At 35.2% G+C, this 144,179-nt stretch overlaps 1 protein-coding gene across 2 annotated transcripts; it reads left to right on the top strand.

The window, feature by feature from the left end:
• Nucleotides 1-22,026: 22,026 nt before the first annotated feature.
• Nucleotides 22,027-81,159, top strand: LOC150100241 (protein brain tumor-like). Of its 2 annotated transcripts, none has more exons than XM_090402596.1 (2): nucleotides 22,027-22,055; nucleotides 72,167-81,159. In XM_090402596.1, the coding sequence occupies exon 2, from the start codon at nucleotides 72,207-72,209 to the stop codon at nucleotides 74,481-74,483; it is 2,277 nt and encodes a 758-aa protein (XP_090258722.1). In that variant the 5' UTR covers nucleotides 22,027-22,055; nucleotides 72,167-72,206; the 3' UTR covers nucleotides 74,484-81,159. The 2 variants fall into 2 exon arrangements, with proteins under 2 accessions (XP_090258722.1, XP_090258721.1); XM_090402595.1 differs by lacking the exon at nucleotides 22,027-22,055 and adding an exon at nucleotides 37,417-37,731.
• The last annotated feature ends 63,020 nt before the right edge of the window (nucleotides 81,160-144,179 follow it).

The following is a 144,179-nucleotide window of genomic DNA, read 5'->3' on the forward strand; positions in this document are numbered from 1 at the left end:
TACTGACATGAAATAATATGATTTTGTATTTTATAAATCTGTATTACTGTTAGTAGTTTATTATAAAAAAAAAGTGGAAAAAAATATTTAATGACTTTTTCATCCTAAATAGGAAATAACACTTTAACTCTTTTTTTGGAACTTGATAGACAACCGTCGCCACTTTTCACCAATGCCGAGAAGTGAGTGCATTCTCCCGGCGTGCTAGATAAGAGGCGACGATCCTAAATCTAATTCGTATTTTTTTATTGTTCAACTAACGCTGGAATAATCGGATGAAAAAAAAAAAAACCTGTATTTCTTGAATAGATCTTGCTATTCACGGACTAAATAAACTAGGGGTAAAATACAAAATCATATTTATAAATCTGTATGTTTTGTAATTTATTTTAATATGCATATCCCAACCACTGAATTATCAACTTCTATGCAGATATACGTAAACGTCACTTACACATCGTATATGCAAAATACTTAGTCACGTGTATCACCGCATGTTCTAGGCAACTATTTAAGAATGCTGCTGGTAAGTAGTCGTCAATAGTGTTGATCGCAATGAGAAAAACCAAGGATCTTTCGGAGTTTGACAAAGAGCTTATTGTCAGTGCCCGTTTGGCCTGAGCCACGATTTTGAAAACAGCAGAGCTGGCTGGTTTCTCAAAAGATGAGATATCCCGGGTGTTTAAGCAGTAGAAAAATAGCCCACATGCTTGTCTAAAAAGTGTAACTGTGGTCATAACACAGTCTATCAGGAAACATATCGTCGTCGTCTTAGAAGGCTTGTACAGACAAACAGAACTTCCTGTGCAGCAACTGACCGGAAGATTTGATAAAGGCCGCTCTGAACCCATATCTCACTGAACTATGCCCAGGAAATTGAAGAGGATCGGTATTATATTCGCATGGCTATGAGTCAAACTAATTCAGTGGCCAGTGTGTATCACGAATATTGATATTATTTGACATACAAATTGTTTATTTTTTATACTGTTTTGAATTTTCTGAAAAGTCGAAAGATCGTGCTTAGAGATCAGCAGAATAAATTTTAATTGTTTTAGTATAGAAATTGATTTGCATAGGAACAGAGTATTTCATGCGCAACAGGGACACTTCATGAAGAATTCATAAATACAGCTACAGACATTGCTGTAATATTGGGTTACTAATTATGACATACGCGAATAAAAAATAAACCTCTGTCAACTACCTAGAGAACGTAAAAATATCCAAAGATTATTTATATCCTTGCTTGACACACAAAAGTGACATTGAGAAATCAGTTTATTCTCAACCTTTCAAATGTTGACTCCAACTAAGAACTATGTCAAACATGAAATTTCAAGGAAGAAATGAAGTTTAAGTGTGTTCATACTCAGTAAAAACGACTGTCGAATATCTATCATTATATACAAATAAACTAATCAGGATGAGGAATATCGCTCCTTATCTAGCACAAGAATCTCGTTCTTGGCGATGGCGAGAGTTGAAGGTTGACTCTGCACCGATTTCCAAACAAGTCAGAACTAAAAGAATGAAAGGCGTTAGAGCATTTATTTATATTTGAAGCATATTCTGATTATTCGAACATCCAAGTGGTTTTACCATAAGTCTATCACCGGAATTATACCGGTGGATTCCTTCTCCCATATTGCTTCCTCCTTTTCTAATAATTTTAGTCAAAACGTGAACCCATGCATTGAAAACACCTTTTTTTGTAACCTTTCATGGTGGGATTTATATATATCTATAGCACATTAGTATGATCGTGGATGAATAAGATGTAGATAATCCAAGATCTAGAAACCAAACATGGAATTAGAAACCAAACATGGAATTTCTCACACCAATTCAGCGAGGCGATTTCAAACTGAACGAAGAAAATAATCTATCACTTAAATACATTCACAGACATCAATACCCATAGTAGGAGTCGAACGCTCAGCCTGTTGTTGGAGATCAAAATACGCTGTCCACTTGGCCAAAAAACTGGCGATTGGAAAGATACGTATTCGTGTGCGCGAACAACCGTTTTATAAATTTTTTTCTAAACTCGACTGGTTTTTACCCAAGAAAGATGGAAACTAAGAGGAGAGCACATACAATTGAAACATATAATTTACTTAGCTCCCTACCTGATATTATACTAAACATCAACCAGTTTCTAGTTATCACACGATCGTTTGAAATTTATAGCATTTGTTTTGCAGTTACAGCTGAAGCAACTAAAGCTATGATACCAGTGTTTGTTAACTGCATTATGAATTCTGTTCTGTTTGTCTGTTTGGCGAGATGGAAAAAAAAAAAAACTTTTTGGGAAGAAAAAACTATCTCCGTATGAGACTGGCTAACTCACCTTTAGTTGTAAATCCCCGATTCTTCGCGTCCTAAATGGTATTCGAATTTGAATATTTCTAACCAAAGGCCATCGTATGCAATAATATGGGGTTCAGTCCAAAACAGATCAAGTTTATAGGTGAGATTGCAATCATTTCAGTTACCTTTTATGCCGCGAATATTAATAAGCAGATATGTAAGAGATACTATTGCAAAGTATAGATTTTTTTTTGGTAAAGATTTGTTTTATTTTAACTGCGGTGACACTATATCTATTTGCTTTTGTCGTGTTAGTGCTAAGAGGCAAAGAGAAAGAGCAGGAGAACATGCTTTTCCGCGATTACAATGAATCTGGGAAATACTGGGTTACAATAAGTAGCAGAACTTTCTCATTACTGAATGTCATTAGTAAAATGAACGATGAATAGAGTTTACCAACAAGACAAGATTTTCTTTGTTGCTATTTTGTTATGAAGATTTGACTCAGCTAATTGTTCTAAAATATTAAATGGGTGTCTCAGGTAGCAGGAAATCGGTAATCGTTTATTCAATGTGAGCTACGTAAAACTTTTTCGAGATCTACCATGTACGAAGTGTTACGTATCTTCATTTCACTCCACAAAACAAAAGGATAAATAGAATGATTGCTGTTTTTTAAGTAAAACAAACCAATAAAAAGCATTTTTGCCCAATAGAAATGAGCTAGAGTGAGATGTAAAATACAAGCGAAAATGAATCTGTTATTTATTTTATTATTATTATTATTATTATTATTTATTTTTTTATTTTTTTCTGTGATAGAGGGGTTGCTGATCCCGAAGGAAAGTGACTCATCTTTTGCAGCTTAATATGCAAATAATTAAAATTTTATACATATATAAGTCCTGAATTCCTTCACGAGTGACACTAAATCTCATAAATGTGGTCTGCCAGAGACCACAGGTCTCTGGGAGACATAAGTATTGGTATTGCAGAGGTTCACCATTAAGTGGTAGATAACCTCCATGGTCTGGTGATATACTACCACGTTACTTATTGAGGACGTGACGTGGCTGATACTATGTTTATGCCTCAGAGTAGGGGTTTCGTTTGTGTCCCCCCACCCAATCTTCTAACATGCAGTGTGAGTGATATCCTTCAAGATTATGGCATTCTACGGAGATCAGGAGTCCCCCCATCGTTTAGGACAGTATTTCCCAAACTCATAATAGTCATGTACCACTTTTGGGCACGATTTCATCAGCGTATACACATCCTGGATGAGTATAGAAAATCGGAACAATAGAAAGGTTAATATAGTTTATTAAAAAAAAAAAAGGTTTCAACGAAAACCTTCAATTTGAATACAAACCAAATTATTTAATACGATGAATGGAACTTCTAGTGATCATACAGTACGGCAGAGATATTTAGGTTCAATATTTGTAAATTTAATACGTAGATCTGATTTTATATCATGGTTTTGCTTTTACATTTTAGCATTAACAAGTGTAGAGTACCCAAATCGCACATGTACGATGTTAAGGAAGGCAGAAGTTACTTAATTACTATCCTCGACAGATCTTTTAAGGCATAACCGTATGCGGTTTTAAGGAATCCAACTGAAGCCAGCTCCAAGTGTCTTCGTGCTCTGAATTTGACAGGTGATATGCCATTGTTTTAAAGAGTAATAACGAAAGTGTTTATCTACTCAAATATGCACTCTAACTCAAGAAAAACTTGGAAGCCGCGGGTGCTGTAAGTTGGTCACTCCAGCGCCATGGCTTGGGCAAGAGCATAAATATGGATACTACTTTTCTGGTTCCTTTCTCTCTACTTAATATTTATACTTTAGATTTTCTAGGGAAAAAAAAAAAGATAATTTTCACGGATAAGATTTATGCTTTCTTACTTATTAAGCTGTCGTATTATTATCGATCATTCTAAGAGCAAAAACCAATTCTAGTTAAATTTGTGCGGCTAGATATACCTATTTAAATGTGTCGTTTGTATTTTCGTTATTTATGCTCCGTGTGCTACCTAAAACCTCCGGCATACCACCTATGGTACCATCTATCACACGTTGGGATATACTGACCTAAGGTGACAATGGAATAAACTCGTAAATTGTCAAAAATCCTCTTTTCGAGTATCTGCTATCAAATGTGTTCGAGATCGGTTCGATGTTTGTCAGAGAAAAATACTCTGAAACCTGAAGGTAGAGAGTAAGTAATTTTCAGCACTGGAGGAGGAAATTAGTACAGGCGAACCATATACTGAATGATCATTCATATGACCAAGCCTATTTAGTAACAGGAAATTCATCTTCTCACTAATGTGTTACTCTTTCACACATTTTTGTAATTACTTTTTAAATGGTGCATTTTTCATTACTTTTTTTGTAAATCAATACTGCTTCTAAAACTTAATTTTCTGTAAGTTGGTACATTGGCCAAATTCCCCACTCAGGAACCTTTAACTGATCAAGATTTATAAATACTCACTACGATCAGAGCTAGCACTTTATCGAAAGTGATATTCTCAGGCGATGGAATGTCTACGTTTCTTTTAAGAAGATCCGAGCCTTTGGCAAGTGGTATTCTGAAGTAGCTGTCCCTGCACTTCATCTTTCGCGTCCGTTCTGGGTAATATGTAATACTATACAGCATGTTAAGAAAAGATGTGAAGTATCCAATCTGACTTGGAAATAATCGGGTGCTAATAAATTTCTTCAACTGTATTCAAGGACACACAAGGATACAAAGAAGGAGAAGGGATTTTGACAATTTACCTTATATGTATGGGTGAGTAAAGGAACAAAAACAATGCGGGATCATAAGGTCTTTTTATACCAATCTCCTCTCTCTCTCCACATTATTTTCATTTGCTGTTCTCTGTCATATTATATATGTAAGCTGTCGCGTGCGGACAATTTATGTCTACCATTTCCTCTGTTTTTCGAGATGTGCTAAGTAACCCTCACGTTGTTTCTCTATGTTGAGTCCCATCTCAGTATTTACGTGGATGACGCTAATATATTCTCTTCCATCTCCCATCATTTCTCTTATCTGTTGCGGTCTCGTGAATTCTGGGGACATAAATCAGTCTGGAGACCATAAAAATGACGAGGAGTTAGGCGAATCGTGTACAGTACTTTGGAATGTGATTACAGAATATATATACGGATTTTCGAAATGGACATGCAGCTAGCTGAGAGGATAAGGGACGGCCTGTTTGGAATACAGTATTTTTAATAATATTATTACTGCTGCTTTTGCTATCACTGTGGCCACAATTTGAACGCATCTCTTAGCGACTTCACATAGTAAAAAACTCACGTAGAGATAAAGCGTTAAAAAAATTTATTCATGTAAGAAAAATTATCGACTGAGAAATGCACCAGGTGACGCTGGTTCCGCTTTTCTAAAGCTTCAAAATTATGAACGAATTTTAAAATCGAACTATGTTGGAACTGTGCCAAAACTGTACAAATGTTGTCAAAGGATATAACAGTACCTTTTTATATACAGTACATTTCACAAAATTTGTTTCGTGTAATATTCTAATCGATAAAAGCTATAGCCGCTCAGCTTGTATGGTTCTTTCAGGTAATTGGTGGTTTTGAAACTAGTTACATTATCCTGAGGAAAATTTTCTTTAAGTTCGAAAAGCATTAAATGACACATAATTTTAAATGTTTTTATGCTGATTTCAAAAAATCTCTTGGGTATATTTTGCGCTCATAAAAAGCTATTTTGAAGACGCTGAAAGGATATAATGGGAATAATTGAAGTTTGTATAAACCATATTTAATACTAAAATCGCTTCGAGTTATTTCATTGATAAAATTACAAACAAGGATTAGTTTGTTTGTGTGAAGTATAATTGCCGAAACAGTAAAAGCTATAATTCTATACACTTGTATAGTTTTTTCTATAACCTAACGTAAAGATTCGATTATTTAGAAACCTGGATGTTTCTCGGTCGCCCGTCAACTTTGAACTTCACTCTTTTATGAACGCATTAAGGTATATTTTCTGTGTTATGATATTTTACATTTCTTCAACCAACCTGTGATCCACTGACAATTTTCAACTGTTTCTGGAGGAATGGGTTTAAAAACGCATTTATTTAAAAGTCAAGCCATTAAATAGGCAAAGCGTGGGCCCGCGCACACAACAATTTAAACCTGCATAGTCAGCCAATTATCGAAAAGCTGCTTATGTGTGTTTTAATTATAATTTATGTCTCAATGTCGTTATGTTTGCATACAATATTACATTGTATAACCATCGAATTCACGTGTTATGATGTTACTTTATCAGGTATTATTTAATAACAAGAAGTAAGAACTAAGTGCGAGATAACGTATGCTAGATATGATTTAAATATCTCGAGGGAGCAATTAAACTCCTTTTGCGTATCTCACTCACACAGTGAAGTTACTGATGCCATTAATAGTAAAATAATAATAAATAAAATAAAATGTATTTTAGCCTTCGTGTAAAGTGGTGGCTACTATTGCCCAATTTCAACAAATATTCAAAGTTTTCCTCAGTCTTAAATATGAAGTTTGATTAAAATCAGCTCATCCGTAATCAAACCAAATTGTTTCGTATGGATGGACACACAGAGGGCATTTTTTTTCTGAACTTAGCGAAGCCATTTAATAAATACCATATGGCAAATTAGTATTGAAGAGAATAAAGGTATCCAAAGCGGATTGTAAGTATGGAGATAACTGTTTGATAGATATCGGCGAATTGCGTAGCGGGAGAGGTAGCTAGTATCTCTTGGAAAGAGCTAACAAGTGGCAGACTGCATAGTTTTGTTCTATTCTGTGGACCTTTTGTCTTAATTCATATCTTGACAGCACAGTCTAACATTTGAAAAAGCGAGAGAGAGAGAGAGAGAGAGAGAGGCGGTTGTTTTCAGATGGCGAAAAACTGGAAAGAGCTTTTCGACTGAAGATGAATTAAATGGTCTCGTACGACAGTGGAAGGGTTTTTCATTTCACAAAAACAAACCGGCCAGAAAGAAAAAAATTAGTACTATAGTCTTATTGCTTCGGCCATACGTCCAAATAGATTAAAAAAAAAAAAAATTAGGGAAGGATAATTTTCGTGATGACACTTCAAGACTATGAGAATAGATAGACTAGTTCAGTGCGCATATCAGTGGTAATATCAGTTTTTAATAATGCCAAGTGTAAGGTTTGCACTTTGACCAAACTGGTGAATTCAAGTTAAGGATGCAGGAGAAAGGATCTATGGCTAGTGGTAAATACAATATTAAAGTTTAGCTGATGAATTACAACAGCTGTGATAAAGTTTCCCAGAGGGTATCTGAGATTATATCAGACTGTCAAATATTGAATATAACAAGATGAGGGAGTGTAGTTTGCAGAGCATGGGTAAAAGGAAGAAAGATGTGACAGAATTGGTGAGAGGTGCTTATCAGACAGATGTAAAGCTATTGCACAAGGTAGAAGTTCATGGCAGAACAAGAGATTATCCCCAGATGCTATATAACAACCTTTTTTTTGTGAACGAAGGGTGTGAGAAATGGATTCTTTGCATGGGAAGTGGTGGGTGAATAGAACAAGTTCCCTGAATACTCGTAGCGAGTGTGTATGAACATTGAGAAGATTCAATGTATTATGAGTATTGCTATGCGCAGAATGCGAGGACCTCTCGCGGTGTGACTGGTAATTTTACACGGAGGTCTTGAAATGTTACTTCACTCTGGATGGATGGAATATAATACAGTTCAGTATTTATTTATTTGTTTGTCGAAAACCACTTTTAGCGGAAAAATAAGGCAAAAAAAAAAAACCGGTATAAAATCACAAGTTACGAATAAATAATCGAAATGCATTTTTGCGATTATCAGGGATTAAGCCCACATCTCTTTGTATATATTATTTAATAATATTCCATTAATCAATATTTCGTTTTGTAAATTCCACAATGGCATGCATGGATGCTACAATACGTTTTATTATATTATTGTATTGACCAGTTTAACTTCACTACCTTATTCATTAGAGGATTGAAGTGGCATGAAAATACCGCCTTACCCTTCCATAATGCTAAAATATACCACAGGTTTCCAGCCTTTCGCGGATAGAACTGTCATAAAATTTTGTGAAAAGGATTTTAAATGTCGAATGTATCACGTAATCGGTTTGCCCACGATCCTTCCAAACATATAGTATGCATGCAATTTAAAGTGCAGAAAGTTTGTTCTCCAGTGAAATCGATTAAGAAAAAAATGAACAAAAGTGAAACCGGGAATTCACTGCTTAGCCTTATGTTTAGTATGCAGTTAATAAAATACTACGCACTAAATTTTTAATTGTTCTCTAAAGCATTTTGTATAGCATCACAGGAGAACTATACTGCGAATGCTGCTATTCAACCCAACGTATTTTCAGGCATCACGTCTCTCTTTTTTTACCACTCTCCACCCAAGAGCTTACTTTGGTAAGTACCAGTAGATTCTCTGGTTTTCATGAATTTTAATAACCCATATGCATCCCCTGAGGGTACATACCAGGATTTTGATGATGGATTTTAATAACATATGAATTGTAAAAAAAAAAAAAAAAAAAAAAAAAAAAAAAAAAAAAAAAAAAAGGTACGAATGTACTATACATGAAAGGTTGACAACAGCCTCTCATGTATGGGATCAACATAAAAATTATTACTTTACACCTCCCTGGAGTCCAACACTCATGGCGGGAGGCCATTCTGCGCTAACATATCACTACACGATCCACTGTAGATGTTGTTAATTGGTTTGGATTTACGGCAGAAGCAACTAAGGCCAGTGTAGTATGCCTGTAAGATGCGTGTATTCTTCTGGCTGGTTTGCATATATGGCGGTATGAAAACCCCGAATTTCCTAGAGGAGAGCCATTCCACCTCGGTATGAAACTAACTTCTCATCAGATGATAAGCCATGACAAAGGTTTTTCGCGTCCTAGATCGGATTCGAACCTTGGAATTTCCAAGGACATCGTCAATCTCGACTAAACTACGATCTAATGTGTACCATGCCACACTACACAATAATTTCTGTTAACTATCTCGCAGCTTTCCATTTAAACTTTCCATTTTGAAATACGAAATCCTACATTTAACTACATTAATCTATCATCTGTGCTGTTTTGTCCACATTAGCAAAATATTCAAATCTTAAAAGGTCAACCACTACAGTAGCATCATTCCTAATAATCCTCGCAAACTTTATATCTACAACTAATTGAATATCTTCTTCAAACTGTTCACAATATATGTTTAACATGCATTGCAATTACTCAAGGGCAGAGCCCCGCACTACCTACTAGTTACCTTCTTATTCTGACAGTACTGCTTCTCTATACATAAATGTTTGATATCTATTAGTCACTCACCTATGTAATCCACCCACCTCCTATTCAAATCCCTTTTGCCGCAATTTTAATAATAATTTATCCTCCAGCAATCTATCAAATGCTTTCGAAAAATCAATATCAGAGTATATTTGCATTTCTCTCTCTTTCTATTTATCTACCACTGTCAGTCTGACAACATTTATGTTAATTTAATCGTAGCATTTCGAATCGAAAGTTTTCCCCCTCATGTACATAATTCTTTATTTTCAGTAGAATTGCAGTGTGATTCAATTTTATTACGAAAATTGGATCAAATCGAAATGGAAGGACTGCATTCCTTCAACTGCAGAACTGAAATGGAATCTCACAAACTCTGAAGGAGTGAGTTTGTGTCACATAAAGAGTGCCCTGAATTTACTAAAATTCTTCACAGGTACCTACGTAGGCTTAGTTGGAAAAACAATGGGACATTACTTCCTCTTTGATTGGAAAATACCAGAGTTCGAGTCTTGTCATGACGACAGGAATCTTTTTATATGGATTTTTTCAGTTGTAGGTGAGGTAGGAGAGGTTTTTTCTTCCGGAAACTCCGATTTTCATCTTGAGAATTGTCAATTGTTAACTGTGTGTGTTCTCTTGAGAGACATACTATTAGTGAACGGTAGATAGCGTAGTATATATATATATATATATATGATAGCGTAGTGTGTGTGTGTGTGTGTAAAATTAACTGGTATAGACCAGTGTTGAAGTTTTTGAGACTGCAGAATCCTACATTGAAATATTTCATTTTTGAGGAACAAGTATGAAAATTTTCATAACAAATTATCAAAATAGGGAATTATGACAATGCAAAATATTTGAATCGAGAAAAAATATATTACTTTATGTACAGTGTATTACAGTACTATATTTGCAATATTATCTATAATAACTGTTCTAGAAATAAGTCAGTTTAATAATAAAAATGAGTATTTTCCCTATTCACTTAAGGTTTTTTCAGAAACAGCGTACGTACATAATACCAGACAAATGTGTGCATGCTCTGGATAACACCTACAATTATTTTGCAGAACCCTTGCGTTCGTGGAATACAATTTAAAAAACGCTTGTATAGACTGTGGATTGTGTAGTATAAAGTGTCTTCCCTCGATGAGTCCTTTCTTTGGACTCCTTGGTGTCACTTTATATACAAATAACATTAGTTCTAGTCGCACAATTAAATATTGCCACATAATTATATTTGAATTATATATAATGAACAATGTGTGTGTGTGTGTGTGTGTGTGTGTGTGTGTGTGTGTGTGTGTGTGTGTGTGTGTGTGTGTTGTTTTTTTTTGTGAGTCCGACCCACAAAAGGCTGCAAACCTACAGTACACGAGTTCTGTGGATAGGCCATGGACTTCTTTTTCCATATATATATATGTTAAAGATACCAAGCTATTTTAAACCTGGTTTTACTAAAAATTTCCCAAGTAAGCAAACAGATAAACAAGTCAAGTTTGCGCCTGCAAGTGTTGCAAATCTAGCTGATCCTACATGTAGTGCAAGACTAAGGCAACTCATGCTAAAAGTAGAATAAGTTCTGATCACTAATCTTAATATTTACCCTTAATGCAAAGCACATCTCCTGGAGGAGATGTATGATGTTTTGTATTAAATTTACTTATTCATAAGGTCGAAACCAGACCGGTTTCGACCTTATGAATAAGTAACGCCGTCTCTAAAAATTCGGACGATCCCTAGGCCACTCAATTGTGGACGAAAGACCGTCCATCTCAGCGTTGGCTCCACTCAGTGATGGCCTTCCACCCATCACCACCACCGAACAGAACCGCTCATATTCCGAAGAAAAGCCCCCTCACCGGGCCGTGCCGGAAAACACTTTCCCTGGAGACTCAAATTGCTCCCTTAAGGCAAAAACCTTAAGAGAGCGAACTCATATTAGCATCTCACCGGTTTCAACCTTTTTTTAAATACCAAGATTTTAGTAATACAGAGCTTATAAGTATTTTACCAGAACAAGTTACCATAAGGTGTTTTAACCTTATTAAATAAAAATCTCAGGAGGAGATATAAATGTAGAAAGTATTTTACCTTGGGTATAATAAATATAATAAATGTTAAAAGATACCAAGCTATTTTAAACCTGGTTTTACTCCATTTCCCAAGTACTCCATTTACCATGAGTTGCCTTGGTCTTGCACTACGTGTAGGATCAGCTAGATTTGCAACACTTGCAGGCGCAAACTTGACTTGTTTGTCTTTGCTTACTTGGGAAATGGAGTAAAACCAGGTTTAAAAATAGCTTGGTATCTTTAACATTTATTATACCCAAGGTAAAATACTTTCTACATTTATATCTCCTCCTGAGATTTTTATTTAATAAGGTTAAAACACCTTATGGTAACTTGTTCTGGTAAAATACTTATAAGCTCTGTATTACTAAAATCTTGGTATTTCTATCCTGGCTCCCACTGATGAGACCTTGAGAGGTTCTGCTTGGGGATAGGTTTTTGCCTGTCTCTGAGTAGGGCCACCGCTGAGATCATGGCCCTGGCTGGTGACGGGGTGAGCCTGTCACTGAGTGGAACAACGCTGAGTTGGACGGTCTTTCGGCCACTATGGAGTGGTCTAGGGATCGTCCTAATTTTTAGAGAAGTCTTTACTTAAAAACACCTCGATAGGGGTCGGAACTGGTGGGGGATGGCTTGGAGAGGCTCTACTTGGGGATAAGTTTTTGCCTGTCTCTGAGTGGGGACACCGCTGAGATTATGGCTCTGGCTGGTGGTGGTGGGGTGAGCCTGCCGCTGGGTATAGCCAACGCTGAGAAGTTCTTCTCGGTGACGAGGTGAGCCTGTCACTGAGTGGAACAACGCTGAGTTGGACGGTCTTTCGGCCACCATGGAGTGGTCTAGGGATCGTCCTAATTTTTAGAGAGGTCTTTACTTAAATACATCTCAATAAAGGGTCGAAACCGGTGGGGGCTATTATGAGTTCACTCTCATAAGGTTTTTGCCTTAAGGGAGCAATCTGAGTCTCCGGAGAAAGTGTTCTCCGGCACGGCCCGCTGAGGGGCTTTGTCGGTGAATGCTTTTCTTCGGAATTTGAGCGGTTCTGCTCGGTGGTGGCGTGTGGGTGGAAGGCAATCACTGAATCGAGCCAACGCTGAGATGGACGGTCTTTCGCCCACGATTGAGTGGCCTAAGGATCGTCCGAATTTTTAGAGACGGCTTTACTTATTCATAAGGTCAAAACCGGTCTGGGTAGTGGCCCCCTTGCCTTTAATACAAAACATCATACATCTCCTCCAGGAGATGTGCTTTGCATTAAGGGTAAATATTAAGATTAGTGATCAGAACTTATTCTACTTTTAGCATGAGTTGCCTTGGTCTTGCACTACGTGTAAGATCAGCTAGACTTGCAACACTTGCAGGCGCAAACTTGACTTGTTTGTCTGTTTGCTTACTTGGAAAATGGAGTAAAACCAGGTTTAAAACAGCTTGGTATCTTTAACATTTATTATACCAAAGGTAAAATACTTTCTACATATATAATAAACGGGGGAGAAAAAAAAATATATATATATACCGTATAATGTGTTTTTATTTTAAATAATCAGGAAACTCTGTTCCAGAAACCAAAGATAGAACTTTTTCAGTCCACTTCCAGTAAGCAGGGAGACGAAATTAATTTTCCGCCTAAAGACGATCGCAAACATCCATGCACACAGTGAGATTCAAACCCCGCCGCCTTTTGGTTAAAGAACAGATACGCTAACCATTTGGCCAACCAAGATGGGTGTAGGATTAAGCCAATTAAACCGAGATTGGTTAAATCCTAATCGCGAAGATGATAAAAGTAACCCAGAGGATTGCTTTAATATTGCGGATGTTGATCAGCAGAGATAAGAGTAGTGATTCCATTGTATAAATTCCTTATCAGACAACATGTGTATTAGAGGAGTGTACAACGTTGAGCATGCAAATTGCAGAGTTTTGAGGAACAGAAGACGAAGGGATGATACGAATGATACATTTAAACTGTTGAGAGATATTTACAAGAACTAACACTGAGAAAATTTTTCGTATGATAGGACAAGGGGCCATCCCTGGAACTTGCGAAAGAAATGGTGAATAAGAGGATGAGACGTAGTTTTTTTGCAAGGAGGATCGTTGGACTATAGAATGCATTGCAATGTAAGTGCAGATGGTGAACGGATTTAAGGAATGATGTATTAGACTGCTGTCTAAAGTAGACCTCCCACGATGAATCTTGTGACTCACGGAGGCCCTGAATAACTGCTATTTGATGTATAAAGTATAAGGAAGCCTATACTTCCTATTATTTCTTTTGTAATCTAATTTTTTTCTTCTTTTCCATCTTGTTTCCATCACTATTACAACAATACGCGTGCAATACGTTTTTTGTCGCATGGTCTCAAAATCCCAATGCATTGCTGGCCTTCCGGCTATTTAACTAATGCATTTTAAATTTTGATTAAAAACACATCATTTTGGGTCTTCTGCTCCATTTTTATAACAATATAGTCTATTAAATATTTTTAACATCTAGCCTATACCGGGAAGTATTTGAAACTGGCATGTATGGAGGAAAAGAACTTCTTAATTAAAAAAAAAAAAAAAAAAGAGAGAGAAAAGAAAAACCTTCATAATTCAACCGAATTGATATGAGTAGAGAATTTAATATAGTAAAACCTCTATTTGGCGGGGGGTATTATCTTTGCATGAACAATATTTCTTATTGTTTATTGATGAATAATTAAAACATTAGTTGTAAATTGAATTCGATTTCATGTCAGAAATTTTTCAGCTTCCTAAAAAAATAAAAAAGATGGAATGGGGAGCGAATATGCAAATATATAAAAATTGATGTGAAAGACTCCGATTTTGTGGCCAGGTAGAGAACAGGTTTCTGTTTATTTCCTTCATGAAAATATCGATTTGTTCACGTATCCGAGACGTGACGTGGCTAGCACCATAGTACACTACCAACTTCAGTTATAATCGCTAAAACTGCAGACTTATCTTAGTCATCACAAAACGAAAAGACGAGATGTCTGCCGCCAATTCCCCACCCCCCGAACTTTAATGATCGCAGATGGCAGGTGAATAGAATCTAGCAATAGTTTCACCTACTAGGCGCCTCTAAAAATGGGAGGAGTGGGGGGGGGGGGGAATAGAACATTTGAAAGCTAAACTTTGTAAGATCTTTTCGGATCCTGTGTTTTATTCATAGATCAAAATTAACTAGAGAGAGAGAGTTAACATTTGTAAGTCATGTTATCAATTCGATTTAACTATCCGGAAATATATTCATGCCTTTTAGAAAGAACACAAAGTAATCATTTTGATTTTGCATGGCATTAAACTAATGTGGTTTAATAACGGTTTGTATTTTTTTTATATCAATTTTAGAAGAAAAAAAATTGAAGTGCATTTTGAATGTCCATGTTTATGGAAAATAAAAGATGATATCGAGCATTTAGGTATTTATTCTCTTTCCCAGAGAAAACGATCCTACTCCCTCCCTCTCTATATCCTTTTTTAAATTCCCTATAGGCATATACCGTATTTACTCGAATATAACTCACTTTCGCGTATATCTCGCACCTCTGATTTTACTTTATGAAAAAAGAAAGTAAAAAAGTTCGCATATAGTTGGCACACGAAAAAAGTTTAAAACTTAAAGAAATAGATAGTGAATGTTGTTATGGCAGTTTCAGATATTTTGGAATTCTGTTGAATAGAATCAGCATTTCAACTCAACAATCGTCGGCTTGCCTTTGTCGTTGAGTCGCTTGATCTTTTGTTAATACTGCACCAATCATATGCATAGAGATGGAAGCAACCAGCAGAGGAAATGCGGGAGTGAGAGCATTGACTTCCTCGATCTTGGATTGCGCGGAGGTGGAGCGGTGAATGAGATGAGTTTTAGGTTCTACACGGAGTGGATGGCAGCCGGTGGCTATCACCTGACTCCAGCAGGGAAGATTAAGAGACCATCATTAGAACTGTTGTGCAACTGGATTTTGAGAGCTTGGAACATGATTTCGCCAGAAATAATTGCCAAGATTTTTTTTAAAAACAGGCATCTCTAATGCCCTGGATGGGAACGAAGATGATGCTATTTGGGTAGATGACTGTTTATTTTTCATTACAGAAGTATTGTCGTTAAAAGCTTCAAATATATCGCGTGAGCGGCCGATCGTTTAAATAACATTGATAATTAATTTAAATGCATACATTTGATAAATAATATAAGTAATTATAAATTATAATGAATACTGAAGATTTAATTATAAACGCCAAATTAGTTTTTTTTTCCTGAAAAACTTCAGTTTCCGAAAATTCCCGCATATATCTCGCACCAGGATGGGTTGTAGGGTAGTCGATACGTATTTTGAACTTCTATAGAACGACAGATATAACGTATGTTCTCATGGCAACAATAGTTCTGTTTTGCCTGTAGAAAGTGGCAGAGTATATTATATACGAGGGTGGTCTGAAAGGTTTTCGGCCTAACAATGAAAAAACGAATTTATAATTTCAAAAATATTTTTATTTTTCAACATAATCTCCCTTAAGACTAATACATTTATTCTAGCGATGCTTCAGCGCCATTATCCCGTCCCTGTAGTGGTTCTCGGTAAGATCTGCAAAATACTCCTCTACAGCTGCAATCACCTCTTGATTCGAAGAAAACGCTGACCAGCGAGGAAGAGTTTTAGTTTTGGGAAGAGATAGAAGTCAGAGGGAGCCAAATCTGGGCAATAGGATGGATGTTCCAACAATTCATAGTGCAGATCCCTTAATTTTCCTATTGCCAAAACACCTTTGTGGGCAGGTGCATTGTCCTGATGAAAGATGATTTTTTTTTTTTTCTTCTGCAAACCGGGTCTTTTCTCACGAATTTTTTTGTCTGGTCTGGTTAAAAGATCGGAATAACATTCCCCGGTTATTATTTTATCCTTTTCAAGATAATTAATAAACAAAATGCCTTTATCATCCCAAAACACCGATGCCACGACCTTTCCTACTGATGGAACCGACTCTGTCTTCTTTGGCGCTAAACAACCGACTTCTGTCCACTATTTTGACTGCTGTTTGGATTCTGGTGTGTAACGGTGAATCCAAGTCTCATCCATAGTAATAAATCGACGCACAAAATCAGTTTTATTCTTATTAAAAAAAGCTCCAAGCACTGTTCAGAGATTTTCATGCGAGTCCGTTTTTCATCTCCTGAGAGCAAGCGTGGTACCCATCTTGCGCAAAGCTTTTTCATATGCAATTCTTCATGCAAAATATATCCTACACGTTCTTTTGAAATGCCTGTAGTCTCAGCAATTTCACGCACTTTGACACGCCGATCATCCAATACCATATCGTGCACTTCATCAATGATTTCTGCTGGTGTTACATTTTTTGGATGTCCTTCACATGTATCATCTTCAAGGCTGGTACGGCCACGTTTAAACTCGGCAGCCCATTTCTTAATTATCGAAAATGAAGGAGAAGAGTACCCATAAATTTTATGAACTTCGAACGAATTTCTTATGCCGTTAAACCTTCTTTTACAAAGAATTTTATAATCGCACGATACACAATTTTATCAATTTCAAGGGATACACACAACACTTTTGCTTCAGGCAGCTGTATAAAACAAACTACTTGATAGAATGACTTGCAATTTCACATGGATGCTTATGACAGATGTACCAACTTAGAAAAAAAAATCTTGCCGATATTGTTGCCAAGTGTGGTCGAGGCCGAGAACTTTTCAGACCACCCTCGTATAATTGTTAATAAACAGCGATATAGGGAATATTTTCGATGCGCCAAACTCTTGAATTTTCATTTTCGAGGATCGCTACAGGACACCCTGTAGCGATCCTCTGGTGAAACAGTCTGGAAATATGGTAAAAAAATTTATCTATAAACACTGTTAGTTACATTACATTTTCAGACACATTCGTAGATTAAACCCCAAAAAAAGTGTTTCCCAGTATTCAACTGGGCATATCGGGATTTACCATTTTGAATATTTTTCCTCTTACGTTTCCAGAATTATCGGATACCCTGTAGAGGATATAGTTGCAAATTTGAGGGATCACTGTAGGTCATGTTCAGGAATCCCCCCAGTGAAGGAGTAATCGCTCAGTTGAATGAAAATTCAGATAGCATTATTGTACTGAAATACCACACAAAAATTTGAGAAAACTTTAGACAAAGGATTCGAAGACTTTGCCAGTCGCGTTGCATAGATGATACTTATTTAGTATATGTATACTACTAGAAATATACTTCTATTTGGGGTATGAGATCATCTGAGTATTTTGCTGTTGATAATTTCGTGTTCTGGAGTTATCCGATGCTGCATTTCTCTGGCGCAGCCTTTCCTATGACGTGTTTCCCAACAATTTCGACCTACAGCTCTTTAAGAATGGCAATAGGTTTCTTCTTTCTCAACCCTTATCTGCACCTCGCACACGCCACTGATGTGCTATATTCTCTTGTGCCTCTCGTGCGAGATTTATATTTAAAAAAAAAAAAAAAACAGCTTTTCTTCCTTTTTAATTGGATTTAATTCTAATACTATAAAATAAGAAAGTCGTCTATTGCCTTTTTGCTCTTCAAAGGGAGAAGCCGGACTCTTTTAACCCTAACTCTTGGAAATCGGCAGGTATTCCGTCTCCATTCTTCACCGTCATGAATAAATCAGCCCCCATAGCATAAATGGTTTTAAGAAGCATCGGGATGAGAATACAGTACAGAATTTTCCGCCATCTGGTAGTCCTAAACCTTAACGCTCGTACTTTTGCTTGAAATAAGTAACTTATATGGTCGATATTTGAGTTGTTGGGCTAAAAATCCGAAGTCCGATACGAAAAATATTTCCTCTGGTATGCAACTAAAATCGAATCTAACAACGGCCTTTTTTCTGATGGTGCTAAGAGTTGCCACGATTCTATACAGTACACACTTCATTAATAGGAATATTATTGGAGTATTTCAGAAGCATACAAACTTTTAAAAAAATATATCGATACAAAAATAAACACTGTGACTACATAGATTCGTTTTATGGCTCTACAGAACAAATCGAGCCTGGGTCTCCTGGATGTGTTGCATCCACCCTGTCTGTCCAAAACTTTACTTCTCCAGTTTGGACATTGTAGTATGATGCGACTACATACATACAAATACATAAGTAGTGATAACAATAAATTAGTTAAGAAATAACTTTTATTAATCTTAAGAGGGTTTTCCATAGTCAAAGGAGACACCGATATGTAGTGGAAGATCAAACGTTTTCATGACAAGCGAAAAACTACATGAAATGGGGAAGGAATAATTGCCTATATACATGCATTATATTATATGAAATATTACCTGATACTGCTCGGGTAACCATAAGTCGGACGATTCTTGATGATTTTTTTGCTTTTTCTCATTTCATTTCCGAAAGTCCAGACGCCATATCTAAAAAACATATATATAACATATTTTTACTACAAGTTATTTAAGTCTATCTTTAGTGCTTTTAAAGTACACACACAAAAAAAAGTATTAAGTATATTTTATTGACAAAAATTTTGGAAACGAGAAAATTGTTCTTCCCTTATTTTTTGTAGTATCCTTTATCAAAGTTTCAAAAATTATACAAAGAACGAAAGTAGAAGAAATAGTGGCTGGAGAAATTTTGAAGGGATAGCTTTAACGGTGCATGAATCCAAAAGCTGTGTAACACTTGTTAGAGGGAGGGGGGGAAAGAGCGACTGTCTAAATTTTGGGGTCTAACGTGCCACTTCCCGCCCCCCCCCCCCTCCGAGTCAAAGAGAAAGGCTTTGAAAAATTTTGTAGGGAATCAACATACAAATATCGGCTTTTATTATATTATGAAAAAAGGTTTTTTTTTATTTATTTTATCATAATTCCACGGAGTTTTGTATTTGAGAATATCTTCTCACAAAAGAATATCTTTTCTCAATCAATGTTATGAAGGTCATAATAGAAAAATCTGTCCTTTTAAATGATTTTTCAACTATCACTCTTTTAAGCCGAAATGTTAACCTGACGGATGAAAACACTGTACAGTAACTTTTTTTTCCCCCCTTTGAGAAGTATTTTCAGAACGGCAAACTCGGAAATAAACTTTTAAGCGAATTTTGAAATTGGCAAGAATGGATGACAAGGAACTGGTTGCTGAAGCAATACATCTGCACTCTTCCTTTTAAGACTTTGGATTCAAAATCTAATTTCTTATTCAGCGGTCTAAGTGTAGCGTTCTACGATGAGAAATTTCGGAGTACAGTTCCTCGGATCTGTTTTACTCTGTTACTGTCTTATCTATATTTTTAAGCAATCAATCATCATTATTTCTTCTGTAATCTTAATTTTGTTTCCCTGTATTTCCACGTATTCTGAAGAAAATAGAATAATCTTTTCTGCAGAAATATACCTGAAATTTAATAATGAAAACAATTATCCGTGATCATATCACAGTCATTTCCCACATATTCTGTGATGGCTTATGACTGGTCATCCTAATCGATGTTCATTTTTCTCATTCCTGTACATCAGTTATCTTCTAATAACTGAAGATGTGATTTAATATATCCAGTTATTAAGAAGAGGTCTAAATAAACTGTTGTCGATTTCTTATTTGATTTCTTGTCGTCTTCGGAAAGATTCTTTGATGAAATTTTCCTTTTCTGTTAGCTAACAATAAAGACATTTAAAAAAAATCAAAATGCATTCAAGTTGTAATAATATTAATAATTATCTTGAGGAGTAAACCGAGCGTGTACACAAATCCTTTCAGAAAACCTTGACTCAGACTTATGGTTCATAAATGTCCATAGCTACTGTTCCTCTATCAATATAATGGAGTCCTTTAGTGATTAACTGACAGTTAAATTAACAGGCACATGTTAGCTATATCATGAATAGACCCTCTTTAGACAACTTCATTACTAGAAAGGCTAAGAGTCCCCACTTAAGGTCATAGCTGTGCAGCAAGTGATATCTGATAGGTCATTGTACCGTAATTCGAGAATGCAACTGTCATCTGCTGTGTTTCTACTGCAAACGAGGGCGTCAGTATTTTTATTTGTTTACTTAATTATTCTCTCTTCAAAAGCGTTTTGTCATATGAACTTCTTGTGGGGGAGGGGAAAAAAAACTTATTTATCTTGAGTATTACAAACCTCCAGTGACCTCCGCGTCCTTGTGATGGGGACATGGCAGTTGGTGCTTCCAGTAATTAATAGCGGAATGCGCATACACGAGTAAAATATTATCTTCTCTCAGTTAACATTAGGATAATTAATTATTTGCATTCAGAAAAATACAGACGTCTTCATTAAACTTAACGAAAGTCTGTGCTTCTCGAAACCCAATGAAATGTGTACTTGAACGATAAATACATTAAAAGATCAATTGTCAGACTAAACAATATGACAATTGATCTTAAGGGTTCGAGTCCAGATTTTTATTTATTTTTTAATTATACAGCTGCGTCTATTTGTCGGCTGAAATCTTTCCTGTGGCGTTCAGAGGAAGATGATTTGCTCTGAAGGGTCATTTGTTTCTTCTCTTACTCCGTAATACCAATTTGTTCTAGGTAAGCCTGGAAATCAACTTTCACACTTAAGATAACGTCTTTAATCTGCGAAACTTTTACACTTAAGTGTTATTTGGCTACTACAGCAAAGTAAAATAAGGCTACCAGTTACTGTGCGAAGGCGTATGTCATCACTCCTGTCTATACGGTAGGCAGGAGATCATAACACAAGATTCATCCGTATGATGCTATCAGCTGTTCGGCGCCCACACGGGGTAGTAATGAACCACATGTTCCCTATAAGGCAGCCTGAGAAATTTCGTTTCTGTCACACTTTGAAACTGTTCCTTTTCACTAAAATGGCTGCCTGTTAATAGAAACTGCCGGCTCTAGACAACCATAATGCGATCTAATGCACCACTTGCACCATCTACTTATAGGGAGAAAGCATAACATTTCAAAAGTGATTATTTATTTTTTAATTTTTTAAAAAACTCCGTTTCAATGCGAGCTATCGTTCTTATTTTATTACATCATTAATATTCACATGAACTTGTTTTACCATTTTTAGAACTTCTTTAAATTATGCTATTTTTCTTTCTAGATGGCATGCTATTGATGTATTCGTTTCTCTAAGAAGTTATCAATGAAGCGATGGGAATACATGATCAGCTGTCGCGTGGTGTTCCTTTACAAGAGTGAGTAAAATTCCAGGTTTAGGAGGTATTCCATTGATTCTATTACTGATATTGAACGTCTACAAACAGAAAGAAAAAAGGTAAGGCAGAACATTTTCGCGGTTTATTAATCAGAAAATATTTAATATTAGAACTAGGATTATTTCAGATTTTAAAAATATGAAGAGTTATACATGACCTTGAATTCAGGATGTAATAAGAAATTCTTCTATTGGAAAAAATATTTCTTCCATGCAATTAAATTACAGATTAAACGGGAACTAAAAAGTGGCCTCGTCAGAGACTCAAAACTCTGTTTCTGCCTTGTAAACATTGATGCAAGCCAACCAAGGATAAGTATGCCTACCATTCTGCACTCTTTCTCTAGTTGAAGGTCCTAATGAATGACCGTACAGTATTCTAGCTAGTAGCTGTCTATACGCTTAAATTAGTCATGTAATATTATATGCAGTACCGTAAAGATTCCGGGAACTTAAGCTCAATTTGAGTTATATATCTGGAGTTCCCTACTTTGCATTAAAAATTAAAATATTCACGATAATAATAAATTTTACTAATATTTTAGAGACGTCTTTAAATTCAGCTGGAAAAGAGTATTTTTCTTTGGGGCTTACTTTTTTTTATGACTTGGTTAAAAATATGTTTGTTTTGCACCAGATTAAATCCTTTTGATATCAAGTTTTCTAGATTTTTTTTTTTTCTCTACAAAAATGTTACAGCCGGATATGAACAAGAGTTGCCATTCATCTAAAAGGCTGTTATCACGAAGCCCAATACCAGCCTGTCGCTGTTTACTAAGTCTGTATTACGAGAAACCACTTGTTCTAATGAGGTTAGAAGGTAAGAATCACCTTCATCAAAACAAACGCTGGATAGAAGCCAAAAAAGAACGTTAGGACACTATTAGCTAAAGGGGGGGGGGCACAAAGGGGACGGGAATCACTATAAATGGATGCCAGAATTTTCTGAGTGCACACATGTAGGCAGCGTAAAACGTAGTTGTTTGTAATTAGGGCTGTTTCCTGCTGGCAACAGTCAGGATGTGATAGAATCACTAGTCACCATATAAATAACAGAACACTTTCATGAAATAGCTGTAATCGGAGAAATGATTTCAAAAATTTGGGATAAGGATATGTAGTAAGACTGTAATAGAATAATCTTTTTTTTTTTTGTGCGTTAATCATTACTGAAAACTAAGATAAACGGAGTAGGAGATTAATTTGCTGCCAATTTTAATTTATATATACTGGATAAATCATGTACTGTGTCAAGGAAACTACAACTTATAGTTGTCATATAGGACCAATATACATAGTTGTCAAATATGACAGGAGTGTTTATAAATCAAAGACACACAACAGATGAAATAAGGGGGAGGGGCGATTTAAGGCAGAAAGATGATCTCGAGAACTAGTCCAAAGAGAGACACGAAAATGCTTAAGTTGCAATAAAAATGTGATTCTGATTTTATTACTTATTTTTTCACGTTTTGTTCGTAAAACAAGAAAAAAAGTTGCGACAACCAATATCTTTTTTTTTTTTTTTAATTTAAGAAAAACAGCTTTTGAAGATTATGATAAATAGAAAAGAAAGAATGATTACGTTCGCTAGTGATGCTGGTAATGTGAGTGGCTTATGTAAACACAGAATCTTATGAATTATTAGTATGGACAAGGCTAAGGTCAAGAAGCGCAAGCTCGTGTGCACATAGTTAGCTGCCAAATGCTCACTTGGGAAAAGAAGAGTAGTAAGGAACGGTGGCGTGACTACGAATTGCGTTCTTCTTCCTACAACAAGCTAGCGTCACTTGAAGTGAAACATGTTGTCCCCCCCACCCACACACAACTTTTAAGAACATTCGTCAGACTAATCTAAGTTCTTGGACTCCGTATTGTGGAGATCTGTAGTATGCGAAAGAAAAACAATTCAAACAATTCTTATTACTCAAAATGAATAGTGAATAATCAATGATATTACAGTACAAAATTTTAGCAGTAAAAACTCACTCACTCAAAAAAAAAAAAAAAAAAAAAAATCGCTGTGCAATTAAGAGACTGGACGTGATCCATTTCTGTCCTGGTTTAAATGGACTACTCAGAATTTCTTCAGTTTCTATCATTCGTCTGTAGTACGTTGTTGGCATTTAAGTACTCGAATTGTTTTAATTTCATCTAGTAGTTTGATAAATTGGTTCTTTTTGGTTTCCTCTAAATACGTGCGAATCGTGCTATGTAAATTATTTGTCATTGGTGTAATGTCAATTCGGTGAGGTTAGAGATTTCTGAAGAATTTTAAGCGTAAAAATCCAAATTATGAACCAAATTATGGTGGAGTTAAATAAAAATAAATAACACTAACTGGTGAGAAGCAGTATTATTATGAAAGAGCGTTGCGAGAAGTAACATATTTAAAACAGCTTTGAGTGAAAAAAAATGTAAACAATGTAAAAAAAATATAATGAATAAAATAGGGGAAGAAAATCCTTTACCCTCCCACTAATGTGCTATAGGTATGCAACCTTTCAAAAATATGCAATAGGAGCATAAGTAAAGAGGAATCACGGAATAACAAATTTCTGAATACTGGACCATTTAATGGAATTGGATCACTGCTTTGAGCGTTTAAAGTTTTTGTATAGCGTAAATATTGCCAAATATTGCCAGGATGTGGTCGAATAACTCAATCTAACTTGAAAAGGTCTAGAAAAGATTTTCACAACCAGTCGGAATGAACATCCAATCTCCAAGTAAGAGCGTACATTCTGTCGACCGCGCTACAGAAAGGCCTTCGAGATCAATGTTTTAGAATATGAACTGAATATTCCACTTTTGGGGTGTTTTCTATACTGCAGATTTTGTCAAATAAGAATGTATATTATCATCTACAGAACTGTGAATGGGATATACGATTGAATTTCTCCAAATGACTTTATATCACAAGAATACTAACGCCCAAAGATAAGTTCAGATGAAGGCGTTTACAGTTCTTAAGAAAATTTTAGCTTTCGAGTGAAGAAAGTAAAGGAAAAAAACTGTCAATGCGTACTCCATAAATTTTGTCTTAATACAGAAACTCATGTCGCAGCGACAATATCAAATTCTACAAAAATGGGTATAGCATTTCTATATTTTCCAAAACTTCGTTGTTATAATTATTTTTGTACCGATTTAATTGAATGAAACGATTTACTTCATTTTATTACTTGCATTGCACCAATTTGAAGGCTTTTATTTCTCCGTTCATATCATTCATTCACTTTCCCAGCCCTGATATTCCACAGGTGTACCAAAGCGCTGTTGTGGAAAGAAACTCAGCTGACTGCAGGTAGTTTACATCAACCCCCCCCCACACACACACACACACTTCATACTCAGCTTAAATGCGTACTCCATAAAAGCCAATAGCAGAAATTCGCCTCCTGTCTAAATGAAAGTGTTGCTTTTTTGGTCTCTTGCAAAGGTCACTAGACGCAACTTCTCACATGCGCTCTCACCTCTCTCCAGATGACGCAACTGTTACAACACCATAAAATAAAGCTGACCTCCTGACATTGCTTTTTAAATCGAACTCCTGTATAAATCACCAAGACAAACCGCCTCCTGTCATACCAGAAACAGTGTGCTATATGCCGCCTGTAGTTTTCCAGTAAAAAAGACAGGAATACTTCAAATCATGCACGTATATAGAAAGTGATGAAAATAATCAAGTGGAACTATTACAGAAAACAGAAGTCATTGTAGTTTAATAGTTAAATTCTGAATCCACAATTCGTAAAACTTCAAGTTGAATATTAAAAAAAAAGTCCATATATGTTCCAGGATAAGAAAACACAGAGCAGTCACTAACGATATTATTAATGGTCTGGGCTAAGTTGTCACAATCACAGTATGGAGAGGGCATTCCATTTGTAAGGCGTCAGTTTGCATCTCTCATGACTTGCAAACTATAGACCACAGCTGTCATCGAAGGTCAAAATCCTTTAGTCTGACATCTGGATCAGGAATGGTGACATGTAAAACTATCCTGTCAGTATAGTTTCCAGGCAAATGTGATATCAAAGGCTTCATGCAATATTTGCATAGCAGTTCTCCACGCAGGTTGTCTGCATTTCAGTCTCTGAATAAATGTATGAAAGATATCTTCGTGTATGAGCAAGTCACTGTTCTCAATAATTTTATTCCATAGGCTATCTAAAGTCCTTTTCCTCCATAATGGAGGAGGAGCAATATTACTAAGTGTTTGAAGCTAGTAAGTTGATGTTGATCATGGCTTGGTTGGGATGGACATCAATCGGTGAGGTGGAGCCATACTGGGAAACAGTATTCTACTGTAAGACACACAAATACCAAAGAATTGTCGTGCGTAATGTACTGACATCTGCACCCTATGAAGAACCTGTTATTTTCTGCAAGATATTGCGAGTTTTTAGTTTTCCAGCGGGGGTGATCTTACACCGGACGATAAAGTTCATCTCCCACCTAAAAGCAATCTCAAACATCCATGTTCACAACGGGATTCGAACTCGCGGCCTGACGGAGAGTGGATACGTTACCTACGGCCAAGCAGGCTGGCAAGTATATGCTTTCGTGATAAAGCTTGTATCTACGTGTTCATATGTTGATTTTAAGACGTTAGCAACATAATTTGTTGATAATGGTGCCTTAAAAAAAAAAAAAAAAAAAAAAAAATATATATATATATATATATATATATATATATATATCAACTTTATTTTTTACTGTGATGTACCACTCTGCCATGCTCGTATGTATTTTGAAACCCATTGCTTTTATCCTACCTTTTTTTTTTTTTTTTTGAATTGTCAGTTACATTGAAGATGTAATATTAGTAATCAAGTTACACCAAATATTGCAATCTCTAACTTTCAGAAAAAGAAGCAAACCATCTCTAAAAACTCGCTATCAACAAATTATTAGTAAAGAATGAAAAAGAAAGGTCACCTTTCTTTACCACATCGAGAAAGAAAAGTAAATTTGAAGTGACCCTTTTTCCTTTAAAAGCTTCTCATTTATGAGAGCATTCTGTATGGATTCGACAACCAGTCAAACCATTAAGATCTAATGAAAAGATCCATATTTTGATTACGGCGTTCCGTAGATTGTGGATCACTGATGACAAAAGAAATTAGAAACTGGATATCATACTGGAAAATATCAGAAAGCATTCACAGATTACTACATTTTTTTTTTAGGCGATAGTTAAAATACATTAGAGTCCTGATATTGCAAAAGAGAGAAGAGAAAGTGCTAATTTCAAGAGCAGAATGCAATGTTAAATGCTTCTTTAATATGATAATAGAAGTAAGAACGAACGATTCGTGGACTATTTCTGTGTGTTAGTGGAGCAGGTATATAACACAATAGAACATACTGATAACGACTAGGGCGAGCTTTCTACTGAACACGTTAAAATTCATTGATATACACAAGTTTATACATAATTTTTCTATTTTCTGTTATTTCGGATAATTGTTAAAATACTAAAATCTAAATCTAACCAGCATCTATATTCTAAATGCTCTTCAGTCTCAGAACAGAAACTTGAGAATTGAACACGTACGCAAATGATACTTTTTTCGATTCACCTTTATCGTGAGAGACGAGAAGTAACGTTAAATCCTAATGTTTCAGTTTCTATTAACGCTAAATAGTAGAAATAATTCAATTAACAAGATGCAAGATCAATTAACTTATTGTTATATTAAAGTTAATTTCAGTTAATTGGCGCGATAATGGAATTTAATCAAAAAAATTGTGGAGTAAATTGGCTTCGTACACAGAATGTGTGAAAGTAGCAGTGCATATATCATTACGTACAGAAACGAGCTGGTGTGATTAATGGAATGATCAACCAAAGTGGCTTCTTATGAACTTACTTTTGGTAACGATAAGGCGGCTAATCCTAACTCCATGATCTGCTGTCTGTTAATGCGCGTGCCCTTTAGCGTCTGTCTGTCTTCTGGTCTGTCTATTTTGCAAGAAAGCAGGACCAGAATTCACAGGAGGGGAAAGACCCTCTTTCATTTGTATATAGATATTCGCCTTCTTGTAAAAGGCCTTTTTTTTTCCTTTCTAAACATTAGATTTAAAAGGCGAGGAACTTGCCTTGTAAACAGCATTCGAATCAGTCTTTCCAAACCAAAGAACGGCAGTATAACTGATTACGAGACGGAGAAGCTTCTTCTGTGTGAAATAATTAAATTCAGTCCAAGAATCGTATGTTATTTAACTTTTGCAATTACTATTAGGGAGAAACAGTGAGATTTAGAGAGGAATTTTCTCTGGATGTTCTACCTAGGATTTATACTAGTATACTGGAGAAGAAGCTATATTGATTCGAGACATGGAAATTGACAAAGAAACAATAAGCCAAATTCGTTTTCAAAGTTTGTGTAAAATATTAAAAAAATTTTGCTCCCAACGTATAACAAATTATGAATTATAATAAATAGATAGCAAAAACGTATCGACAGTGATATAAAAAGACGCAGATGGAAATGGGCGTATACTGAGAATGGACAGAAGAGAAATTCCAACGGTAGCTTTGACATGGATCCCAGAAGGGAAAGGAGAAGGCCTAAACATGCCAGAAAAGGAGAGAAGTATGGCTGGTTGGGAGAGCAGCAGAATTAGTTGTAAAAGACAGGTTGACTGGATAAGATGGATCTCAGCCTTATGTGTCACGGAACTCCTAGGTAATACTCGAGAAGAGGCTAAGAAAAATTGTGGAAGGGAATCTTTGAGACAAACAACCTGGGTTCAGGCGAAATAGACCTGTTGACAGGACCAAATCTAAAGACAAATAGTTGAAAAATTATAGGAATATAATAAAGTTCTGTATTTACGTTTTGTAAATCTGGAAAAGGCATATCAAAAGGTATCAAGAGAAAAGCTATTCAAAACGCTACAATTATATGGTGAAAATGGAATATACAGACAACACATTGTCTATATTTTACTTGTAAGTCGGAAGTTAGAACTGAAGGTACATGAAAATGGGTTGATGTAAAATTATGTGTAAGGCAGGGGAGCATATTATCACCACTGTTATTCACCATCTGTGATGGGTTCACATTATGAAGGATAGTAGCATTAAATCTGATATGAGTTGGAAACGTTAATCTCAGCTCTTTATGCAGATAATGCTATACTCTTAAATAAATCAAGTAAGAAGTCGGCAGGATTCTGTAACCAAACTGAATAACTGCCGTAACAAATTCTGGCATCAATATGCAGTAAAGAAAAAAACTGTGCAAACAGTCAGGAATATGGAAAATATCAGCTACCTCCTGAATGGAGAACCTATAGAACCTTTAAAGCATTTCTGTTAATTTAGATACAATTTTTAATCAAATCAAATTTAAATACGGAAACAGAGAACAGAAGCAAAACTTCTATATATGATGGGGAGTCAGCTGAATAAATTTATATGGAATAAAGAGAAATTAATCACTAAAGTAGTTGTATACAAGACATTTGTTCAAACCAGTTTTAACCTATGGATCTGTGAGCTCGGTTAGAAATAAAGCATTTGATCAAACTGGAGATTAGAAACACAAGGGTTTTGAGAAAAATTAGGGGATTGAACAGATGGCATTAATTGAGGAATCATATTAAAAATGAAAATATTAGGACGGAACTTGACATTGTTAGCATTCAGGAAGGCGCGAGTCGAGCTAAGCTAAGGTGGTTAGAAGGGAAGGATGATGGGATAATGACCCAGAGGTCTAAGTGGATTGATGCAGTTATGTCTTAGAAGACCGAAATATAGCATCTAACCGCATTGGAGTCCTGGAAGATGAGACTAATTTGGAGGAAATTCGTTGATAGAAAGTTAGTGAGAATGTAAATTTATGTAATATTGCGTAGTGTCCTGTACATACACTCCCTTGATAGTGCATATCAGAAATTTCATAATAATGATACTCCCCCCCCCCTTTGTAGTGTACCAGAACATCTGTATTAATGAAAGAAAGAAGTATTTTCAAATCTCGTTAGGCAATTTTTAACTTCTCTTATTCCAGACATTTTGAAGGCTTATAAGTAGTAGCATTAAGTTGCTGTCCTTAGCCGAATACACAGCTCTTATCCACTCCAACCAATAGGTGATTAAGTTCGAATACCACTTCTTGTATGGATGTTTTGAATGCCTTGAGGTAAGAGATTAATTTCATCTTCCAGTGTGGGGCCACCACCCTGCTTATTGGAGGCCTGAAGTGGATTGAAAAACAAAATTCATTTTTGGTTTGTTTTGAAGAAGGGTTTCAGGATTATCTAACCTTTGTCCGATCTACTTCTTTTTTTTTATATAGCAGATTACATTAAAAAAGTACGATAGGTTTACAATTTTTCATGAGTGAGATTCAACTAGAATTTTTTTTTCATATTGTTTATGTGATATGTCCGCGCGGTTAGCCTAGTGGCTTTGCGCCTCACAACCATATGCCTGGGGAAGGAGTGTCCTAGGTTCGATTCCCGTCGACGACGTGAAGAGCTTAAGGATCTTCCTCGGCCATAGCCAAGTTAGCCGGTCTTGGGCATGGACAGCAGGGTTTTTTCCCGCCAGTTTATCTAGAGTTTTTCATCCCGCAAACAGGCAAACTGAAACCGTGAACACACAGGCTATAGTCATAAATACGGTAAAGAAGGCAACGGGAAACCACCTTGCGTCACCTATCTCCCTAGTAATCAGTCGCAACCCTCTCAAAGAGAGGAAGCCACAGATCAGATATGTGATATATACTTTTAATACGTGGATCACATCTTGCACTCCAACAACGTGGCATTAACTGCACAATGAATTATATTCAGGAAATTAACAATAATTCTATTGTGTTATTGTAAATAAAACATCTTGCCATGACAAAAACCTTTCTCTTTGTCACATAACATAAAATTCGTAACTTCATTCTTTTGAGCCACTCTGCACACAGTACTTTTGGTTTAAAAATATTAGGAATGCAATATCACAGTAATAAAAGCCTCCATAGCTCAGTCGGATTCAACAATGCCCTTTGGTTGGAAAGACCTGGATTCGAATCTCTTCTAGGAATGTAAAACAACTTTATCAGAGCTTTTCATGTGAAGCCGGTCTCGTACTAAGGTGATGAGTTTTTAATCCTGCATACAGGCAAACCGGCTAGGAGTACCCACGCAGTTTGTATACAAAATATCACCCTATATTGGATAATGATAGGGTGATATTAATATAATATTAAACACTAAAGACTATGAAATTAATGGTTCAGTTGTTGCATGGGTAAGGATCCACCACATTTGTTAATATGAATTTCTCTCCTCTTTCATTCCACCTACCTCCATTCTTTCGATAATTTTCTTCACTTAGTCAACGATTACATTTTCCACCTGTTTAAACGTTCCGTCTCTTTCCCCACGCATAGTGGCACAGGTTTTACCACCGCTGATATGTGGGATTGATATAAAAATATATGTGGTGTGTAAAATTTAGACAGGTTTACATCATACCAGCTGTGGCAACATTATATTGCATTCGCTGCATTAATAATAGTTCTTAACAAAGAAATGACACTTGTTGATAACACATGGCATTTTAGATGCTATGGAAACGATATGGGCGTGTTTCTCTGACATGTACAGAGATTAATTACACACTTAAAATTCTCTTTTTCTAGAAATCTGAATATTATCGAACAACTTACATTCATTCAACATTCTCCTAGCTTTACCCAGACTTTCCAGGTAAAGTAACTTCTTTTTTCTTGTGTATTTATTATTATTTTGCTTTTGCCATAAAAGAAAGAAAATTATATATACAGAGAGAGGATTCAATCCATGATAGCACAAAAGCACCATAAAATTATGGCATAGCAAGCGAACATGTGGCTACCTAGAAAAGAGCAGGCTCCCACGAAGTAGGCTTAGTTGGAACTGTTGATGACAAAAATAAATAAATAAATAAATAAATTCGTATTGTGACATGCTTGAAACTGGACTTCAACTTCCACAACGCAATTTGATTACCAGTCTTGTTAGTAAAGAACAAGCAAACTATTGTTAATTTTTTTTTTTCATGCAGTTTACTGCTGCACATTTAAAATCCAGTAATTTATTCGACTATTGTTTCTTCATCACTTTATACTGCTCATTATTGTAGTTACTGTGTTTCCTTCGATAAAATCTCATGAAGTTGTTTGTAGTTCTCATTCCGAAGTCATTCAACAGCCACGAATTTTGATGATCACTTTGAATTAAAGTACACCGGAATTGCTCTTTTGTATTAATTTCCCATTGCAACTCTTTGGATCATGATATCGGTGTTTTCCACTGGAAGCGTATTTCTTTCTGGGTGATTAACAATATTCATTTCGACACGGAGCATTCCAAAAGGAACATGCTGAACTAATCCATCAGCATGTTCCTTTTGGAATGCCCCGTGTCGAAATGAACAGGCTCTTGATCTTTTACATGTTGCTCTATCAATGATGTCCAAATTTTCTTTAACCGTATGAGTTTTCCACTTTGTAATACAAGTTTCGCTGACTCATGAATGAAAATAATTACTTTTTATCGTCTGCATAATATTTCGATGGCAGATCTTTGTTCAATTTTAATACCCAGACGAATGGCATGATCATCCACGAGGATTTCATTGTGATCTAGGTGAGTCATGGTATTAAAAAAAAAAAAAAAAAAAAAATTATAAATCTTTATAAATGTTGCAATGAAAGGGATTTCCTTGTGAGAGACATATTATATCTGAGTTAGCGTTATGATGTTGTTTCAGGCGTTTGCTTTTGAAAAAAAAAAAAATTGTTGCTTTTATGGAAGAAGGAAGCACCAAAGCAGATAAATATAATGAACATTCACTTTAAAATTCTGCATATAATATAATACAAGTTAGTATCATACGTTGATATGGATGATAACCCAGAAATTGAAAGATGAATGCAAGGTGATCGCTATCTCCCAGAGTGTTCTCTGTTATGCATACAAGTGATGTTTTTGTTAATTTTTTATGAGCATGCAGTGAATGCAGAAAGGATCAATATAACTGGTGAAAAGCTTAATTACTTGAGATTTTCTGGCGACATAGTATTGATTAGTGATAATGTCTGTGAACTACAACAGATGACTCTATAATTTGCGTTGAAAGCAACGAAGCAAGATTACAATGAGTATTAAGAACTAAAGTGATGCTTAATTATTTTGCCAGTAATTGCAATAGTAAGCGTAAAGAAAAGAGTTAAGCATAGGCTCTAAGAGGATTCGTGGTAAATAGCCCATTTCGAAGGAGAAAAGCATGAACCGTGTGCATATACTGCTTCTTTTCCTGAGCTTTTGCTAACAACAATGAAAAAGACTGAACGGATCCAACAACCATTCAGGATTAAAAACATAATGATAAAGCCTGAAATAGTAGTAAGGTGAATGAGCATACCAAATGGAGCAAATGCATAGTAAACAAAAAGTGTAGCTAGCTCAACAGAATATCCTGTTTTATAAAATAGACATGTTATAAGAAAACACAGTATTACGTAATGAAGTTGGATAACCATAATGTACATTCTAATAATTTTCTCAGAATAATTTGTCGGGGGAGGGGATCAGTCTGTCAGACACATTAATATACATTTTCTAATTTGTTAGCCGGTTTATATAATCAGTGCTTATAGGAAGCTTTACAGAAAAATAAAGAGAAGTAGAACTTAACTTCTTGAACTTATTTTTTGAAGCGTTCTACAAGTTGGGAAATGAGAATATCAGGGCGTTTCTAAGATTGTGAAATATAAACGAAGCAGCTGCTGCATTGCCTCACATGTGCACGTTGCTAGTCAGCTGTGGACGCACTTAGACTCCAATTCCACATTTCTGTAGCTAGCTCAACAGAACATCCGCTGTCTGTTTATCGTCAATTACGAGTTTATATGGTAGAGAAGTGAACTACCTGTCAGATAAACTGTCTGCAGAAATATATTAATAATTGCAAATGTGTTTCACGATAAGGTTGCTAGTGGGGAAACACTGAAAAAGAGAGGAAACCCCCCCCCCAAAAAAAAGAAAGAAAAAATAAAAGTCGATCCAAAATTAATTCGAAACTGTTATTAAATAATAGAATATTGCTTCGATTTTTCCATTCTGTTAAAACCAACACTGGTAAGAGAGACTATACGCATTCAATAGGCATAATTATACTATACTATCGCATTTTTTAAAATATTTTATACATACAATATATAAGCACATAATACTGGTTACCTAATCTTTAGTTACGTAACATGACCTTTATTTTTAGTTAATTTTCTCCAAGGGTATTTTCAACGCGAACGTTATACATCAATCGAATATCATGAACAAGCGCAGTCTAGACAGCAGAATCTGAAATGCGATAACAAAGTAAGTCGCTGTTGTTACAATGTAAGCATTAACTGGCGGCATCACAATATCATGGCTGTCTGTGGACCTGCTGTTTCCGAAAATCGCTCCGATGTCTACACATCCTATTTTAATTATGCCTTCGATTAAAGAACCAAAATTTTCACAGAAGGTGACCAGTGTTACAATCTGCATGGTTTCTCCGAACTCTGCGATGACCTTAATTATAATTTAATGGCTTCGAGGAACATCAGTAATAAGGGACCTCTTTGGAAACGATCTTTATTAGAGGAGAAAGTAAATGTCAGCTCCGAGTTCGTTATTTTTATCACTTTATATGAAGATGATGATCGATTATCGGTTAATACATCTAAAATAAGATTCGTAATAATTAGGAGTTTTTGATGATAACGAGAATCGAATGGAGTATTTATTTTTCGTTTGCACTAGAAAATATTAAATATTAAATCAAAATGTTCTGTGCAATGACAAAATAGCAAACTGCTTCTGGTGCTCAACTGTGTGTTTTTGAATATATACACAACGAATACTATTGAAATGAACGCTTAATCGGCCTGTGATTGGATAAATATGAATATATTCATATTTATCCATTTTGCCTTTCCCGGTTCAGTGTTTTCAACAGAACTGAAAATGAGGACATCGGCGTTTCTCCAAATCTCGTTTCCTGATTTTTTTTTCGGTCAAGTAAGATCTCGTGACTACTCCACATTTGTAAACGGTTCGAATGAATAAGTAAAGATGTCAGAGATTAACCAGTATTAACATTGTCAAATAAGAGCGAAACACATTTTGCAAGTCGTGTACCATTCTCGAATCATACTTGCCAGACAGTACGCGAAACTAAAAGCAATGGGATTGTGCACATTATAGACAAAATGCCTTTATTGAAATAAACTAATAATGTATTGTTCTGAAGTACTTAATAGCAATTACTTTGGCCTTGAAACGAAATAATTGTTTCTGAACAACGAGTCATGGAAGACTACTAATTTCTGGTAGAAAGTTAGTGGTATTATGCTTCCCCTTCTCAAAGTTTTAAAGTAAATTCCACTAATGAAGTAGACCGTCTTGAACATGCCTTAATTCTATTCTATTTCATCCTGCCAGTTGTTTCATCCGACAGGATATTTTCATATTCTAACCAAGATTTGGGAAGTGCATGTTCTATGATTATAAAATAATTCATTGATGAGTCCCCCCGCAAAAGATTTTGAAATGTCCATAGCACTTGGCGTGGTGGTATAAGGGTTGCTCTAAAACCAAACATGGAACTTTTTCAGGTCACTACGGGTCTCCGATATGATGGGGTCTCTTATACCGGTTAATGGAAATCATTTATCATCTAAACATTCATGCCAACGGTAGAATTCGAATCCACCACATATAGGCTGGAAAGCGAAGACTCTTTCACATCGGCCTCAATGTAACTTATCCGTTCCTCGCGATCCCTTTCCTTGATCATATTATATTTCTGTACATATAGGGTGGAGGAGGCATAGGGCTAACCACCTTGTCTTCGAGGCGGTCGCGGTTTTAAATCGTAATAGGGCCATGCCTAATACGAACGTAATAGGCCACGAGGCCCAATATACGTATAAGGAGGATATAGGGTGAAGAAAGTATACTAATAGTCGTTTCCCGTGAAATATACAAGAAACCACCATGAAATAAACAAGCAAATGATATGATTGCCCGTGATTGATCAATGACTTTTTTTTTTTTTTTTTTTTTTGTAGGCTTTGTTGTCATGGGAGCGTAATGCTGATGAAAAGAGGGAAGAAGCAGGAGGAAAAAGGGGTAAACTCTACTTCCTCATTCGATCAGTTAACCGACATTGTGGAAGATTAAGGGATCGTAGAATTATTTTAATAGATGAGGTGTGTTTTATGCCATTTATTCTCAAGAAAGGTTGTAAACCTATAAGCACATTTAGTATCGCGGTAAGCTAAAGGTTAGATAATTCAGAAACACTTCTTTTGGACCAAACATAGTGCTTCTTCAAGCTACTTTAGGCCCCGGTAAAAGGACAGCGATCTCTCACAAAGGGAGATGAAATTTAAAGCCCGCAAACATCCCATTCATCCCACGATGAGTCCTTAGACTTATTGGAGGTGTCACGTAATAATAACCATGTCGCAGCAGGATTCGAATCCACGGTCTGTAGATTGGAAGAATGGAGACGCTCTCCATTCGGCAAATAAGGAGGGTAATTACGAGAGGGAACGCTCAGTAGGCAAACAGCTTTCCCATGCGAGCGAAGCATGCATGGGAAAGAGCTATCCCGTCATTAATTAAATATACCAGCACTGTAAAATAAATCAAAACTACTATAAAAAGACGGTAAATAATTATTTACCTACTTTTTATTATAATTATTCAAATACACTACTAAAGTATACACTGATTCTCAAACTTTTGTGATTTGCCTATTTATTGTATTACGAATAACCATTTGCGCCATCTCCAGTTTTTCCAAATATAAAAAGATGTTACATAACTTATAAAATGGAGAGTAGAAAATTACTTGCTATTACAGCACAGGTAAATGCAATAAACGCTAATCGCTAAAGATTTTGAGAAATATTTAGGTTTAAGCGATGGAATTGAAGTCGTATAATAAATCCGTTCTGCTAACAAAAATTGTTATATATTGTAATTTTAAATATGCTAACAAATGAATAAAAAGAACTTATGAGATGCGTAATAATAAGTTATATAATTTAACAGTAACATTGTTTGTCATTCAGCTTATCTTTTCGTAATCATAAGATGCTATTTTAAGTTCTTAGAACGTTTCCTTACTCACGTGACGATTGTTGCATTATTTCGCTTGCGAGTGATAAGAATTTCATTCATTTGAAATACTAGGAAGCTTTCAGAGGACTTATGTCACATAGAGCACTAGATGTCGCTTGCTTTGATTTAATTCGATCGAAACTTCTTTCCCACTATTAAGATAGGAAATATTTAGTTTGATTTGGCGGTGTGTAATAAGTTTCATTGTTATTAAACAATGTAAAGTAATATGAGCACGTGAATAAACCGTGGACTTCAACAAAGTAAAAAAAAAATGAATCATCGAAAGATTATGAACTGCCTAAAGATAATCAAAACTATCATTTTAAGTTGGTCGGGTGCTGGAGTAAGTGGAACCGCTACTGTTGCCATTTCTTTCTTGTTTTCGCTTCCGCCTGTTGCGCGAAAAGCGCGCACATTCTGTGCAGTGTTTTTACGGGCAGCAGCGGTAGCTGCGCAACGTCACTGAAAACGAGGCTGCAAGCTACACTAAGATGGCGGGCTGACTTAACGCACATGTCTTCCCGGAGCTTTAAACAAAGGGATTTAACGCTGCCAGGTAGGAATATATATCTTCAAAGCTATTGATGGATATGTATGATATCCAGTATTACTCAGAGGGTGTGACACTCGACTGTAATTAATCAGAGTGGTTTTAAAAGACATTTGCGACTTTGACATTTCAAAGCGTGCGCATGTAGTTCCTTTGTCACTTGATCTGCAATATGGCGTTGGGATCATTTGCCTCGATCCGGAGGTAAATGAATCAAATGTACCGCCAGTGGTGCTTTAATTGCAATATTACAATGCAGAGAATATTAACGCGAGGAATTTGTATGGAGCGTTTAGCGTTTGGGTAAATTTCTAACGGTGTTGTGCAGTCATATGGTATAAAAACATCTTGTTCGTTTCGGCAAATGGAGTTTTGTCCACGTATTTCTGTATATACTTGTAATCAGCTGTGAGACAGAGAAGCACCACGTTTGTTCTTGACATGCAGTTTTTTGGGTTGATTTATGTTTACCACCATGTGAGATATGCTTAAGTGTCTGTAGTCCTTTGCTTAGTTTGTTGCTCATGGAAAAATAACACGATCCTGCTGTTGTGTTTTGGATATGAAGCTCGTCAAGTATGTTCGCAAGTACTCGAACCAAAATTGAATCACAGTATGTAACTGTCTCAGAAAATGCACATAGTTTACATATTTGATTAAGCTATTTGCAGTTGTCTAAAAAAAAGCATTAACTGGTTTTATGCTTATCTGATGTTAAGTTTTTTTGATTTAGTACTATCGTACTTATGAATAGTACAGTTGTGGTCGCACTGCTATTGACGTTCGTCGAGCGGTATTTTCTCCTCTCGTTATACTCTTAAAGAAAGTTGTTTGCGTTGTCGGCAAGAAAATTAGAGTCCAAACTTCATTGTACCGTAAAAGATATTACTCTCAAAACTAGGGCTGTCGAATTAACTTGCACTGGATGTGTTATTTTGATTGTATGGAGTGTTTGAAAATTTTTCAGCGTCGCGATTATGCAAGAAAGTAAAAAATAGAGTAACGAAGTAGCCCTGTGGTTTGTATTTTCCTTGTCAATACGCAGTTTCAAAATTTGACTTAATAGTTTAACTATTGTCCCCTTACACACCGATTTAATATTTTCTATTTGAAAGTAACTCCTGAAAGTGAATATTCACTTTCAGGAGTTCCTTTGTTTTATTCAGAGCTGAAAATTCTTTGAAAATCGGGTTTGAAGATTAATGAGTTTAAAGGATGACTGATATTCGTCTTTCTTTCCCCCTCCCCCACCTGATAAATTCCGTAGCCTCCATACTGTATTTTTTTTTTTTTTTTTGTAATACAATAATATGCTGCTACAGTTGATTAAAGAAATAAATTTCCTATAATATTAAACAGTGGTCACTGTCATTTTAGATTTTATGTGCTTTTGATTTAATTGGCTTTTTTTAAATTTTAAGTTCTTGCATCAAATGGATGCCTGTGTGTATCATTAGCTTTTTTTTTTAATATGTAGAGAAAGTTCATGCCCATAGCATGATTTTAAAGTTATTTTTTAAATACCAAGTTGACTTATCCAGTTAATATAGAGAACAACTTGTAAAATAGTGTATTGCATATTTATTCTTCTATATAACAATAGATACAGAGCTCATTGTGAATTTCAAAACCTCAGAAATTAATGCAATTTGCATCAAGCTTACAAGTTTCATATTAATTAATGTATTATAAGCTGATTTAGCTTTTGCATTTCTAAAATTCTCTCTTTGTTCTGAGACAAAGGTTAAATTACTCTTTTTTATGAATATGTTGGTTTATTTATTCAGTGAGCAGAAAGTTTCATTGTTATTCTGGAGAAGAAGAAGAAGAATATGGTGAAGAATTAAAATGCAGGACTGGGTGCCAAATTTCTTTTGTCACTTATCGCTATTTTGCTTATTTGCATAAGGAGTACCCCTTGTATTATGTCATTTGGCTTTTTTTTTTTTTACTGCAATTAAATTAAAACATTGATATGTATTTTGAAAACATAAAAAATTTAAAAGAAAAGGAATAATGTTTTTATATGCCTTTATAGAATCCTCAACATTAGCATTTTATGGTACAGCATCAGAGATATATTGATAAAAAGTGTATGTATATATATATAAACTGAACTTTAAATTATTAAAATGAACTATAAACCATTTAGGACTATCATTTGAATAAATACCATTTGAATAAGCTATGAAGATGATACTTAGTCGAAATGGCTCATACTCCATACTTCCATTTTTGTTCATCCTTGATACGAGACCATTATAAAATCACTATGCATTTGTCAGTTTTTAGTTTGCATATCCTTAATTTCCATATTTTTAGCTTTCATATATTTTTATCTCTATTTTACCCTCTCCCCCCCCTTTTTTTTTTTTTGAAAAAAGTCAATGTATTTATTCAATATATACTTTTTATCAATATATTTGTCATGCTGTTCTATAAAAAGTTAATATTGAGGATTCTATAAAGGTATGTCAAAAATTATTCCTTTTCTTTTAATTTATGTTTTCAAAATACATATCAATGTTTAAATTTAATTGGAGTAATAAAACCAATGACATAATACAAGAGGTACTCCTTATGAAAATAGGCAAAACAGCCATAATATTAATAATAATATTATGGCTGTTTTGTTATTATTACTGATATTATTATTATTAATAATAATAATAATAATAATAATATCAGTTTAGAGGAGTAACATGAAAAATATTCCAGAAATAATATTTAAAGCATATGTATTTTTGAAACTTGGTTACATGGATGACTGCATGAAGCAGTGTGGGAAAAGAGGTTTATTTATTAAAATAATTGGAGCTAGTGATTTGTAAAATATCCAACTACTCTTTCATTTCAGATTACAAAACTTTATTTAGATGATAATGATAGTTTGCAGTGAAAACCTTAAGTAACATATTCATGTTTGCTGTAACTTGGATGTACATGAATATCACTACCTGTATTCAGGTTTGGCATATACTTTATAGTGTGCATGAATAAAAATATGCAACACAAGTATTGTAATGTATTATCTTTTGGTGAATGAAGTAATTGCTAATGCTGGTTTTAGTCACTCAAGAGAGTATAATTATCCTTTTGGAGGAATGAAACAGGTATCTTGCCTGTACAAGAGTAGAACACTATTTTATTCAGAATACACACAGAGAGAGAGGTTCAAAGACACTTTTTGCCAATCCATAATTAATGTGCCATAATAGCCTCAACATATTTGTTATTTAGCACATGGATGAGGAAGCTAACATCATCATCATCATCCAAAGAATGTTACCATATACTCTTTTTTATTTAACTATTTAATAATTACATGTGACTAATGGAATCATCAACCCACTTTGTGCAGTTTGAAAAAGTACAACAAATGTACTGTTATTGTGTGGCCTGTTCACAAATATGTTCTATAAAGAGGCAGGGTGTGTAGGGAATTATATCTGAACTGTTTTTTATACCATTATCTATAATATTAAATTAATTATTTTTAAAAAAATCTGAATACCAAAAAAAAACACCAAAATCTGTGACAAAAGTCAATGCACTAGCATTTTGGCGTATATAATATATTCAGCCTTTTTAACATACGGAGTGATTACACCCTGAATACACGACTGATGTATAATTTATGAAAACTAAACCAACTTTTATGATGACATACAAACTGACTTTTTATATATATATATATATATATATATATATATATATATATATATAAGTCAGTTTGTATGTCTGCAGAGTTGCACTGTTGGATGTATTACTATAAATTTTTGCATGATGTGTTTTAGTCAAAGACATATGGATCCAAAGTTTTTGTCCTGCATGGTAGTAGGAACGTATTGTAGCAGAATATCAGTATACTTTCATTTTTAGGTGGTAAGCTATTTTTATCACCCAGTGAAAAAATACAAAGATTATTTCTTGACATTGAATGAGGCATGAGTTATGTAGCTCATTATCATTAAATAGATTTACATAATCACTATACAGCAGTTTATAAATCTTAAATAGTAAAAAAAACAAACAATTTATCACAAACAGAAAAAAAGAGTGGATTGGGATAAATTGATTAAAAGAAGCTAAGCTAAAAAAAAAAGTCACTCTTGTTTTCAGAATTTTCTTTTAAAAACAAGAACTTCAGTTTTTTTTAAATTGGTAATTTCTCAAATGTGTTGGATTTAAAATTTTTTTTTTTTTCCAGTAAAATCTGTAGAAATTTTCAAAATTTTGTAGAAAAAAATTCTGGTATATTAAATTAGATTAACATGAACTACTGCAGACAGTTTTTAATGATGGTAGTACAATAGCCCTCCTTTATCCATCAGGGAGGAGGAGGATACATTCCAAGACACCAGTAGATACCTGAAACCATGGATAGTACCAAACCCTGTACATACTATGTTGTTTCCTATACATACATACTTATAATAAAGTTAAATTTATAAATTAGGTCCAGTAAGCAATTACCAACAATAAGTAATAATAAAATAGAACAATTATAACAATGTTCTGTCTACTGTAATAAAGGTTATGTGAATGGAATCTTAGCAATCTCAGCATATGATTTTTTTTCTTTCCTTATGAAGTCGAGAACTTTCATCTTTTCACTTAAAGGAAGCACTTTATGGTTTCTCTTTGTATATATATATGAATTGCCAGCATCACTAAATAGCTCGAGTAAAATGAGGGTTACTTTGAATACAAGCACTGCGATACCATGACAGTCGATCTGAAAACTTGAGATGGCTACCAAGTGACTAACAGGTGGGTAGTGTATACTATACAGCATGGATATGCTTGGCAAAGGGATAATTTATGTCCTGGGTGAGATGGTTGCAGAATTTTATCATGCTATTCAGAACGCCATGCAGTTTAACACTTATGACTTGTTTATAGGCCACTTAGTCTATAAGCCTGGAAAGGAAGATGACTTATTTATTTCTGGAATTTTCCATTTAATATTTTCAGACTGGGGTTGACTGCAAGTAACTGAAACTGCGGATAAGGGGCGACTACTGTAATTTTGTGTGACTCCTCACATGCAGTTCTAAACCTCTAGTACATTACACTTCTAATAGTTGGGCAGTATTCTCCCACTGAAGACTCCTAAACATTGCCCACAGCAGGATTTGTATCCAAAGCCTTAGTTGGAGAGCAGGTATGCTATCCATTCAGCCAACCGGGTTGGCTTTGTTTATATTTAGTTATACAGTTAACTCTTTATAGTAGACTCAGCAGAAGGAATAATTTGGCTACAGTGAATTTCTTTTAGCATGGCATTGTACCTGTGGAGTTTTGGTCAGTACTTTTCGGTAGTTTGTTATAGTGAGTTAACTGTATATGTTGTCCTGGGGTTTAATGAGAAATTACTCTGTGTTGTCTTCCATTATATCTTCATTGGACCCCCCCCCCCTTGCATGTGGATGTTTCGTGTACTAATTTGTCAGTTTCAGCTTTGCAGAGAAGCATATATTTCTGCATTTTCCCTGTAGATTCTATCAAAAGCATCACTTGCAATAAATTTTGCTGTCTATTAAATGTAATCATAAAAGACATTCTGAAATTTTGGATAAATTAATGCATCCATTATTATATATCATGAACAGATAAAATATCTGTCAACATCTGTATTTGTTTTTCAAGACATATTGACAATTTGTCTGTACATAGTAGGCCATATGTATTTCTTGCATTATTAAATTCATCAAACTCAGTTCAAAGGACTCCATTTTTTGACACGTCTCTACAATGTGGCTCTATGGACACAGTGTCTGCTTATTTTTCTTTCATTATGGCAAGTCATGACCGTATGTTGGACATACTTTCACACAGGATTAAATGAAAGAAAACAAAGTAGAAACAGTGTACTACATACATATCATTACATGTCTAAGAGACTAGTTTGGGAGACAGAATCAGCAACAAAACACTGCAAACCTTCAAAGCATGGTCACATTAATTTATCCAAAATTTGGGAGACTTACTTTAAAACCCCTTCAGCCTATGTAGGCTTATATCTAGTATTAGATGCCATTATAGGACATTATTTCTGTATTCTCTTGCAATTTGAATTGTACCTCATTTCTTCCACTGAGGAAGTCTTGTTACTGTTATGCAAGAAGATGCCACATAAGCTTATGTTCAATCTTTCGGCTGACAAACTTCATTTTCTTTTAATTAAATAAAATAAATCTAGATTATCACAAAATTCCATTTTTAATTTCAAAATTTGAAGCCAACATTTTATTTCTATTTTGGATAAATTAATGCATCCATTATTGCATATCATGGAGAGATGATAATAATCTGTATTTGTTTTGTTTTTTCAAGACATATTGACAATCTGTCTCTATATAGTAGGCCATACGTTGGAGTGGTTAGCGCATCTGCTATCCAGCCAAAAGGCTGTGGGTTCAAATCCTGCCATGAGCATGGATGTTTGTGATTGTCTGTGAAAATACTAGTCGTGGTGGGCAGTAGATGGTGTAGATGATGATGATGGTAGTTGTGGTTTGCTGTAGTTGGTTGATTGAGTGGTGGAGATGGAGAGTTGTGGAGTGGGTGCCCTCCCTTGATGAGTCTTTGGACTGCTTGGAGGTGTTACGTAATAATAATTTCTTGAAAAAAACAAACGTATGTTCTAGTAAAAAAAAATAGTATTTGGAGATAAGATCCAAATGGTTAAATGCTGTTTAGATAAATTCATACTTTTTATAAAATTAATTCCTCCTATTCAATCAGTTGTGGTTTACTTATATAACTTTATAGAATAGATACTTTCATCTGATGACAATTATTTCCTATCCACATCAGAAGCAGAGGGTTTATAATCCTCCATTATTACTATAATATCTTGGAGTGCTGTCTAAAGAATGACACTAGTCCAGTGGCATAATTTTAAGTTTGTGTGCAATATTAAATGTTTTTCTTTCATACAGAACATTCAGATACGTAGTTCAGATACAGAACAGAACTAATAATCTCTTGCATATTTTTTCTTCTCTTGAAATCGTTGGTTGCTTCAGCTGTAATAACAACAGCATTTCCTTTCAATCTAGGATTCTTACATGGATGTAACAGGACAAAGGAATTATTAATGCCAGTTCAGATGAACATTGGCCATGTTAGTATTGCAAGCAGTGGAAACTGAAAAGCTGTGTGAGTGGATGGAGTGAATTGGTAAGAGATGGATCACTAATCAACCTAATTGCTCTCTTCTGTATTGAGTCAAGTATTTTTAGGGAGCTCTTATGGACACTCCCCCAGGTGTGAGAACAGTATTCAATAGTAGATTTGTGATTTATATATACAATTAATTAAGTATACCCTATTTGATCACAAAAGAAACGAAGAAATTATGAAAGAATTAAACCAAGAACCAGTAATAGAAAAAATTAAAAAATATAAACATAAATGGATGGAACATGCTCAAAGAATGAAAACAGAAAGATTACCAAAACAAGCCTTCAAGTACAAGCCATTAGGAAAAAGAAAACCAGGACGTCCTCTTAAACGATTCAACGATGACCTCTAAGGCCGGAACAGGCCATGCTAGGCCTAAATCCTTGATATGCACGATGATAATGATGATATACAATTAATACCTGTTCAGAGGGTAAAGTGATGTCTTGAGTGAAATAGAAATTCAAATTTTTTTGGAAGCCAAGAAAGCAATAATTCTAATGAATTTGTACTAAGAAAGAGGTTGGTTGGTAGAGTAATCCCAGGAGGAGAGAGATTTCATCTTGTATAGAGATTTGAGTGTTATCGAGAGCAAGACTGCAAAGAAATGGTTCTTTGTGTATGTGTGTGTGAAATAAGGCAGAACTAATTTTCTAGCATTGAAATTGACAACTGTCAATTTCAATGCTAGAAAATTCAATTCTTGAAATGAATCCATTTCAAGAATTGGTTTGAAGATCAGAATTTGGGGTTAGTAAAGGTTGCTGTTCTGTAGGTTGTGGTGGATTTTGTAGCACATGGTTTGTCGAATGAGAAATTGTAATGTGCTGTGAACAGCAAAGGTTTGTATTGGGTTTGTAGTCAACTGGAGTAGGTCATTGATATATAGAAGGAAGAGAATAGGTGAAAGAACAGTCCTTTGGAACCCAGCATTAGTTGCATGGTCAGAGGATAAGGAACCATCACATATAGTGTGTGTGTCCAGTCAGAAAGCTAGCAGTTCAGTTGTCCAGTCATGGGATAGGCCAAATGATGGGAGCTTACTTAATAGACCCAGATCCTGTCGAAAGCCTTGTATATATGAACAGCGATCACCTGAGCCTTCAAAAATTTTTCCAGTGTTTGTCCAGAGATGAGTGACATAGGTAAGCAGATCCCTTATTGATCAACAGTGGCAGAATCCATACTGGCAGTTGTTTATAAGTTGAGTACATTTAAAGTGACAAGAGTTGAATGTTGGTCTCTATTACCTTAGAGAAAACTGAGGTAAGAGAAATTGGACAGGCATTTGATCATAGGAATTTGTCACCAATCATGAGAATAAGTTGTATATGGGCTAATATCCATGCTATAGGTTAGATACCAGTGGAATAGGAAAGCATAATAAGTCAATACAGAATGGAAATTAATTCTGAAGCACACCTTTAGAATGATTGGAGAAATGCCATCAGGACCAGGAGACTTTCTTTTTTTTTTACCTGATTTAAATAAAATTCCAAATTAATTAGATAAATTAGAAATGCCCTCCAAACAGTTGCCCTCACAATGTCCTGTTTGACTTTTTTTTGCTAGAAAGGTCAAAGAGCAGATTGTGTGGTGAATGGTTGGAGACATTTGCTTAGGTCAGTCATGCAGGAATTAAAGAACTAAGAAGCCAAGAGGTTGGCTTTTTCTGTGCGGTGATAATGCATTAGAGCTGTCTGAACATAACAGTGGTAGGAACAGTGATGGAAAGAAGTTACAGCTTGGCTTTGGCAATAGACAAGAAGGCATGACTGCAATTTAGACAGGATGTAAATTTCCTTCTTTTAGCTCTTTCAAAATCCATTTTGTGGATGAGTTGATAATTCTCTTGTAGCTATTCCATGTTTTAGTATAAGCAGTAAAGAAAGATGTTGGATGTGAGAGCCAGTTACATGGTCAATTCTTCACTTGTATAGCAAGGCACATTTTGAAAAACCAGGGCTTGAGAACTGGAAACATTTCCATACCAATGAAGGCTATTTCAGTGACACATTCAGTATGCATATTTGAGTCAGAAAGTTGGAAACAGTATGCCAACCAAGGAAATGGGGCATGGAAGTTGCAAAGATTGGCACTTGGCATTTTTATGCTATACAACACATCAGATAGGTGCTATGTTCATGTTGCTCCATGAGCAAAGAGATCAGTACAAGGTTATGGTGTGAATTACCTAAAGGACAAACAACATTCACAAGACTCACTAGTAAGGAAGAGGTCCATGGCATCTGGAGAGCTTAGGGTTGTCTGGTATTTGAGTGAGCAGGTGAATGATTTGTGTAAGGTCATTAGTGATAGCAAATGTCTCAGCCTCTCTACCTCCCAGATCTGTGTAGTTGAAAGAGAAAAGCCAGTTGGAGTTGTGAACATTAAAATTCCCAAGGAAGATTGACCTCACTGAATTTAAGTTTGTTAGGAAAAGCATGTGAGGTTTTGTAGACGAGGTGGTAATGGACATTTATTGAGGTTGGAACTGAAACCGTATTTTGAAGTGGATCCGGAAGGTTTGCTATTGGCTACTTGGGCCAAGCATGTTCCTCATGCAATGTCTGAGATTTGGTTTTCAGAATGGCTGTTAGTAACATCTATTTTTCATGCTAGCATTTCTTGTAATTGGCAACCTTGTTTCTCTAGGGTGAAGGTGAGATCTGGATAGGCTGATGCACATGATGGAGTAGTACCTTTGAATGTATTATTTACAGCAGTTATGAGCTATCTGCTCATTAGCATGTCACAGGTCACTTGAACCAGCCATAGGAAGTTTGTTCTGTCTCTACATATGCACATGGGTTTGAAGTGGCTTCACCAAACCTTTTTTTTTTTTTTTTTTTGGCAGGGTTGAAGTCGCACTTTTGGCAAGCTTCTTAATGTCTTACTTTAGTCTTACTTCTTAATGTCTTACTCTATTTCTGAGAAGTACAGGATGACTGCAATATTTTTATTTACTTATTTTATTTATTTTTTTCTATTGAATCATGCACTGCTGTTGTATGGAACTTGGTATTTTTATTGATGCTTATGTTATTGTATGGGCACTGGTCTTGAATCACTTTGAGGTTTCTTTCTGTTGTATCAATATTGTTAAAGAAAGTCTCCTTAAGAGTCATAAGGCACTATTGAAGACTGTTAGTGTGCTTGCTGAGATTTTAATAGTTGTTTAACGGAGTGTTTGGTTGTTGAATGCTTGTCTGAGGTAGTGATACCCAAAGCACTTTGACGTTGCTGGGCTTTGTTGCCACAAGTGCTTTTTTTTATTATAAAAAACCTCTTTTTTTTTAAAAAAAAAATTGGAAAAATTTGTAATTAAAAGGATATGAAAAGATGATTAAATAGTTACTCATAGTGTCATAATCTTTTTAATTTGACATCAACTAAATATAGCAGGTGACAAATACATTGGACAAGGGAGATGCATATACAGTAGTATGTTTTAAATTTTGCAAAAGCTTTCAATAAATTATTGCATGACAAGCTACTAGTTAAATTGGAACAGTGGGATTGGGTAGTGGATTGCATTGGATTGGAGATTGGCTGTCTGATAGGTATTAGCAGGTTGTGTATGGAGGAGTGATATCTCAGAAGAGGAAAATCACTAGTGGCCCTAGGGTTATGTTTTTTTTTGCGGGGGGGGATTATTTAATTTGTATGTAAATGACATTTGAAAGGATTAATATACAGTTGTTTGCAGATGAAGGAAAGTTGGGGAGAATTATGAAAAGTAGACTAAATGTTATATCTTTGCAAGAGGACCTAAATGGACTCTCTGAATGGGCAAAGTGTGTGGCGATCTCAGTTTAATAAAGCAAAGTGCAAGGTTATAAAATTTGGGAATCAAAGATGGGATGCAGAGTATAAGATTGGCGAGGAATATCTTAGAGGAGTTGGAGGAGATGAAAGATCTGGGGGTAGATGGTGAATATGGACTTGAAATTTCATGGACATTTTGCTAAAACTGACAACACAGTGGATTATGGAAATGATGAGGAGAATACTGACAGAAGTAAGGATATGATTCCATTGCAAAAGGCTTTGATCAGACTGCATATGAATTACTGTGCACAGATTTAGTTACCTGGCTTTCAAAAGGATGATGAGTTGTTGGAGAGGGTTTAGAGATGATTCACTGTCAGTTTTTGGTCTCTGGAATGTAGAGTACGAGGACAGATTGAGAGAATACAAATTGCAGAACCTAGTGGACAGAAGGAAGAGGAGGGGACACAATTATGTTCCCTGTCTTTCTCTTATTAACTTCATGCTACTAAAACACAATTCTTTATTTTCCTGTGGTCAGTAGATAAAAAGTTTTTGCCTCTTCCTTTAAGGAACAACTTGGCTTGGAATAGAAAAGCCAGTTTGGTTTCATATGAACTGACAGATGGTTGATTGTATTTGAAAAATTCCACTGGCAGCATGAGAATCAAAGGAGACTAGTTATCATTTAATTGATCATTATTGCTATCTGTCTTATGGAGGCAGGAACTCATACTGTCACCCACTTTCCTAGTACTGGCTTAAAATGTTTGAGTGTATCCCAGTTCTTATCCCCATAAGAAGGTGTGTGTTTTAAGTATATTCCCAAGTATATGTTTCCTCTGCACACCAGTGACCGGACATAGTGTTAGTTCGGTTTCTCCATTTGCCACATCACAGTTCTGTGGTTTTATGTGCATTTAGTTTACTCCTGAGGCTTCTTGATGTTGTTTGTATGTTACAGAAATCTTCCTCTTTGCAGGCTATAACAATAACATCATCAGCATATCTGTCAGCGTTATGGCTTGGTAGGAAAGTTTAGGATGCTTATTCGGCAGTGGTGCAAAGGAGACCAGAATGAGGACAGCCTTGTTCAATATGCTAGCTGTATGGTAGATATGGTGAGCATGTTGTTTATCTTCATGCCAAAGTTAATACTGTATAGATATTTAGATAAAAATTAGAATAGCTCTGGTGTCTGTATTTTATTCAGAGCAGGTTTGAGTTTGTTGGCAATGGCTTTTGTCAAATCATGTAGCATATTGTGAAGCTGTTTTTTATGCTGCATCACAAATGCAAGTCTTTTTGCATCAGAGGATTGTACTGGTGCCTTTGATGGATGTTGCGTTAGCCTTGTATATGTTTGTATAGGATTGCAAGTTATATAGGAGGATTTCATCATGATTTTCCACTATCTGTTGTTATAACAGAAATAGTGTTGGATTGTTGTTGTTGGCATTTTTCCAATGAAAATACTTTGTGGGTGCCTCTGTGAAATTCATATGCCTGCGATGTGCTCTTATTACAGCTCTTCTTGCAGATTATTCTAAATTTGAACATATGATGGCGTCTAGGGACTTGTATTCTTCAGTCTGGATGGTGTGATTGCTGTTGCTGCTGCAAATGTCAAACTATATGCTTGATTCAGATTCCTCTGGTGTCTATACTTTTGAGCAAATACCTTAACTTTAAAGAGCGACTACCAGTTATAAATTGGTTGGGAACTGGATATGTCTCTGATGACAGTAGTAATGTAGTTTCTGGAGCATTTGATATACTCAGTGTCCTGTAGCAAGATATTATTCAAGATCCAGCTTTGTGTCCAGTGTGCCCAAGGATAGAGATGCTTTAGAGAATGGAATCATGATCTGGTGCATGAGATGTAAAATATGTGATGCTCCTTATAAAGGGCATTGTGCACATGGATATACCTATCGTGGCATGCCTCATAAAGGGCCGTGGTAGGATCATCTTTGTCCTTCCAGGAGAAAACTTTTTCATGTGGATGTAGTTGTCTGAAGATATCAGCCAGCTTGTAGTTATTGATTACATCCTGAAGAAGTTGATGTTCCTGGCATTGATGTCTGTCCTTTGCAGTGTTGAAAATTCTGCCAGTGGTATGAGATGGTACTCATTAACATTGCTGATTTTGAGCAAACTCCACTATTTGCACCACAAGCTGTTTGTTCATCCTGTGTGTGTACATACACACTGCTTGGACAGAAGTCAATGGACACAGAGTGTTAGCAACAAACAGCCATAGCACCCACCTTAATGAGATGTAGCATTTCCTATCACTGCAATGACTGCAGCACTCCTACAGGGTATACTTTCCACAAGCATATGATAGCAATCAATGGGAATTTTGGACTGTTCTTCCTGTAGGCAATGAGGTCTTGGACTGTTGTGGGGCAGATATCCCTTGACCTTACCTGATGCTCCAGTTCATCCCACAGATGTTCATTAGGGTTGCGATCAGGGTTCTGTGGAGGCCAGTAGTGATGTTCATGTCCATAAACCATGCAGTTACAGCATCATCTTTATAGCACAGTGCATTTTCTTGCTGAGAGACAATGGTTAGTTCTCTAGAAATGCCACAAAGTAGAAACATTGCATTGTCCAGATACCCCTGGAGTTCAATGTCGTGGCACTACAGAGTTCAGAGGCCAAATTAGGAAAAACGAGACCATACCAAAACACCGTCACCTCTGAATTTCACAGTTGGGGTTACACACTCTGGTAAGAGATTTTACCTCGCGTCTGCCACACCCACATCTGATCAATGGGATGGTAGAATCCATCTGTGTGGTAGAGGGTGTATCATGATTTGCCACTCCATAACACAGTCTTCTAAACTTCTGCATCCCATTCTACATGCTCTTTGCACTGAAGACAATGCTGCATGTTGGTTTTGGGTAATGTGGGGGCTTGCATGCAGTCCCACCATAGAAACCATGTTGTGAGCCACAGTTCTGAATGTTTTTGCATAGATTTGAGTTCCAATGCAATTTTTACATATTCGTAGCACCCTATGGTCATGTTTTCGGTTAGTGTGGTGGGTCATCCAGTGCAGGCAGCACTTGCAGTTAACACCCTATGCTTCCATCTCAGTATGGTATCACTGATTGTTGACCTGGGATGACCCAATTTGTCAACAATTTGCAAACAGATAAACCTGCAACATGGCATTCTATCATAACACCTCTTTCAAACTCCAATTCTCTTCTCACAGCCATTTCACCCAGACACAGTTGCACTGACTTGGGAGCATCGTATTCTTCCAATGTATACTGGCTACAAACATGTGACTTGTTACTTGGTGTGATGCACCTTGCCCATGGGGTGGGGCCCATTTACTTCTTGGAAGAAAGGACATTAATTATATGTACAGTGAACATTAATTATATGTATCTTCTTCCCGGTCTGAGTTTTAATAAATGCATAAATTGCACAACTGCAAAATGATTTGTAATTTTAGGGAACTTTTTTAGTGGGATACCAGTAGTGATTCCTGATTCATGAAGTTGTATGTATGGAAGTTAGTTTCCTGAAGCATAACCATTTTTCTATGGTGGGTAAGGAAGTCTGTTTTGCAGTGGGAGGGGGGGGGGGGGGCTCATGATATACTGGTTTATTTTGGCTGGCATGGTGTTCCTTGTTTGCTTTAAGGATAGGTATGCTGCTGCTGAGCAATTCATAATGCTCAGCAGACCGATAATATATTCTTTTTTTGGAAGTTGATATTTTTCTTCCTTTTTTTCTAGAAGGTTTCTTTGTTCTTCCAGCTGGATGTGAACAGTATAGTCATCCAGCTAGAAGCCAAAGAAACCTAGAAAAAAGGAAGAAAAATTAAGAAACTGAAAATGCAATTTTCCTCACACTGAAGGCACACTGCTCAGTTATCAGTGGGCTTTCAGTGTGAGGAAGACCTGCATTTTCAGTTTCTTCATTATCTAAGGATTTGAGATGCTTGATCTCCTCATTCCCCCCCCCCCATTTCTCTGTTTGGGTTGTTGGGGGGGTTAGAATGCTTTGAGGTAAGGGTTCTCTAATACAACTGTGGTGGTTCATTTTTGATTGTTTGGGTAGCTGTTTTCCTACATTTGTTTTATTATTATTTTCTTACTCCTGTTTATTATTTGTCTGTTTCCTGCTTCCTTTTCTTTAAGGTTGCTTAAATGCAGACAGCAGTTCTTCCAAAAAAAGCAGCTTTGTTGTTGGTACTTGATTTTGATGTGGACAAACTGGCTTAGTGGTAGAGGCTTGCAGTGTTCAGATTTTGCCTGTCACTGTGCTGTCTTTTGATAGTAATCTGCAGCTGATGTGGTGACTTATTTTCATTGGAACATTTCATATGTTACTTTCTTTCTTGGGTGCAAGTGCAATTGGTGAGGCACTCACATGGCATGCACCAATATTTACTCCTTTTTTTTTTCAGCAACTCTTGAAATGTGGGTTATATTAGATGCACAGATATCTGTGCATATGCTTCTAAATATTGGTCTATTGGAATACACTAGTAGAAATTTGTCTTGTCTGAGGCTGTTAACTAAACTGTTGGCATGAGGGTGGGGAGTACCGACTTTGGTTGCTTTTGCCAGAGGCTGTGACTGGTGTTTCTTCTTCTTCTTCTTCTTTTTTTTTTTTTTTTTTTTTTTTTTTTTTTTTTTTTTTTTTTTTTTTTGTACAAAGTTTAGAGCTTCATGAGACCTTTGTCTAACTCCTGCTGATCCAGGGCAGGTGGCTGTTGTTGTTGGCATTGATTCATTACTTCACACCATGGCTGCAGAACTAAATACATTTCTTTGTAGAGATGAAGGAATTTTTGGAAAATGGCTAATAAATTTTGAGGTATTTGTGTAAGGTAAGAAATCACTTAACTGCATTATAGATCTTGAGATAACATTCTTTTAATATAATATTTAGGTCAGTACTCTATTTTAGTTCCAATTATTAATATTTGAACAATATTTAGGTCAAATATTCTAACTGATCTTAAAAACTGCACTAAAGTAAGGTTTAAGCAGGAGCAACATGAAGTACATCTGTCTGTTTTGGCGACTGGAAAATGCTGATGCTGCATCTCCCTGCCTCCTGATGCAGATATCTCTCAGGATGACCTTGATGACATTATATTGCAGTACCATCTCTTTTACTTTTAATCTTTTAATGGGTGGTGGGGTTAAGCAGACAACACTTTGTGGGGTAGTGTCCCAAGTAACATCCGAGGAAGAGCTGTAAAGGGTGTACTTGATAACAATAATCTCTCTTTCCTGCTTCCTCCTTGAGCACAGGAAGTAACACCTTCCATATGCATACCCAAATGTTCATTGCTATTGACTTAACTGTGCTCCCCCTCCCTCTCATCTCACTGTTTAAGTTTCCAACTTAAACAGTGAGATGAGGGGGGGGAAGGATAGCAAGGTTCTGGTAGGGCTTAAAAGCTGTGTAGAGGAGAATGGAGCCCTGAAGCACTTTTGCATTGGTAGCAAAGCTCAAAGAAAGGGTACCATCCACCATGATCTGGAGTGAATGACCAGGTAGGAAGACAGTTTGCAAAACACGCCTTGATGATGAATATGATCAAAAGCCTTGGAAATATCAAGGGCGACAGCACACAATTCTCTGAACCTTTTCCATGACACGTGTCTAATGGTGAGAGATGTAGGCTGAGATATCAGCTGTGGATCTGGATTGACAGAATCCATACTGGTAGTCACTAATTGACTGGTGAGATTCTAGATGAGTGAAGAAGTTGACCATTAATAACTTTCTCCATTATTTAGGAGAGGATTGAGGTGATGGCAATTGGTCAGTGGCTAGATGGTAAGCTTTTGTTTCTTTTTTTTTTTTTTTTTTTTTTTTTTTTTTTTTGAAATAGGTTGGATATATGTTAATTTCCATGAGATGGGATAGGTGCCAGCTGAATATAGAAGACTGATGAGATGATAGAGGACAGGTGTTAGCGTACAATATGAGAGATGCCATCAGGACCAGACGACTTTGTAGTGTTCGGGTTGTCTAATATTCTTCCCATGTCTTCCTGCTGAAAAGCCACAGCAGGCATATGGTGCTCAGATGCTGGTATATGGAAGGAGGTGATTTGCCTTCATTGTCTATGCAAGAGTTACAGGAAAAGTGATGCTAGGCAGTTTTTTCTTTGGATGCTGCAACAGTTCACTTAGGCTCTTGATGCAAGCCACCTGCAGTAAGCCAAGTTTTTTCTTTGACTGCTTTCATATATCTTCTGTTGAACCAGAGCTTAGAAAGTGGATGGGGAATTTTGGATGGAATGAGCTCCATTCTCCTCTACACAGCTTATAAGCCCTACCCAGAACCTTGCTACCCTTATCTGTTCTACCAAAGATCAGCTCCCTCCTCTCTCAATGCCTGGAGTAAATAAATTACCCTGTTCCTGCAAGCTGGCTTGCTTCAGACAGACAGGTAGATCAGCGACCATCCATTTGGAAGAACACAAATCGCACATCTGCAATCACAACTATGGTTAATCTGGCTTTGCAGACCATGTATTGGATAGAATCCACAGGATTGCCTGAAAGAAAACTGCCATGCTCCACCATAGTAGATTCAAAAAGGAAAGACTGTTTTTAGAATCTGCAGCAGAATTCAGAAATCAACCAAATTTAAATAAATACAGATACATATAACTTCACAAAATTTGGAAAACAACAATTGTCAGAGGTCCCACTTTACATCCTAGGCCACCTACAAATGCCCATAGAAGGTGCACCACCTAGATAGGACTTTCGTCACCACATGTATTTCATTTAGTATTGTATTGTCTGTGTGTGTGTGACAGAGAGTGTTATTTGTAATCGCTGAAGATTTCTCAGTGACTAAGATGAAATATTGGAAGCATTAAAATTAGTTTTTAATCCTTTCATAGTGCTGTAAATATGTTAAACCTCCAACATGAAAGGGCTCCATTCTCTCATCTACCCTCTTTATCTCATACATAAATGGCCTACTCTCAATGACCACAAATCCAAAATAATTTGCTGATAATAGCGCTTTTCATTCATCCTACTCCTCTGACAAACCATGTAGTTCCCAGGCATCTCTTACATTAATATCATCTGCAACCAGTGCCTTAAACACTGATCTCCATACCATTCTTCAATGGGACAAGGATAACCTAGTGATCTTCAATGTCACCAGAATGCATTCCTGCCTTTTCTCCTGCAAAAGGGATCTCAGCTCATCTTTCCCCATCCTTAGTAATGCACACATCACCAGATAGGATGAACTATCTATCCTTGGACTGACATTTACTTCCAGCCTCTTTTGGCACAATCACGTCACATTAATAGTTTCCTCAGCTTCTAAAAAACTAGCATTCTTTTCTGCTCAAGAAGCTATTTTACACCCACCACCTGTTAAACCTATGCAAAAGATTTGCCCTTCCTTATAATACTGTTTGCACATTTGGGGTGGTGGTGCACCTAAAACTTCCTTAAAAATTGTTGATGCTGATCAACAATTTTGATGTTGATCTATGAAGTGAACTGCTCTCCTCTAGAGAGCAGTTCACCTCATAGATGATCCTTCCCTCACAGGCTCTCTTCAGCCTCTCCTCTTTCTCTCTCACACAGTGTTTCAGCTCTTTCTCTCTCTTCTACAGGTATTTCCATGGTCACTATTCCAGTGAATTAGCAGACATTATTCCTCCACTTACTGTTAGGCCTGTTTGACAAGAGCAGCAGTCCTTTTACACAACTGCAAATTCATTGAACTTGCTTCTCTTCTTTCTCATTTATCCCATCTACTGTTGTCCTCCGGAACAGCCTTCCCTATAATGTGTTTCCCATCCATTTCATCCTACAGCTCTTTAAGAAGAATGTCAGTAGGTTTCTTCTTTCTTAACTCTTATCTGCACATCACACATGGCACTAATGTTGCTGTACATTCTTGTACCTCCCATGTGCAGCATGAATATGTAAACTTATTTGGGAGTGATAATTTCACTGTGGGGTCCAAATTTTTGAAAGGGGCAACAGTGTATTACATCATAGATATCACAATGGAAAATCGAGCAAACTGACTGGCTCACCTTTTTTTCCTTAGCAGAATTTGATTCTGTGACAGTCAGCATCATCTACCAATCAGTGCATCATGTGACAGTGTCTTACACAACTGAAATTTGTAAACATTAGTTGGTTTCCACTTTTCCTTAAACTGTGGTGAAATGCTGATTGCACAGCAGCAAAGAAGCTTAGAACAAACGGAGTTTCTTCTGAAGATATACCCCACAACAACAACAACTTCATTGTTTTCAAACATGCCCAAGCAAGATAAGTCATTCATTGTCAGAGTCAAAAGGATTCCTTGACCTAATACACATCTTAAAAAATATACATCAGAACTGAATTACAGTGCCAACTATAATACGTTCCTAAATAACAAATGAGATCATGCACGCTCTATGCTTGTATTGTACGTGCTCTGTTCTTTGTTTAATATAATTGGAATCGGTTGATTATAGTTTGTAACAGTTTTTTACTTTTTAGTGCCTTACATCAGATATGTACCCTGAAGATGCCAACAGCCTTAGTTGGTGAAACTAGTTGGTATAACATAGTTGTTTATTATATGCACTTGATCAATATAATCCCATTAAAAGTCATTTCAATACACATCTTTTATAACAAGAGTACTTTTCATTCATCCTACTCCTCTGACAAACCATGTAGTTCCCAGCCATCCCTTACATTATGATCATCTGCAACCAGTGCTTTAAACACTGATCTCCATAGTGGTGCAAGGATAACCTAGTGACCAAAGAAATGCGGGATAAAATCCAGCAAATGAAGAGCAGATATGCTGCCTGCCCACTTTTGATCTTTGACATGACGGGTGTACAGTTGCTGACCCGACTACAATTGGAGAAATTTTTCCCAAAACATTGCCAATTCCTTTCCCCAAAGTGTAAATAAAAAACAATAATTCTGTTCTCTTCAAGTAGTGTAGAAGATTATAACAGACTGTTCACAAAAATGAAGTGGCAGCTGTTTTGCTTAAATGTTGCCCAATTGCTGTTGGACCAGATAATGTCTATTATGAAGTGATCAAGCATCTGTCTGTTGCCAACTGCTGTATGTATTCAACAGAACTTTCTTTTGAAAACTTTTTCAGATATCTGGCAAAAGGTGTGATTATTATGCCTTTCCTCAGATATGGAAGTATCCAAAATCCCCAATAAACTATCGACCAACTGCTCGAGTAATATTCTGGGAGAAAAACTGGTCAACTCTTGTCTTTTATGATTTCTGGAGAGAACTTTTTTTTTTTTCTGAAATACAATCTGGCATCTGCAAACATCACTCAGCAACTGATTAATTTAGTCTGACTACCGGAAGTATCCATTAGAAATGTCTTTCTAAAACACAAGTACTTAGTATCAGTTTTCTATGATATGAAAAAAAGTATGACACTGCTCCTAAGCAGTATATTGAAAGACCTACATAACTTTGTCTCAGGGATAACTTCCTTCTTTTTATGAAGAATTTTTTATCCAAAAATCTTCCAGGTCCAAGTGGGAACACTCTCTCAACTGTATACCCAAGATTTCAGTTCAATTTTAAGTGTCATACTTTTTCCAGTCAAGGTTAACTCGATAAACCAAATTATTCCCCTAGCTGTTAGTAATGCTCTCTGTATGGAAGGCTTTACCATTTTCTGACATTCCTATAATATGAGGGTCATAGCGAGACAGCTGAAGCCATTAACTATCTTTTAAAATGTGAGCTTGCAAATGATTTCTGATTTTCCCACCAGCAGACAATTTGTGTGCACATTTGGTCTTCATCCTGTTTCATAACTCAGACTAGGACAAACTGTAATCCTAGTTGCACCAGAAGTCAAGTTCTTGGGCCTCATATTTGACAAGAAACTGTTTTTTCCCTCACATGTACACTTGTTTGTGAGATAACTGCCATATGCTGATGAGCATTCTTTGCACTCTGTCTTCAATGTCTTAGGGTGCTAACACAGAGGCGTAGCTAGGAGGGGGGCAGTCTGCCCCAGGCAGCACTTTGAACCTTTCTGAATTTTTGCAGTTAATTCTAAAATATAGTCTCGAGAACTCATTTCCAAATATTATAATACTACTGCGATTTTCCTCAAAGTAAGTGTTGCTAGTTGTGAGAGGAGTTTTTCTAAATAAAATTGATTAAGAATTACTTATATTACTATGAAATAGACTTCGCCAATGTCATCGATGATTTTGCTAACAGAAAAGCAAGAAAAATAACATTTTAGAATGTTGAAATTATAGTTTTACTTCAAAAAATAAATACGTCGTTTTGACTTTTTGTAGTATTTTTGGTGTGTATTGAGAGGGGGGCGGCAAACTCAGAGACCGCCCCAGGCGGCAAAAGCTTTAGCTACACCACTGTGCTAACAGATGCTATTTGCTCCATTTGTAACATGCACTGATAAGAAGATTATAACAGACTTGATTATGGATCACAAGTCTATACTTCTGCTAAAGAACAAGCATATTGCAATGGTTAGACCCTGTCCACCATCAGGCTTTAAGAATTGCAACTGGAGCATTTTCACCACCAATCTGTAGTTGCTATATCAAGACAAATGAACCACCCATGTCACTTCAATGCCAACAGCTGTTCAATACCAAATATATGCTTGTTATATGTTATCAAAATGAAATCCCTGCTGGCCCCATGTGACCAACTATTTTTGCACATGGTGGGAGAATCTGTACAACGCTCATCAGACTGCCATATGACCCTTTGGTTTGTGATCAAAGCACTCTTAGAAGCCCGATGTTAGGGTAGATAATATTGCACAACAACTAGTCCAAAATCAGAGGCTCTAGTAGGATCTTTTGCCATCTTCCCAGATAGCATACTATCTACTCAGATCACATTAAATAGTAATAACTTCGCTACTGAAGTGTATGCCAAAGGTACATTATAGATAAAGATTCACAAAGCTCCCTTACAGGCAATCAGAAATGTTTTAATGAAATGTCAGAAATGACCTTACCCTCAATCAGTGATGGTTGAGAGTAGGTCATTTATGCATAAGAGAAAGAAGATGGGTGATAGAACAGAGCCACTAGGCACTCCTGCATTAGTGGCAAAGCTCAAAGAGAGTGCTGTCCACCATGACATGCAGTGAATTACCAGAAGTGATCGGAAGTTCTGTTAAAATAACAGGTCATGTTTAGATGTAGTTTTTTAATGGGATTTTGTGTTATTTTATTTTTTAGGATGTTTTTTTTTTATCTGCAGCATTAATGAAATTATTCTGATTTGTGCTGCAAATGAGTTAGAGTAAGCTTGCAGTGCGGTAGAGACTTGCAAGTCTGCCTCTCACATGTAGAGAGCACTCGATCTCTAGTCCATTGCATGGCCTTGATATTTTCTTCTACATACTGCTATGTCAGATCCCCCCGTCCTCCGTGCTCCAGGCAAACCTGAAAGAATAAGTAGCAATTAGATTTTTCATTAACTGGCTAGGAAGCCTCCGGATGCATTACTAGCAAGTTCAGAATCGTACTGCTATACCCTTGAACAGTTTGGCATGCCCTTGAAGCTGTCACACACAGAAAAAAGGGAGACAGAACAAACCTAGCTGTAGAGACCACACATACTATCAGAGTGCCATTTGTCGAAACAGGGCCATACTATGAGAAGGGAGAGTTGGCTTGGCTAGGAGAGACTATATATTATGCATAACTGGCACCCAAGAGTGGCCATTACTTTTAAAAAATCACAGTACTATCATATTTTCGTTGTGCATAACCTTATCGATCGCTTAAAGTTAGGCTTATGAACACCTAGTTTGATTCCCCCCCCCACCACCACCACCAAAGTTTTGGAATCCTAATTTGAAGGCACTCTCATCAAACACCCTTGGGACATGTTAGAGGTTGGCAAGGGCAACATATCTTCCCAGTTTGGGTGTTCGTTTTGGCATGTGCAAGAAGTTATGGTACCAAATTACAGCCAGCTGTAATTAAAAATCATGTAAATATTTTAATTGCTCTTTAATTTATTTATATAAAAATTTGTATAATTAAAACAATTAGCCAATTGTATCTAGTAGTGCACTCAACTGTAATACCAAGTTCATTGATATTGATGTTTGCTTATTATGTATAGCCAAACCCAGTTTTCTGATCATATCACAAGTTTCAAGTTCTTATTTGGTAAATGGTTTCCAGATTCCTTTTCACATTATTCAGCTTAATGCTACAATAGAAGCAAAGTAAACTTTTTAAAAAAAATGTTTGAGAGTCAGCTTAAGACATTCAAGAAAACTTTATATATTAGAAAGACTTACAACTTTGAAAATAAAGCCTCTCTGCCTTCTGATGTGCCTTTCAAAGGGAAACTTTAAAAAAAAAAAGTTCACCCTGAGTTATCTCTTTTTTTTACCAAACTTATTTGCAATGATCTCACCCCAAAAGTTATAAACTTGTTATGTATTAGTCCATTGATAGGCTAAAGGTCACATGATCCAGAAACCCTGTTCTCTGCATCAAACATGGATTTTTCCAAGCCACTTGGAAAAAAAACAGGATAGTGATCTCGAGCAAGAAAATATCAATCAGTTGACATTGAGTGAACACAGATGTTTGTAGATGCATTTAAGTGATTTGAATTTTCTGCTATGATAATAACAAGGGAATTTTATTATGTTAAGTTGCAATTTATATATATAACAGTTACTGCACATACGTACAAAAATTTAACTTAAAAAAACAATATGAAATGGCAGTGATGGTTGGACTGAGGCTCCTGGTAAAACCTATGTGGAGTGTGCATGCCAGAACAGTACATCTTGGATAACATAAAATCTGTGCATAACAAATAGCTGTCACCACCATCCAAATTGAACTCTAAAACTCATAGAACAAATTTTCCTTCATCTTTGTTCATTCCATTCACACTTCTTCTTAAACTGCCTCTCTTCATATATGTATTTTCTGAAATGCAAATCTGCAGATTTCAATCTAATGTTAAGGGGTTTCTTCTCAATACTTTTTTTTTTTTGTCCACCTGCATTGTTGTAAACTGTGAACAACCTTTAGTTTGAGATCATCATTAAAAAAAAAAATGCATAATTATGTTTATATTTTTAACATAGCATGTTTTTACTTAATGTTATTTTGGACTAAATCAGGAATCGTTGACAGTGTTTGACACAGGTTCACTAATGGTGTAATTGGTTAAACACTTGGTACTTTGAGTTATGCAGAAGTCATGAGTCTCACCTGGAGATTTTTTGTGTCTACATGGTGCCAATGTACAACCTTTTATGTGTGGGGTTGATATTAAAAAAAAAAAGTTTTGTTTATATTTAATCTTTAGAGGCTCATATAAAAAAAATTATAATTCAAATAAATAAATAAAGTTACTTAAACAGAATGCGAGATGAAAGGTTAGCAAAACAGGTGTTTAATGCCAAGATGGCAGGAATTAAATTGTATTCTATTGCTGTAACAAATTTAGCATGAAAATCAGCAATAAAAAGACAAACTATGAAAATAACTAGGACATTGAAAACATTTGCTGCAGCCAGAATATAAAACTCATAAAACCAGTAAAATTCTTCAGCTGTTTATGCACAGTTTTTAATGAAATAACAAATTATGCTGGTATAATTAAAGTAGAATTTTTTTTTTTTTATGTAACCAAGGAAGAAAAAAATTCACAACTATCTGATTCAGATTTTTTAAAATAAGGTGGTATGCTTTTCTGCTACTTGTATATTGAAAATATATGACTTCTGCATTACTCCAGCCATGATATCTCTTCTGGATCTAATCCAACTGATGAGACAAGGTTGAAACTGTTCTGAGTAGTGACCCTTTTCATAAGGTATAGCAATATACAGTACATGTCTGAAAGGAAGTGTGTTTTGCATTATGGAATACTGAGGCAGTTGATGTCAGCAGCTTCAATATACAAGTAGTCTAATCATGAAGCTGCTTCATGTGCAAGCTTTGTTTACTTACACTGATTGATACTTTGATCAAAGACTGGAGACCACAGGCAGAAAGTTCTGAGAAAGATGGGGGGGGGGAACATATGGTATCCGTGGCTGAATCATATTAAAAACAAGGACATCAGGAAGGAACCTGACATTGTTAGCATTCGGGAATGTGTGTGTGCGCGCGCGCAGAGCTAATCTCAGGTAAGTAAGGTCACTTAAACAGAATAGGAGAGAAAAGGTGTTTACTGCTAAGATGGTAGAGAAAAAGACCAAGAGGAGCAAGACTTAGGTGGATTGATGCAGTCAGGAATGCTCCAGAAGACAGAAATATAAGATCTGACACTGTGAGAGGATTAACAAGTAACATATTAATTTGGAGGAAAACTGTTGATAGAAGTTAGTAATAATGTGAATTTAATCATGTCGGCCAGGGCTGTCCAACCTTAGGTAATTCAAGGGCTGCATTAAAAAAAAAAAGATTTATCTGAGGGCCGCATCTAATGCGTATCTAGTAATTTAGTGAGCAGCAGTGACAAAAACTCAATAGCTGAACAAAGTAATTGTGTGCTTACGCTTCCCATGAGTGCCTGGAGATGCGTGTTAGAACAAAACAGTGTAAGAACGCTTCTTTGACACATCTAATATTTGAAAAACATGTGGGTATATCGTGATGTAAAAACACTAAATAAAATAACCAAAATCAAGATTATCGATTAGTGATAGAATTAAATTATCTAATACGCATTCGGTTCAAATTATTTTATTTTTGCACTCATGAAAATCAAAACCCACAGGCGGGCCGCACAAAATTGCACCGAGGGCCATGTTTTGGACAGCCCTGCTGTAGGCAATAGTATTTCATACACATTTCCACAGATGCTGAAACCACATGGAATATGATTTAAAGCTTACTGTAAATTGGTAGTGGTGGTGATAGCTTTTCAGCGATCATTAAGCTATATGTCCCAGTTTATATACATTAAAAACTGGAAATAGTTTCCATTAAAATAAAAACTTGAGAAATTATTTCAATAAAACTTGTTTGCTTGTAACTGATTAATTTTATAATATATATATGCAGTAAAGACTAGCTAAATAAACATGAGAACCGTGAAGTGTGGAAGACTAATATAAACATTTTGTTTTATTCAAATTTCATGTTAGTTGTGATTCTTCTTTTTAAAACATAGATATATGGGCAGTCTTAGCTACACTACATGCATGCAGTTAGTTACAGATTTTTATAGATATGTCGAAAATGGAAGACGGCATTTGCAAAGATTTGTCCAAATCACATTTAGATGCTTGTAACCAGTAAAGTCTTGTGTGACAAACATTTTGAATAATTTTCAGTAAAGGGGAGGATTAAGAAAGCATTGAAAATAAACATGAAAATTAACTTGCTTGTCTAAGATGGGTTAATGGAAAATGAAAACTGTGAAAATCAGTAAACCATATTCATCGATTTTCACTGTTTGTTTATACACTTTGCACAGTCTTCACCTTTGTTTGAAAGTTTCATTGCAGTTCTTGTTCAACTTTTTTGTAAACAACATTTTCTAGACAATGTTCCAAACTACTTAATACATGTCGTCCTGTTTCTATTAACACATTGCAGTCCCACAACCAAGTGGTTTGTTTCATAACACCAGAAACAGTGGAATGTAAAGTTTATTATTGGACTGTTCCATTGCAGCATTTATTAAAAACAAAAGATTCACTATTGTTAGCAGAGCTAATCTCAGGTGGTATGGTCACTTAAACAGAATGGGAGAGGAAAGATTAGAAAACAAGTGTTCTCTGCCAGGTTAGCAGGAGGAAGACCAAGATATAGATGGACTGATATCGTAAAAAGTGCCTTAGAAGATAGAAATATAAGATCTGACGTTGGAGCTTTGACTTGGTAATAGATTGATTTGGAGGAAAATTGTAGATAGGAAGTTAGTAATGATGTAAATTTTTCATGTAGTACTATCATATCCTGTACACCCCTTGAGGTAAATGTCAGGAATTTGATGATTCATTAAATTAAATTTTGCTTTTTATCAGCACATATATGAAACATTGTAAATGGAGAAATATACAAATGTAAACCTTTCAAGTCATATTCTTTATCTCCCAGCCCACCCACTCACCCATGTCCACTTACAAATATTTATTTGTAAGTGGACATGGGTGAATGGTTATGCTCCAGTTTTGATTGCTGTAATCAGTTGCTTATTCACTGGTCCAGTTTCATCAGAATCATGTAAATTCAAATAAGCAAGCAAAGAAACAGCCAGTTTTGCTGCTAAAAGCAAATTATATGCAATCTTTAACTAGGCTTTCAAAGAGAGTAGGTAATTAATGTTAAGATCTTTGCTTTATTTGCTAACAGTGATGGCTGAATGATTAAACCCTCATGCACAAATCAAGAAAAAAAAAAAAAGGATATTAGGAAAGAACTTGACATCATTGTATTTGGGAATGTGTGCACTAAGTCAGTCTCAGGTAGTATGGTTACTTAAATAGAATAGGAGAGCGAGGTTAGCAAACAAGTGTTTTTTTGCTAGGATGGCAGGCAAAAGACTAAGATCTATGTGGACTGACAGTATTGGAGTTTTGATGAATAAACAGATTAATTTGGAGAGAAATTGTTGATAGGAAGTGATACTAGTGTAATCTTTTCATGCATAACTATCATAATATTGTTCCCCACTCACCGAGAGGATACATATCAGGAATTTGATGTTTTGGTTGGGGATGGGGGGGGGGGGGAGACAAGCATGTTATATTGTTATCTTACGTTTGTTATTTCATTTAACATTATATGTGAGACTCTATAAATTCGTGTTCTGTGGCTGCCACTTAGATTGATCACGTGTGTGTATTAGATTAACAAGGGGATTGCCCTTGGCTAGAGCCATTTCCTTTGTTACAAATATCTGGAGTTACCTTCTCATTAGGTTCTGGAAAATTTATTTGTTATTGGTGCACCATCCAGAACCGTTAGATTAGAAAAGCTTCTTAATCAAGGAGTTAACTCTCAGACACACGGTTAATCTTTCTGTTAAAATACTTAATCTCAAAATAACTAAGTCTCCTATGCTAATTCTAGTTTGCAATCATGGTCTCCGCTATACAATTTAATTCCCCTTAGGTTCTAATTAAATGAGTGGTGCATTGGATTCATTATCAGGCAACTAGTTAGATAAAAAATACAAAGGTACATTTATTAAACTTATACAATACACATTCACAAAATATACACTCAACTAAGGTAATAGTTTCTTAAGTATTAAATAATTAATAATTTCCTAAGTATACAACAACTGTAATTCATATAACTGAATTCTGTCATGAATCAATACTACCAAAATTAATTGTTAGCTCTTATCTATACTTTGATCTACAATTCCTTCCAAGCAATAACTCTATTAACTTTGCGTACTATTATACAATGAAACACGAAACATAACTGACCTTTATAATACATTAGAATACATTGCTATAACAGTGCTATTAGACTAGATACTAAAGTCCTGTTTCTTATATAATAAGAGTCCTACACACACGAATGTTCCTTTTCACTAATATACGATAATCCTTGCTTCCACAACAAAAGAAACTAAGGGTTTGTACATTACTGGATCTCTGAGACTTCTTCAAGTTTGTCACTCAATCTTCAATTCCCTTTACAGCTTACTTATTCTTTGTCCTGATGGTTGTTTCACACAGGCTTGGAACTCATTATTTGATCTATCATCCGATGTGGATGAGAAACAGCTCAGCTTAAGTTGGTCCAAGTGGTCTTGCATGACAGTCAGCTAGTGCAGATCTCCTCTGAATACTGATGAAACGCCCACACATGGCTCGCTACTTCGCCGCATATCCCTGTCTAACACATCTTTCTGGTGACCGTATTCATCTACTCATCTCCGGGAATATCTCAAGCTGGGACCCTCGAACAACGGGCAGCGTTGTCGAACAGGAATACCAAAAAGGAGAGCTGGCTGGGGGAGCCAAGCCTTTTTATATTGCACCCTTAGCGACCTTCTTGCTGCGTCGCTCCTTTCTGCCCAGTACCATTCTTCTGCATACGGTTCCTGCCTTCTCTCGTAGCGTCTTCCGGGAAGCTCGAGCGCGCACTGTGCTCCGTGGGTACATGACCGCCACAGGCTATCTGTTAATCCTAGTGTCTGGCTCGTGCACTTTGAACTCATATTCTTACACACTAACATAGATTTCACCAGGATTATTTCTTCCATTGTTAGATTACAAAGATAGGTAATATTTTCTTATATAGAATCACTCAATGTCAAGATTCATTATTCTTAAGGTTTTTAAGTAATTTACATTCTCTTACATAAAATCATTTAATGTCAATATGCATCATTTTTAAGTTTTTCAAGTAATTTACAATCCTACTTATATACAAGTATGTCCTTGCTGATTTGTTAAATCTTGAATGAAATATTTCTTAATGAAATCTCTTCATTCAAGATTTAACAAGCATGTCAGTAATGAAGCATTTGTATCAGTTAATACCTGATAGCAAAAGTACTTGGGGGAAGGGGGAACAGTTTGTGCCAAAGGTTTGTATTTTAATAATTTACATGTTTCATTCTTTCCATAAAGAGGCTTCTCTTTATTCCTTAGTTTATACTATATGAACTGCTACTCCAAATGTTTTTTTTTTTTTAAAGTTTTAATTAAATTGTTGTTCATTTCAAAATAGTCTTTCTTACAAATCTTCCTCTTTTTTTTGAGTCAATTAAGTCTAGAGAGTATGGAAGGTGTAAAATTATAGTTGTTTTTATCCAGAAACCACTTTATGAGCACTGTAGTGTGGACTAAGGTATTGTTTTGATAAAAAAAATCAGTTCTTGTGTTGTTTTTCTGATTGTTTCCAGCAAAACATATCATAATGTGAGTTGGCATTTATCTTGAAAGAACAAATTACTGTTGGACAGTTCCACACTTGAAAAACAATCAGTGACAATGGACCTGGTGATGGCTGTTTGCAACATTTCAAAGGTTGAAGTAGCTTTACTATATTTGAAGTAGACATTGTAAACTCTTTCACATTACTCATCTCAAACTGCAAAATGCAGTAAACATATAGCATGAATAGTGTTTTCAAATTTGATATGTGATATCAGGAGGAACTTTTTTTTTCTTTTTTTTTTTTAAGTGTTAAAAGTGTCATTCAAGAGAGGCGACGTCAGAGCTGACCATTGTGTCATTCAACATCATGCAACCCACTATCTATAATATCGCATTTTCCATGTACATGCTATCTCAATTTATGCAATCTTCTGTCCACTGATAGCATTTTTGTCTGTTAATTGCATATGGGTCTCTGGCAGTAAGCAGGATGAAAACCAGAATTTCCAGGAAGAAGAAAAAAAAATCCTGCTACTTACATATGAGATTGGCTAAGTCACCTTCACCTGAAAAACTCCATAAAAATTCCTCTCATGGATGAGAATCAAACTTGGGGCCCTTTCACTTAAAGGGCGCAATGTCCCATCATTCTTCCATCTGCACTATGGAGGCACTATTTATTAATATTAATATACTTATTTAAACAATTATTATTTAAATTTTATTTTTCACTTATGGCACATAAAAAGATATATTAAATAGGATAGATATCCTTATTTCTAATCAAGCTAAGACAAACATCTGAAAAGAATGAAAGTAAAGAATGTCAAATGTAAAAATCAAGAATGAAAGTAAAGAATGTCAAATGTAAAATCAAGAATGAAAAGAATGTTAAATGTTAGTATTGGTACTGTACTCAAAAGGTAATTCCTGCTTAAGCATTTTGCCTTCCAATACACCAGTAGTTAAGAGGGAAGTTTTGGTCTGACAATTTGACCAAACAGTTTAAGGAGTCACAGCACAATAGCATCCATTTAAAAGCATTATAATGAAGCAAAATCACAAAAGGTAAAGTATAACGTAAATATTTATTACATTTACGGCTATTTTGCCTGCTTCTGTTTAGGAGTGCGTCTGTTTAAATGTCATTGGCTTTTTACTCACGGATTCTTAGGGCATTGTAGATGTATATTTACCAATAAATATATGTAGCATAAAGGAAGAGAAATTTGCACATACCTTTTTCTGGGTGCTGTGGCTTTTCTTCTTTCGGCAATGTCCAAACTACTATATGTGTGTGTGTGTGGGGGGGGGTAGGATTAGGCAATGTGGGAGAATTAAAATAGAAATGGAAAAACCCAGGTTTTTTTGAATAATATATATATACATATATATATATATTATAAGGGATGGGCAGAGCGTTTTTTATATTTATATAGAGTGGGAAAAGGTGAAAGGGGTTGAAAACAGCGACTGATTTTTAGAGGGGGGGGGTTGACGGGGTGCGGTCCATTTCGACTATTCTTGGTCGTCGTCTCCTTAATAGTCGAAACGGTCCGCACCCCATCAACCCCCCCCCCCCTCTAAAAATCAGTCGCTGTTTTCAACCCATTTCACCTTTTCCCACCCTGTATAAATATAAAAAAAAACGCTCCGCCCATCCCTTATAATATATATTATTCAAAAAAACCGGGTTTTTTCCATGTCTATTTTAATTCTCCCACATTGCCTAATCCTACCCCCCCCCCCACACACACACAGTAGTTTGGACATCGCTGAAAGAAGAAAAGCCACAGCACCCAGAAAAAGGTATGTGCAAATTTCTCTTCCTTTATGCTACATATATTTATTGGTAAATATACATCTACAATGCCCTAAGAATCCATGAGTAAAAAGCCAATGACATTTAAACAGGGGCACTCCTAAACAGAAGCAGGCAAAATAGCCGTAAATGTAATAGTTTGTTAAGAGGAGTAACATGGGAGTTTTCCCAGAAATAATATCCATAGTATAATGTAAATATCATAAGACATGGTCTTTTATGAAAGTAGTGTGCAGATTGCATTTGCAGAGAATTCTTCCTATATGTTTAGAGGTCTCTCCTCTTCAGATTGTGGTCTGGCTGAAGGATGATCATTTTCTGGATGGTGGTTTTTTATATCCATTAGACAACAAAGTGATTTTGTATTTTATGTAATTCTTTTGATAGTAGGGAATCCAAAGATGATGATGTAAAGCTGGATGGATATACCTGCAGCGGAAGGCGTCCTATAAATGGAAAATTCAATATTGCTTGTAGCCTAAGACTAAGCAGCCTGTATTACTAAGGTATCCCAGAAGGGAAGACTTATGAGATTCATGTTCAATAGTGAACTTGATATAGTTGTATAAGGAGTTTATTCTGTCCAAAAACTGAAGTAATTCTGTTTTATTTATTTTTCAATTACACAACTGTGCCTGACCTTGTTCCTTGGAACTTAATAGTGTTGTCTCCTGCTCACTCAGCTGGAACTGAGACATGAAAGTGTGACTCATGCTGTTTGACCCATTTTTGTGTTAATATTTTGAATGTGAATGTTGTAAGCAATTCTTTTGCTCTCTCTCCTTGGATGATGATCATATTACAGTGAGCAAAATGTACAGGATATGTAAATAAATTCTGATTTCCTTGGTATGTGTTTAAACCATTTTTAAAAATATATTGAGTGAGTTCTCAGTAATTCTACAGGTCCAAATCACAATACATACTAGTTTAGACCAGTATCTAAATCAGCATGGGTAGTGAATTTCTCATAATACATGGCATCCTGCAGATGGAATATTCAATATTGCATGTAGAACAATGGATTACTAAGGTATTCAAATTATTGAGATATTAGGGCAATGTTCAGATGATTTCTTCACAACTAGGTTACTTGTGAAGAAATTTAATTTGCAACATTTTGTTTGCTTATACTTGGATAAAACAGATTAAAAACATGAACGTAATTTTTTGTCAAGTATAATTTATCATCTCAGTGATTTTTTTGAAGATTTCTGTTATGTAGTTTATTTATGATTATCATATTTCCATACATTAATGATCACAACAGGATTTAGAAACCAATAAGCATTTTTTCCTTGGTTGTCATCTCTGAATTCATCAGGATCAAAATGAAAGTTAAAATTAATAACACTAAAAAAATGAAGTCTATAAGATAAAAATTCAAACAAAAGAAGCATACTCAGCAGAACTGACTGCAGAATATGAATTCATACAAATAATTGTTAGAATTATTAAACAGTCTCTTATCCAGTACACTGGGAATGCACTCAATCTCAGCTATGATAAGAGGAAGAGACATGCTGCAGACCAATTTCCATAAAAAAAAAAAAAAAAAAAAAAAAAGTTATGGCTAAGAAAGTTCCACCTACCTTTTGAAGAATGAAAAATCATTTGAAGATTTATTTTAAGAAACAATATTCAAGCATTAAAAGTTTTGAATATACTATTCAGAATGTTTTTTTGTTGTTGTTAATAATGTTTTCTCTGGATATTATTAGGTAGTACTTTTATTACCAAATTCTGCTTCATATTGTGGAAAGTGTTTTCACTTTTGGTTATAAATTACATTAAAAATGCCAAGAAATTATATTCTTGTTTAGTCCTAAATCCAAGTGTAAGTAAACAAACTTTATTATTATTCGTGACTCATCGCGGGAGGACACCTAGTGTATAGCTCTCAGTCTCCATCCTACCGAACCTCCACTACCAATCAACTACATCAGCGCCATCTACTGCCCACCACAACAAGTATCTTTTGTCTGTAAATTGTGTGTGTTCTGAAGGGCCGATTTGTCTGTATGCGGGATGAAAAACCGAGTTTCCGGGAGAAAAAAACCCTGCTACCTCCGTGTGAAATATCTTCACAACTATGCTACTCGTATGTAGAGGCTAATGACTTCACATTAATTGCCTTAGAATCCCATAATGTAAAACGCATTCTTTTGGGTGTGTATAATGCAATGGGAAGGGATACTACCCAGACTGATTTTGACCTTTGAGGTGTCATCAGTGGGAGCCAGACCCAGAAGTAATACCAAGATTGAAGAGTAATGCAGAAATCATATATTTTTCATATACAGCTAATGAAAAGGTCACTTCCAGGGAGTCTAAAGACTCATCGAGGAAGGGCATTTACTCTTACAACACTGTCTCCACCACTCACTCAATCCACCAACTACAATGATTGTAATGAAATCAGGGATAGTAACTGATGGAGCCTAAACAGGTTCCTAAATAATGCCATGAGTAATAAATGCATGAAAATACTGTAACTGCAGTTTCCTGCATAAAATAATATAACCAATCGGTAATATCCATTCTGTTTTAAGTATCAAAATTTTTTTAAAATAAAAACTAAAATTTTTAATTTATGTCATTCAAAAAATCTTAGAGTAGCATATACGAGGTATAAAACTCTTAAGAGTTTTATACCTCAAATGCAATCTCTCACCAACTAAACTGGACTGACTTTGGGATAAAAATGATAATCTTTCATTGAATTGCAAATCTTTAACATTAATTATTTTAATTTTTGCATTTTAATTAATACAAAAAAATAATTTTTACTTCTTTTGGTTTCAGTTTCCTTTACGATTGCCAGAAAGTGAGATTGTGGACTGCAATGGCATCACCAACTCCATCTCTTCCTGACACTCCAGTCTTTGGAGCTTCTCCACTTACCCTTGGAGATCACAGTCCTGTAGATCATCCACTGAGTACGAAGTGTAGCATATGTCAGGAAACATTTACAGTTCCCAAAGTGTTACAATGCTTTCATACCTTCTGTCAGCCTTGCCTTGAAAAAATACAAGAATCTCCAGACAAGTTAAAGTGTCCTCAGTGCCAGCAGGAATGTTTCCTGTCCTCCCAAGGCATCAATGGATTGTTATCAGATTATGCTGTTAGTAATGTACTTGAATCTGCTGCCATGGAAGGTTCAGCTCTTAGCTGCACAGGATGCAAAAGTAAGGATTTGGGAGCAGTAGCTCGGTGCTTTGACTGTGCCAATTTTCTGTGTCCTAATTGTGTAATGGCCCATCAGTTTATGCATTGTTTCGAAGGTCATCGTGTACTCACGCTTGGCGAACTCCAGAATAATAAAGATGAGCTAAAAGTTGAAAAACCAGTAACCTGTCCAAGACATAAAAATGAACTTTTGAAATACTTCTGTAGAACATGTAATATACCTGTCTGTAAAGAATGTACTGTCCTTGAACATCCAAAAGGTCTCCATGATTATGAATATCTTACAGACATTGGTCAAAAACAAGTGGAAACAATAAATCATATGATTGATGAAGGCAAAATGAAAACGAATGACCTTCGAAATACACTAAAATCAGTAGAGCATCTAACTACTCGTTTGCAGGTTCAGTATCACAAAGCACAAAATGAGGTCAACGAAACATTTCAGTTTTATTGTTCAATGCTCGAGGAAAGGAAGCAGGAAACGTTGAAAGAGCTGGATAATATTTATAACACAAAAATAGTGTCTTTGGGTGTATTAAACCAGAAAGTTCAGGATGCAGTTGACAAGGTACATCAGATGTGCGATTTTGTTGATCGTATAATGAAATTTTCAAATATAACTGAAATACTTATGTTCAAACAACTATTGGATCAAAAGTTTCAGAATATTCTTACTTTTAATCCAGAAGTTAATTTACAAAACATAGATTTAGAATTTGTTTCAAACTACCAAGCTATCCAAGTTGGTGTCCGAAACACCTTTGGCTATATTCGGCACAGTTCTGAAGCAGTACCACCCACCACCAAACCTCAGCCAATTGCAAGACCGAATGGAGTTGTTGGATCTGAACGAAATTACCAAAATGGACATGTTTTTGATTCTAATATCATATCAAAGAGATTTAGTTCTGCAAATAGCCTTGGTCCATTTTCTACTAGCCTTACTAATGTTAATCCATATGAGAAATGGTCCAGTGGCAGTAATGATATCTTTCAGAATGGAAATGACTCTTATCCACTTGCAGCTGATCCTGTTGTTGATTTGACAACCAAGTTTGTTTCTGCCAGCATTTATCCGCTGAAGTCGCAGATTAAACGGCAGAAGATGATCTACCACTGTAAGTTTGGTGAATTTGGTGTTATGGAAGGTCAGTTTACTGAACCAAGTGGTGTGGCAGTAAATGCCCAAAATGATATAATTGTTGCAGATACTAATAATCACCGTATTCAGATCTTTGACAAAGAAGGGCGTTTCAAGTTTCAGTTTGGTGAATGTGGCAAACGAGATGGGCAATTGCTTTATCCAAATCGTGTTGCAGTTGTGAAAACCTCAGGAGATATAATAGTTACAGAACGAAGTCCAACTCATCAAATTCAGATTTATAATCAGTATGGTCAGTTTGTAAGGAAATTTGGGGCAAACATCCTACAGCATCCTCGTGGTGTAACAGTGGATAATAAAGGACGAATAATTGTTGTAGAATGCAAAGTTATGCGAGTAATAATTTTTGATCAGATGGGCAATGTTCTTCAGAAGTTTGGCTGTTCAAAGCATCTTGAGTTTCCTAATGGTGCTGTAGTTAATGATAAACAAGAAATTTTCATTAGTGACAATAGGGCACACTGTGTGAAGGTATTTAACTATGATGGAGTCTTTTTACGTCAGATTGGTGGCGAAGGATTAACCAACTATCCTATTGGGGTATGCATAAATCAGAATGGGGAAATACTTGTTGCTGATAATCACAACAACTTTAACATCACAGTTTTTACTCAAGATGGACAGTTAGTAAATGCTCTAGAGAGTAAAGTGAAACATGCACAGTGTTTTGATGTGGCACTTATGGATGATGGCTCTGTTGTATTGGCTAGCAAAGATTATAGATTGTATGTTTATCGTTACATGCAGGTTCCAGGTATTGGATTGTGAAGCAAGTGCTGCTGTTGCTATGATTGTGATTCCTTTTTTCATAGTATGCCATGAGTAATCCTATACTCTTGTCATGGTTTTATAGCACTAAGTAAGTTAAATGGAAAAGATAACTTGGAAAGTAGTACAAGTTGACCAGAAAGCAGTTACTTATGCTAATTGCATACTACAGGGCAATTGTTAAATAGGAAGGTGGCAGTTGGAAGCATCTTCTGTATTGTCTTTTGTATGACCACCACATGTAAGAGGTCACAGTAAAGTATTAACATATCTTATTACCAAGCAGCCAGCCTGCAATGGTTCAGAAACATTACTTAAATATTTTATTATAGATAAAGTGTTTAAAATATAGGTGTATACTTAATATTTGTACCTGCTCAGTAATTGGATGTTGATAAAGTATTGTTTACCTATCCTGTTCATACATCTTTGCTCAGCTGATGTTAAGCTATTATCCCACATCTCGATGTTCCATTTTTTGGTACTTCTTGACATGACCATTGCATGTTGACTGAGATTTTTTCCAAAATATAATGGAAATGGTGGTCCTAGTCAATAACTGCAGTTGAGCAGCTTCCACTGCTTTTTTCCTTAAAAGTTAACAGTTTTGTACAACGTTAGATTTTCTGACAGTTTATCTTATTTATTATGAACTAACCTTTTTAACAGCATGCCAAAGATGCATGGAACACCTGCTGTGATCTTTCATCCATGGGGCCACTTGTTGAAAATAGTTGTTAAACACCCAGCCAGCATCAGTGTCCTGCCTTACACAAGTGGAGTGCAGCTAACTATTCAGTCAAAGCCTGCTCCACAGTGACAGGTCAGATCTTCCATTGTGCAGGTATTAGACCTGTACATTCTTTCAAAGAACTTCCATGTTTTTGGTGAGTTGTGGTTAGGATTTTGTGCCAATTCACTGTTGATTTGAAATGTTTAACAGTTATGTTTGAGTTTATTTATTCATCAACTTGCCTGATTTTTTTTAGCCTCCTTATGATAACAAGTATTTACAGGTTCAATAATGTGCCTGAGTGATTTTTTTTGTTAAGGAAAATCATGCTGGAGCTAGTCATGATTTTGACTAATAAAATGAAATATACTATTTATATATCACAAACTTATTTTCAGGTTTAAAATTAGTAGCTTTTGGTTAGTGAAGAATAGATTTTAATAATGGACTTTAAATTTTTGAGCTCAGAAATTTTTTTAGCCTGTGAAACATTTGTTTCAATAGTATATGTATATTGCGGTTAGGTGTTTATTCATAAAATTAAGTTTTGTTTGAAAATTTATAATTTGAGTTTCTGGAAAGCTCAGTTTCTGCATTTACTAGTTAATGTTTCACATGATCTGTTTTGAACTTTTTAGTGAGATTTTTTAAACTGTTCATCAGGATTTTTTGTATGATTTATTTGAAAGTAGCAATAACTGGTCCATTACTTACACTGCAATATAATCAGAATTACTGACATGGATTAGAATGCTGGGTTAAATATATAGCAGCTACTAAAAAGTTTTTACAGTGATTAAAATGTTAATTAATACTCAGAACAACTTATTTTGGTACTTATTAAACAGCCAAGTACCAGTGTCTTACCATTTATTGTTTTTAATTATTTCATGTAAAGTTGTTACTGTTGTCTTGATTGCTGGCTCACATAATAAGGTGGGACTAAATAGACAAAAAAAAATATATATTACAGAAGCTTGCTCATGTTATTGTTTTATTCTATTTGTACACAGATTCTGTAGCTACCTCGTTTGGGCTGCAATAGTTAACATTTTATGCAATCATTCCTCTATTTTTTGAGTGGTTGTTTTGTTTCAAGTTTACCACAATTAGTTTGTGTAAAATGTAACCTATAAGTTTTGTGATCTCATTCTCTTATTTAATAACTTGTCATTTATTTTTAATCTTGTGTGATGGTTCTTATATATATATACCAACTATCATACAATAGTTTCATGTATGCGTAGATTGTGCTTTGTGATTGTATTCTGACTACAGTATTCTGAATAGTGATGTGTGATCTTGAATGTTTCTCATTGATGTTGCATGCATATAATGGTTGTCAGCATTTCTGCTTGTAGTTGTGTAAAAGCCTGTGTGAATGCAGGGTGAGTTTAGTGTAGGTTTGTTATAATCTACCACTTTGTAGAGCATAACTTCAAGGCCTCCAACATAGTTTAGTCATTTGGGTCTTGGCATTAAATTGTCTCTATTAGCATGTAGTGGTAGTTACACTAGTATGTTGATATAGTGCTCAATATCCAGTGGAACAAGTAATGCCTTGATAACACAGTGTTTGTCAGGTATTTTCTGATGGCACTATTGTGATTTTGTACTATTGTTTACATATGTTGGTCGTGATATGATCCAGCCAATAATTTTGAGGCTACTGCAAAAGATAATAGCATTCTGGTGTTACATAATTTTTCTACAGGCAACTGTTGTTGAAAAAAAAAAAATAAAAAAAAGCAAAAAGCAAATAAGCTGTTTTCTAAGAAAGCTTGTTTTTCCTAAAAACTTTCGTAAAGATTATGCGAATACTTCCTCTGAGTCATGGCAACTCCACACTGTGCCAAGAGTCAATATTGTCCATGTTAGAACAAATAGGCAAGATTGATTTTCTTTCTGTTCTGTGCTAGATAGTTGCCATGATCAGCTGTTTTTTATAAGCATAGAAGAGGACGAAAGAACCCACCTATGATTTCTTTAAGCAAGCAAGATTTTTTTTTTTTTTAACTATAGTGTTTAGTCTAGTTATTTTGTTTAGTTGAGCTTGCTTTATAGACAACAAGCTTTCAGAGTGCTATGCCAGTAGCAGGCTTAAATGGGAGCTTTAAACTGTTGAGTTTCCTTTCATTGGTTATTTTTTAGTTTATATTTAGAATGTTTATTTTTATTTTATTTTTTTATTTTTTCACTGTACTTGTGAACCAGCCTTGTTGAAATATTGTTGTTCATTACTATCATAGAACTTGATACATATCTGAGCCTAGCATTATAGTAGTTGTGTTATGAAGGCTGGTAGTGGTGGTGTGTTGTACTATGGTATTGTCAAAATAAGCAGGTGAGCAGTGGAGGATAGGTTTTTATTGTAAGCAGCAAGAACAGTATTTCACTTAGAACTGAATGCATTCTTAATGTTTACATTAAGAATAAAATTGGCAAACAGATTTTAACAGTGCTGCCTTTATTCCATTAGTTTTAGAGATATATTTTCATTAAATGGTAGCTATAGTAAAAGAGTGACTTTAAAATTTTTACCATCATCCTTCCCTTAAATTTTTAACTAACAAAGAATTTGTATGAGTTGGTCTTCCATTGCTCATCAGCTAACTGAGACTTTTGCTGTTGTATACAGACAGGTTTTCTCCACTATGCAACGTTTTACTTCAATTTTCTTACCACCAGTCCCAAGAAGAGTACAAGGAGTATTTTGGCATGGTGGATTTTTGATAATCTTGTTGGAAATAGATCTGTTAACTTCCATGTTGCCCACTATTTTTATGCTACAGCCCAATGTTTTGTGGAGAAGCCTGTTATATTCCTGTATCCTGTGAAGTGTGGTGGCCTTGTGCAGTGCTGTCACTTGATGTTATTGCCACAAAGTACTGCATGCCTTCAGGTATGAAGTGCCCTACTTCTTACTGTACCCTTATACTATAGCCCTAAGGGGTACCATGTTGGTAACTGAACATTGCACTGTTATACATTCCATCTTTTCATCAAACAATCTGTTAACTCCAGTGTTAAAGTGCTGGGAAAAAAGCACATTAGTTCTTAGTCCTTCTGTGGATGGTGGGTCTTTAATTTGCTAGGAACGGCTGTATTTTCTTTCATTTTGGCAGTTCTTGGACAATGAAAACATCATCTCCTTGGCTTCCAATGTAGCTCATTAATATATGGCAGCTGAGGGTGCTAAGCGGTTGCAGTTTTTCCTTTTGTTTTGGTGCTGATAATGGATTTTAGACATTGGCCACCCCTTTGCTATCCTCTGCTACTGCCTTGTCTTTGACACAAGGCTGTGATCTAGTTTCATTTAGTACATTAATAATACTATCTCATGCATAAACATACCTGTACATGCACTGTTATTAAATATTTTTAATTTAGTTGTTGAAATACTAAAGGTTGTTTCACATGCAGCAATAGGCTAAAATTAGACAATTACAAGATTAGCACATTAAAGATTAAAAATGTTAAAATAGGACTTCAACTTTTATTTAATTGCACTTGGTGAGTTAAGAATCATGTATGTTTGTGCTGTTGTCAGTAATTTCCTAGTATTTTATATATTTTTATGCAGTCATTTTTTGCATATTAATTGATTGACTTTGCACTTATGCCATGTTACTAGTTTCAGATTTCTGAGGGGGGGGGGGGAAGCTTAACATGCACCACAAATATATGCGAATCTTGGAAATTTTGCCGTTGTCAGTTTTTCTTATTAGTGTAACCATTTTGATTTGAAGGAGGAGGATGATCGTGCCTCTTTTTCCTGTAAACGTTTATTAAGTGAAAAGTTACTTATAGTTGAATATCATTTAAAAATAATAATAATAAAAAGTAATGCATTATATAAAACTCTAACTTCTTTAGTAGAAAAGAAAGGTGAGAGCAACTTTGATATTTCATGCATTTAGAAATATTGGGTTTAAGCTTCACAGGCAAAGATATGCTTGGAAAAAAAAAAATCAAAGGAGCAGATATAGAGGTTGCAATTTGTATATAATGCATCTGCATTATATACAAAGAATAGAATTGTTTCTGGCATTGGAGTGAAATCTTCTTGGATTTGATTTTCATTTTTAATATTTCTTTGGATGGTATGTTCTGATATGAGGACATACAGCATTCTCCACCAAAACAGACTTGAACTAAATCAGAATGCATTTCATTAGGTTAAGTTACCAGGTAACTGTTGAATGTATCATAATGGCAATCTTTTTAACTACAGATAGCACATCTGTTGTTAAATGATTGAAGTCTGAAGGACAAAATAAAATTTTCAGTGTTCATCACAAACATTCAACTTGGTGACTTTTCAGAGTTATTACTGTTTAGTGATTTATTAGACTTCTGTTGTCTCATACATTCTAGCATCTTACCTCTGTATGGTATATGCTCAGTGCCTAAGATTTCTAGCATGTTGCATATTGTGATACACATTTCTAAACTCCTAACTGTTGTGCTCTCCTTCTCATTCATCTTTCCCACTATATTTTGTAAAGATAGTTACTACACTGCTGTTTCTGAAGGAAATTGCAACATTTCATAATCACCTCTGTTATCTCTTTCTTGAATATACTTTTATTGTATTTAATATATTTAGATTTTTCAGGCATACATTTGTCTTAAGGCTAAACTTATATTTGTAGTTTCTTGTTTCTCATTCTTGAGTTATAGCATTTTAACTTTCAGTAACTTTTCATTTAATCACTTAATATGTAATAGTGTAACATTGTCTAAAACAAAACAGTTGTGTGTGTATGTATATGTATATGTGCATTAGACTGCATAATGTGATAATTTTTTTTTCCAATAACTAAATTATGTATTGGTATTCCACTGTACTTGGACCTTTCCATGCACTGGGATGCAAAAGCTAGTAATAGAGCTTGTGGACCAACCTTTATTAATCTTGAAAATCTGAACGATCAACTTGGAAATAATTTCATTTTGATTTTATACAGAAAAATACAGTACCATTCCTTATACTGTTACAGATGTACTGTGAACATACCAGTAATCCATACGAGAATATTTTTTGTATATGTTAAAACAACCAGCCACTTGCTGCAGGGTGATCTTTACTGGGATGTTTGTACAGTCTCGAAGCCTTTGTCGTGCCTAGTCAATGAACTTCAGTTAGTGATATTATAGCAGCCTCCCTCTACTATTGTCATTGAATTTCACTAGATGAGCCTAAGTGTACAGGACACAAACTCGGCACAAGCAAAATGGAATTCATACCATGTTATCACAGTGTGAAATGTCAATTTTTATTTTATTTTATTTTTTTGAAAATAATCTAATCATTGTGACCTAATTTAGTTAAAAGTGTGAAATACTGTAGAAAAGGGCAATATTGCCTATAATAATCATTTTTGTAACCAAAGGTAAATTTTTGTTTACAGATTTGAGTGCTAACTGCCAAAGACTGTTGTGTTTACAGTTATATATGTATGTGTCTATTTTTTGTTGTTTAAAATGCAGTACAGATTATGTGGGTAACAAAGTTTATTGAATGATGTATATGTCTTATGTAATAATAGTTCATGTAATAGAAAAACGAGTTTGAGTCTTTGACACTTGGATCATTACTAGTACAGGCTTACCTGTCCTGGCTATATACTCAATCGCACAACATGGCTTGCCAAAGTCACTAGTAGGCCTGGAGTGCATCCACGTCATTTTGTTACTGTTAACGTGCTTAGAGATCTGGAAAAGCTCTCTCACCCTACACGGGCTCCATGTTAACCTAGTTGGTCTTCAGAGGTCACTTAGGTTGATTTTCCTACCTATCATCACTTCCTGATGAGTCGCTTTTATTGGTTCCATAGTTTTAATTTATAACATTTGTGGTAAATGTTTTATCGTCTTTCATATGTTTGTTATCAGACTGTATTACGACTGCATTCAATAAAGTATTTTTGTTTGTCGTAATTGTTTCCCAGTTTATTATGCTTTACTTTGAGAGTGAATAAGTTAAGAGTAGGCATTTTATGGTTAAAATTTAAAAATTTTTTGTTCCTATGTTAGTGAGAAAAAAAAAATTGTTTAAATAGGTTTACTGCTTAAGTTTCATTAAACTAATAATAGTTTATTAATGTCTTAATAATACATCAAGCTGGGTTGACTTATAAATTATACACATTTTAAAGAATGTACTGAAAAGTTTTATATAATATTAATAAAATTAATATATCAAATATGAATTTGTGAATTATGAACAATCCATTCTTTGTCATTCAGTAATCAAGTTAAAAGTAATAAGTTCTTTGCCATATATTCAAAAGAAATATTTTCTAGTAAATATACAGTAAATATTTACACATTTTATAAAGAAACTAACATTATCCTCTGGTTGCTACTGTTTACATTAGCATCTTTGTTGCAAAAAGAAATGAACAATAAGCTAAGCATCCTAATTTAAATGAAAATATAGGAGCTGATGTAATAGCTGAAACCAAATTAAATGTTAACTGCTTGAATTTACTCCCATTAGAAAGAACAGACTCCTTTATCAATTTCCTGTTGTCAAGAGATGAGTTACTGGACAGCATCCATATACTGTCCAGTAACATATGCTGTACTACAAAGGGCATTTAGATTATTAAGTTTTGGGCACCTTTATGCATTCCTCCCCCCCTTCTTATTATCAGTAGCACTATTTTTTTTTTTTTTTTTGTAAATTGCATACCAAGAATGGCCAAAATATACAAATGTGCGAAATATATCTGTGCTGTTTAATACTAAAATACAAGAAAAATATCTGAACATTGTAGCAGATTTACAGCTGAATTATTCCAACTGGTTCAGGAAGTTTTGCTGTGCTTGAGGTGTTAAATTTAGAGAAAAAAAACTAAATTTTTAGGCTGGTGTAAAAACTTATTTTTGATGTCACTTAAGTTCTTAACTTTCAAATCATCCTCAATAGGCAAAAGCTTCATTTTTCCTGATGCTTTTATTCCAGAAAAAAAAAAAAAAAAACTTTTAGTATTTCATCTAGAAGAGCAGGAAATGAAACTGGCATTCAAATACGAATGTTTATTCTGAAACAAGTACCAAAAGTCAAGAAAACCACCTGATATTCAAAACATTTTTCCAAATGTGACTGGATCTCATTGCAGTCTAAAAGGGCTTTGCTCCTTTGAACTGGATAATAACTTGGGATTTGTCATCCATAAATTTTGAATGTCCTTGGGGAGTTAAGAGGCAAGTTTATTAGTAATCATCAGAATATTTTCATAGTTATCAGATTTGGTATGGTATTTTGAAATCATTAATCCCAGGAACAAAGAGAAAAAAATGTAGTGTTAGTAAATTTTCCATGACATATGATTTTGCTGCTTACATCAGTCATCCAAACTCCCCTGAGAAAACTTTCCAGGTACATCTACTTTTATAAAAGTAGGGACTTTGATTTAATTAATTGATTTATAGTCCTAAAAACTAGTTAGAAACTAGAAATAGAAAATATGAAAAGTTATAGTGGGGGAAAAAGGGTTTGGTACACCACTGATTTACATTGATCTTGCATTTTAGGTCATTTCATGTCAAGTCAGTTATTAGCAATCTTAACTTTTTCTTATTTTTTCCTTACAAAATGTTCATTTATTAAAATCAGAGGGAGCTATATAATAAACCAGGTTCCCCAAAAGAGAAGTAAAATTTACTAGCCAATTGAACAAAATCCCCTTGTTCATATAGGATTTGTAAGATTAAAGCCACTGTAATAATTTTTGCTTGATAATTTTAAACATATATGTACCATCTGACTTTGTGACAGTCAGTTACAATCATTGCATGTTTTTGGAACTTGGTGTAAGAACTTATTTAGTATATACATTAATTTCTTAATTACCAGCAGCATGACATGTTGAAGTACATGGTGTGTATTTGCCACATCCTTTTTGAAAACAAAACCTTAAATGTTATTTATAAATGCTCATTATTCAAAAGGTATCACCCTGATTGATACAGCTTGTCATAATTCGTTACTAATATATTACATTTTTCTTGTTATATAAAAGACTAACATTTTTATATTTTCATGTGATTTACTTTTTAGGTGCATTTTGCAATAATGTTTAAACCTGTTAGTACTGTTTTGTTCATTTGAGTGCCTGTACTTATAAAATGCTGCTATTTTTACAGCTTTTGTTCCTTTATTTATTATTGTACGGGCACATCCGTGCAGTCCGAAGACTCATTGCAGCAGACCCAATTTATTCACACAATACATCATATCTCTCCTTGAACCCATTAACAGACAAAGCACTAAAAACCAACTCTGGAAACCCATTCATTCACAACTCTCCAAGCAAAAAAAATCTAGCCTTTAATTATCACACTTATACTCAACTTCCAGGGATGATCTCTTCTTCTGTCCTCTCTAGCCAAATGCTGAAACATTTCCTCTGCATTAATCCTATAAAATCCTTTAAGTAACTTAAACGTTTCTATCATATCCCCTCTTTTTTGCCTATCAACCAACTTCTGCAGTCCACACACCCTCAATCTATTCTCATAGGATTCCACAGGCCATTCACCATCTTGGTTCCTCGCCTCTGAATCCTTTCCACCACTTACTCATCCCCAGGAGACCAGACCTGAGCACAGTAATCCAGGTGTGGACATATCAAGGCCTTATAAATAAGAATGTGTCTTCAATAGCCAAGTAATCTTATGGGCTACCTTAGTAATATGTCCTCTGAACTTTAACTCTCTGTTTACCACCACCCCTAAATCTCTAGCTTCATCTATATCCTGGAGTACAGTGTCATCAATGTGATATATGGCTTGTAATCTGTTTATCCCAAAATGAATAACTTTACATTTCTTCACATTAAACTGAAACCCGTTATCTTTTGCTCATGCTGAGAGCTTATTTAAATCATCCTCGCAGGCTCTCCACGTCACCTTGATTCACTATTACTCTACCTAATTTTGCATCATTAGCAAACAGCTGAATATTTCCTTTCAGGTTATTTTCTATATCATCTATGTACAAGTTGAACAGTAGTGGTCCTAGCATTTAACCTTGTGGCACACCACCAGCTTTTGCCTGGATTCTGCTCCTCTGTATACCACTTTTTTGATATCTGTCCAGCAGCCACCCTCTTATCCACATAATCAATGTCATATCTGTCTCCATTTGTTTTAATTTGTTTAACAGAGTTTCATATGGTATTCGGTCAAATATGTTTGCACAATCCATTAGAATCACTGTATCCATTTTCCTTATTCAACTCAGCTGTCACTCCCTGTCACTCCATTATATATAAAGTTAGTAAAGTACTATGGCATGACTGACCCTTCACAAATCCATTTTGCCTCTCATAGAGTAGTATATTCCTATCCACCCATTCCTGAATTCTCTTCTTCACCAATTTTTTTCCAGTACTTTTTACCACCACTCTTGAGATTCTGATTGGTTTATAATTTGCTACTGCAGTCTTAGCACCTTCCTTATACAAGGGAATTATTTGGCCCACTTCCTTGTAATTCTACCAGAGCTGAGACAAAGACCCTAGTCAGAGGCATTGCCAGTTCCCTTGCATATTCCCTCAAAACATAAGCTGATATCCCATCTAATCCCACAGATGTATTCACAGTTAGATGCTGCCAAAATCTCAAGAACCTCTGAGTAATCCACCTCTGTTCCCACATAAGTATGTCACACCATTAATCTCATTTGTATGATATACCCTTGTAAATTACTCAGTAACTCAACTATTTTACCTGCTTCTGTCACTGAAGAAACTAAACCAAACAAGGGAAATCCCAGAACTCTGGGATTTCTCTTGTTTGGTATAGTTACTTCTCGTAATCTGATTTTGCCTTCTTTACCATACTGGTTACCCTTCTTGACTAACCATTGTACGAGGAGGGGGGGGACCTGGGAAGTTCTGATAAACATCTAGAACAAAAATTGATATTAAAGCAACTGATATAACCACAAAAAAGAACATAAATTACCTTTATACCTCTGCTACTAGTAGGTTCTTTCTTGTGGTTATATCAGCTATTTTAATATTTTTGTTCTAGCTATTTATCAGAACTTTCCAGCCCCCCCCCCCCAGTACTGTTTGTGAGTTTGCTGGTCACCTTTCTCCTTATATACCCTCCACAGCATTTCTTTTTTTCTGAAGCTCATGCTTAATGACATTACTCATCCAGCTAGTTCCTACCTGATTAACCTTTTTACCTTAGGCATACAATTTAATATAGCTTCCTCTAGGTGCAGCTTAACTATCTCCCATGCACTATTAACATCCTTCCCTTGCAGAGCTTTATTCCAAGGCACAATTCGAGCTTCCTCCTAAGCTTGCCATAATCACCTGCCTTGTAATCCCACATGTATTCCTTCTTTACAGAATATTCCTTATTTATTTATTTTTTTTATAATGAGGAATGCCTTTGGAAACAACTCATTGAACAGCTCAATTAGTTGAAATGGGACATTTTGTGTACAACGACTGCACAAGAAAGTTTTCTTCTTCTTTTTTTTTTTTTTTCAGCAGAATTTTTTTGTTTACTTTCTTTGCATTAATTTCAACAAATTTCCAATAGTTTTTGTCATAGCAGCTTTCACAATGGAACTTCATAGCTAAGCTTACCATACAGTTGTGATGCTTTCTAATGTCTGCAGAAGAAACCGAGAAATATAAATATCTATGGAGAATGCCATTATTGATAAAGCAATTGCAGCAATCACCTAAGCTACCTGACATCAAGAGCATGTCATTAATATTTGGCAGATGCTGTATCACATGGGGAATGCAATAATTAACTGGGTTATTTGAAAAGGTGCATTCTATGAGCTGATATCAAGACACAAAGTTCAGAGGAAGGAAATTGCTTCTGGGAGGAACATCAGTAGTTTAGTCACTATTATTATCAGGCCTCCATGGAGTCAAAAGATATTAAGAGAGGTCCACACTTTAAGGCAATGCATTCATGTGTTACACTCAACAACTACTGTTCATGCAAAGAATCTTCTGCTTCTTACTCCCTTGCTCACCCTCCTTATAGCTTGTTCTACTCTTGTCTCCCTGTACTCTTATAAAAAATTTTCCTCTACTTCAATCTGGTAACAATCCTCTCATCAACTTATATGTCTCAGTCATATTCCCCCTCCTGCTATTCATAAGGTTCTTTAAAATGCATTCTATCAATCTGTCCTCATTGACCTGAAACAGACTTGGTGAACCTTCTCTGGATCCTCTCTAATACATTCTCATCTCCTTGAAAACCAGGGAACTGAATCTGTAAACAGTCCATATGTGGTCTAATCAAGGCCTTATAAAAGGTAACCATAACCTCTTTGCTTCTGCATGTCAAGGTCCTCATCATTCCCATAATATGTTGATGTTCTTACAATTTTAGCATTGTAGCCCATGAACTTCAAGTCTGTCCACTGTCACTCCCTAATTTCTCATTTCTTCTAAAATTTCTCTATTCTGTACTCTGCATATGAAATTTCAAGAATTTGCAACATTAAACTGATAGCTCCATTCATTTGCCTAGTCAGTATATGAGATCCTGCAAGACCACACTACTCTGCTCCTCATAGTTACCAATTTTGTATCATCACCAAACAATTACACATCTCCAGTTAACTTTCTCAATATTCTCAACATACAAGTTAAACAATAACGGTTCCAAGGCAGACCCCTTGGTACTTCATAGTGACCTTCCTCTTATCAGAAAGTACGTATTCAATTCACTAGTTTTATCTAATCCCATCTGTTTCAATTTAATTAACAGCTTGTGTTTGTAATCTATCAAAGGCCCCTGAAAAAATCCAAGTATATCAGTGTATATTCATCTCCCTTATCCAGTGAATTGATCACCTCGTAATACATAAGTAGATTGCTAAAACATGTCCTCTAACAAACTCATACTGATCATCCTAGAGAATAATATCAATTCCATTCTGAATCCTAGTCCTCACAACCTCTCTAACACGAACTGCAAACAGATTTGCCTATAATAATTTGTAGCATCAGTCATCCCTCCCGTTTGAAGTGGAACAATTTTTCTGTTAATTCTGTAGAACATTCCTTCCAAGCATGATATTACATCAAGTCCTACTACTTGTTAATTCCTGATTATACCTGTTCACTCATCATCAGTCCCTCCTCTACACACCAGCTTATCATGATGTCACGTTTACAAGAACAATACCCTACTCATTGAATACGTCAACTACCATATTCACTCGAATATAACTGGCATAGCCCCCCCCCCAAAAAAAAATAAAGTTAAAAAATGGTGGTGTGAAATATATGCAGGGATTTTCGGAAACTAAAGTTTTCAGGAAAAAACTAAATTGACATTAATCATTAAATCCTCTATTTATTATAATTTATAATTGCTCACATTTATAAAATGTGCATTTAAATTTTAATTAACGTTTTATACGCGATCGGCCGCTCACCTTCATCACGCGATATATTTTAATCCTTTAGCAACAATGCTTCTGTAATTAATTATTCTGGCAAAATCATGTCCCAGGCGCTCAAAATCCAGTTGCACAACCGTTCTAATGATGGTCTCTTAATCCATCCCCGCGTAATCCAAGATCGAGTAGAAGTGAGTGCCCTCACTCCCACATTTCCTCTACTGATTGCTTCCATCTCTATGCATATGATTGGTGTGGTATTAACAAAAGATCGCGCGACTCAACGACAAAGGCAAGCCGACGATTGTTGAGATGAAATGAATTCCAAAATATCAAACTGCCATAACAACATTCACTCTGTTTCTTAGATTTAAATTTTTTTTTTTTGTGTGTGTGTGTGTGTGTGAACTATATGCGAAACTTTTTTTTTTCGTAAAGTAAAATGAGGGGTGCGAGTTATATTCAAGTAAATACGGTCTATCCTCTGCATCAGTTAGCAGTCTACCATTGTCATCAATATCGTCCTTACATATCATTCTTTCTTCTACTTGCAACGTATTGAAAGAACTCGTTACGATTTTTCTTGGTTTGATAGGCTAATTTCTGCTTATGCTGCATTTAATCAAAAATATCATTTGATTTGGAAGACGGGCTTAATCATCTGCAAAGAACCTTTAAAAGAGCTCATACCTTCCTCATTGAAGGTGAGTTAGTCTCAGAGAGGCAGCAAGGTTTTTCATCCTGCTGACACGCTAACAAAACTTGCCTTTAATATTCTTAATCGCGTTATAATTTCAAAGCAACATTTCTAAGTTATTGGCATGATATGAAGCAGATGCTGAAGACATCATTTCATTTCAGAGATTGTGAGGGTGAAAAAATGGCTACACTGCTCTGAGATAAAGATCAAATGAAAATTGAGCTGCAACACATGTCCCCCATGCACAAAGAGGTGTCAGCTACTGGGATGATTCAGATTGATGTTGAGAAGGCAAAAAAATATAAATTCAGGCAAACATCATTGCTTTATAGAAGCTTGGCAGTCAAATGCAGTGAAGGAAACCAGAAAGATAAAAATGGAAGATGCCCTCTATTATATGACAATCCAGAATATGCACTTTTTCTGTGGATTTTGCCACTTTAGATGTCCATCTTTTTGTTTCAGTGAAGAATGCCATTTCTGGCAGTCAGAAAACAAATACAATTAATGGACATGATATATTGGTTTTGTAGCAATAGCAATATTGATTGCCCATTTCAGGCAAGCCATTCGTCAAGGACAATTGTTGAAGTGAAAACCTGATTCTAGCACTCCGAAATGAACTTATCAACAAAGAATACTAGGGACTAAAACATGTAAGTGCATATATATATATATATATATATATATATATATATATATATATATATATATATATATATATATAATTGAAGAAAGGTACTTTAAAATAAAAAATTCAGTTCCCTAAATTACCCATGCATCATAAAATATATGGTGGTTAGTGTTGACATATAACTGAAGTTTACGTGATTATGAATAGATGTTAATTATTCCCGACTTATGTTAGGGATGCATTCTTAAAAATATAATTTTGGAGAGATCTTAATGTTTAATCTAGAAAGGAACTGCCTTATCAAACCTATTATAGTATCAGAGCATAATATTATCAGATCAGGTCATGAAACATTCATGCATTTTTCGTATTATGTATAACAAGAAATACAGATTTTGGCTGCCCGTCATCATCATTGTTCTGTTATGTGCGCTCAACGGGAGGTACTGTATAAGATACTATGATGATACAACATAAGTTTACATTCTTAATGGTTTCTTAACTCCATTTCTTTCCAGATCTGTTATTTGTCTAGTCTCCAATAATATTAGATCTTTTATGTCATTCTTCTGAAGCACACTTAACTCCATCAATCCACCTAGATCTTGATCTCGCTTTTGTGTGTGTGTCACTTTCGGCAATGCTACTCGATTTCAGAATCAGTATGGAAATCCTGGATGAGCTTACGGTTCGCAGTAACAAACAAATAAAAAAAAATACATAAATGAAAACAAATTATGTGGATGTTTGAAATATTTCTTGATTCACTTAGGGAGTACGAACAAGCCGCCCAATTATTCATCTTGAGAAGGCATATATTTCCTCTATATGCCTTCTCAAGATGAATAATAATTATAATTATATATATATATATATAAGATAAGAGTATACAGGTGGTCAAGGCTGAACTGCTTGACCACCTCCCTACTGTAGCTTAAAAATAAAAAAAAAAAATCGTCGATTAGTTTATCAGCTTGGTCTTTTTTTAGTACGAACTGGTTCTAAGCTTTCACAATAAATATGTGAAACTAGTTAATACTTCAGCCAGATAACCTTTGATTTGCTGTATTGTAAAAATATATAAGGAATGTTATGCTGGGTCAATGTAAGACAAAAACTCACTTGACGGAAGGATATCCTTCAACAATAGTTCCCCAAACATACCATTTACATTCACATTTTACAGTAGCCATGCATGCAAGAAATTTGTCAAGAACTCTTCTCCCTTTAACAGTATAACAAATGTTCTATTTTATATTGATCCTCATCATGGATTGAAAATGAAGCCACTCTACCACAAATGACCCCCCCCCCAAATAAAATAAAATAAAATAAAATAAAAAATAGCATCTCGGTAGAGCATTCGTGACACCTGTCCTTTGTTGAGAAAGACCTCATTCAGTTTCTCTTCCCAGATAGGATCGATTTCGTCTGAGACCGACTAGGAAAGAAAGGTAAGTTAGCAGGTCTCATCGAGAAATGACAGGGTTTTCATCCTGCAGGACACGGGCATATCGGTTGAATATATTATGCTTCAGTTAAGATATACTGGGCTCAGTCAGTTGCTTCGACGGTAATTCCAACACCATATGCCAACTACACCACTTCCCCAAATCGTTAGCATATGGAAGAGAAGTACTGAACGCTTTTTTGCCAGAAAATGATAGTGTTAAATTATGATTAATATCTGTGCTGGCACTACAGTTTTCTTTAGAGAATAATGCACGCACATGTACGACGATTCATAGCTTTTGGCACGTACAGTGTGTTTGAGGTATTTGAAGATATCTTCTTTTCTGCTTCATACCTTCCCTACGAATCCAGCTGCCTGAAAAAGTTTTGTCAAGATATTTTTGAAGTGTCAGAGCAAAATCGAGGTGAGTCATCCCGCCGAACGCCTAATTATTGTTTTGGAGATTCTCGATACGATGCAAATAACTTTATAGTCACCAACCCAGTGAAGCAATAAGGTGTTATTACAGTGTTTCACACTGCCTATTCTCCAAACGATAAGTGGAGAATTGTTCTCGATTTCTAGAAAGGTATGGATTTTCTTGACTACAAAAGTAAAAATTTTTGAAATATATATGCTGCAATAATTCATTTATATTCGAGGAATATCTTCGTAGAGTCGTGGAAAGAATACTTGCCTTTGGAAAGAGCTGTCTTGTGTAGGACACCAGGAACATTTATAAAGGCTATTATTATAATTACGGCTATTATAACCTGTTTTTGTTTAGGAGTGTCCCTTATTTTAAATACATTGGCTATAATTACTCAAAATAGGGTATATATACTTTAGGGCATTATGGGTGAGTATTAGAAGGCAATTATAGCAGAATAAAAGAGGTGGAAAAATTGTGTACATACCTTGTTTTGATACTAGGATGTCTTCTAATTCCATGATCCTGCTGAAGGTTGTTTATAACGAGGGGGGAGAGAGGAAGGGAGCGTGAGGGGGGTGTTTTGATACGGGAAAAATAAATTTGGAAACCCTGGTTTTTGTATTAATAATAATAATATATATATATATATATATATATATATTATTAATACAAAAACCCGGGTTTCCAAGTTTATTTTTCCCGCGTCAAAATACCCCCCCCCTCGTTATAAACAACCATCAGCAGGATCATGGAATTGGAAGACATCCTAGTATCAAAACAAGGTATGTACACAATTTTTCCACCTCTTTTATTCTGCTATAATTGCCTTCTATACTCACCCATAATGCCCTAAAGTATATATACCCCTTTTTTTAGTAATTATAGCCAATGTATTTAAAATAAGGGACACTCCTAAACAAAAACAGGTTATAATAGCCGTAATTATAATAATAGTGTTTAAAAAGAGTAGCATGGGAATTTTCCCAGAAACTATACCTAATTTATAAAGGCTTTTCATCCGAAAGTGAATTAGCGGTTTCATATGTATAACACAGCAGGATTTTTTCTCCCCATAATACAACAAACTGGCAAAATAATGTACGCAGCTGACATTACAATAAATGTGATGACTCGTGGTCGTGACTGACTCGTAACAGTCGATAATTATGACCATCATTTGGATTATTTTCCATGAAATTCCTCGAAATTTTGTATTTTCCTCCCTCTTATTGCATTTCGTATCTTCATAAGCTATCTTCATAGAAAGATCTCCATAGATTTTGAGCACAAGATGAAATACATCAGTTGTTAGCAATGCATTCTTCCGTTCAAAAGGAAACGGCAAGTGAAAAGAAAACTAATCGACTTCCTTTTCAGTTAGTTTTTTCACGATTGCTACTAAAGAAACAATGTATTCACTATTTATATTGCTTTTCATCGCACATATTAGATGTACTTTTTTTTTTTTTTTTTTGGAGGAACTGATAAAATTAATTATATTAAGTATCAATTATATATATATATATTACCTGAATGAAATGGAAACAGAAAAACCGACCAGAGAATATACACAATTCACAGACATACTTTCCCGGATGATTAACGGCCCTCTCGTTATATCGCTGTGGAGCCAAATTACTTGACTTAGCATTGAAAGAAGATAACATATACTAAACTCCAAAAACTGATCCTCGAAGCACTCTAATAGTTAATCATTTTGTGAGCTCGCACCCTCTCTCTCTCTCACACACACACACTTAGTTTAGTATTTGACTAAGTCTCACGGCTACATATACTTTCTTGTTACAGTGTTTATAATTGCTAAACATTTTGTATTCCCGCATTTATATTTCTAACACTTCAGTATTATACAAAAGACCGATACCAAAGCTTTACCGCATAGATAGATAACCCCTCACGAAACGATAGCTGTGTCCATTGCCACACCAGTAAAGATTTATGGGATTATAATTACTTGGCATCTTTGTCACAGGATTGATTGCAGAGCTACTTCAAAACCCACTCACTCCACTGTTGTGTATTGACTATTCTCAGAGCACTTTTGTTCAGGAGGAAAATCCCTTGCAACTAAACACATCTTTAGTTGATAAATTCATGTAAGGTTCCTCACGTCGTCATGACATTTGAACTCTTTTTTCCAACCAAGAGGTGGATACTGGATAATTCTTCTGGGTGTTGTAGAGAAGATATGATGAGAACTTCCGCCCTCCTATTTAAATGTTACACCTCCGCTAATTAGTCTACGTAGTGCAGCTTACTTATATGGCCTATTCAAGATATTAAATAGGCGCTTCTCTATTTGGTATAATAATCAGGATTAGCTATGCCGGAATTCCACACATAATTAAAGTAGCAGATTTACTAATAGCTAGCTACCATAAACGCAAAAGAAACACCTGTCCACACGTATCGTTCGTCTGAGACTGCTTCGTGAGTACTTCCATCATAAAATTTAGCTCATATATCAGTGGCGTCACGTGCCCATTTCGTTTAGGTGTGCTGTCGTGTGGCTTATGCAACCCGCGCTACAAAATTCATGTCAATTTGACCGCATAACTGCATTTTCATCTTAATTGGTTTCAAGCAATTAATTGTAGGATAACTTTGAATACTTTAATTTATCAATTAATTGTAACCAAATCTGCGTAGAGTGGAGGACAATGTATTTGTAAGATATATATTCGAAAACAATTAAGTATATTTGATTGGTATATTTGAATTACTCAAAAGTGTAAATATAATGGTGAATTTGGAAGAAGAGGTCGAGGTTTACCTCCTACTACAATCATATAATCCACAAAAGCTTGGGCAGAAAACGGGATATTCAGTAGATTGTCAACACTGTTTCCCATTTTAAATATGGGCAAAAATGTTATAAATTATTTATAGAAAATTATATATTAAAAACTTGCCTATATCGCTGTCCTAAACACGTCAGTTCAAACTTTACACACGCAAAACAGATGAAACTCGGAAAACAAAAAACAGCAACTTATGACAAATTACAACGTTCGATTGGATTGGTTGACACCAATCACAGCCAATGATTTCTGGGTGCTATTGTCTCAGCGCACACCCTGTCTCACCTTCTGGGTGGTTTAAAACCATTGGACCGCTAAGAATTTGACCCACTGCGTCATCTGTACGTCTGTTCAAAAGGATCAAAGGTGTCCTTATTTGTGACCACACACCCAGGCTATTAACGCGAATGTGATGCAACGTTTACCCGTCAAAAAATGTCATCTTCATTAAGCATTAGTGTACTGTGTTTAATTTTAGGACTCATGCGGTCAGGAAACAATTAGGGGATTCTATATTGCTATTCCGTAGGTGTGCATCGCACGCCCGGAATATACTCCCCATAGAGTGTTAAAAATATCAGGATTGTAGAAATACTGATTATGAAGTCAGAGTGAGAATTTGTAGACTGCGAACAGGAGAAAGAGGGATGATATGATTGAGACCTACAAACTTCTGAAAGAGTTATAAGGAATTTCGCTAGATGAACTTTTTAATTTATGCAGAGTGGGGAAAGGATGCGAAGGAATCCTTGGAAGTTTAGAATGAATGCTGTCAAGACGGCGGTGAGGGCTAGATTTTTCTCTCATAGAGTGGTGTGTGATTAGAATGGATTGCCATTGGATATTGTGCGTGCAAGTAGCGTGAATGAATTCAAGAACAGCTGGTGAGAATAGTACGGCCTCTCTCGATAAGTTCCTGACTTCCTGGAGGTCTCTCTCTTAATAATAATATATGATATACTCGGTAAGAGTGGCGCACTCAGGATTTAATCTTGGAGGGGGCCGAGCGCTCAGGATTTAACCTTTTTTTGGGGGGGGGGGCCGAGTTGAGTAGACGTTTTGCGAATACACACTACACATCGCATACGACCTATAACTGAGCATCTGCAGTGATCGCTAATTCATAAGTAGCACACAACATAAATAATAAAAAAAAAAATTTTATTTAGGAAAAGATTTTTGGAAATTTTTCTAGTGTTTTTTCGTTTTCTTTGGGGGGTGTCCGGGCCCCTTGGGGCCCCCTCTGGGTGCGCCACTGCTCGGTAATATACTTGGTAGCGTTTGTTTAGCTATAGGTGAAGTTGATTTAATTTTGCAATTTGCCTCATATATTTTACGCATAACCTTCTAGTAAACATTCAGTGTGTAGTCCTTTTAAATAAATGAAGAAAGTATTATTTCACTACTTCGTCTATCACGCACGCGCAAAAAATGAAAATCAAAGTGAATTATTTTCCGGCTGTGAATAACACCACGAATAGAATAGTCTGATTATTATAATTCTGCGCAGGAAACTGCAAAGCATAACTACGCTGACGACATCATCCGGTAGAAACATAAAACTCAGCTATCAGTGCTGCTGAAAAGTGAAGTATTCACTTTTGCGTTTCTTTGTAAAGCATCTATGAAATCAGAGGCGGATCAGCAAGCTGTATGTTGATTAATGATCTCACTGGACCGATGAATTAAGTATTGGTGTGAAATATGTTATGTATGACTGCTGGCGTGATGGAGCATTCGACAGATAGTGTCCGTCCCAGAACGAAATATTCATTTTGATTACCCTACTTTATTGCTAGGTGACAACTCTACTCCCTTCCGTTTCATTATCCCGTATCTTTTGCAGAACTACATAATTTAGCACAAAGTTATTGGTAAACAAGACTAATTTCTCACTTGTTCTGTGAGAATAAACAGCAATAACAATAACTCGGCTGACTCATGCAATCCAGCTAGCTAAATAACTTTTCGAATACTTCAAAAATAAAAGCGCATAATTTTAAGATATGTGATGTTAAAAATTTTTTAATTAAACATCTTACTTGAACAGGGGAACGAACTGATGACAGACAGACGTATTCCTTGTTTTCAAAAAGTTTGTTATCAATCCTGTAATTATGAATTAATGAACAAAAATTCTATCTTATCACAAGGAAAGTAGCTTGTAAGACACTTTAGAAATCTAATTCAATAAATAAACAGAAGTTTCTCACAAAACTGTAATTTTATTTCGCATACGCAGACACTGGAATAAATCTTTCTCGTTACTAATTTACAATTAAAATGGCGCCGTTGTTATCGCGTAATCTCGTATGCTTTTTGGAAGATTTCACGTTCTTGTAAGAAATAAAAATACTTATTACTTTTAATAACATGCTAATAATGGACAGTGCATGGTATGGTTGATTAAATCAAATATTGAATTAAAATTACAACATGTATTTCATACTGTATAAAAACGGCGACTTTATAAGAAATGATTTGACGGGAAATATCCAGTTGTTTGTCAATGATACAAAACTGGGAAGAGCAATAGTTAATGACGATGATGGAGATCTTGTAGGATGACTTAAATAGTCTGGCAGTATGGGAAAAGTTGAATGGCTATCAGTTTAACGTGGCCAAGTGTGATATGATGAAATTTGGGAGGAAGAGCATGTCATCTACTATATTGATGGAACTGAACTGTAGGAAGTTGAGGAAGCCATGAAGTTGGGGGTGATTGTGGACAGTGAGTAAAAGTTTAAAGGTTATATTGCAAAGGTGGCCAAAACAGCTGATCAAATCACATGATTGTTGAAGAACACTCTAGCTAGCAGGGATACGGAGATTGTTTCCCCTTTAAGGCATTAATAAAGTCACCTCTGAACTACTGTGCACATATCTGGTCATGGATTCTTTGGTAATGAAGTAGTGGAGAAGATCAAGGTGACGAAGATTGTGGCATGCTTCCTGTGAGAATAGATTGAAGGTATGTGGGTTTCAATATCTAGCTGATAGACATAACAGATGAGATAAAAGGATTTTATAGAATTGGCACTGATGACTTTTTCGGTACATTACAGGAGGGGAGAGAACTAGGGTTCACCACGGAAGTTGTATAAGAATGTGGTTAACAACAGTGTAAGGGCTAGATTTTTTGATTGGAGGGAGATGAATAGGTGCAATGAGGTGTCAGGTGGTTCTGAGTGTTTCGTCAGTAAATGAGTTTAAGAGAGGTATGACAGGTATTGTGTAAATAATAGCTAGTGAGTAGTATGGGTGGCACTTCTGACAAAATGCTTCCAGTGGACATGGCTTCCTGACGTCATTGTGAGTGACGTCATGATTTTGGAATGTGTTGGAATTTCCCTGTGGGCATATGTGTCAATGGCTTCAGTTCTTCTGTTTTGGTTCGCGTATGGCATTATGGGTGATGATAGAGATAAGGATTCATGTTGTGATTGATGGGACACTTTAAACCAAATGCTTCCGGTGTGCACGGCTTCATGGGTGTGGAATGTTTGGAATTTCCCTATGACATATGTGTCACTGGCTTCAGTTCTTGTGTTTTGGTTTGCGTATGGAATTATGGGTGATAGTAGAGATAAGGAATCATGTCGTGGGTGTGTGTTGTTTTCAGATGTAGATAAGTGACGTCATTTGTTATTTGTAAATAAGTGACGTTGTTTTGAATGGAAAGGATGATATTAGTGGATAAGAAATCGTGTCGTGATTGGTGGACACTTCTGACAAGATCAAGATAAGATAAGGAATCATGACGTGAATGTTTGTTATGAGATGTAGATAAGTGACGTCATTTGTTAGTTGTAAATAAGTGGCGTTATTGTTTTGAATGCAAAGGGAAATATATTAGTGTATAAGTAATCGTGTTGTCATTGGTGGACACTTCTGACAAGATCAAGATAAGATAAGAATCGTGACGTTATGTGATTGGATATTCACAGTTTCGAGGTTTTATGAATAATTAATTTTATGCTATGTCACTCAAACATACAGTTTTTTTTTCTTCTATAGATGGTTGTACTAATTTTCCAATACATTTTGAAGTATTTCTTTCGTGTTAAACGGTGGGATTCTTAGAGTAAGTCGTGATGGCGGCAGTGTAATAAGCTATTCGAGCTTTTCTGAATAATTAATTATATACTTAAAATACCTGTCCTTAAACACACACACACATACACATTAGACATAAAAAATCGCTAATGTGTCCATGTTGATACAATAATATATACCCTATGATTATTCTTATGGAAAAAAAAAACTATTCAGTATTAGAATTATGCTTACCAAAAAACATACGAACAGTGTGTTTATTGTATTACAATTATCAATTGTTATGTTCAAGTTAAAAAAAAAAAAAACTTACATTTCTTTCCAGAATGGGAACATCTTGGTACTATCTAGGTTTTCTGAATATTCCAAATTGTTGATTAACATATATTCACAGAACACAAACACAAGTCTGAAAACACATTTCTTTTTCATTATAGGTTACTGTGGCTAACATATATTCACACCACAAAACACACAAAACATAGGAGTTGAAAGATATTTCTGTAAATAACCAGAAAAGCTAGTGGACTACTTCATTACTTTAGTATCCGATTGGTTCTCTGTATTAATTCTTTCCCACTGTTGCCCAACCTTGGTGGGAAAGTCTATGCACCGTTTTGTTTAGGGTAAGTGTTATTTCCGGTTTCGATTTCCGATTGCTGTTAGAGTATGGAATTCTGACAAGTAAAATTATTATTATTATTTTATTTATTTTTTTTTTTTCAAACTGATTCGTTATTTTCTGTATTTTACTTTTATAGGTCATATTCTAACAGAATAACTGAGCAGAATTAATAAATATATAAAGTATATGTGAATTTGTTTTCCAACACTGTACATTTCTTATTAAGTCTTATCTTTAAGGTACCTATCTTATCCGGTCGCCTTTTGTTGTACGTAGGTGAGAAATCGTGTGTTTTGTTTCGAACTCTTGGTTTCCGTTGGGAAATTACCAATATAACTATTAATTTTACCTTCGATTCCTTGTGCTCTTAACCTATTTCTGTAAGTAGAATTTATTTGTGAATTATTTTCCCACACTGTTAATTTTCATTAACCTTGTTTGTAGATAACTGAGTGACTCATTTCCCATCAGTCGGTCATCATTCTTTTCTTACCCATATAGATAGCGGTTACTTCAAAGGTAAAATTTTTTCTCAGGGATGTGTATATGTATTAGTCAACTTTCTGATGGGTAGCAAAGGTTCGTAATTTGACCTTGTGTGATCGATGAGAACTACGTTATTCATTGTCACATGATGTGATTTTTGGTTTTCCATTGGTTCTAATTTTTTTTATAAATAGACTAAAGGGTCGCTCTTTGGTTCCAATTTGAGTTTCTAGTAGTAACTTTCTAGTAGTATTTGTAACAGTTGTATGCATTCAGAAGATTATTATAGTTTCAAAATGAGTTTTCCTGGAGAAAAGGTAAGTTAATTTTGTCATTTTATATCAATGTCATATGAATTTTAGTGATTACATTAGCGATTTTGTCTATAAAGTTATAAGGTGGTTTTTGCAATGGAAAATCAAAATCATGTTCATGATATTCATTTGGTTTTGTGTTAAGTGAAATTCCATAAGTCATATATATATATATATATATATATATATATATATATATATATATATATATATATATATATTTTTTTTTTTTTTTTTTTGATTGGGAAAAGATATTGAGTGTGGTTATTTAGTAATATTGTGTTAGTGTAACCATCGTGTAGTATCGAAATTTGCTAAAAACATTATGATGAGTAACATTTAGTTTTATTTTTTGGTTATTAGGATTTTTTGGGTAAAATTTTTGAGGGGTGATATTTAGTAAAAGTGTGTTAGTGAAACTCTTATGTAGTATTGAAATTGCTAAAATCACCTTGAGTTTTTATTTCTAAACGATATTTCTGAAATCTAGAAAGTAATAATTATTATTTTTTTTAATAGCGATCATCTGTTATTCGGTTTTTCATGATATTCTTCACAGAAAACAGCTCATCTAGAAACTGACCCACACAGTTTTCACCCCAGAACTCAAGTTCGTGACTACCAAAATCAGCTATACATAAGACTGGTACATGACGATGATTTTTAGCTATAGTTTCTGTGTCAAAAAAAAACCATAGAAACCTGTTTATTTGAGACCTCTGATTTTTGTACAAAGCATTTCTGTTTGGGGTGAACTGATTTGCAGTAGTTGCAGAAATTTTCAGGTGGACAGACGTGACTTTTATCTGTAGAGAAAGTAGTCAAACACTGTCCGCAACGATGGAATTTTGAACAAATATTGTTTTGTATGTGCAAATTCAGACATTTGTTGCCGTAGAAAAACCTATTGCATGACTTGCACAAAAGAAGGTTCTGCACACTATGATTGGCATTTGTGCGACAGCAGGTGCACACATTTTGGCATCTATGCATATGCAATTTGATAGAAGTGCTGTATGTCCGAAAGCAACTGGGGCAATAATAGCTATTCCCAAACAGAGCTGTCACACTATGCACAAAATCATAATGAGAGTTTTGGTATAAAAGACAGATCTGTTTATTTGCATTTGGTCCCCGAAACACCACAGAAAAATCAGCATCTGCCGAAAAAATTACGATTTGGTATTCCGGAGTCAAATGCTTTTGAAAGAGATCTGCTTCTGGAATACCGCAAGAAATGAGCGGAACCCCTGCAATTTTGTGGAGAGTTAAAGCCCTCATTGTTTGTAACTTTTTACAATCTATACGCACTTGTCTGTATTTGCAACATCATCAGTGTGTGAAGAAACACCCAGAACAAGTGCTCGGGCCATGCAAAGATTGTCTTTGTTGTTAATTTCCACAATAGCTTTTTTTATTTTCACAAATTCATCCAGACTAAGCAGCGTTCTTCTTTTAACATTGGTTCTGCCACCACCATTGTTACTGATATTGATAAGTACGACATCAATCACAAGATCATTTGTCAAAAGAAACTCGCATTTCGATTGGGCGACAGCATAAAAACCATCAACTCTCCTTTGGATAGTTAGTTCAGAAAGCAACATGAACGGTAAGTTTATGTTGCTTTCTAAACTGGATGCACTAACGCCTAACCGAACGTGAGAAAAAGTTCCAGAACCCGATAATCGCTGAATGATCTCATTAAACATATCTCGAAATATATCAAAAAAACACTCTGGTGAAAAGAGTTCCAGATCACGAAATCGAACTTGATACTCCAATTGTCGAGTTTGATACTTTATAGATTTACGTGATCAGGCCACTGAAACAGTATAAAAGTCCCTGTAGAGTGAGAGTTCAATAGTTGTAGAAGTAGAGAGTTTAGTTTCACATCCAGTAACTGAATGTGAATCATATAAATTTTGGGGAGGGTCGCGACTTCCTCCAGCCACACCAGCGATTGTTATATTAGAATTAATACCACGTCCTGTGGTTTGTGCATTTTCGCAAGCATTTTCTCCAGTCAAATCTACCTCTACAATAGTGGGTTGATGAATGAATATATTCCCATTACCATCAACGAACCGAATAACAGATGATCGCTATTAAAAAAAAAAAAATAATAATTACTTTCTAGATTTCAGAAATATCGTTTAGAAATAAAAACTCAAGGTTATTTTAGCAATTTCAATACTGCATAAGAGTTTCACTAACACACTTTTACTAAATATCATCCCTCAAAAATTTTACCCAAAAAATCCTAATAACCAAAAAATAAAACTGAATGTTACTCATCATAATGTTTTTAGCAAATTTGGATACTACACGATGGTTACACTAACACAATATTACTAAATAACCACACTGAATATCTATATCTATCCATCTATATATATATATATATATATATATATATATATATATATATATATTAGGATAACCAAGCAATTTTATATGCTTGGTTATTTTAGCTCCTAATCCCAAGTATGCAAACGATTAAGTTTGCACCTGAAACAAAGTTCAAGTCTAAAGATGGTACAACACCAGGGCAACTCATTGTAAAGGTGGTTAAAGCTTTGATCACTATTCTTAGTATTTTCCCATAATGTAAAGCACATCTCACTAGAAGATGTATACTGCAATGCATTATGGGTGGGGTCACTACCCAGACCGGTTTCGACCTTTTTTGAGGTCTCCTCAGTGAGTAGCTAGACCCTAAATACCAAGGTTTTAGTAATACAAAGCCTTATCAACTTTACCTATATAAGTTGCAACAAGGTGTATTAAGTTTTAATAAAAATCTCTGGAGGAGATATTGATGGGAATAAATTTTTAACTTGGGTATATTATATATTAGGATAACCAAGCAATTTTATATGCTTGGTTATTTTAGCTCCTAATTTTTATTAAAACTTAATACACCTTGTTGCAACTTATATAGGTAAAGTTGATAAGGCTTTGTATTACTAAAACCTTGATATTTAGGGTCTAGCTACTCACTGAGGAGACCTCAAAAAAGGTCGAAACCGGTCTGGGTAGTGACCCCACCCATAATGCATTGCAGTATACATCTTCTAGTGAGATGTGCTTTACATTATGGAAAATACTAAGAATAGTGATCAAAGCTTTAACCACCTATACAGTGAGTTGCCCTGGTGTTGTACCATCTTTAGACTTGAACTTTGTTTCAGGCGCAAACTTAATTGTTTGCATACTTGGGATTAGGAGCTAAAATAACCAAGCATATAAAATTGCTTGGTTATCCTAATATACAATATACCCAAGTTAAAAATTTATTCCCATATATATATATATATATATATATATATATATATATGACTTATGGGATTTCACTTAACACAAAACCAAATGAATATCATGAACATGATTTTTATTTTCCATTGCAAAAGCCACCTTATAACTTTAGAGAGAAAATCGCTAATGTAGTCACTAAAATTCATATGACATTGCTATAAAATGACAAAATTAACTTACCTTTTCTCCAGGAAAACTCATTTTGAAACTATAATAATCTTCTGAAGGCATACAACTGTTACAAATACTACTAGAAAGTTACTACTAGAAACTCAAATTGGAACCAAAGAGCGACCCTTTAGTCTATTTATAAAAAAAATTAGAACCAATGGAAAACCAAAAATCACATCATGTGACAATGAATAACTTAGTTCTCATCGATCACACAAGGTCAAATTACGAACCTTTGCTACCCATCAGAAAGTTGACTAATACACATACACATCCCTGAGAAAAAATTTTACCTTTGAAGTAACCGCTATCTATACAGGTAAGAAAAGAACGATGACCGACTGATCGGAAATGAGTCACTCAGTTATCTACAAACAAGGTTAATGAAAATTAACAGTGTGGGAAAATAATTCACAAATAAATTCTACTTACAGAAATAGGTTAAGAGCAGAAGGAATCGAAGGTAAAATTAATAGTTATATTGGTAATTTCCCAACGGAAACCAAGAGTTCGAAACAAAACACACGATTTCTCACCTACGTACAACAAAAGGCGACCGGATAAGATAGATACCTTAAAGATAAGACTTAATAAGAAATGTACAGTGTTGGAAAACAAATTCACATATACTTTATATATTTATTAATTCTGCTCAGTTATTCTGTTAGAATATGACCTATAAAAGTAAAATACAGAAAATAACGAATCAGTTTGAAAAAAAAAAATAAATAAAATAATAATAATAATTTTACTTGTCAGAATTCCATACTCTAACAGCAATCGGAAATCGAAACCGGAAATAACACTTACCCTAAACAAAACGGTGCATAGACTTTCCCACCAAGGTTGGGCAACAGTGAGAAAGAATTAATACAGAGAACCAATCGGATACTAAAGTAATTAAGTAGTCCACTAGCTTTTCTGGTTATTTACAGAAATATCTTTCAACTCCTATGTTTTGTGTGTTTTGTGGTGTGGATATATGTTAGCCATAGTAACCTATAATGAAAAAGAAATGTGTTTTCAGACTTGTGTTTGTGTTCTGTGAATATATGTTAATCAACAATTTGGAATATTCAGAAAACCTAGATAGTACCAAGATGTTCCCATTCTGGAAAGAAATGTAAGTTTTTTTTTTTTAACTTGAACATAACAATTTATAATTGTAATACAATAAACACTGTTCGTATGTTTTTTGGTAAGCGTAATTCTAATACTGAAGAGTTTTTATTTTTCCATAAGAATAATCATAGGGTATATATTAGAGTATCAACATGGACACATTAGCGATTTTTTATGTCTAATGTGTGTGTGTGTGTGTGTGTGTGTGTGTGTGTTTAAGGACAGGTATTTTAAGTATATAATTAGTTATTCAGAAAAGCTCGAATAGCTTATTACACTGCCGCCATCACGACTTACTCTAAGAATCCCACCGTTTAACAGGAAAGAAATACATCAAAATGTATTGGAAAATTAGTACAACCATCTATAGAAGAAAAAAAAAACTGTATGTTTGAGTGACATAGCATAAAATTAATTATTCAGAAAACCTCGAAACTGTGAATATCCAAACACATAACGTCACGATTCTTATCTTATCTTGATCTTGATCTTGTCAGAAGTGTCCACCAATGACAACATGATTACTTATACACTAATATATTTCCCTTTCCATTCAAAACAATAACGTCACTTATTTACAACTAACAAATGACGTCATCACTTATCTACATCTCATAACAAACATTCACGTCATGATTCCTTATCTTATCTTGATCTTGATCTTGTCAGAAGTGTCCACCAATCACGACATGATTTTTTATCCACTAATATCATCCTTTCCATTCAAAACAACAACGTCACTTATTTACAAATAAGAAATGACGACATTTATTTACAAATAACAAATGACATCACTTATCTACATCTGAAAACAACACACACCCACGACACGATTCCTTATCTCTACCATCACCCATAAGTCCATACGCAAACCAAAACACAAGAACTGAAGCCCACAGGGAAATTCCAAATTCCAAATGACACATATGCCCACAGGGAAATTCCAAACATTCCACACCCATGAAGCCACGCACACCGGAAGCATTTGGTTTAAAGTGTCCCACCAATCACAACATGAATCCTTATCTCTATCATCACCCATAATGCCATACGCGAACCAAAACAGAAGAACTGAAGCCATTGACACATATTCCCTGAGGGAAATTCCAAACTCATGACGTCACTCACAATGACGTCAGGAATCCACGCCCACTGGAAGCATTTTGTCAGAAGTTCCACCCATACTACTCTAGTGTATGAGTAAATGGTCTCCCTTAGTGATTTTAACTAGTATCATCGGAGCAAGACTGACATAAACTTATAAAAACCGTTAGGAGTAAAACACAAACTTGATTCAGATAGTGACAATGCAATGACTGTAACTAAGATTCTGTAGGTGAAGTTTTTTCTATAACAGTATAATGAATGCTGTTTAAAGAAAAAAAGTTCCCATTGTGGATAGCAACTTCTAATAGCTTTGATATGGGCATCTGATTATTTTGTTTTAGGTATGGATATGAAGAAAGGTCCCGTAAGATTCGTATAATTTATCAATATTGTGGACAGATCTCCCCCATCCGCTGAAATTAGGAAGCAAGCACCTAATCTTGCATCCTCTGCAAAACATTATTTAAATCTTTCCATAACATTAACGTACAAATTAAATAATAATAGCCCCAAAACAGACCCTCCCCGTGGCACACCACGGGGAGGGTCTGTTTTGTATATATTTGTATATATATATATATATATATATATATATATCATTTTATAAAGTCAGGACTTTATATAATGAAACAGTTTTAGGTTATATTAAGGTTTATCAGAAATTTCGTACTGATTAAAAAAAAAAGTTCATCTCATCAAATTTTGAATATGTAACCTTATCGGGTGTGTAGGATATTATGATAGTACTATATGAAAAAGTTACATCATCACTAACTTCCAATCAACAATTTTCCTATACATTAATCTGTTATCTGTCAAGATTCCTAAATTATCGTATCTTATATTTCTGTCTTCTAAAGCGCTTTTTACTGTATCAATCGGCCTATATCTTGATCTTCCTCTGGGTCTTTTTCCTGCCAACCTGGCAAAAAACACTTGTTTTGCTAACCTCCCTCTCTCTCTCTCATTCTGTTTAAGTGCCCATACCACCTGATATTAGATCTGCTAACACATTCCTGTATGCGCAATGTCAAGTTCGTTCCTAATATCCTCATTTTAATAGGATAATATCATTGATGCTATCTACTCCACTCTTTGATGAAATGTTTCAATTCTAATTCAGCTGTCATACCATAAGTTAAAACTGATTTGAGCACTGTCTTGTATACAGCTAATTTAGTGTTTTGACTAATGTCAGTCTTATTCCACATAAATTTATGCCATACCAATTTTGCTAATTCTCTTGTCTATTTCAATGTTTTAATTTGCTATCTTCACTAAAAAATTGTGCCTAAATAGCTAATATGTTTTACTTGTTCTGTTGGTTCACCAGTCAGGATACAGTTGATGTTTTCGATGGTTCTGCCTATTTTCATTGTCTTTTTATTGCTGATTTTCATTCAAATTTATTACCGTAGCTATTCAATTTAGTCAGGGAATCTTGCGGACTTGTACCGGATTTATTTAAAAGTATAACATCATCCGTATAAAGTAGAGACCTAAGATTAACATAGCCAATTTTGATATCAGAGCTAATGCCACTTTCCTTCATGATGTGGTCCATACAGAGAATGAATAACAGTGGAGATAATGTGCAGCCTTATTGCACAACTGATTTAACACCAAACCATCATCCTATACCTCCTTCAATTCTAACTGCTGACTTACAGCTGAAATAGAGACTATGTATTGCTGGGTATAATGTCCTATCTACACCATACAACTAGCATTTTGAACAGCTTTCCTCTTGGCACCTTGTCATATGCTTTTTTTTTTCAGATAAAAAAAACTTAAATTCAAATCCTTGTTTCCAAGATTTCTCAACCATTTATCTTAAATTGAAATTCCAATCCTGACAACTTCCATTTGGCCTGAATCCAGCTTGTTCTTCGTCAAGCTTCCCCTCGACAATTTTTCATAGACGTTTCTTAAGTATACTTGCATAAATCTTACCTGAACCCTCAGTGGGGAAATGCGTCTGTAATTCTTATATTCAGTTTCATTTCCTTTTGAGAGCGATGAGAGCTCTACTCCAATCATCCAGATCGACTCTCTGACCAGGCGTTCTGAATTATGCAGTGTAGCCAATGGAAAACTTTTATACCTCCTTATTTGAGCATTTCTGGTTGAATTTCATCTACTCCTGCCTTTCCACATTTCAGGTTTTTGATGGCTTTTCTATTTCAAGTATGGATATTTATTTTTGACTAATTCCTGTTGGGAGTTTTTTACCACCCTGCTGACACTGTTTGCTTCATTTAGCAATCTTTCAAAGTAATCTGATTTTTCTATCCTTACAGGCAACCTCAGCATATGCCTCTTTGGCTGACTCAATCAATGTTTTCTTCAGGGTTTTAAAAAGTTCAGTAAAAGTTAAGTCAACTCAGTTTTTTCACTATTTAGCTGAACATTTGCTAATATAGTCATCGCCACATAATGTTTTATCTTCAGTTTTCATGACACCTTTATCATATCTGATTTTCCCTTTTCAATACTCTTTCCTCAATTTCTAAGCTTTTCAATAGCCTCCAGAATATTTTGCCACCTTCCTGATATTTATTTCTGTGTTCTGACTAAAATCTTCCCATGATTTTTGTTTAGATAGTTTTACACAGCGCTTTCTTACATTTTTTTTTCTGTATTCTCTAAGAGCACAAGTTGACTCACTTGCCAGAAACTTTCGCATACTTTCTTTTCCTTGACTGCTTCTTTAACTTCCTGAGTTCACCACGGAGTTCTGATTTTTTTTTATCCCTACAGACAACCTCAGCGTATGCCTCTCTGGCTGGCTCAATGTTTTCTTCAGGGTTTTAAAAAGTTCAGTAAAAGTTAAATCAACTCAGTTTTTTCACTATTTAGCTGAACATTTGCTAATATAGTCATCGCCACATAATGCTAATTAGCATTTTTATCTTCAAACCAACGTAAGATACTTTATATAAATGACTTTTCACAGTTTCGAGGATCTTTTGGACGAGTATCACAAATACCAAATTTTCCAAATATTAAGCAGATGAGATCATTGAAGGAGAAAATGTATTTTCTAATATTTCTACTATGTGTATCTTCATAATTCAAACGTGATTTTTTTTAAAAAAATGTGATTCCGCCCATAAAAGTTTGTAAACCTACAAAACATCGGTATTAATATTGTGGGTAGGCTAAGAATGAGATAATCCAAAAATCCTGCTCTAAAGGGAAAAACTTCTAAGTAACTTTAGGCATCCAAGAAGCAAGGTGGTAATGGTTTCACTTCTGTGTGATGAAATCATTTATCACTTCAAGTCATTCGCATATCTCCAGACTAACGGAGGGATTCTAATTTCAAATATTTACGATTCAAAAAATCGTAAAGGTTTGAAATATGAAACCATATCCCCCTCCAATGCGCCTTTAAAAAATGGAAGAAAAATCTTGGAACGAGATTCCTTTATTATTCGTTGATTTAAAAAAAAAAAATCTTGATGTTTCGCAGACTTTCATGTGAGAGTCCTCGTATTCGGACCAGCTGGATGTTTACTCAAAAGTAGGGGTGGGAGAAGGGATTACAAACGCACTTGGAATTACTGTTTATTGATTTATTTATGTTAATACAGTAATAAATGTTAGAAAAAAATTAAATCGAACAACAGAAAAAAAAATTAACAGTACCAACAACATTGTAAAATTCAAACACCATAAATTCGATCAAGCATCCAATTAAAAGGAAACCCCGAATTAAAAAATAACTTAAATAAGTAATTAAACAAATTGACTGCCAGAGGAAGATCGTTGCAGCTTCGATTCTATTTACAGGCTACAGGAATTTTAAGTCGCTTTTCCCCCAAGTAGGATTTGTTCTCATAACTCGACTTTTAACCTTGCAACCAGGGGTGGCTCATGCATAGACACTACGGAACTGCAGCGCCTCTAATTTTTCTTGATACATAAATTTATTTATTAATTTATTTATATTTGCTTGTAATATTTAATTTTATCATCAACAATCCAATACAATTCTCTTATTTTGTATAAAAAATAATAAAAATCCATCTTGTAGCACTTGCAGGGCGAAGGACGCTAGCGGCACTGTGTTTACCACAGTGTCATATTGCTACGCGCGCAAGCATATGCACGTCATAGCGAGATGCGAACTATTAGTGTAATGCGGCACTGTCCGTCGCGCAGTTCCACTGTTGTTTATATGCAGTTTGCACCAGTAGTAGTGTTCGTAGTGCTTATCGTGTTTACTCTGTCTCTTTAAATATTTGGACATTACAATTAAAGGATTTAATTGTAATGTCCAAAAATTGTAAATCCATTCCTTTAATTACAATTAAAGGAATGGATTTTATTTTTAAGTAATTTTGAATTATACTAAACTGTATGATTTTAACGATAATAAACAATATTTTTTCATGTTTAATTTTGTTTCAATTTTTACCATAATTTTGTTATTTTATCCAAACACTGTACTTGCAGTGTGTATGTATATTTCGAAAGTTGCAGTACCCCCACGATTTCGAGCTAAGCGCCGTCACTGCTTGCAACTCAGAAAAAACTGATAGTAACGCTCACCTTATTTCTTATAATTATATAGCAGTTGGAGCTTAGGAATAAGAGATGACAGTATTTGTTTGACATGTTCTTGCTCTAACATCTAGAAATCGTCGTTAGCCATGAACTAAACTACTAGCAACTACTAATAGTTTCATTAATACAGAAATTATTGCAAACACTGCTTGCTTTACTTTCTCAAATATCATCCATCTAGTCTTGGAGTTGAATTTTATATTAAGTTCTTGCCAGTGGCGCACTCAGGATTTAATCTTGGGGAGTGGGGAGGGGGGGGGAGTTGAGTAGATGATTTGAGAATACACACTACGCATCCCATACGACCCATGACTGAGCATCTGCAATGATAGCTAATTCATAAGTAGTATAGAAATAGAAGACATGACCCAACATAAATTAAAAAAAAAATGAATTTTAATTAGGAAAAGATTGTTGGAAAATTTTCTAGTTTTTTTTTTTTCTTTTTCTTTTGGGGAAGCAGGGCTCCTTGGCTCCCCCTCTGGGTGCGCCACTGGTCCTTGCTTCCATTCGACTAGCGTGAAGTTTTAGGACTCACACACTTCTAAAGAAGCTACCAAAAATGCCGCTAGAAAAAACGATTGCGTAACTGAAGGACCGGGATTCTTTGCGCCGTTAAGTCGAAATCAAAACTATCTATTACACGGTCCAATCAAATTATTTAATATGCTAAAAAAATAAGAAAGAACATTGTAGGGATTCATACATTGTACATAATTTAGTTCAAGTTTTTTTTTTTTAGCAGGTCACTTCAGAAATTTTCTGATATATTAGAGTCTCATAGTTCTGTAAAATGTTCACTGTTTCGTGTGATGCATGACAAATGGTAGGATATGCGTGGCCCTATCTACGTCTGAGAATACTTGATTTATGACTTAACAGTGTTTAGCGTGCACTGGGTTAGACGGTCAAGGCGGAATCGATAGAAGAGGATAACGGGCAACAAATTCCATCTATATTACACCGGCAGTTCTGTATGATAAGCAAAGTGACGTTGTCGCAGAACTTTCTTACCAACCGTACACAATGGTGATATCATTCATCTATAATGGACATATCACACTAAGCTTTTCATCTTTGTGTCAACGTGCTAAGTATGTGTGTGTGTGTCCTTCACTGTCTCAGTAACTTTCCAAATAAATGGATTTCATCACTTTTGTCATATATTCGAACCGTAATTTTGAAGCAATGAAAATTAATGTCATACAGAAAAATGGGAAAGAACTTTCTTAGGTTGCGGATTTGTACACCATGCCGATTTATCACTGCACATGAAAATTAGTAATCTAGTTGTGTTTTCTCCTTAATACAGCAATCCTTGGAATTACTCCCACTCTTCTACAAAAATGGACAAGCGAAGTAAAATTCGTGACATGACTTGCAAAGATTTAAGTGTAAAACTAAAATCGTATCTGAATATTCATACTGTATTCATAGCACATGTTCCATTTTGTAAAATTATTTTGTTTTGTTGATAAAGACGATATTTCTGAACTTGTAATTATATAACGTATCTTATCATAGAATATGGATATTTGATAAGCAGTTTATATTCGCAGACCCCAGTACCGCTGTCTCATCTTTGGCTGCTATTACAAGTGGATAGACGTTCATCTAAATGTTGATAAATAAACACAAGTATTTTGGACGATTCCTCTACCAAAAAGGCACTTACTTTCTACTGAAGCTGTGGTATGCTAAAGTGTTCACATAGGGCTTTATGCTCACTCTTCCGACAGCCATGTCTACAGAGTCCTTGCAGTATGTCAAGGTGCATCGTCTTTATTATCTCGTTGATACTTACCGGATCGTTTTTATAAAACCGTCATCGCAGTGTAGACAACCAAATTTTCCAGAATTTCAATACTCGTAACTCCACACTTAAATACAACGATACACTCTGCTAATTAACATTCTCCTGGGAGATACAATTACGCCAAAGACATTCATTTGATTTGAAGAACATGTATTGTGATTTGTCACTCCATAACACAACTTTCCGATGGCTTAGTGTTCAATCACTGTGAGGCTTCATTACGCGAATCGAACTGCCAAAATAATTTGGAGACATAATTCATTATGTATGTATGCAAAAGATGCTGACTCCAAACTCCTGGTTTAAAATATCAATCTACTGATGCACGATAGATGCAAATCACAGTTTTCAGCAATCTCACTTCCCTTTCCATCAATTCACGTAGTCTGTGACTGTTTCTTTTCGACACTATTTCCATCTTTTAATGGTATCACCAGCAGTTGGCCTTGGTATCGATGTAATTTTTGCAACATAGTGTATATGTATAATAGTTGGTGTTTCGAGCCTAATTATTTTTATACTAATTATTAAACAGGCATCTATGGATTCCTAGTTACCACTTCCAAAATATGCACCGTAATAATCCAGCCAGTATTGCTCAATTAAAGTAATTAAACGAAAACAAATCCCTTCGAACTAATGTCGTCTCTGGTGTCTTAAAAAGATGCTATTATTGATCTAAGTTATTTCTATTTATTCTCGTTGAAATCGCTAATTATCCCAGTTTATTTCGATTATCGCTATGGAATTAGTTTTATTTATTCGATTGGAACAATCCCATTCTAAACGATCTCATAATTATCACATTGTTATTAATAAATTCAAAGATTTTTGACCTTATTTTTGCAAATTTCTCGATTTTCATTCAAATGTTAGCCATTTCGAAGATGGAGATGTGCCAAAACTTGAGAAAGTCTAATATCAAGAAACAGTGCAACAAAACTACAACATACGGAATAAAAAGCTAGATTATCATTCTCTTTTTGATAGTATGCAGAGCAAACGTCAATTTTCTTGTTTTTCTCAATTTGTAGTGTGATTCTCCTTCAGGAAATACAGGACATGAAAAGTGCACACTTTCGAGTAGGTCGAAGTTAGAAATTGCTACACTTTATTATATTGACAGACAGCATGCTATCATTTAGAAACAGGAATTCGGGTGTTGGTTTTGCGATTTTATAAGGTCGGCATAAACTGAGGATATCCATATAGATTAGAAGACACAAATTGTGCGAGATGCAAGGTGTCCATCTGTGCTTAAAAAATTAAGTGAACGTTAATGAGTCCATAAAAATGTAAAATTTACGAGAAATTCAATCTTTGATTCATTAAGTTTATAATAAAGCATTTTTAGAATTTAGGCATCAAAATTACTTTTTTGATAGTCTTTTGAACATGAATTTATGAAACTTATATGCTTATAATCACGTTAATTCGGAAATTTTTTTCTTGATTAAAAAAAAATTCGGCATCAATGTATGATCACGAATAACAACACCTTTGACAACAATAGCATGACGACGAGATAAACAAAATTCATTCACATGCAAGATTAATAATAGATTTAATCATATTTGATTGCTAATATTTGGTCCTTTTTTATACTAAATATGAGACATTTTCTTTGAATTTTATTGGACCATGATTCTTTATAAATATATGTATACAAACGTCAACCAGTTTCGCCAGCTTGAGTCTGTCTCGCTTCTTCAGGACGAGAATGGCTACACTAACATTAAATGCTACAACAGAAGAATGCAGTGATGACCTTAAAATCAGTTAAAAAAATTGAAAGGACGCCCGACATTAAGAGCATAAAGCGTGGAGAATTAATCATTGTTAGTTGATCGCGTTTTATAGTTTTTCGCGTAATTCAGTTCTGCTAAACATAGTGAATTTATTAAGCTTTTCCAAACGTCTTTTAATATCATGCCTTGATTTCTATTCAGATTGTCTCCTGTATGGAGTACCACTGCAGCTTCTTTAAAGTTTCTACATTTGAAATCTTCTTCAGTGTACGGCATGGAGCTGTTGTCCCAATCAATGGAATGGTTTGAAATTGAGAAATGATGGACTAATCCTGAGGTGTCTGTTCTGTTGTTGACATCTCCGATATGTTCTTTTTTCGGATTTCTAGGCTTCGTGATGTTTGGCTTACATAATTCAGTCCACAGGAACATGGGATGTTGTATACTCTTGCGTATTTGTAGAAAGCGATGCTGTCCTTAGGAGATTTTAACATGTGCCGTGTAGTTAAAATAAGTTTAAAGGCAACTCTGATGTTGAAAGATTTCATGATTTTTGCTATTTTAGTGGAGACTGAGCCTGTATTAAGACATTAAAAGCTTTATGCGCTTAATGTCGCGCGTCCTTTCAATTTTTTTAAGGTCGTTACTGCATTCTTCTGTTGTAGCATTTAATGTTAATGTAACTATTCTCGTCCGGAAGAAGCCAGACAGACCCAAGTTGGCGAAACTGGTTGACGTTTGTATACATATATTTATAAAGAATCATGGTCCAATAAAACCCAAAGAAAATGTCTGATATTTAGATTTAATCATAGTTTGTGAAGTACAAGGTTTCCGCAAAAGAATGCTGGTATTTTTAAATTCTTATTTTGTGAACCAAATTGTTGATAGTTACCTAATCCAGCTTTCACATACGCTAATCGGTAGAATAGATTTCATGATGGGACAGTTCAACAGAAAGTTCTGTTTTATGGCATTCAAAATTTCAGATCCATTCAAATCAGTTTATGATTCTAGTTGAATGAGAATTCAGTTTAAACTATACGATGATAAATGTATTAGGATATAATATTATCAGTTTAAAGAAATGGACAATATCGAGACTTAAGCCTATTGGCAATTGACAGCTGAATTCATAAAACCATCGGGAGTGTTGATGAGGCATTTTTATGAGGTCAGAAGTCAGCCGCCTGTGCAAGAGTTTTAACTTGGGCATTCTTCGATTTACAGTTCACAAGTGCTTCAATAAATATTACAGTTATAAGGAATATAAGTTGCCAATCGTTCAGGGCATCAATCAGTCTAGCTTGTTATGAATTCACTACGATTATACATTTTGAAAAGGTCGAAGAAGAGAATTAGAGAAATAAATTCCTAGGAACAAATGATGAAATAAAAGGCATTTTTATTGATCTACAGAGATATATATTTTTCCGAAGGATTTATTCCTACCCTCCTTTTGCATAATAAGCGATCGTATTTTCTATGGCGATCATCTGATGAAATCGGTGAACGATTCCATCAGATGATCGTCATAGAAAAGCGGACGAAAGACGATAGAATTACACTCTGTTGGTTTCTTCTCAGGGTAACTTCAAAACGGTTGCTACAAACGAAAACCGACAACTTCAACATCAACATTATAATCCATATTCAAAGCAAATTCGACAAAGTCAACTAACTATACAAATAGGAAACCAGAAAGTTATGCAACTTTTTATTGTCTTTTATGCTGTTAGAATATAAGTGAAAAAAAAAAAAAAAAAGACAATGAAAAGTTGCAGGTAAAGTAACTTTTCAGCCGTTTCTGTCAAGATATAGTTTATTATGGCCACACATAAGAGTATCCTCTTATGAGTGGTCATAAGAGGATAAGAGCATCATCTTATGTGTGGTCTTAGTCCTCATGCTTTTTAAAGAAACGGCTAAAAACATCTGACGGAATTATTTTCTTCAATGTACTGATGTTTCGTGCTGTAGACATTACATCTGTTTTGTGCCATTTGTTTTTTTACGCTTATTCCACTGTATGTATTTTGAATTAACTTCTTTCTTAAAGTAACCAATATTCATTCTATTCGTAAGAATGCTTTTAAATCTTTACAAATCACCATTCAAATGCTCCTATTTTATTTTATTTTATTTTTTTCTAAATTAATGGATAAATCCATAAACAATAAAGTTCAATTCTATGAAGGAACCTTTCAATCGATCGCCAATATATGGATTTCCTCATAATCAATCACATGGGATTTTTTTTTGTTTTATTATATTGCCAGTGTTTTGACAAATACCATGGAAACGTTTTGAGAGCCTCAATTGGTTGCGTAATTCTTAATCGGGTTTGGCCCAAAGGACAAATAAGCAAGTTCCTATCCAATGGTGTACGTCGCAAACATTTGTTAACGAATCACTAATTTTCACTCTAGTCACCTATTGCATGTGATGGTGGATGGATCCTTATCCTGGAGCTTTACAACTGATTCAGGAGTAGCAGAGGGCTCTGTTCTCTCATCTATTCTCTTCCTTCTGTACATATCAATGTCCTTCAACAACTATGAATGCGATACAGTTTTGCTAATAATGAAAAACTTTTAGAATTTGTCTTTAATACTAAATTGTGATTTTTAAATGATCAATGGAGTCTAACAATCTTGTGAACTTTAATTCTTGTACCGCAATATTATTTCTGTTTTTGCAAAAGAAACCCTTTATACCACTTTTTACAACCACAAACTGAACAAGATATTTCATTTTTGGGTTAAAAATGAAGTGTCATTTTTCATTCTACCTCCAATATCTCTCTAGTATCCAAGAAACAGACTTTCACTTTCGCCCAGTACAAAACTTTCGTTCTTGGTTCCCAAGTTAGTTGATCGCTGCCATAAGCAAGTAGGGTTTTTAATTCCGAAAACTTGAAGTTTTAATGCCTCCATTCTAAAAAATCGACCGTAGAACCCACACTATTTCAGATATCAATATATTGCATTAGGGACCACGAGATGGCGGCACTTGTCTGCCATACTCTCTTCACTGGGTGCCATTTAAAATCATTAATAGTTTGGATCAGATATATCTGATTGGCTAAGGATGGAGATTGACTTCCTATCAGGCTTCAAAGATTAAATAAGGTTAAGACACCCTTGGGGAAAAAAAACTCTTAGCGGAATTTTTAGACAATTACTTTTTTTTCCCTCTAATTGACTGATATCTTGGTAAAAAATTATACAACGTCAACATATTCATCTCTGCTTCTCAAAAATGATTTGCACACATCCATTGTGTTAATAATAATAATAATAATAATAATAATAATAATAATAATAATAATAATAATAATAATAATAATAATAATCTTTAATATAATAATAATAAATATTGTTTATTTTTCTCTTTTATTGTAGCTTAACATTAAGGTAAATATAGCGTTGAGGCAGTGGCAGCTCGTAAGCATTTGTAGTGGTGGGGGCTGCAATACTACAAGCCCAAACTGCATGTAAATCACAAGTTAACCCCCACTACATTATCCTCACTAGGTAGCGGTTTGGTGCGATCTGCACTGAATGCAGCTCCAGCGTTGAGTATACTATTGGTGAGAGTGATCATGGGGTCTTGACCTGGGAGGTGGCTAAATGTGTGGAATTTTCAATTAAGACAGGGTATATGTGGAATTACCAGGCTGGTAAGTATGACAAACTTAGTGCAGACAAACTGAATGCAGCTCCAGCGTTGAGTATACTATTGGTGAGAGTGATCATAGGGTCTTGACCTGGGAGGTGGCTAAATGTGTGGAATTTTCAATTAAGACAGGGTATATGTGGAATTACCAGGCTGGTAAGTATGACAAACTTAGGCGATTGCTTGGTTCAGTGCCATGGCATGTAAAACTTCAAGAGCTGGATGTTGATAGTGCATTGGAGGTGGTTAAGGAGTGTTTGCAGGAGGCAATAGCTGACTGAATAACTACAGTCCAAATAGTAAATCAAGTAGGGAATGAATAGATGAATAATACCATTAAGCTTGAGCTGCAAAAAAAGAAACAACAGTGGAGGGAATTTAAGGAGAAAGGTGACCTGCAGGCACATGAACGGTATAAAGCCCAGGCCAGAAGAGTAACAAGTGTGGTAAGAAAAGCAAAAGTGGATTATGAAAGAAAATTAGTCATGCAGGCTAAAGAGAATCCCAAACAGTTTTTTCGATATGTTGCAAGTAAAATAAAAAAATGTATACGGCAGAATGATTTTAAAGAATGCTGATGGTACGGAGGTAACCGAATCAGCTGATATAGTGAATTACTAAGCGAGCACTTTGCAAGAGTATATCATCCAGGTGGTGATATTGCAGGAATGAAGGAACCAATAGCTTATACGGGAATTGGGGTGAATGAAGTGGAGGTGAATAGCCTGTTACAAAACCTCAATGTGAATACATCTGCGGGATTGGATGGTATACCAGCTCATGCCGTACGTGAAGCGGCTCAAGAGTTGTCAGTGCTCTTGACCATTTTATTTAATTTGAGTCTCGGGTTAGTCCCGAGGGGGTGAAAAGAGGGGAAAATAGTTCCACTGCATAAAGGAGGTTCCAAGAGAGCTGTTGTAAATTACCGACCGATCAGCATATCAGGGGTCGTTGTCAAGGTCTTGGAGAAAGTAGCCAAGAGAAAAATACAGGAATGGATTGATAAAAATGGGATATTGTATGGAGGACAGCATGGTTTTGTGAAGGGTAGATCATGCCTCAGTAACTTGCTCACGTTTTATAACACAGTGACGGCTGAACTGGATAAGGGTAATGGGTTTATATTGATTCTGCTGGACCTTGTTAAGGCCTTCGACAGGATACCACACGGAATTCTAATCAGTAAATTGCAACATATGGGAATGGATATAGGGTTGGTGAGAAGGATAAGAGAGTGGTTGATGGAGAGATATTAGAGAGTAGTTTATTTAGGAGTAGAGTCCAAAAGATGGCCTGTGACTAGTGGTTGCCACAGGGTTCTGTTCTTGGACCACTACTGTTCAATTTGTTCATTAACGATATAGGAAATGATCTGAGAGAAACTCTTCAGTTGTTTGCTGATGATGCAAAGTTGGGTAGAGCAATAGTAAATACACATCAAGTCAAAATTTTGCAGGATGATTTGGATAGATTCGCAGACCGAGCTAAAGAGAATGGATGTCAGTTTAATGTGGCAAATGTAAGGTTATGCATTTTGGGGTAAAAAGATTAGCAGCAGTATACCACATTGGTGGAACGATACTCCAGGAGATTGATGAGGCCAGGGATTTGGGAGTGTTGGTGGATAGGGAGATGAAGTTTAGGGGGCACATTGCAAAAGTGGCTAATCAGCTCATCAACTCACTTGGTTGTTGAAAAATACTTTGACGAGCAGAGACAAGCAAGTTATTGTATCTCTGTACCGAGCCTACTGTGCTCAGATTTGGTCACCTAGGTTTCTTCTTGATGGGGAGGAGGTAGAGAGGATCCAGAGACGAGTGACCAAGATGATAGCAGGTCTATGGAATGAGCCTTATAAGAACAGGTTGAAGGTTTGGGGGTTGCAGAAATTGGTTGATAGGCGGAAGAGGGGTGACATCAATGGCGGCCGGTGAAAATTTTAAGTGGGGGTGCTGCATATACAAAAAAAACTTTCTTTTCTTAATCAATAACGAATTTATTAATAAATAAATTTAGATATTAAAAAAATTGCTTTATTAAAAATATTTCATCCTCACCACGAACAAACACCAATAATAAAAGTTTCGTATCAATAGCAATGACAAGCGCAAACGAACATCGGCGTTAGATCGCAGTGCATTTGTTTCGTGTAACGATAATTGAAATATAATTCTTTTCATATTTTGAACAGTGACACTCGTCATAATTCAGCCTTGTATCTATAATAAATAAATAATTATATGTTATTTTAACAAAATAAAATAAGATTTACAAAAAATAGTTCACCACGCACACGCACCAATAATAAACGTTTCATATGCTGTTGGCACACTCTCGCTGGATGAGTCTTTGGACTCCCTGGAGGTGTCAGGTAATAATAATAATAATAATAATAATAATAATAATAATAATAATAATAATAATAATAATATCTCACAGAAATAACGCGCGCAAGCATATGATGCACTGCCCAAACGACAGTGTATCTGATAACGTAACGTGCAATGACAAGCGCAAACGAATATCGCCGTTAGATCGCAGTGCATTTGTTTCGTAATCTAAAGCGTTAATCGAACAATTCAATTATTAACTATTCAGTCAATGTCAAAACATAAACTGTGACCTTTAACATGTTGTATTGCATTTATATAATGTTGTAAGCATTGTTATTATTTATAAACACAGACAAAATTTAATTTTTTCATTTTTTCCTTGGGGGTGCTGCAGTGTCGCAATGCTCATGTACGAGCCGCCACTGGGTGATATGATTGAGTGATTCAAAATACTGAAGGGTTTCTATAAGATTAATTCAGAAGATATTTTTGAGAACAGGACTGGTGGTGGGAGGACTAGGGGCCATCCATGGAAACTGTGCAAGAGTGTGGTTAGCAAGGGTGTTAGAGCTAGGTTTTTTACTTGGAGAGTGGTGAATGAGTGGAATAAGCTGCCAGAGTCTGTTGTGGGTGCCATGACTGCGAATGAGTTCAAGGCGAAGTATGATAGATACTGTGTGAATGTTGAATAATTGTTCTTGACATGATGTTAGGGCCTCCCTCGATGCGTCTAAGGACTCCTTGGAGTTGCCCGTAATAATAATAATAATAATAATAGCCAGTACTAATACTAGCCCTAGCCCCGCACAGCACATTGACTATTGCAACAAAATGAATTATATAAAATACTATCGCGCGGTATTGCATTACAAACAAGAAAATAACGGTTTTTAGATAAATATATAAAAATTTAAGAACGGCGATAATAAAACAGGAACTTCCATTTTATACTGGAGGGGCTGCTGCCCTGCAACCCTTATGGACGAGCCACCTCTGCGTTAAGGTCATTATAAAATCTGGCTATCTATAATTTTTTCTTCAATTATCCATAAAATGTAATACACTGGTGTCCAAAACCTAAGGACGAACACTATTTCCGAAAATTACAAAGGCAAATTCATACAAATCAGCTTGTGGAAATTTGTATAACTGAGTAGAAAGGCTGGTACACATTCATATTTTCTAATCTCGCGCAAAGGAGTCACGTGGTAGCACTTGACAGGATAAAAGGCAAAAGGCTGCGCTAAGAGAATTGTGTTTGAAGGAAGCTCTTTTCATGAAGGAATAAAGATGCAAATTTGGATGTCTTGTAATGTCTCAAAGACATCATCTAGATGATTTCACGCGGGAAAGAATTATTGGAAAATTTGAAGAAAGTCACAGAATTACTGATATTGCCAAAGTGTTTGAAATCTCACCTAGCGTTGTATCCACGCTCTGGGCAGCGTTTCAAACCAATGGAATGTGTTCCAGATGTTTGGCTAAGAGATCGCTCTCGCTCTACCACGGAGCATGAAGACAGACTTTTGGTTATAACAGGCTTAACAGCAAAACGTAATCGACACTCCACAGCAGGTCAGCTTGCAAGTCGGTTCCGTTAAAGCACAGGGTACGCGGATATCTCGACGAATTTTGACAAAACACCTGCGACAAGTAGGACTACACACCCAAAGGTTTTTTTTTTATGGATGACAATGCCACACCACATCGTTCACGAGAAGTAGAGTTACTTCTGGAGACCGAGAATTTTAATCGAATCGAGTAGACAACAAGCTACTCAGATCTTAACTCCATAGAACACGTTTGGGATGCAATAGAAAGACACATTATTGCTCAAAATTCCCCTCCAGAAAACAAACAAGGCCTTATCCTTGCTCTGGAGGAATAGTGAGCCAGTTTGTCTCAAGAACTCCTGAATCACTTGGTGCTGAGCATGGTGCAATGTTGTGAGTGCTACATTGCAGTCCGAGGTGGACACATTCCATACTGAAATGTCTCTTCCCATAGTTTTTTATAAGCACTGTACATTAATTCCTTAACTACGTCCCTATGAAATTTGTAACTTTTGCCAAAAACGTATTGCAATTTAATTTGTACTAAATTTATAACACATTTTTTGTGTAATATAATTTATTTGTATGCTGGCAATACATTTATGTCAATATCTGGCTGTAGTTATGAAAATATTTTTATACTTACTTCATCCTTCCTCTTCTACCTTTTTCGATGTCGATGTTTTCTTAGAGATCGCAACCGCAACGGTAACGAGGATAAGGTGGTTAGCCCTATGCCTCCAGTGTGTCCTATGTCTGTAAATGCGTGTGTTCACGGGCCAGTTTGCCTGTTCTGGGGGATGGAAACCAGAGTTTCCAAATGAAAAAACTCCCTACCTCCGTATGAGACAGGCTAACTTACCTTTCTTCGAAAGAGACCAGATAAAGTTTCCTCAAGTCACTGATGGGAATCGAACCCAGCCCTTTCCGATCAAAGGGCATCGTCTATAACGACTGAGCTACGAAGGTTCAAATGTTTTTATATACAGGTAACAATGCAGTTCGTGCTTAGTTTTTGGACACCAGTATAAAAATAATATTATGACATTTTCCACATCCTCAAACTCAAAGTGCGATATTATTTAAGGATATTCTAACAAGAAAGAAAAAAAAAGACGCTTGGAAAACAATTTATTTAATAAAAATTTTCCTGATATAAAAGTAAAATTAGACATTCTTAAATGACAAAATGCAATTTAAGTGTTGAAATATGAGATTCATATTGTTTTGTTTGAAATGGTTTCTTTTCATTGGATCCCTCAATTTAAGATAAGTATAGTACGAGTATTTTGATAAGATTTAGTGTGTCTTGCAGGAAATAATTTATTGACAGAATTGTTCCCTTAAAATCTCAGGAATTGGTGCAATAGTTTCTTTGTCTTAGGACAAACAATATAACATTCTAAATTATCCAAGTTATTCTGTGGCAGACGATAAATCAAAACCACGATAAGTCTAAGCAGAACGGAAACTACAAGTTTATATTGCTGTACAAATGACCCAGCCTTAAAAAAGAATTCTTTTTATAAGTTAAACGAGTAGGTTTATAGCCCGTTGTAAAATGTAGGATTTCAGAAATCTCAGCATGTCCCATTTTTGCAAAGAGCACACATTTCTCTAAAGAGTGGTGTTTTATGTTTAAATCAATGTGACACACAACCGACTTCTTCTGCGAAAATGACGGCGTGCTTTATTCATTTCAGAGACAAAGTATGTGATGGTCATGAGTGTTATGTCCATTTTAAATAGTTCTAGTTTAGGAATGGAAATAAGTCTTGAACTAGATGAAAGTATTCGCATAAACAGAAAGAGGGCATTCATAATGTAGAATGTAGAAGTATATATTTAGACTTTCTCCGCAATCTTTATTGTTTATAATTTTAAGTACACAATCATGCGTGAGCTGTACCTGTCTTTCTCTTGAAGATGGTTGTGTACAGAATTATAAAGAGGCGTGAAAGTCTAATATAATCATTGTTTCACTTTCTAGCAGAAAAGCCCAATATACACAGAGATTAAGGTATTTGGACTAGTGGTGCACCCAGATGAGGGGGGGGGGGGCAAAGGGGACCTGGCACAACCAAAGAAAAAGGAAAAACCACTAGAAAATTAAAAAAATAAATAAATATTTTCCTAATTAAAATTCATTTTTGTTTTATTTATCTTGTGTCGTGTCTTCTATTTCTATAATACTTATGAATTAGCGATCACTGCCTATGCTCAGTCATAGGTCGTATGCGATGCGTAGTGTGTATTCTCAAATCGTCTACTCAACTCGTCCCCCTCAAGATTAAATCCAGTGTGCGCCACTGATTTGGACAATAAGAGCTTTAATCCAAGATCCTTGACACATATACACTATGTTGAAATAAGAGATAGGGCATTTCTGTTTTAGAACGAACCAGGCTGATATGTATATTCCTGCCATTACACGTATGCTATATTGCTATCCTAGAGTTGAATGTACATCTACATGCCACGTGGAGAAAAAACGAATTTAGGAAAAGGTATTATCATCAAAGGACCTCAGGTCAATGCCCTATCTGTTCATAACAGTGATAAAAGAATACAAGATTACAAGAATAAAAGAATACACCTAAAATCGATTAATTGCAACGTTACCATCCAATGGAAATGTGAGGATTCCCACCTTTAGTCAAGCAAAGGAAGTCACATGAGGATAACATCAAGGAACCTAAAGGTGCTAGGTAGAGCGATGAGGCAATCTTGGCAATCCAATATGGAGTCGATCAACCAGCAGTTCAGATAGTCTGCATGGAGGGGGAGAGGAAATTAGGTTAGTAGTAGGATACTTCGTTAAAAGCTGCATAGTCTTGGTATCTATGGAAGTGCAGCTCTGCACATAAGATAAACACAACTGCTTGCAACCAATAGCACAAATTGCACTGGTGTAGAAAACATCGTGACTAGTTACAAGAGCATTGGAAGTCCGTGTCATGGCATGAAAAGTCACTACACCGTTTTTGTCAATCGAACTGGTAAGTGTGACAGATGTCTGAAGGATGCTTTAAGTCCCAGGGTAATGTCTTAACTATTAACTTGGTTTGAAGCTGTTTCTTCTGGTTTGACTTGGATCTTTCGTTATTTTGGCTGGAAAAACAAAACTTAGTGGATATGTAAAACTTGTGGATAACGACAGATTTGTGTTTCTTTTAACACTATATCAGTATGTCAAAACTATAGGTGATATTGTAACATAGCTAGAAGAAAATGATGAGGGTGGGGAGAAACTTCTGGCCTGCATTGAGCCAAGATCACTATCCGACAGAATATCTTTGGGAAGAAATGAAACATCAGGTGTGGACCAGACCAGTGGGTATTGACGATGTCCTTTCGCTGGAAAGACTTCGGTTCGAATCCCATCTAGGATGTGAAGAATATTTATAAGGTTGTTTCATCTGAAGGTGAGTTATCCTGTCTCATACGTAGATAGCATGGTTTTTACTCCCTGAAACTAATGTTTTTCTTCCTGCAAAATAGCCAAACCGAGCAGAACAACCGAATACAACACAAGTATAGTTGCTTCTGACATAATTAACTCCAAATAACGAGAGCCAGAGTATCCATATAATGTTGACTAGTGGTCATGTTGAAAGACGAGAATGGTTCAAAATAACCGAAATTATATCATTATATATTGGTAAAGGTTATGCTCAGAATGATGGAAACTGTAATCAAGTGTAGTTTGTCTAAAATCTAGTAATACCCCAATACTTATATCAATGTATTGTATATTTTCATGTCTTGGTGATTTGAAATGTGTTTGAATTATCGGTCCAGCCGTTACAATATTCCTGTCATCTCAAGATAGTTATTGTGTGTGTCAAGAATTACTTACAGCTTGGAAATCCATATTACAAACAGAACTTACATTGTTGTTACACAAAAAAATGGATACAAATAATCTCAGCAGTTTCAAAAAAATCGATTTACAAAAAAACTAAACTGCATATACAGAAATAAAATTTATACAAATCGAAGGGGAACTTCAAACTATTTTGGGATTCTAGTGGAGTTCCATCAGTGCTTCAAATCAGGGTTCCTGGTTTTGATAACATTCATCCAGAATTTTTGATTAATCTGGGAAAAAATGCAAGATTATGGTTAACAAAGTTCTATACTGACATTCTTACAACTGGTAAACTTCCCACTATTTTTAAAAAAAGCAAAAGTACTTTCAATTTTAAAGCCTGGTAAGCCTAATCATAAACCGGAAAGTTACCGACCTCATTTATTCTCCTCAGTTATTGTTATTATAAACTCTTTGAAAGACTTATTTATAATAGAATAAGCTCCACAATTTTTAAAAATGTCCCAATAGAACAAGCTGGCTTCAGACCAAATCGTGGGTGTTGTGACCAGGTTCTCTCTTTGGTAACTCACATAGAAGCTGGTTTTCAAAAAGGTTTACAAACATCAGCAGCATTTATTGATTTGTCAATAGCCTTCGACACCGTTTGGAGACCAGGCCTTCTATATAAATTATATAAAATTATCCTATGTAAAACAATAGTCCATATTATTAACAATATGGTAAGAGATAAAAGATTTATAGTGACTATAGGTAATAAAACTAGCAGCGAAAGGAAGTTAAATAATGGACTGCCACAGGGATCAGTTTTATCTCCGTTATTATTCAATCTGTATATATCTGATCTTCCCGTCACTACATCAAGGAAATTTTGTTATGCCGACGATATAGCAATAACTACACAGCATAAATGCATAAGTCGTACAGAAGAAATTCTAAAAGTTGACTTAACTATTCTGGATGAATATTTTAAAAGATGGTGACTCTGTTTAAATAGGAGCAAAACGGTAATATCTTGTTTTCATCTAAATAATAACTTGGCAAATGTTAAAGTAAAAATTGAATTGAACAACACTATGCTTTCATATAATACATTCCCTAAGTACTTTGGAGTCACACTTGACCGTTCTTTCAGGCAACATCTTTCAAACTTGGCATATAAACTAAGGACACGTAATAATATCCTACAGAGACTCTGTGGCACTACCTGGGGTTCAAGAGCCTCTACTCTTCGGACAGCAGCCCTTGCTTTGGTATTCTCAAGTGCTGAATAAATATTGTGCTCCTGCGTGGCTAAATAGCCCTCACAAGGATTATCAATTCTCAATTGAACAATACCTTAAGATTAATTATAGGCTCTATTAGATCGACCCCAAAATTTTGGTTACCTCTTTTAGCAGGCATTATTCCTACAGAACTACGTAGATTGAATTTTTTAGTCCGTGAGTTCCAAAAAATTGCTGGTAATCCGAACCTACCTATTCATCAGGATCTCCCAACTCTTAACGTCAATAGATTGAAATCTTGCCATCCATCACTAGGAGCAGCAGAAGAACTAGTGCTAAATAATTTTAATCCTTTATCAAAGTGGGAAGAAACTTGGAAGGAAAATACGGAAGAACATTTGCATAACATGTTTAAAGGTGATCAAATCATCACAGGATCAAAGCTACCTCGCAAAATATAGACGGTACTAAATAGAATTCGGACAAATCATGGCCTATGTGGAGATACTCTCTATAAATGGAACAGATAAACATCTCCAGAATGTGACTGTGGTGCTCCACGACAGACTATGCAACATATTGTAAAAGAATGAACCTTCCGTGTTTATCAGAATGACTGGAATGACTTTTTACAAGCGGCTCCTGAAGCTATGACCTGGATTACGAATTAGATCTGAATTTATAATGATATATATGTTTCTTTTCTTTACTATAACATATTAAGACTTTTACTTTTAACTCTTATTTTAATTTTCTAACTTCTTGGATTAGATCTGTGTTTTCCTTCAAAGTTTTAACTTAAAATATTTTAAATTCTTCAATTCTGTTAATATATAATGACATCATGATTCTTTTTTTTAACATCATGTTTTGCCATGAGCTATGTATGTATGTATGTATGTATGTATGTATGTAGTGCCTCAAACAAGAGTAATATTACACGCACGCACACACACACACACACACATAATAATAATAATAATAATAATAATAATAATAATAATAATAATAATAAATTTATTTATTAATCATGTATGTCTTTGTTTTATCACGCATCCAAACATCGCCGATTCATCAACATAACATCCAGAAGGGCACAATAACAATTAAACTCATTTTCCTTTTTCTTTGATAAAACCATAACTTTACACATATTTTTAGATTTTTGTCGTTATGAAGATATATTTATCAAGACAGGAGGATAAAAGTTATTTAACAGTTTGTTAGCTTGATTTATAACTTTTAAATATTAGATATATAGTGTGTGTGGGTCTCCATTTGTGCTCTTTACCCGGGTCCCACAATGCTAGGGGAGGATCTGTTACCCTGTTTCTTCAAGGCATATTCCGCCATTTCGATGAACGTTCCTCAGCCACAGCGTTTTATATTATTTCCTTTAAAATTACGAAAAATGTTGTAACCTTGTGGTCGATATGACATGGTGTTGACGAACAGCATGCGCTTTTTCTTCTAGCAGCTAGGAATTAGCCAAACTTCCAAGATTTCGAGATTGGTCGAGTGGTTTGCTTATTATCCGCTCTTCGACCAACAGACTGCAAGTTCGAATCCCGCCGTAGGCATAGATGTTTGTGCATATCTTTAAATGGGAGATGAATGTAGAGCAATAGTAAATACACACGATGTCAAAATTTTGCAGGATGATTTGGATAGATTGGCAGTGTGGGCTAATGAGAATGGATGTCAGTTTAATGTAGGAAAGTGTAAAGTATGCATTTTGGGGTGAAGAAATTACCACCAGTATATCACATTGGTGAAACTGTACTCCAGGAGATTGACAAAACCAGAGATTTGGGTGTGTTGGTGGATAGGGATTTGAAGTTTGTGGGCACATTTTTCTTTGGCTAATGGGAATGGATGTCAGTTTATTGTAGCAAAGTGTAAAGTATGCATTTTGGGGTGAAAAAATTACCAGCAGTATATCACATTGGTGGAACTGTACTCCAGGAGGTTGACGAAACCAGAAATTTGGGTGTGTTGGTGGATAGGGATTTGAAGTTTATGGGCACATAGCAAAAGTGGCTAAATCAGCTCATCAGATCACTTGGTTACTGAAGAATACTTTGACTAGCAAAGATAAGCAAGTTATTGTGGGCGGCTGGGTTTCTTCTTGATGGGGATGAGGTAGAGAGGATCCAGAGGCGAGTGACCAAGATGATAGCTGGTCTATGGAATGAACCTTATGAGAACAGGTTGAAGATCTGTTGGGTTACACAAATTGGTTGATAAGCGGAAAAGGGGTGATACGATTGAGACATTCAAATTACTGAAGGGTTTTTACAAGATTAATTCAGAGGAAAATTTTCAGAACAGGTCTGGTGATGGGAGTTAGCAAAGATGTAATTAGCAAGGGTGAAAGAACTAGGTTTTTTTACTTGGAGAGTGGTGAATGAGTGGAATAAGCTGCCAGAGTTTGTTGTGGGTGCCATGACTGTAATTGAATTCAAAGCAAAGTATGATGGATACTGTGCGAATGCTGAATAATTGTTCTTGATATGATGTTTAGGGTCTCCCTCGATGAGTCTAAGGACTCCTTGGAGTTGCCCCTAATAATAATAATAATAATTTCATCGCCCCGCATGAGACCACATCTCTGCTAATTGGAGGCCTGAAATGGCTTGAAAAAGTTCCATGTTTAGTCTCTAGAGTAGGGTTTCTTGACTATGTAAAATTTATAAAATTTATATTAATAAGTAGAAAAAAAATCCTCAGCCCACTCGCGGTGCGAATGTACTGCATGCTTACACACACACACACACACACACACACACACACACACACACACACACACACACACACACACACACACACACACACACACAAAGAAAGAAAGAGAAAAGAAAGAGAGAGAAACCTTCGTGAGTGGAAGAAGGATAAAAAATAATTCTCTTAATTGTCCTTTTCGGGAAAGAAGAAAGGACTATATCAAATGTTACAAAGTTATACTGCAAACAAAAACATGTTTACCTTCAGGTTATCAGGTAAGTCATGCTCTAAGAATTTTCACTTCATCGTACAAGTTATTCCTGTTTATTAGAGTGTGACGAGTCTCCTTTGTTTTCGCAAGGCCCTGTAAATCCCTTTTGACTGCTAAGTTCTTGAACCTAACGTTTGTGTTTCCAGACACTGTAATTATTGTACTGCTATTCAACAACTCGTTGAGGCGAAATGTTACCCTGTCGCTAAAAATTCTGGAAAGATAAGTTACAGCTGCATGAAAGCAATTCATTGTGTTACTGCAACATTTAAAATTTAGTACTCTGTCTTTTTGTTTTTTAACTTTCGGAGTAAATTCACGCATTCAAATTTTTATTGAACTTCAAAAATCCTCTTGAATTTATCGTGTATAATTGTGGTATCTAACACATGAAAAGATATATCGGGTTGAGTTTCTGTGTTGCTACCACATCAACATATGCGCTCCTAGCGTCCAACATTGGAGTTACGTCTCTGCTCAGATAGACCAGAAAAAATTTTTCGAAGGTCGTAAATCAATTACTATATGCCACAGAAGAAAATAATAATAATAATAATAATCAGCATTAATCATCCATTTTATAAACTACTACCCACATCTAATGAGAAAGTTTGCATCAAATATACATTACTTGAAAAGAAGTAAACGGACACCATAGTGTCAGGAACAAACAGCCATGAGGCTCACCTTAATAAGACGTAGGACTACCTTTCGCTGTGATGACTGCAGCAATCCTATGGGGCATACTTTTAATAAGCGTATCATTCTTCCTGTAAGCATATGATGAGCTCATGGAGTGTTGTAGGGGTGGATGTCCCTTGACCTCACCGGACGTTCCAGTTCATCCCACAGATGTTCAGTAGGGTTGAGATCAGGACTGTGTGGAGGCTAGTCAGGTGTGGTGATGTTCATATCCACAAACCACTCAGTTATAGCAGTCTTATGACATGGTGCATTGTCTTGCTGAAAGAGGCAATGTCCATTTCCGTAGAAACGGCACAAAGTAGGAAGCATTGAATTTTCCAAAAGTTCAGATACCTCTCGGAGTTCAATGTTCGTGACATCACAAACAGAGGTAAGAGACCAAACCAGGAAAAACAGAATCATACCGTCACACCGCCACCTCCGAATTTCATAGTTGGGGTTACGTACTCTGGTAAGAGATGTTCACTGGGTACCCGCTATAACTACACCCATCCACCCAATTGCTCAGTAGAGGGTGTAGCATGATTTGTCACTCCATAACACATCTTTCTAAGCTTCTACGTCCCACTGTACACGCTCTTTGCACCGCTGAAGACGACACTGCAGGTTGGTTCGGATAATGTGGGGCTTGTACATTGCGGTCCTACCATGGAAACGTTTGCGAGCCTCGGTTCTGAATGTTTTTGTGCAGATTCGTGTTCCAGTCGATGCTCGGAACTTCACATTCAAGGCGTCGTCCAGCGAATGGTAATTTTTACATATTATCCTTCGCAACATTCCACGGTCATGTTCGTGAGGTGTGGTGGGTCGTCCACATCGGGTAGCACTTGCAGTTGACTCCCTGTGCTTCCATCTCAGTATGATATTACTGATTGTCAACCTGGGATGGTTCAATTTGTCAACAATTTGGCAAAAACAGATAGGCCTGCAACATGGCTTCCTATCACAACACCTCTTTCAAACTTAGTTAGATCCCTTCTCGCACCAAGACACAACTGCACTGACTTGGGAGCATCATATTTCTCCAATTTATACCCAGCTGCAAACACTTGACTCGTTACGTGCCACGATGTACCTTGCCATGGGGATGTCCATGGGCTTCTTTCCAAGCAGTGTATTTATGTATCTACGCAAACAAGTCTAAATTGCTTCATGCAAAAAAAAACAAGGACGCCATCTATGAATCAGGTGGTGAGCCAACATGCATTTTTAAACTTAGCTACTTAAGATAAATAGATAAATAGGAAAGTGAAAAAAAAATTTAAATAATTATATACATTGAGAAAGTGAAAAAACAATGACTGAGTTTGCTCAAACATGTAAGTAAAACACAAAATATCTATAAGTAAAACGAATATTCATTATCAAGTTTTTTTTTATACATGAAATAGAAGATAATAAATGATTTTAACAGAAGACGTCAGTTTAGAATTACAAGTCTAAAATTAGCGAGGAAGCAAAACTGAAAAAAAAAGTATAACATGGAAAAAATTTAAACTTCAAATGAAAAGATGGTACAATGCAGAGGTAAAATGATGTGAAGAAGAGGGGAATGATAAATATGAAAATCGACAGAATAATCGAGGAGATAACATGTGAAGAATAGTGCATTTTTATATATTAAAAAGGAACATAAATGTAGTAAAAATAAAAGAAAATCTTCGCGATGAAAATGTTTATGGAAATGGAATAAATTACCACATTATTAATGGTGGAAAGAACGGAGATTCAGACACTTTTGAAATTTTGAAATCATGGTCTGTTTAACACTGAGTTGAATAATTATTGTTTAATGAAAGTAGTGATTCGCTTTCAAAACCGACATCAGATAAATTTCTAGCTTGATTTTAATTTGGAAGAAACGAAATGGATTTTTTTAGGAAGAACAGTTGATAGGACTCGTTAAAATTTAATTACTTAGCCAATTAGCTTAATTAATAATTATTTAATTAGTTCAAGAAAATGACTGGTTTTAATTCTTTTAAAGTGCCTATGTAGCTTGTGACTAACGTTTCTGTTTCTGTAATGCTAGATTCAGTCGATCATTGGCATGGGAACGTATGAATACCTCCCTTCCCCTGGAAATTCTGTTTTTTTACCATGCAGCTAAAAAGAATAATAAGTAAATGATAATTCCTGTGTATCCGTGTGAAAATACCTTTTCCTCCATAGCGCTAGACCACCGAAAGAAAGATGTTCTAAGTTTGATTCCAGTCGCCGACCACATAGGAACTTTATGAAGCCTAAATTCAGACAATAATATATTTTGCTGTGGTTAGGGATGATGAGACGACAGTAATTTTTAACAGCATCCTTTTCACTGGATGCTGTTAAAAATTAGTCATATTCATAAGCCAGATATTTCTGATTGGCCAACAATGAAGATTAACTCCCTCAGTCCCCAAAAAATAGATATGGTTAAAAGGGCCCTATGGGTAATAAAAGGTATTAATATACTTTTATTTTATAAAAATAATAATCAGCACTTTTTTTGGAAACCAGTAGGGGCCCCGTATGCTCTCTTTGCTAGCAGGAAAAGTTGGATAAAATGATACAAAATCAGTATGTCACCTGTCACCGTTAATAAAGGTGCCGGTACGTCGTGCTATTGCATACCATGCTCTAAAGAAGCATGGATACTAATAACAATAGTAATAATTGACGGTAGAACTCATATGATTTATGACAATAATTAACCAATTAGACTTTAGGGACATAACAGGTCCACTTGGTCATCGACAGATGCGAACTCAACCATCGGTGATGACTGAATTTCTGAAAGTTAGTACTAAAAGAGTACCACCTACTTCTATTAGTGAATAAAAGGACTTAGAAAGTATATTAAATTGATTTTAAGAGAAATTTTTACCCTTTTTTGAGGAGTCGATAGCACTGTTCCGTATCCAGACAACATCTGAATTTCCGTGTGTAGATCTGGTCACGTGGTTACCTGGGTGACATGAAACATCAGAAAAAATCCAGCAACTAAAATGTCTCGAGACACGGAATAGTGAGTACAAGAGCAGATTGACGGAATATGCTCTGCAGAACTTGGTAATAAAAGGAGAAGAAGGGATGACAAGATTGACACATAAGTAATAGGAGCCTATCATTGAAGGTGCGAATGAGTGGAACGTTGACAAAATGGGTGGCGAGTGCGCCAACATTAAATATATATTTCGGAGGCGTGTAGCCTGTAGAAACAGTGAGTCTTGTGACTCCGAAGCCTGGAAAAGAATACCAAAACTAAACATATAGAAATAGCTTAGAAATTAATTATTGTCGAATTTACGACAATGTTTATGGTTAGCTAAGAGTTAGTTACGATAATTTTGTAGCCAGGAACAAACACATAAATTTTATGAATTTTAGAGGATAAAGTTTAAAAATGAAGAAGCTATTTTTTTATCATTTCAATCTTATTTATTTCAAATTATTGTTCAATGAAAAATAAATAAATCAGCTAACGCCTTTTATTCTGATATTCATTTAAAATAATATTTTGTATCATAAATTTCCCAAAATAAAGTACTTGAATATTTTAAATTTAAAATAAATAAGAAAACAGAAAAGTGCTTATAAGTAATTCTGTTCCTCCTACAAGCATCTTCTTATGTTCTTCAACGGCAGCTTTCGTTGAATAAACCAACACTAGTCGTTTATCACATTAGCTTTCCTTTTTTTCTAGTATCTTGACTCGATTACCATTATGCACTGGAAGAATTCGCTGGCTGCATCAAAATTTTGAGGAAACAAGGAAGTGTATCTTCAGTGACATTCTGGCCCTATCATCGTACTTTTTTTTTTTTAAGTTGATCAAGACGTTGCCCAAAAATGCTTCGACAATATCTCTCAACGATTTCCATACTTCGCGTTCTATTTTGATGAACTTTTTTTTTTTTTTAATTATTCATTTCTTTAATATTTCCCTTATTTGAAGTCCAACAAATATACCTTTGTTACGTTTGGCTTCGGAAATTTTTGGAAACCTTGTACCTGAACACAGGCATGTAGGACTACTTTTGTCTAATGCTTTACAAAGCTTATCATGAGACCTAGTTTAATATGTAAAAAAGGATCAAGATAAGATAAGGAATCGTGACGTGCTTTAGATGATCAGTCATTGTGTGTGACGTCATGGGTATGGAATTTTTCTGGGGAACATCTGTGTGTGTGTGTGTGACGTCACGTCAATTTGTTTGGTTCAGGTATGGAACTGTGGGTGATGGTTGGAGATAAGGATTCGTGTCGTGATTGGTGGGGCACTTTGAACCTGATCAAGATCAAGATAACATAAGGAATCATGTCTTGGATGTGTGTTGTTATCAGATGAAGATAAGTGACGTAATTTGTTAGTTCTAAATAAGTGACGTTATTGTTTTGAATGGAAAGGAAGATATATTAGTGGATAAGGTTTCGTGTCGTGATTGGTGGGACACTTTAAACCAAATAGCGGTAGGGTGAATGGGGGAAGCGACATCAGTGCCCAGGATGTGTTTTGTTATCAGATGTAAGGATATCCTTAGTTTAGACTCGAGATGGCAACAGGATTTAGCCTTACTGAATAATTAATTATATGTTGGTGTCCCCTCAAACACACACACTTTTTTTTTCTCATATACATAACTCATCCGAATATTTTGATTTGTCTATAATTTAAGATCTCAAAGATCAATAAATAAATATGGGAATTTTTAGTTTAGAGTCAAGAGAGATGATACAAGCATTTCGACCTTTCTGAATAATTAATATAGGCTATAACTGTTGCCCCCCCCACACACACACAGTTTTTCTTACTGTTATCTTTTTTTACAATTGTAAACAGAATAACTGAGCAAATAAATAAACACATAAAGTGTATGTGAGTTTACTGTGACTTCAAAAAAAAAATTTAAAAAAAAAAAATATATATATATATATATATATATATATATACGGTCTTACTTGACTGATTTGATAATGGTTCCCACACGACAATCAAATCTTCACAGCTCGCAAGTATTAGCACCACTAATATAAACCAGGCCGTTAACGTTTTTACAATGGTTCTTGATTTTCACATGCAAAGACAAACTTGTTAACTCTTGATCCTTATAGCTCCATTTCTAGAGATGTGTAATCCTTATAATTTCCCAGGGTGATGTTTGCTATGGAATTGTGGGCGATGTTTTTGAGATAAGATATCTTGGAATTTTCCGAAGGTGACAAACAGGTCATTATCGTCATGTTTTGTCTTTGGTTATAGATGGCTGTACTAATTTCCAATACAGTTTGGGGTATTTCTTTCCTGTTAAAGGTGGGAATTCGTAGAGTAGAGTGGTGATGGCGGCAGTGATTAGGAATTTCTGAATAATTTAATTATATGCTGGTGTTCCTCAAACACACTTTTTTTCCCCCATAGCTCTTAGATATTTTATTCTATATTCATTTTCTAAAGACTATGCGAATTCTTAGAGTAGAATAGAGTCGATATGGCGGCAGCATTTAGGATTTCTGAATAATTTAATTATATGGCGGTGTCCCTCAAATACACACTTTTTTCTTTTTTTTTTCCAGAGCTCATACACATTTTATTCTATATTCATATTCTAATGACTACGGGAATTCTTAGAGTATAGTAGAGTCTAGTGGCGGCAGCGTACAGGATTTTCTGAATAATTTAATTATATCTAGTGTCCCTCAAAAACACAATTTTTTTCATAGCTCATACATATTTTATTCTATATTCATATTTTATTCATAATTCATCCGTATATTTTGATTTGTCTAAAATTACGATCTTAAAGTTCAATAAATAAATAAATGAACAAATCGTGTGTGAATTCACTGTGATTTCAAAAGTGATCTTACTTAAATATGCATAACACAACAACGACACTGTTGGTTCTTTTAAGTTTACACATTTATTTCACAGATATTACTTACATATCTTTCCAGAATGGGACATCTTGGAAATATCGAAGTTTTCTGAATAATCCAAATTGCTGATTATAAATATATATTCACAGCGCAAAACACAAACGCAAGATCTGAAGTGCAATTGACTCTTTTTCCATTATAAGTTACTGGGGCATTTCGTTTTCCTTCACTCATAGCTATGTTTTTTTCCCCACACACTTCTGGAGTTTCTTTGCTCATCGAGAAATTTTGTATGTAGTCTAGAAATTCTAATGATAATTTAAATTTACTTACAGTCTTCCCACAATGCGTCTTCTTAATGCGAATAGATGATATTCTAAAATTAGTTGAAATAAAGCATATATATCCACAACACACACACACACACACACACGCACGCACGCACGCACACACACACACACACACACACACACACACACACACACACACACACACACACACACACACACACACACACACACACACACACACACACACACACACACACACACACACACACACACACACACACACACACACACACACACACACACACACACACACACACACACACACACACACACACACACACACACACACACACACACACACACACAAAGCTTGAAAGAACGAAATTTCTGTAAATAACCTCAAAAGTTATTTGACTTTTGTTCCCTGAGATTTTCTGTACGTTTGGTATCCGTTAATTCCTTCACATTGGGGTCATAATATGTTCTTATTCCCACAGTGGTGAGTGTATGCTCAAACTGTCTTTTCCTGACTAATATATCCACCAGCAATCGGTAATTTCCCAGCTCTCAATGCGGATTTTTTTTTTCAAATGATTGGTTGTCTCTCTATTTTACTTTTAAAATTCAGTTAATTACATATTATAACCAGAATAACTGAGTAAAATAAATAAATAAATAAACTGTGTGTGTGTGTATTATTTTCCCACACTGCTAATTTCATTAATCTTGTTTGTAGATAACTGAGTGACTCATATCCAGTCATTTGTTTTCAGTCCTCGTTCCAAGTGTGGGAACATTAGTTCATTTAAAACTTTGCACTATATGGTGTGGTAAGCATACAACATGTCTTTTCATGACTCAATTTCCTCCCTTTTTTTTATGGTCTTTCTGTGTTCTTATGACACCAACATTCTATTAGAGATCAGTAGTTCGTGGGTTTTTGCACATGTGAACGAAATGTTTACATATATCTCAAACAATGTCAATAGTTAGCATTAGACAATTTTCTAAAATAATTAATTACAGGATATCAGTTGTCCCACTTTTTGTTTCATTCCCCTAATGGAATATTATGTATTAAGTTTTGAAGAAAAAAAATCTTCGGCTGCCTGTCAAATGTTTTTAAACTTTTATTGGAAAATGCAACAAGAACAGCACACATGTTTGTTCATTAAGTTACAAATGTATATTTTATATTGCTCAAATATTAAATCATCAAATGCTTATAGTCGCATTTTAATTCCAAAGCTCGTAATTTACTTACTTCTGTAACTGAAATTTATTTATTTTTCTTTCTTTAGCATTAGAAGGATTTTTCACATACCTAACTAAACAAAAATAAAGACATTAAACTTAACATGTGTCTGAAAGCAGGGATACTATATGTCATGAAAACAATATGCAACAATGTCAACCATCGAAAAAAAAGAAAAGAAAGAAAGAAAAATTGTGAAAAAATTAAATGTTTACCTTCAAATAAATATTTATGATCACACTAAGCAAGAAATTCATCAGCTTTTCAAAGTTTTCAAAAGGGTCTGGCTATAAATATCGTTAATGGTTTTGATTTTTCTCTTCCAATGGTGAGCATTATTTGATATGTACATGTTGATCCCTTGTAATCTACATACTATGATATCTTTTATTTTCTACAGCAATCTTTTAATGGGTTTTAGTAACGTGGTGGGTTAAAATATCTGCTGTCTCTCTGAAATATTTGCTGTTTCTTTGTAAAATAATCAAATACTAACAGTCGTATTATTCAATTTGTGACGATTGTTTTTCTAGTCTGGTGAAGTTATATACAGATATAGGAACAAATTGTCATTTTCCAGTTCATTTGAACTTTTTTCACAAAACTACTACTCCATATTTGCTACGGTCTCTGCTTTTAATTCCCCCATCACTAGAATGTATGGGTGGTAAAGTTGTGAAATAAGTTTAGACTTGCACTCAAGTCACTAGATTTTAACTTTTATCATCTACAGTTGTGTGTAGATGAAAAAATTTATCTTCTCTTTGTTTTTGGAAACAGCGTAAATGTTTTCTATCTATTTCTTCATTGTCTTGTTTTCTCATTCCCCAAAATTTGTATTTTTGCTATCTGCACACAGTACGATACCTTTTTTTTCTATGCCAAACTTTTTAAGAGTTTTACTAATGTGATAGGTTAAAATGTATACTGTCTCTCTGTAAAATAACCAAATTCTCCCAGTCGTGCAGTTAGTATTTGGTACGACTGTTTTCTTCTATTCTGGTGGAGCTATTTACAAATATAGTAACAAAATTGTCACTTTTCACTTCATTTGTACTTTATTCACAAAACTATAATTCTGTTATTTCCTATGACCTCTGTTTATAATTTCAAGTCACTTGATTTTAAAGTTTTATCATGTACAGATGTGTGAAAAGAAAAGAAAATGTACCTTATCTTTATTTTGAAAACACCATGAAAGTTTTCTGTCTATTTCTTCTTGTTACCTTGTATGAACATTAAATTATCCTGTCTTCTCAATCCCCAAAATTTGTATTTGTGTTATCTGGCACAGTACGATACCTTTTTTTAAACAGAATTGTATTAAGGTATATAAAGTTATGGATTTTTTTATGAAATTGTAAACAGAATAAACGTGTAAAAATTTCATTGTGGAAAACACAAGAACATCACACATCTTTGTTCATTTAAGTTTATAAATGCATATTTTAATATGCTGAAGTATTTATTTACAGAGGAAAAAATTAGAAACATGTAATTACCTAAAAATATTCAAAGACTTTTGTGGTTCACTCATTGTTTTATTTTACTGGACAAAAAACATTACAACACAATACGATAGCTGCACTGCATGAACAAATTGCAGTAACTGAAAAGCCACATGACTCAATTGTTTTCCTTACCGTTTATTCCAAAATGAAACGTTCGAGCAGATGACTCACAGACATCTTTCCACATGCTGGTGGAGATGAGCAAGCTCATCATTTGTGGATATCTTTTAGTAATGTCATCTCCAACTGATACCATTAACTGCAGAGCAAAAAAAAAGAAAAAATCACTTCCCTGCAATGCTCCCCACCCCATACTCTAACCCCCTCCTCATCCCTCTCTTCTCCAGAAAATGTCTGCTCAGCCTAGTGGAGATGAACCAGCTCATCATTTGTGGATATCTTTTAGTGATGTCACCTCCAACTGATATTGATAACTTTGGAGGGGAAAAAAAGTGCGTTTTTTCCATTTTTTTCCCGCTCTGCATTTATCAGTATCAGTTGTAGGTGACATCACTAAAAGATATCCACAAATGATTGGCTCGTTCATCTTCACTAGGATGAGTGGACATCTTCTGGAGGAGACAGGGATGAGGGGGGGGTTAGAGCATGGGGTTGGGGGAGCATTTCAGGGAAGACCACTGTCACCCTTTCACCTCCACCACCTAATGCTATTTATTTTTTTCCATCCCAACAATTTCGGACATATGAGCGAGAGAAATAGTCACATCGTCTTACATCCTGAGCATACATATTCTGAAGGAGAGCAGGATGAGGGATTAGGGAATGGGTGGTGGAGCACTGCATGGAAGACCACTGTCACCATCTCACCTACCCTTTCACCTCCACCTGGTAGAGGCGAAAGGGTAGTGAGAGGGTGACAGTGGTCTTCCCTGCAATGCTACCCCAAACCCCACGCTCTAACCCCTCATCCCTGTCTCCTCCAGAAGATGTCTGCTCATCCTAGTGAAGATGAGCGAGGCAATCATTTGTGGATAGCTATTTTTCCCCCCATCCCAACAATTTCGGACATATGAGTGAGAGAACTAGTCACATGCTCTAACATCAAAAATGCTGTTTGAGGATAAAATACTTAACATAATAAGGACAAATAATATAGAATAACCTTCAAGCTACAGAGATAAGGTTTGCCCAATGATGTTACAATGTAAGATAATCTCACATCAACATCATGCAGAAACATGTCTGCCAGTCATCTGCATGAAAGTTTCATTTTGGAAGGAACAGTCAGTGTAAGGGTCAGGTAAACAGTAATATAAGAAAAAAAATTGAGTTGTGTGGCTTTTCAGTTACTGCAATTTGTTCATCCAGTGCAACTATCATATTGTGTTGTGATGTTTTTTGTCCAGTAAAGTAAAACAATGAGTGAACCACAAAAGTCTTTGAATATTTTTACGTAATTACATGTTTCTAATTTTTTCTTCTGTGAATAAATATTTTAGCAAATTAAAATATGCATTTATAAACTTAAATGAACAAAGATGTGTGATGTTCTTGTGTTTTCCACAATGAAATTTTTACACGTTTATTCTGTTTACAATTTCATAAAAAAATCCATAACTTTATATACCTTAATACAATTCTGTTTAAAAAAAGGTATCGTACTGTGCCAGATAACACAAATACAAATTTTGGGGATTGAGAAGACAGGATAATTTAATGTTCATACAAGGTAACAAGAAGATATAGACAGAAAACTTTCATGGTGTTTTCAAAATAAAGATAAGGTACATTTTCTTTTCTTTTCACACATCTGTACATGATAAAACTTTAAAATCAAGTGACTTGAAATTAAAAACAGAGGTCATAGGAAATAACAGAATTGTAGTTTTGTGAATAAAGTACAAATGAAGTGAAAAGTGACGATTTTGTTACTATATTTGTAAATAGCTCCACCAGACTAGAAGAAAACAGTCGTACCAAATACTAACAGCACGACTGGGAGAATTTGGTTATTTTACAGAGAGACAGTATACATTTTAACCCATCACATTAGTAAAACTTTTAAAAAGTTTGTCATAGAAAGAAAATTATCGTACTGTGTGCAGATAGCAAAAATACAAATTTTGGGGAATGAGAAAATAGGATAATGAAGAAATAGATAGAAAACATTTACGCTGTTTTCAAAAACAAAGAGAAGGTACATATTTTCATCTACACACAACTGTAGATGATAAAAGTTAAATTCTAGTGACTTGAGTGCGAGTTGAAACTTATTTCACAACTTTACCACCCATACATTCTAGTGATGGCGGAATTAAAAGCAGAGACCATAGCAAATAATGGAGTTGTAGTTTTGTAAATAAAGTACAAATGAACTGGAAAATGACAATTTGTTCCTATATCGGTAGATAACTTCACCAGACTAGAAAAACAATCGTAACAAATTGAACAATACGACTGTTAGAATTTGATTATTTTACAGAGAAACAGCAAATATTTCAGAGAGACAGCAGATATTTTAACCCATCACGTTACTAAAACTCTTTTAAAGATTGCTGTAGAAAATGAAAAAGATATCGTAGCATGTAGATAACAAGGAATCAACATGTATATATCAAATAATGCTCGCTATTAGAAGAAAAAAAAATCAAAAACATTAACAAACTTTATAGCTAGACCCATTCTTCTTTTAAATGATACCAAATGATGAAAACAATATGGGTATGAATTTCAAAACTTTGAAAAGCAGATGAATTTCTTGCTTGCTGTGATCATCAATATTTATTTGAAGGTAAACATTTTATTTTTCTTTACAATTTTTCTTTCTTTCTTTCTTTCTTTTTTTTTGATGATTGACATTGTTGCATATTGTTTTCAATAAATATGGTAACCCTGCTTTCAGAAACATGTAAAGCTTAATGTCTTTATTTTTGTTTAGTTAGGAATGTGAAAAATCATTGTAATGTAAAAAAATCCTTCTAATGCTAAAGAAAGAAAAATAAATAAATTTCAGTTACATAAGTAAGTAAGTTATGAGCTTTGGAATTGAAATACGACTGTAAGCATTTGATGATTTAATATTTGAGCAAAAAAAATATACATTTGTAACTTAATGAACAAACATGTGTGCTGTTGTTGTTGCATTTTCCAATAAAAGTTTAAAAACATTTGACAGGCAGTCGAAGCTTTTTTTTTCTTCAACACTTAACACATAATATTCCATTAGTTGAATGAAACAAAAAGTGGGGCAACTGATATCCTGTAATTAATTATTTTAGAAAATTGTCTAATGCTAACTATTGACATTTTTTGAGATATACTGTATGTAAACATTTCGTTCACATGTGCAAAAACCCACGAACTACTGATCTCTAATAGAATGTTGGTGTCATAAGAACACAGAAAGACCATAAAAAAAAGGGAGGAAATTGAGTCATGAAAAGACATGTTGTATGCTTACCACACCATATAGTGCAAAGTTTTAAATGAACTAATGTTCCCACACTTGGAACGAGGACTGAAAACAAATGACTGGATATGAGTCACTCAGTTATCTACAAACAAGTTTAATGAAATTAACAGTGTGGGAAAATAATACACAGACAAAGTTTATTTATTTATTTATTTTACTCAGTTATTCTGGTTATAATATGTAGTTAACTGAATCTTGAAAGTAAAATAGAGAGACAACCAATCATTTGAAAAAAAAAGAACCATATAAAAAAAAATCCGCATTGAGAGCTGGGAAATTACCGATTGCTGGTGGATATATTAGTCAGGAAAAGACAGTTTGAGCATACACTCACCACTGTGGGAATAAGAACATATTATGACCCCAATGTGAAGGAATTAACGGATACCAAACGTACAGAAAATCTCAGGGAACAAAAGTCAAATAACTTTTGAGGTTATTTACAGAAATTTCGTTCTTTCAAGCTTTGTGTGTGTGTGTGTGTGTGTGTGTGTGTGTGTGTGTGTGTGTGTGTGTGTGTGTGTGTGTGTGTGTGTGTGTGTGTGTGTGTGTGTGTGTGTGTGTGTTGTGGATATATATGCTTTAATTCAACTAATTTTAGAATATCATCTATTCGCATTAAGAAGACGCATTGTGGAAAGACTGTAAGTAAATTTAAATTATCATTAGAATTTCTAGAATACACTCAAAAGTTCTTGGTAAGCAAAGAAACTCCAGAAGTGTGTGGGGAAAAAAAAACATAGCCATGAGTGAAGGAAAACGAAATGCCCCAATAACTTATAATGAAAAAAGAGTCAACTGCACTTCAGATCTTGTGTTTGTGCTTTGTGCTCTGAATATATGTTTAAAATTAGCAATTTGGAATATTCAGAAAACCTCGATATTTCCAATATATCAAATTCTGGAAAGAAATGCAAGTAATATCAGTGATATAAATGTGTAAACTTAAAAGAACAAACAGTGTCGTTGATGTGTTATGCATATTTAAGTAAGATCACTTTTGAAATCACAGGAAATTCACACACGATTTCTTTATTTATTTATTTATGGAACTTTAAGATCTTAATTTTAGACAAATCAAAACATACGGATGAATTATGAATAAAATATGAATATAGAATAAAATATGTATGAACTATGAAAAAAAATTGTGATTTTGAGGGACACTAGATATAATTAAATTATTCAGAAAACCCGCTAGACCTCACTATACTCTAAGAATTCCCGTAGTCTTTAGAATATGAATATAGAATAAAATATGTATGAGCTATAGAAAAAAAAAGTAAAATTGTGTATGTTTGAGGGACACTACCATATAATTCAATTATTCAGAAACCCTAAACGCTGCCACCATATCGACTCTACTCTACTCTAAGAATTCGCATAGTCTTTAGAAAATGAATATAGAATAAAATATGTAGGAGCTTTGGGAAAAAAAAGTGTGTGTTTGAGTGACACCAGCATATAATTAATTAATTATTCAGAAAAGCCAAATCACTGCCGCCTTCATCACTTTACGAATTCCCACCTTTAACAGGAAAGAAATACCCCAAACTGTATTGGAAATTAGTACAGCCATCTATAGACAACCAAAGATAAAACATGGCGACAATGACGTATGTGTTTAACCTTGGGAAAATTCCAAGATATCTTATCTCAAAAACATAGCCCACAATTCAATAGCAAACATCACCCTGGGAAATTATAAGGCTTACACATGAAATGGAGCTGTAAGCAACAAGAGTTAATAAGTTTTTCTTTGCATGTTAAAATCAAGAACCATTGTAAAAACGTTAACGGCCTGGTTTATATTAGTGGTGCTAATACTTGCGAGCTGTAAAGATGTGATTGTTGTGTGGGAACCATTATCAAATCAGTCAACTAAGACCATATGTATATATATATATATATTTTTTTTTTGAAGTCACAGTGAACCTACATACACTTTATTGGCTAAATCCTGCCGCCATCTCGAGTCTAAACTCAGGATACCCTTACATCTGATAACAAAACACATCCTGGACACTGATGTCGCTTCCCCCATTCACCCTACCGCTATTTGATTTATAGTGTCCCACCAATCACTGAAAAACACGAAAACAAGAACCTTATCCACTAATATATATTCCTTTCCATTCAATAGAATAACGTCACTTATTTACAATAACAAATTACGTCACTTATCTTCTTCTGATAACAACACACATCCACTACATGATTCCTTATCTTATCTTGATCTTGATCTGGTTCAAAGTGCCCCACCAATCACGACATGAATCCTTATCTCCAACCATCACCCACAATTCCATACTTGAACCAAACAAATTGACGTGACGTGACACACACAGACGTTCCCCAGAAAATTCCAAACCCATGACGTCATCATCTCAAGCACATCACGATTCCTTATCTTATCTTGATCTGGTTATTAGTGACCACCATTCTACTTGGTTTGTCTTCCCTCTAAATGAAAATAAATAAATAAATTGAAATAAATCCTTCCTTAA

Source organism: Typopeltis vanoorti, chromosome 13 (assembly GCF_054136105.1).
Source record: "Typopeltis vanoorti isolate ZY-2024b chromosome 13, IOZ_Tvanoo_1.0, whole genome shotgun sequence".
Taxonomy (NCBI): domain Eukaryota; kingdom Metazoa; phylum Arthropoda; class Arachnida; order Uropygi; family Thelyphonidae; genus Typopeltis; species Typopeltis vanoorti.

Bases quoted from the DNA above. Each gene is read 5' to 3' on its own strand.
- LOC150100241 (XM_090402596.1), top strand. From the start codon at position 72,207: ATGGCATCACCAACTCCATCTCTTCCTGACACTCCAGTCTTTGGAGCT.